The sequence below is a fragment of the Cnephaeus nilssonii genome, assembly GCF_951640355.1.
Source record: "Cnephaeus nilssonii genome assembly, chromosome: 4".
Taxonomy (NCBI): domain Eukaryota; kingdom Metazoa; phylum Chordata; class Mammalia; order Chiroptera; family Vespertilionidae; genus Cnephaeus; species Cnephaeus nilssonii.
The window spans coordinates 32,200,044-32,321,939 of NC_137075.1; the positions used below are offsets into that span (position 1 = coordinate 32,200,044).

The 121,896-nt window shown below is 49.9% G+C and overlaps 12 protein-coding genes across 31 annotated transcripts; 9 read left to right on the forward strand and 3 right to left on the reverse strand.

Annotated features, from left to right (window-relative positions):
• Nucleotides 1-15,234: 15,234 nt before the first annotated feature.
• RABGGTA (Rab geranylgeranyltransferase subunit alpha) lies at nt 15,235-20,750 on the forward strand. The gene is given in 18 exon segments (XM_079769326.1): nt 15,235-15,387; nt 15,529-15,583; nt 15,749-15,859; nt 16,249-16,373; nt 16,565-16,752; nt 16,989-17,192; nt 17,509-17,592; nt 17,682-17,764; nt 17,857-17,958; nt 18,063-18,168; nt 18,256-18,303; nt 18,472-18,564; nt 18,709-18,797; nt 18,892-19,008; nt 19,621-19,705; nt 19,708-19,733; nt 20,003-20,090; nt 20,488-20,750. Coding segments are annotated over 17 exon segments (1,701 nt in total). The 5' UTR covers nt 15,235-15,387; nt 15,529-15,580; the 3' UTR covers nt 20,637-20,750.
• A 2,202-nt stretch (nt 20,751-22,952) lies between these two features.
• TGM1 (transglutaminase 1) lies at nt 22,953-36,988 on the forward strand. Its single transcript, XM_079769551.1, has 15 exons — nt 22,953-23,064; nt 24,314-24,628; nt 24,778-24,966; nt 25,881-26,129; nt 26,466-26,584; nt 26,723-26,830; nt 27,265-27,439; nt 27,851-27,989; nt 29,042-29,145; nt 30,576-30,664; nt 31,122-31,275; nt 31,384-31,668; nt 31,792-31,952; nt 32,293-32,429; nt 36,607-36,988. Exons 2-15 carry the CDS (start codon nt 24,316-24,318, stop codon nt 36,833-36,835), a joined length of 2,451 nt encoding a protein of 816 aa, XP_079625677.1. The 5' UTR covers nt 22,953-23,064; nt 24,314-24,315; the 3' UTR covers nt 36,836-36,988.
• Nucleotides 36,989-52,197: 15,209 nt separating this feature from the next.
• Nucleotides 52,198-56,000, forward strand: TINF2 (TERF1 interacting nuclear factor 2). 7 transcript variants are annotated; one of them, XM_079768781.1, is made up of 9 exons: nt 52,200-53,088; nt 53,235-53,339; nt 53,420-53,521; nt 53,600-53,707; nt 53,793-53,889; nt 54,062-54,524; nt 54,611-54,678; nt 54,785-54,876; nt 55,913-56,000. In XM_079768781.1, exons 1-9 carry the CDS (start codon nt 52,897-52,899, stop codon nt 55,919-55,921), a joined length of 1,236 nt encoding a protein of 411 aa, XP_079624907.1. In that variant the 5' UTR covers nt 52,200-52,896; the 3' UTR covers nt 55,922-56,000. The 7 variants fall into 7 exon arrangements, 5 of the variants coding, with proteins under 5 accessions (XP_079624905.1, XP_079624907.1, XP_079624906.1 ...); XR_013813414.1 differs by having other exon boundaries at nt 52,203-53,088; nt 54,807-54,876; XM_079768780.1 differs by lacking the exon at nt 55,913-56,000 and adding an exon at nt 55,006-55,900 and having other exon boundaries at nt 52,203-53,088.
• Nucleotides 56,001-61,741: 5,741 nt separating this feature from the next.
• Nucleotides 61,742-65,318, forward strand: LOC307098178 (TERF1-interacting nuclear factor 2-like). 6 transcript variants are annotated; one of them, XM_079768785.1, is made up of 9 exons: nt 61,763-62,358; nt 62,505-62,609; nt 62,690-62,791; nt 62,870-62,977; nt 63,063-63,159; nt 63,332-63,794; nt 63,881-63,948; nt 64,055-64,146; nt 64,276-65,251. In XM_079768785.1, the coding sequence occupies exons 1-9, from the start codon at nt 62,167-62,169 to the stop codon at nt 64,459-64,461; spliced, it is 1,413 nt and encodes a 470-aa protein (XP_079624911.1). In that variant the 5' UTR covers nt 61,763-62,166; the 3' UTR covers nt 64,462-65,251. The 6 variants fall into 6 exon arrangements, 4 of the variants coding, with proteins under 4 accessions (XP_079624910.1, XP_079624912.1, XP_079624911.1 ...); XR_013813416.1 differs by having other exon boundaries at nt 61,810-62,358; nt 64,077-64,146; nt 64,276-64,415; XM_079768784.1 differs by having other exon boundaries at nt 61,742-62,358; nt 64,055-65,252.
• A 180-nt stretch (nt 65,319-65,498) lies between these two features.
• Nucleotides 65,499-73,295, reverse strand: GMPR2 (guanosine monophosphate reductase 2). Its single transcript, XM_079768788.1, has 10 exons — nt 73,055-73,295; nt 72,562-72,675; nt 72,327-72,446; nt 69,233-69,316; nt 68,901-69,074; nt 67,961-68,042; nt 67,765-67,871; nt 67,534-67,576; nt 66,577-66,736; nt 65,499-66,372 (listed from the first exon to the last, which is right to left on the reverse strand). The coding sequence occupies exons 2-10, from the start codon at nt 72,646-72,648 to the stop codon at nt 66,183-66,185; spliced, it is 1,047 nt and encodes a 348-aa protein (XP_079624914.1). The 5' UTR covers nt 72,649-72,675; nt 73,055-73,295; the 3' UTR covers nt 65,499-66,182.
• A 197-nt stretch (nt 73,296-73,492) lies between these two features.
• NEDD8 (NEDD8 ubiquitin like modifier) lies at nt 73,493-84,201 on the forward strand. Its single transcript, XM_079768792.1, has 4 exons — nt 73,493-73,644; nt 82,785-82,832; nt 82,998-83,080; nt 83,839-84,201. The coding sequence occupies exons 1-4, from the start codon at nt 73,627-73,629 to the stop codon at nt 83,933-83,935; spliced, it is 246 nt and encodes an 81-aa protein (XP_079624918.1). The 5' UTR covers nt 73,493-73,626; the 3' UTR covers nt 83,936-84,201.
• Nucleotides 84,202-84,752: 551 nt separating this feature from the next.
• LOC307098181 (magnesium-dependent phosphatase 1) lies at nt 84,753-87,070 on the forward strand. 2 transcript variants are annotated; one of them, XM_079768790.1, is made up of 6 exons: nt 84,753-85,060; nt 85,177-85,237; nt 85,307-85,417; nt 85,743-85,850; nt 85,949-86,044; nt 86,121-87,070. In XM_079768790.1, the coding sequence occupies exons 1-6, from the start codon at nt 85,024-85,026 to the stop codon at nt 86,263-86,265; spliced, it is 558 nt and encodes a 185-aa protein (XP_079624916.1). In that variant the 5' UTR covers nt 84,753-85,023; the 3' UTR covers nt 86,266-87,070. The 2 variants fall into 2 exon arrangements, with proteins under 2 accessions (XP_079624916.1, XP_079624917.1); XM_079768791.1 differs by having other exon boundaries at nt 85,949-86,034.
• Nucleotides 87,071-87,106: 36 nt separating this feature from the next.
• Nucleotides 87,107-91,192, forward strand: CHMP4A (charged multivesicular body protein 4A). The gene is made up of 6 exons (XM_079768789.1): nt 87,107-87,297; nt 88,543-88,692; nt 88,779-88,956; nt 89,391-89,505; nt 89,666-89,801; nt 90,218-91,192. The coding sequence occupies exons 1-6, from the start codon at nt 87,267-87,269 to the stop codon at nt 90,274-90,276; spliced, it is 669 nt and encodes a 222-aa protein (XP_079624915.1). The 5' UTR covers nt 87,107-87,266; the 3' UTR covers nt 90,277-91,192.
• A 513-nt stretch (nt 91,193-91,705) lies between these two features.
• Nucleotides 91,706-99,107, reverse strand: TSSK4 (testis specific serine kinase 4). Of its 6 annotated transcripts, none has more exons than XM_079768485.1 (4): nt 98,526-99,107; nt 93,442-93,656; nt 92,690-93,053; nt 91,706-92,297 (listed from the first exon to the last, which is right to left on the reverse strand). In XM_079768485.1, exons 1-4 carry the CDS (start codon nt 98,544-98,546, stop codon nt 92,037-92,039), a joined length of 861 nt encoding a protein of 286 aa, XP_079624611.1. In that variant the 5' UTR covers nt 98,547-99,107; the 3' UTR covers nt 91,706-92,036. The 6 variants fall into 6 exon arrangements, with proteins under 6 accessions (XP_079624611.1, XP_079624613.1, XP_079624612.1 ...); XM_079768487.1 differs by having other exon boundaries at nt 98,401-99,107; XM_079768486.1 differs by having other exon boundaries at nt 98,374-99,107.
• A 10-nt stretch (nt 99,108-99,117) lies between these two features.
• On the forward strand, nt 99,118-105,578 carry TM9SF1 (transmembrane 9 superfamily member 1). Of its 2 annotated transcripts, none has more exons than XM_079768483.1 (6): nt 99,118-99,238; nt 99,623-99,984; nt 101,481-102,102; nt 102,388-102,573; nt 104,137-104,410; nt 104,991-105,578. In XM_079768483.1, exons 2-6 carry the CDS (start codon nt 99,640-99,642, stop codon nt 105,382-105,384), a joined length of 1,821 nt encoding a protein of 606 aa, XP_079624609.1. In that variant the 5' UTR covers nt 99,118-99,238; nt 99,623-99,639; the 3' UTR covers nt 105,385-105,578. The 2 variants fall into 2 exon arrangements, with proteins under 2 accessions (XP_079624609.1, XP_079624608.1); XM_079768482.1 differs by having other exon boundaries at nt 99,144-99,275.
• Nucleotides 105,579-105,796: 218 nt separating this feature from the next.
• IPO4 (importin 4) lies at nt 105,797-114,711 on the forward strand. Of its 2 annotated transcripts, none has more exons than XM_079768480.1 (30): nt 105,797-106,048; nt 106,128-106,214; nt 106,311-106,390; nt 106,477-106,518; nt 106,926-107,055; nt 107,143-107,322; nt 107,571-107,636; nt 107,746-107,847; nt 107,939-108,022; nt 108,538-108,702; nt 108,802-108,855; nt 109,022-109,131; nt 109,432-109,540; nt 109,666-109,795; nt 109,998-110,111; nt 110,216-110,329; nt 110,580-110,700; nt 110,832-110,943; nt 111,050-111,165; nt 111,271-111,348; nt 111,440-111,497; nt 111,595-111,700; nt 111,800-111,993; nt 112,142-112,186; nt 112,544-112,669; nt 112,761-112,969; nt 113,064-113,196; nt 113,277-113,381; nt 114,167-114,236; nt 114,356-114,711. In XM_079768480.1, the coding sequence occupies exons 1-30, from the start codon at nt 105,980-105,982 to the stop codon at nt 114,484-114,486; spliced, it is 3,240 nt and encodes a 1,079-aa protein (XP_079624606.1). In that variant the 5' UTR covers nt 105,797-105,979; the 3' UTR covers nt 114,487-114,711. The 2 variants fall into 2 exon arrangements, with proteins under 2 accessions (XP_079624606.1, XP_079624607.1); XM_079768481.1 differs by having other exon boundaries at nt 112,767-112,969.
• Nucleotides 114,712-114,787: 76 nt separating this feature from the next.
• REC8 (REC8 meiotic recombination protein) lies at nt 114,788-121,511 on the reverse strand (the record flags this gene model as incomplete). Its single annotated transcript, XM_079768484.1, has 19 exons — nt 114,788-114,923; nt 115,008-115,114; nt 115,188-115,319; nt 115,451-115,517; nt 115,776-115,824; nt 116,021-116,184; nt 116,278-116,344; nt 116,687-116,824; nt 117,346-117,401; nt 117,565-117,656; nt 117,739-117,811; nt 117,901-118,030; nt 118,291-118,370; nt 119,087-119,171; nt 120,431-120,551; nt 120,661-120,736; nt 121,054-121,196; nt 121,288-121,356; nt 121,456-121,511. 19 exons carry the CDS (start codon nt 121,509-121,511, stop codon nt 114,832-114,834), a joined length of 1,797 nt encoding a protein of 598 aa, XP_079624610.1. The 3' UTR covers nt 114,788-114,831.
• Nucleotides 121,512-121,896: the final 385 nt, after the last annotated feature.

Sequence of the window (121,896 nt, forward strand, 5' to 3'; positions counted from 1 at the left end):
CCACGGGCATAGGAAACCATGAAACCAGCAGCAGGCACAGAGGAAGAAGGAATGTACCTGAGCTGTGAAGGAGATGCCAGCTTGCCTGCGGTTAGCCCTGATGGGACACTGAGAAGCTGGCTGAGATGCATGCAGCCCCTACCCTCACCAGCTTGGCCAGTCCCCAGAATATGGTCAATCCCCCAAAGGATCCCAGGGAGGGATTGAGAAGAGAATTTTTATTTGCTCTCTTTAAAAAAAAATGTTTTTAATCCTCACTTGAGGATATTTTTTCCATTGATTTTTTCAGAGAAAGTGGAAAGGAGGGGGAGAGAGTGAGAGAGAAACGTCGATTGGTTGCCTCCTGCACGCTCCCCAGCAGGAGCTGGGGATTGAAACTGCAACCCAGGTGCATGCCCTTTGGTGAGCAAGCTGGTGCTCTAACCGCTGAGCAAGGCCAGCCAGGGCTTTATTTGCATTTTTTTAAATTTTATTTATTTTTTTAATCAGAGAGGAAGGGAGAGGGAGAGAGGGAGAGAAACATCAATGATGAGAAAATCATTGATCGGCTGCCTCCTACACGCCCCCCACTGGGGATCAAGCCCATAACCTGGGCATGTGCCCTTAACCGGGATCAAACCCGGCACCTTTCAGTACGCAGGCCGATGCTCTATCCACTGAGTCAAACCGGCTAGGGCTGCATTTTTTGTTTACATTTTTAAAAGGTCACATATTTATGTGTCTCAGAATCCAAAAGGTATAAAAGAGTGTACAGTGAAAAACAGTGAAAAGTCCCCTCCCATCCCTGCCCTTGAGTGCCCAGTGTCCAACTCAGAGGCAAAACAACTAGTGCTACCAAATTCTTAGGCAGCCCCAGAGAGAGCCCAGACAAGTAGCTCTAAGCAAATAGCTCAGGGTATTCAGAGAAGAGATTTGACTGCATGCACAACAGGGCCTCTCTTTCTCCAGCTAAGTGGGGTTGCATCTTCAGTCTCGGAGGCCTGTTCGAACCCTTGTGTCCTACGCTTACTTCTAAGCTAGGGGCAGCCCTGGGTCCAGAGGCCCCTCCCCTTTCCAGGTCCTTACGCAGCTATTTCCATCACCAGAAGCTTCCCTACCCAATCAGCAGGGAGGGTAAGAGAGTGACTGATGGCCTAAGGAATGGAGAAGAGTGGCCACAGGGAAGGGGCGTGAATGCCGAGGAGCCCAGCCCAGCCCTGGCCTCCTCACAGAAGAGGGCCCACAGTGCAACTGGGAGGTGCATGTCACACCTGAAGTGGATTCCTCTTCCTAGAGCAACTGCCCCGTGGTTAGGGGTGCCAAAATGAGGCAGGCTGTGGCGCCTTTGTTCCCAGGGTGTCCCCAGGGATGTGAGCTCTGACCAACTGGCCACCACAGAAGCAGGAAGGTGGTGGAAGCGGGGCTGGACCGAGGTGTCTCAGATGCCAGCTTTTGGGGCGTCCCTGAGGGGGAGCTCTCCTTGGCTCCTGAAGGCCCCTTTGGGTGATGTGAGCGACAGTGGTGGGGATTTGGGCACAAGGCATGAGGAGCCCCAGCCCAACAGACAGACCAAGGTGAGGTGGTTGGGCCCCTCCTTTTCCCTTCCTCATCCCACCATGGCCCCCATGACACGGTCTCTGAGGTGCTGAATGATGTCCCTCCAGCTTCTTGGCCGCCCCATCCCTGGGGAGGACCCCCACCCTATCTTAGAAGTCACTTTGCCACAGCCTGCCCCCATCACTCTTGTCCCTGGTCCTTACCCCCAAGTTGGTCCACTCCTCCACCGAGCCTGTCCTCCCCGGGCCTTTCTGCCTGTGCCCTCTCAGGCCTCCCGTCCTGCCACTGTCCCTCTTGGCCCCTGTGCCCACCCTCACCGTCACCGGCCCTCTAACCCCACCTCCTCCTCCCTCCCCCTCCATCTCCTAATCAGCTGGCCTTTGTTGCAGCCTCCTGCTGTGCCCTAGGCGTGGCAGGGCGGACAGGCGCAGGCCAGCCTTATGAGACAAGGGTCCAGCTCAGTCATCATCACAAAACAATTAGACACAAACCACGGTGAGACCCTGGGTGGGTCAGTGCGGCCAGGCTGCTCGCCAGGTCATGCACAGCTCTTGTTCCTTTCAGGTTTCACCTTCCTGGGAGTGTTACAGCATTCTAATCCCTGCCTTTCTCTGCAAAACCTCACCTCTGTCTCAGCTCCTGTCTCCAGGAGCCAAGGGCATCCTTGCCCGTCGCGGTCTGTCCTGTCTCTAGCCAGGGCCCGAGCAGGCTCCCTCACAGCAAGGTCAGCAAGCCACAGCCTGCCTGGACTTGTGTGCCAGAAGAGGAGAGGAACTGGAAGCCACCTGTGCTTAGCTTGAAAACGGGGAGTCTGGGAGACAAAAGGAACCTTCCTTAAACCCTTGGAAATGGAGGCCGGGGAAGGAGGTGGGATCCGCTTTATTTCATTTCCGTTAGCGTGTCTGCACACACATGCCCCTACCCTTGGCTCCCCCTTCCTTGAAGAGGTGGTTCCAGAAGAAACAAGCAAAGCTGAAACTCCACAAGCAGACAATACCCCCACCATCCGCGGAGGGGCTTGTGCAAGAGGAAGCAAAGGTGACTGGGCTGTGGGCTGTTTAGTCACTGGAACACAATGAGCCAGCCAGAGGCTCGCAATGTTGCAAGACTGAGAGAATTCGTGTTTGCTGAGCGCCAGCAATGACCTAAACACTCTTTCTAGGTCTTACTTAATCCTTATTCATCTGCCATATAATGTAAGTACTCTCTTACAGCTGAGGAAACTAAGGCAAGCTCCCTGAACCTTAACTCCGGGTCCTCCCTGCCCCACCCCTCCTCTCGGAACTCAAGCCTGAGTCATGACCGGGTGCAAAGGGGTACGTGGGGACACAGTGTCAGCAATTCCAGGTGTTCTCCTTCTTCAATGAATTTGGAGGTTCCACCCCGTCCCCTGTCCACTCCCTCTCCACCTCACCCCAAGCGCCCCACCCTGGGATCTAAGAGTCCCCAGCTTTCCCTCCTAATCCCCACTCAGCCTAGGGGTGCAGTGTACCTTTCTTGGGCCTCCATTCTTACCATTCATTCATTCACTCATTCATTCTTTCCCAGGACACCCCAACACCACCGATAACAAGAATGACACTATCTCCATACCCCGTTTCATTTCCTCGGGGCCCTTAGGACGCTCTGAAGTCATCTTTCGTGTACACTTGCTTCTACGGAGTCTGTATCCCTGACTCAAGGGTGGAAGCTCTGTGAGAGCTGGGGCCTTGGCAGTCTGGGTCACTGCTGTAGAGTGAGCTGTTATTGGCGCTCAATGAGGATGGCTTGGTGACTGGCTGAATTATGTAAATGTTGGTTGAGCAACCACCCTGGTGCAGACACCAGGCCAGGGGAGTGGATGTGCAGTCAGACAAGCCCCCTGGGGCTGCAGGAAAGGGGATGTTGCACACCATGGGATGAGCTAGAACGCAGGCACTGCAGGCCCTCAATGCCGGAGAGGCCCTGAGGACAAGCCAGGGCTCCTCCCCTCCGTTTAGGCCCCAGCTCTAAGCTCACTTCCCTAGGAAACCTCCGCCACCCCAGAGGCAGGCTTGGCTACCTCTCAGCACTATTTCCATCATCCGGAAAGTTCTATGGGACAGCCCTGCTCTGAACCATAAGCTCCATGAGGAGCTTGTGTCTGTGCTTGGCTCACTGCCATGGCCCCCAGGCCTAGCACAGTGCTCGGGACAGGGGGCACTCAGTCCCCAGCTGTTGAATGGATGAATGGAACAGGGAAGGGGCAGAGGCTGGGTCCTCCTCCAACGGAGAGCTCTTCCTTCCTGGGACTGGCCCTTTGTCCCCTGTGCTCATCTACCTGCCAGAGCTCCCCTGCCTACCCAGGCCCCACAGTCTCACTTAGTCCTAAGGCTTTTGTTTCTCACCTGGGCATAGAACCTCAGGGCCGCTGTCTGCTGGCACCACTCACGTTGTGTGTTCCCTAAACTCAAGGTGCCCCCTGGAGTTGTGTAGCAGTGGTTGCTACTCAAGCTTTTTGGCCATGTTCCCAGCCCACCAGTGCTCTCAGCTGTCATCTTCAAAACCCACAGTGCAGTGCCTGACGCCTGTAACAGAGGCTCCAGCTTGGCTCAAGAAGTTTTACCAGATTTTCAGCCTCACTGCTTGGTTGCTTTTCCAGCATCTCCTTCCTCAGAGATGCCAACCTGAGTCAGCACCCACCTCGCTGGGTAAGATCGGATGCTCTATAGTGGGGACTTTCCCTCTGTGGCCCTTCTTTGGGGCCCCGCCCTTCCCTCTCACCAGCCAGCCTATTCCTTCCTCTTCCCCAGCCAAGAAGTGTGCTATGAGCACATGGTGGCACCGCTGGCCATTGAGGAATTTCCCCAGCCTGGCAGAAGAAACTGGGGAGCAGGGAGGAGAGAAAAAAATCTAAACACTCAGACCAACTTCCCAAGGAAACCCCAGAACCCTGGGGGACAGGCAGTGTAAAGGATCTTCTTGCACTTTGAGTTATTCTGGTCCTTGGTCCATCCCAAAAATCAAAACCTTGCAGAACTTTGGGGTAGGGAGACTCTGATCCTTGAATGCCCTCTACCACATTCTCATAAATTGGTTGACCAACACATGCTTGATTACCTCCCATGATGGTGAGCTCACCACCACTCATTGAGGTCCATTCCACCTTTGGACAGCTTTAATTATTAGAAAGTCTTCCCTCGTGAGTCTATATCCACTCACTGGTGCTGGAAGCAAATTCTAGTAGTTAGCATAATAAATGCGAGAAGTTCATCAGAAGGCTGATGGACAGGGCTGAAGATTTGCATATATTATTGCCTGCTGCCAGACAGCTGAGGGCAGTTCCCCCAGCCTGATCATCTTTTTATTGTTTACCAAACTTTGCCTTTTTTTTTTTTTAGCAGAATTCTCTTTTTTTTTATAATATATTTTATTGATTTTTTACAGAGAGGAAGAGAGAGGGATAGAGAGTTAGAAACATCGATGAGAGAGAAACATCGATCAGCTGCCTCTTGCACACCCCCTACTGGGGATGTGCCCACAACCAAGGTACATGCCCTTGACCGGAATCGAACCTGGGACCTTTCAGTCCGCAGGCCGACGCTCTATCCACTGAGCCAAACCGGCCAGGGCCAAACTTTACCTTTGATATGTATATCTGCTTTGCTAGAGGGCAAGATGTGTGAATAAAAAGCCCTGTGTGTGGAGATTCAGAGAACTTAGTCACTAGAACTCAGCTTCCTCTGGCTCCCCCATGTATTCCAAATTTATATTTCATGTCTAGTCTCTTTATTAATTTACTTACAGCCCTTCTCCAGATTCCTGAATCCTAGTAGATGCGGAAACACCCCGGCACACTAGTCTTTTTCTTTGCTCTCAGGTACACAGCATCAATGTAGTTTCTGTTCCAGCTAGTAGTCCTTCAGGAGTGTGAAGACCACTATCACCTATCCCGTGAGTCCTGTCCCCTAATTCAACATCTTCAGTCCTCCTTCTGGGCATGGGCTCTCCTCACCAGCCTGATTTCTCCCTGTGGACCCTGCAGTTTGTCCCTATCCTCTTAAAATAGACCTTACCCTCCCAACAGGGTCTGCCCATCACAGATCTGGGGCCTATGGGCCCCATCGTTCTGGGTCCTAAAGCTCTCTTCATGCAGCTCAAAGCCATGTCAGTGCTTCTGGCAAGCAAATCACAGGATCGCGTCTGACCAGCCGAGTGCCAATCAGAATCTCCCTGTCTACACACACTGGTGTGATTCCACCTCCAACAAATCTTGCTCTTATGCAGATGATTATTTGGGGACCAAAGCCCCAGACTCTACCTCTATCCATATTCAATACCATCTGGGCAAATCTGGCCTCTCAAATTATGTTTAGGTCAGGTTCCATCACCCAGCATTTCTCCCAACCATGTGTTAGTTATTTTCAAATATGAGAATGGCACTTATATGATCATCTAACATATCACCGAAAAACTGCCACCACTAGGGACTTTCCTAAGCACATGAATCAAGTTTATTTGGAGATGAATGCCCTATCAGTTATAACTATACCTATTGTCCTATCATCCCACCCACAGTTCACCATTTTGTTCCTAAACTTATCCTGAGATGGAGCCAATGGGTGCAAAAGTACTGCGATGATCATTGGGGAACCTAATTTCTAGCCCTGACTCTGCCATCATGTATATCGATTTCATGAGCCTGTGATATTGTGATTTATAAGAAGTATAACGCAAAACTCTGGGGGGTGAGGGCATGTATGAGTGTGGGGTGGGGGGGCAATGGTAAGATATGTACACATATAATACCTCAATAAAAATAAAAAAAAGAAGTATATATTTGGTCTTTGTACCCAGTTCCTGGCACAGAGCCCCTAAAAACCTTGTAATTGCCTAAATGATAAAAGCACTAGGAGCATTTTTTTGTTTTAATGAGGCAATTCTGGGGAGCTCCTGGGGGGCTTCTGGATGGGGACTTGTTGCCAATGGGGTGGGGACCACGCCATTATTAGAAGCTCGGCATTTTTAGCTCCACCTTGCATCCCCCAGAGAGGGCACAGTGGCTGGAAATGGAGTTATAATTGATCATGCCTACGCATGAAGCCTCCATAAAATCCCAATAGCATGAGGTTCGGGGAGCTCCCAGGTTGGCAAACACATCCACATCCGGAATGTGACACACCGCAACTCTATGGAGACAGAAGCTCCTGTTCTCAGGACCCTCCCAGTCCTCACCCTATGTATCTCTTCCTCTGGCTGTTCGTCTGCATCCTTTTTTAAAAATATATTTTTTATTGATTCTTTTAGAGAGAGAGAAACATTGACATGAGAGGGCAACATCGACCAGCTGCCTTCTGCACACTCCCTACCTAGGATGGAGATGGAGACTGCATGTGCCCTAACCAGGAAACCCTGACCAGGAATCCAACCGGCAACCTTTCAGCGCACGTGGCGACACCCAACCAACTGAGCCACACCAGCCAGACCTATCATATCCTTTTATAATAAACTGGTAAACACAAGTGTTTCCCTAAGTTCTGTGAGCCGCTCTAGCAAATTAATCGGGCTCAAGGAGGGAGGGTCCTTGGAACCTCCAATCTATAGCCGGTTGGTCAGAGGCAAGATGATAACTTGGGCTTTTAATTGGCACCTGAAGTAAGTGGGGAGGAGGGGGGAGGGGGAGTACCTTGTAGTACTGAGCCCTTAACCTGTGGGTTCTGGAGCTGTCTCCAGGTAGTCAGTTAATTGTAGGACACCCAGCGGGTGTCACAGAGACCTGCTTATTGTGGGGAAAAACCTCCACACATTTGGTGACCAGAAGTGTCAGAAGGGAAGTGTTCTGTGTGTGTAGTAAAGGTAAGGTGACCAGACGTCCCGCTTTTGGCGGGACAGTCCCGCTTTTTAACAATTTGTCCCGCGTCCCGCGGCGTTTTAAAGAAGTCCCGATTTTTGGAAAGAATGCACAACAAGCTAGGGAACGGCGGGAGAACGGGAAGGGAATATACGGTTTTCGGCGGCCATGTGGCTATTTAGCCAGGATATGAGTTTTATATTATTTTTGTTAATTTTATAATGTTAAACTTTAATAATAACAAATAATTGTTGAGAACTGATTATTGAGAACTGCTTATCAAAGTTCGCATTGTTGATCAGTTGTTAGAATTCGACCACCATTGTTTGGAATTAATGAACAATGGCATTTTTGGGGATTGGCAACGACGAAAACATTTTGTAACTGTCTCTCAGATGATCGTACTGCGTGCTAGTAAGCTAGTTAAACAAGTGATGTCATTACAAATCAGTTATTCAGATAATTTAGGTAAGTAGTTTATTTATTTATTTCATAAATACATAAATTTTCTTGAATTTAGCAGACAGTACTTGCATTATTTATATTTTATAGTGGCGGCAAAAAGTCTAGCGCCGGCCTTGAAAGTGACACTTACGACTTACGTTATGGCAAATTCAGAGGAAAAATAATACAAGTTAGTATTGTTATTATTTAGAAAGAAATATAGGATTAAAATAATTTTTAAAATATAGTTACTTTATAACAATCAAATTAATTTAATTTATAAACTAACAATAAAATATATTCATGTAATTATGTACCTACTTACTGTGTTTTTAAGCAATATGTATATAATAATTTATAATATAATTTTAAATTATTTTTTTTAGATTTTTAACATAATGAGTAAGAAAAGAGGATGCAAATTCAATGATGATCTAAGAAGTGAATTTCCTTTTATTAAAAAAACCAAAAGTGATTACAATATAGACCAAATTTTTAATCAAGAACCACCCCCCCCCACCCCCCAGGCTGAAACCGGTTTGGCTCAGTGGATAGAGCGTCGGCCTGAGGACTCAAGGGTCCCAGGTTCGATTCTGGTCAAGGGCATGTACCTTGGTTGCGGGCACATCCCCAGTAGGGGGTGTGCAAGAGGCAGCTGATTGATGTTTCTCTCCCATCGATGTTTCTAACTCTCTATCCCTCTCTCTTCCTCTCTGTAAAAAATCAATAAAATATATTAAAAAAAAAAAAAAAGAACCCCGCCCCGGTCAATGGTGTCCCGCTTTACCAATGTTAAAATCTGGTCACCTTAAGTAAAGGAGACCCAGAGGTGAAAGCCTCATAGCCAGGAAGAACTGGGTTTTTCCCTACAAAGATGGGAAACAGTTTTTCCACTGCAGGGCCACTGGACAATGAGCAGGGGCCAGATGACCTGTCAAGCCCTCGCCAGCTCTAATGTCCTGTTCTTTGGAGGTCAGGGTTAGAGAGTCAGGAGCTGGGGCAGAAGCAGGCCTCTGTTACAAGAGAGAAGAGGTGTGCACTTCAAAGAAAAAGAAGAAAACAAAACAAAAATCAAAGCAAGAAAGAAGTGGCACTTCCACCGAGGCCTTGGGGAAGCTTCAGCTCCGCCCTTCCCGCGGCTCTTGCACCTTACAGTTCTTTTACCACAACTCAGGCTGACCCTCAGACTTGCCCAACATTGATTTCCCCTCAAGCGCCTGGCTGTCCACATCCAGGCATCTAAACACTGGTCACGTGACAGCCTGCAGATCTAGGGCTCCAAGAAGATCTGGACCATCAACCATCGGGCCCAAGTTCCCCTTGCTGGCTCCCACCACCACCAGACCCTCCAGCATACCCACCCCAGCATCCCAGCAGTCTGAGGCATCTCCACACTCTTCTCAGCCTCCTCCACACGGTCTTTGCCAGGTACAGCAGACACCGGTGGGCAATGCGAGGCTGGAGGGAAAGCGAGTGAGCGTGTGTCTTCTGGCATCGGACAGCCAGGACATGAGACCGGGCTCCGTTGCTTATGAGTTGTATGATCTTGGTCAGAACCTCAGCTTCTTCTCGTCAAGACTATAAAGCATTCAGTCATTATTATTTCTCATTGAGATTGGCTTAAAGGTCACAGAACCTCTCTTCAAAGTCCATTTCTTCCTTTGCTCCCCCATTGAGGCTTTTCCGCCCTGCACCCCTACCCTAGTCCAGCCCTCGCCATGACTCTACCACAGCTTGTTTGTGGGTTCCCCCATCTCCCCCTTCTGCAGTGCCCATTCCCTGCTGGGTATAAATACTACCTGCCCCCACGCTGACACCTTCTGCCCCCACCCCTCTGCAGGCAAGTATTTCTTGCTGCCTCAGGACATCTCCACAGCAAACCAAGCATGTGAGAAGTAGCCTTTCTCTTCTCACCAAACACTCCCTGCCCACACCCATGTTCCAGAAGCTCTTCTACCTGCAGATCTGCTTCAAAGTCACCTTTGCCCCTACATTTCAGTCCCATTGGCTACCAAGTCCTGCCTACTGCTCCTCAAAAATAGTCCTCCTCTCTGGCTGGCCGGCGTGGCTCCGTGGTTGAGCATCGACCTATGAACCAGGAGGTCATGGTTTAATTCAGGTCAGGGCACATGCCTGGGTGCAGACTTGCTCCCCAGTACAGGGCGTGCAAGAGGCAGCTGATCAATGATTCTCTCTCATCATTGATCTCTCTCTCTCTCTCTCTCTCTCTCTCTCTCTCTCTCTCTCTCCTTCTTCCTTCCTCTCTGAAATCAATAAAAATATATTTTAAAGAAGTAATCCTCCTCTCACCATCCCCTCCTCTCACGAGCCCCCTCCTCAACTCCGGGCTCCTTCCTAGCAAGGTTGTGGGGACTTGGGTCTGGATTTCAGGGTCTGCCTAAATGCCCCTGAGGAGGGGTTTTCTGACCCCCTCTGACATTCACCTCCACTCCCTGTATAACTCCCTTTCGCAGCCCTGTGGCTGGAAAGTTTAAAATAGGAGGATCAAAGCTGTACGCTTACGATTTGTGCACTTTCAGTATCTATGCGTACTTCATTGACAAGTTTTACAGGAAGAGAAAGAGCATCAGGAGTTTAAGGAAAAATTGTAAACCATTACACATCGCCAGATCTAGAACAAGCTCCTCTTAACCTCAGTCTGGGTCAGGTGCCACTTCCATGGGCCCCTGGGCCCCTCTCTTACTCTAGCTCAGTGGTCGGCAAACTGCGGCTCGCGAGCCACATGCGGTTCTTTGGCCCCTTGAGTGTGGCTCTTCCACAAAATACCACGGCCTGGGCGAGTCTATTTTGAAGAAGTGGCATTAGAAGAAGTTTAAGTTTAAAAAATTTGGCTCTCAAAAGAAATTTCAATCGTTGTACTGTTGATATTTGGCTCTGTTGACTAATGAGTTTGCCGACCACTGCTCTAGCTTATATGCTGACATGTCTGTCTCACCCAAGAGACCTGTCCTATCCAATACTAGCCACCAGCCCCATGTAGCTATTTAGCCCAGACAGTGTAGCTCAGCAGTTGAGCATCAACCCAGGAACCAAGAGGCCACAGGCTCGATTCCCAGTCAGGGCACATGTCCGGGTTGCAGGCTTGATTCCCTGTGGGGGGTGTGGAAGAGACAGTCGATGGACGATGTTTCTCTCTCATTGATGTTTCTATGTCTCTATCCTTCTCCTTTCCTCTCTCTCTAAAATATCAATAAAAACATATTTAAAAAAAATAAAATAAAATAATAAATTTAAATGAAATTAAAAACTCATTTCCTCAATTGCACTAGCCACATTTCAAGTGCTCAACAACCACATGGGGCTAGTGGTGACCGTATGAGATGGTGCGGATACTATTTCCACGTCGCAGAAAGTTCTAGTCTAGCACAACACTTCACTAAACTGTGAGCTCCAGGAAGGCAGAGACTGAGTCTTTGTGGTCTGGCACTGCATCCCTGGCATGCCTCCCTGGGCCCTCAGGCCCAGCTCTGATGCTAAATACCTATCAGCTGATTGAATTAATTAATGCACACACACCTCCACACTGCACCAGGCCCCAAAACAGCTCTGGTACCTGCTTCTTCCTTACTCGCCTGCCTCCAGGGCCTAACCCAGGGCTCATGGTCTCTTTCCTCCCTCCAAACCATCTCTGGTCTGTGACTCAGGGTCTCAGAGGCATTGCAAGTGTGTGTGTGTGTGTGTGTGTGTGTGTGTGTGTGTGTGTGTGTTGGGGAGTAGGAGTAGAGAAAGGATTGGTAGGGCAGGAGGTGATTCCAGGCCATAAGAAGTTCAAGTTTGAGCCTCTGGCAATGGCTGCTCCCACCTATGCAGTGGGCAGGCATCCGGGCTTTGGTTGAATTCTGGTTGTGTTTCCTCCCAGCTGTGTGGCCTTGGGCAAGCAACGTAACCTCTGTGAACCCACTGTATGTGCTGTTTCCTCAGGTGACGTATGGATAACAATACCTACTTCACATGTGTAGTGAGTACATTAACAGGGCTGGGGCTCCATCGAAACTCACTATTGCTTACACCTTTCTCTACACACCCCCACACTGCACCAGGCACCAAAACAGTAAAATTCCTTCCTCAAACATCATTGAGATCATGGCTCTGTCTGAGACACCTGCATGCTTCCCACTTATCCTACACAGGAGGCTAAATATAACTCCTGACAGCTCATCTTGCCTTAAAGCAAGAGGCTTGTCATTGCTCCCACTGCTTTTATCTTAAAGGCACTTGGCTCACCTTCTGTCTGCCAGCCAGCTAAGTCTGTTTGGTTTCTCTTCCCCACCTTCATGTCGTAGTACGTGCCTGAAATGCCTTTCCTGCCCTCTCTTTCCAAAAACAGGCCCTACCTTCTCAGAAGCAGATTTGTTCATAACACTCACTTCCTCCCTTAAGCCTGGTTGACTCAACTTTCCCAGTTTTAAGATTGCTGATTACTAAATAATATTTCATGCCTGTTTCAGCCTTCACCCACCCCTTTCCTCTTCTCTTCAGGACTATGATGTAAGACTATACCTGGCCTATCTGCACCTGTTGGCACCTGTCTTCCCAGGTAGCTGGTTGTACACATGGGTGTGTATAGAGCGGGAAGCATAAGCATGTGGTGACCAAAAAAGGCTGTTGGTGATATGGGAGGCTAGACCAGACCAGACATAGGTCCCATTTGGTCACTGTGTTGGTGACATTTACAAGTTACTTAATCTTTCTGAGTCTCAGTTTCCTTGCATATTTGTCACAAAAATTGGAAAATTACTACTATTACTATTTACTGAGCCCTCATTCAGTGTAGTCACTGTTCTAAACACTTTACATACATTATTTTATCTCCTCTTCACTCTAACCCTAGTAGGTAGGTATTATTAAAAGGTGTGGAAACCCTAGCTGGTTTGGCTCAGTGGATAGAGCTTCAGCCTGCAGACTGAAGGGTCCCGGGTTTAATTCAGGTCAAGGGCACATGCCCAGATTGTGGGCTCAATCCCCAATAGAGGGCATGCAGGAAGCAGCCGATCAATGATTATCTCTCATCATTGATGTTTCCATCTCTCCCTCTTCCTCTCTGAAATCAATAAAAAATATTTTGTTTTAAAAAATGATGTGGAAGAAATATAAAGAATTTAAAGCCATACTTTCTTACCCAAATGTGATTTATAAACATATATATGTCACATGGACATACACTTTTCAAAAATACATCACACACACATACACATTGTCACCCTCAACCCCATGAAGGCTCCACCAGGAAACCTTCCTGAACTGGTCCAGGCCACACAAACTCTCCCATCCCTAAATGCCAACAGTACTCACTATTAGGCCCAGTCAAGCCAGCCCTCACCCTCTGTGGTGTTTTGTTCATTCTTTCAAATAAGTATCCAATAACTCCTAGGGCTAGATATCGGAGAGGCAAGACCAAACGTGTTGCTCATGTACTCCAGGAACTCTGAATCTGATAGGAAAGGCTGATGTACAAACAAAGTAGGCACATGGTATATAAGAACTATCTTCTTTAAAAAAATATATGTTTCTATTGATTTGAGAGAAAAAGGAAGGGAGAGGTAAAGAGCGATAGAAACATTGATGAAAGAGAAACATCAATTGGCTGCCTCCTGCATGCCCCCTACAGGGGATCAAGCCTACAACCTGGGCATGTGCCCTGAGCAAGAATTGAACCGGCGACTTCTTGATTCATGGGTCAACACTCAACGACTGAGCCATACCGGCTGGGCTGTAAGCACTATATTTAACAACACATACGAAGGTCTTCTAAATCAGGCTGGGGTATTTTGGAGAACTTCCTGGGAGTGACATTTGAGGTAAATTTATAAGATGAACAGGAGTTACCTAGCAAAGGAAGGAGGGTCAAGAAGAGAGAATAGGTTAATACGTTTAGGAAACTGCAAGTAGTGCAACCGGCTGTGATGAAGAGTTTTTAACAGGGACAGGCAGGACATGAGACCAGGGGGGGGGGGGGGGGGGGGCAGGGCCCAAGTGCCAAAAGACCTATTGTGCTAACCTGAGAGATCCAAAGTCGGTCCTGAAAATTTGTCAGGAGCCATGGAAGTCTTTTAGGCGGAGATGTGATATGATTAAATCTGCATTTTAGAAAGACTAATCCAGCAACACAGAGGATGAACTGATCATAGAGGGAACTGATCATAGAGGAGATGGGGGAACATTGAAAAGACATTCAACAATCCAGGGAAGAAATGAGCTTAAATTATTAGCGCCTTGGGAATACTGGTAGACATCTCTATCTAAGAGATACTGTATTGCCCTGACCTGTTTGGCTCAGTGGATAGAGCGTCGGCCTGTGGACTGAGGGGTCCCAAGTTCAATTCCGGTCAGGGGCATGTACCTTGGTTGCAGGCACATCTCCAGCAGAGGGTGTGCACGAGGCAGCTGATTGATGTTTCTCTCTCATCAATGTTTCTGACTCTCTGTCCCTCTCCCTTCCTCTCTGTAAAAAATCATTAAAAATAAAAAATTAAAATTAAAAATAAATTTAAAAAAAAGAGATACTGCATTAAGGAAAGTGGTGGAGGGAATAGTGCCATTCACACTATAACAGGGAAACATAAAAGCCAAAATTCAGCCTGGATGGAGGAGAGGCAATGATACCTTTTGGCATTTGGGGTTCAAGGTGTCTCTGGGACACCCAGGTACTATCTAGTAGGCTTTTGAATATGTAAAGCTTGCAAGATATGTGGGTTGGAGATATAAGTTGGAATAACAACAGCTTACGGGTAGCAGTTGAAGCCATGCGTGTGGATGAAGTCACCCAGGAAAAGGGGGGTCAGAAGATCTGCTGGGCCCAGGACAGAGCTCTGGGGAGCTCCAACTCCTCGCAGGTGAAGGCTTGATTTGTGAACGTTCTCCTGGTAACAGTATGTAAAGTGAAAAGGGGGTGCGGAAAGGGCCTGAAGATCACCAACTTTTAGGGGAGAAGGGAGGGGCAAAGGTGCTGGAGGAGGAACCAGGAGAGAGTGTCAAGTCGAAGGAAGTCAGTAGCGTCAAATGCTGCAGAGGTCATGGAAGATAAGGACAGGAAACTACATCCATTAGATCTGGCGACTAGGAGGTGTGGGCAGAATAGTCAGTGGAGTTGTGAGGACACGTTTCTCTGCTGGAGAGAAACCTCTTCGACTGAATTGCTGTTGGAGTAGCTGACACGGACGTCAGTACCCGCTGCTTTCTTGCGCAGGCCACAGCCGCGCATGCGCACTCGTACTCCCCGGAGGGCTAACAGACTTGGCATTTCCGGACCCCGCGCACGCGCCTTCTGAGCCCACCTACTCAGCCCGGGCCTCCGCAGGCCTGCAGAGGGCGCTGCGCCTTGGAGAGCCGGGGCGGGGCGCCGCTCTAGCCAGCGTCCCAGCTCGGTGGTGGGTGCCGCTGCTCCACGTCCCCCAAGCGGCCTCCCGGCGCAGGTGGGTCCGCCCGCGGGGGGCGGGAGCGCCTGGGAGCTGCGGGGAGGGCAGGCGACGTAGCCTCCGGGCGCGGAGTGGTCCCGATCGCCTGAATGCCTGGGCTCGGACCTAGCCCCGGCGGACAGGGCTGTAGGCAGGGCCGCATCGGTGCAAGTCCCCAGTCCGGTGGGCAACTCCTCCTGGACGTGCAATGGCCGTCCAGAACCCCTTTACTTTACACCCCGGGGGGTCTCGGTCCGGGCCCGCGTGCGGCTTCCGGGAGACAACTGGGGGCGGGGCTCCCATGATGGACACTTCTTCCCCCAGGTTTCACAGGCTGCCTCTCGACCCCTCCGGTCTTGAACCCTGAGCCGACACCATGGTGAGAACCCTGAGCCCAGCCGCTCACCTCAGCACGCCCATGCCTTTGCCCCTAGTGGCCTTGCCTCTCCATTTCCCTGTGTAAACCTGGGGCTCCGCAGTGGGGTTTCGGTGGGTCTGCCCCTGCAAGTCAGCCTGCTCCCTTCCAACCCGCCCATCCCTGTAGCACGGGCGCCTGAAGGTGAAGACTTCGGAAGAGCAGGCAGAGGCCAAAAGGCTAGAACGGGAACAGAAGCTGAAGCTCTACCAGTCGGCCACCCAGACTGTCTTCCAGAAGGTGGGGCCCGCAGAAGTAGCCCTCTCTCCACGTGGCCACTCTTAGTATATATATGTAGGGCAGAGTCCAAGAGCTGGGCCTCAGAATCAGACTGTCTGGATCTAAATCTGGGTTCTGTCACTTAATCCTGTGTGACCTTGGGCAAATTACCGAATCTCTTTGGGCCTCAGGTTTGCTCATCTGTAAAATGGGGCTCATAATTGTAATAAGCCTAATAATTGCAATAAGGCTTTTGTGAAAATTAAATGAGAATACATGTAAACCCAGGGAGTGCTTTACATACTACCCGTTGTATGGCATGGGATTCATAGAACGTAGCTCTGTTTATGTTATTTAGCCCTGTGGTGGGTGAATGATACGATCTCTGACCCTGCTACCTATCTTCTCAGCGCCAGGCTGGCGAGCTGGATGAGTCAGTGCTGGAACTGACAAGCCAGATTCTGGGAGCCAACCCTGACTTTGCTACCCTCTGGAACTGTCGACGAGAGGTGCTGCAGCGGCTGGAGGCCCAAAAGTGTGTAGGGGTTCAGGGCCCCAGGAAGATGACACTAGCCCTACCCCTGCCCTGCCTGGGTCCAGCGGTAGAGTAGGAATGGCGTAGCCAGAGACATAGGCAGAGGGCCGTGGAGGATGGGTGCAGAAAGTCAGGGGTGAGGTGAAGTTGGGTGTTGGAGGGCCCTGATCCCTATGCCTCTCTGGGTGCAGGTCCCCTGAGGAGTTGGCTGCTCTGGTGAAGGCAGAACTGGGCTTTCTGGAGAGCTGCCTGAGAGTGAACCCCAAGTCCTATGGTACCTGGCACCATCGCTGCTGGCTGCTGAGCCGCCTGCCAGAGCCCAACTGGGCGCGGGAGCTGGAGTTGTGTGCCCGCTTCCTCGAGGTTGATGAACGGAACTGTACGTGCCTGCAGATTCTGTCCCTGCAGCCCTCACCTGCCCCACATCCTGGTACTGGGGCCTCAGGAAGGCCCAGAGTGGGGAGGGGTGACCAGGATGGGCCCACTAAGCTGATGGCAAAGGAATGATGGAGCCAAACAGCGTGGGATGCATAGAGGTCTTTCTTGGGACCTAGGCACCAGCCGGGGAGCTCCCCTTGCCCTGATTCTGAGATGTGCTGTAACCCCTTCCCCCAGTCCATTGCTGGGACTACCGGCGGTTTGTGGCTGCCCAGGCAGCTGTGCCCCCTGCCGAGGAGCTTGCCTTCACCGACAGCCTCATTGTTCGAAACTTCTCCAACTACTCTTCCTGGCATTACCGCTCCTGCCTGTTGCCCCAGCTTCATCCCCAGCCAGACTCTGGACCACAGGGGCGCCTCCCTGAGGATGTGTTGCTCAAAGGTAAGCAGGGCCGGGGGTGCTGGGGAGGAACTCTGCAGCACTGCCCTTCCAGCCTAGTCCTGTTCCTGAATCTGCGCTGGGGTTTGTTGAGCACCTACTTCATGCCTGGCTCTGGGGGTGCATACCATTCAGCCCCTGACAGAAGGGAGCTTAAGTGTCCAGTGGGGGAAATAAAGCTGATGCATACAGCCGCTGTACAAAGCCAGCATATAGTGAAACTGAGGACGGGAGGTACTCCAAGGAGAGTGGGGTGTTGGGACAGCCAGGATCCCACCAGACTCCTAACCACAGCCCTGTGCCTCCTTGGCTTCTGCAGAGCTGGAGCTGGTGCAGAACGCCTTCTTCACTGACCCCAATGATCAGAGCGCCTGGTTCTACCACCGCTGGCTCTTGGGACGAGGTGAGCGGTGGGGGAGGAGGCTGGGTGTTTAGGGCCTGGAAGGAATGGGAGAGGATCAAAGGAGACCCGAAGCTCTCTCTCCACCCCAGCTGACCCCCAGGATGCTCTGCGCTGCCTGCACGTGAGCCGGGATGAGGCCTGTCTGACGGTCTCCTTCTCTCGGCCCCTCTTGGTGAGTCCTCCAGCTTTGGCCAGAGAACACATTGTGGATTGTGAGCTTCGTGCTGTTGGGCTGACAGCGTCTCTCTTTGTCTCCTGTACCAGGTGGACTCCGGGATGGAGACCTTGCTGCTCATAGTTGATGAATCACCCCTGGCTGTGGAGTGGAGGACTCCAGATGGCAGGAACCGGCCCAGCCCTGTCTGGGTATCCCAGGATTGGTGGGACATAGTGGGGGCTGAGGCAGGGCTGGGGTGGGACAGTCAGAAAAGTGGTACGGCTGGGGGTTTCCTTGACCCCAGTGCTCCCAGCTCTGTGACCTGCCCGCTGCCTCCCTCAACGACCAGTTGCCCCAACATACATTTCGTGTCATTTGGACAGCAGGCGATGTCCAGAAGGAGTGTGTGCTCTTAAAAGGTGATGCAACCTGCAGCAGCCCCCCCCCCCCTCGCCCCCTCTTCCTCTCGCGGGTGTTCCCCTCCTACCACCTACTGTTTCTTTCAGGACACCATGAGGGCTGGTGCCGGGACTCGGCCACAGATGAGCAGCTCTTCAAGGTGATGACAGGGAAGCACGCCTACAAGAAAGGGTTCTGGGCATCAGGCAACTGGGATGGGAGGCAGGGTGCTCGGGCAGATGGTCTCGGCCTGGAGAGAGGGATGGCCCATACCCCAGTGCTATGGGCATCATCCCTCCCCCCGCCCCCGCCCCCGCCCCCCATCAGGTGTGAGCTGTCGATGGAGAAGTCCACGGTGCTACAGTCTGAGCTTAAATCCTGTAAGGAGCTACAGGAGCTGGAGCCTGAGAATAAATGTGAGGCCCTGTTTCCTGAGATCCTGCTCCTCTCAGGGAGCCCCTTCTGTGTCTGTTGGGGGGACAGGGAGCAGGAAGGGTCTCAACAGTATGGGAGCAGAGGCGGGTCCACGAGAGATGCTCCTTTTCCCACCCTCTCCTCAGGGTGCCTGCTCACCATCATCCTGCTGATGCGGGCGCTGGACCCCCTCCTGTATGAGAAGGAGACACTGCAGTACTTCCAGACCCTCAAGGCAAGCCGTGCCTGCGGGTACAGACCAGGGGGAGGCCCGGTGGGCAGGAGGAAGGCAGCTGACACAAATTCCTTGCCGGCCCCATCTCCGCCAGGCCGTGGACCCAATGCGGGCAGCGTACCTGGACGACCTGCGCAGCAAGTTCTTGCTGGAGAACAGCGTGCTCAATATGGAGTATGCAGAGGTGCGCGTGCTGTACCTGAGTCACAAGGTATGGACTGTGCGTGTGCCTTCTCCGGGCCCTCATCCCTTCTTCCTCATGGCCTCGCCAGCTTTTCTGCTCGTCCCCGGGGCTTCAGCTGAGGCCCTGTCTGTCCGGCCTCCAGTCTCAGGTGCCCTTCTGGATATTGCTTCTCTGCTCATTGGAGCAGGCCAGCTCCTAAAGCCTGAATAGTTCCCAGAGATTCCTAACAAGCGGTCCAGACTGGTTTTCCTCTATTTGAAGTCCTTCCCAGCCTATCTTCCCAACACATCAGATTTATCCCGTCACTGCAGTCCACCTCTGCTCGCACCAAACCCACCCCCCAGACTCGCCAGGCCCACTCCTGCCAGTGTCTGTGTCTCCCCCCAGCGCCCTCCTCTGTCCCCTGTACCTGCCCCGACTCTATTCACTCTACTGGCCACGTCGCCCACTGCACTCACGTCTGTTCCATGTCCTTGACTTGTAGCATGTGCTGTGGTGGGTTGTAAGGTAAGCTTCCCACCTGCCCCATCCTCCCCTCAGTTGCGGTCCCCAAGGGTCTGTGTGGGGCACAGAGGGCAAGTGCCTCATAAATGATGGCTGAGGTCCCTCTCCGTTGGGTATATCACTCCGTTTCCTCAGGACCTGACGGTGCTCTGCCATCTGGAACAGCTGCTGTTGGTCACTCATCTTGACCTGTCGCACAATCGTCTCCGAGCCTTGCCCCCTGCCTGGCAGCCCTGCGTTGTCTTGAGGTAAAGCATTCACTCCTCCGTCACTGTCCTGGTGGTCCTTTTTCCCTTCCTTCCTCTACTTCAGAAGCCTGCCCTCCCTACAAAGACTGCCCAGTCCTCCCAGTCCCAGCAGAAGACCCCTGCCTTCCCCCTTCCATCACCCAGCCTGACCCTAGGAGCCTTCATGCACTGTAAGCTGTTCACCCTGGGCTCCTAGTTGCTTGTACCAGTCTCAGGCTGGTAGCTGCCTGCCCGCCCGCCTTGTCTTCCCTACCCTCCCTGCTCCTCAGGTGCTGCAGGCCAGCGACAATGCCATAGAGTCCCTGACGGTGTCACTAACCTGCCCCCGGCTGCAGGAGCTCTTACTGTGCAACAACCGTATCCTTCCGTCTGGGTGCCATTTATGTATTTATTTATAGAATGATGTTTAACAAAGCATTTTTTTCATCCTCACTGCACTTTCGCTCGGCAGTCTTTGTTCACTGCTGAGACATGGATGCCTCTAGCCAGGGCCAGCCTTCTCCTTGGCCACAGTCTCCACCGTTCCTTCTAGTACCACACCCAGCCCTCCTCTGTGCTTCTTGCCTGGTCCCTGTGGGCAGGTGTTTGCAGTCCCTTCCCAGAGCCTTACTCCCTCTAGGGAAGTGTACGACATGCCCACCAACCAGGATGCCAGGCAGCAGTCCCCGCTCTTGAGGGAAAACAGTGATGGGTACACAGGAGCAGACCAGATCTGGGGGAACCTGCCAACCTTTCCTTGACTCTCCTGCCCAAGGTCTCCAGCAGCCTGCGGCACTTCAGCCCGTTGCCTCCTGCCCCAAGCTGGTGCTCCTCAACCTGCAGGGCAACCCACTGTGCCAAACAGTGGGCACCTTGGAACACCTGGCCGAGCTGCTACCTTCAGTCAGCAGCATCCTCACCTAAGAGACCCTGCCCCCATCCTTGCCCTCTAACTTATTAGGACTGAATAAAGAATGGAGAGGCGTCTCACGCTGCTAAGCTGCTGCTGCTGCCACCACCATTACTGCCACCTTTCTGGAAAAGAAAGGGAGAGAGTTAGGGTGTGTTGACTCGCCTGTTTATTTTATGCTCAGTCCTGCTGGTCCCTGTCATGGAGAATCAGAGCCTCCGTGTTTAGGCAAAATCAGGGTGAGGGCTGGACTTGAATTTACGTTCTGGTTGGGGCTGGAGCTGGGTCTGGGTTCCAGGCTGGGATCAGGTTTAGGATCAGGTTCTGATTGATGTTAGGCTACAAGTCAGCTCAAAGTCTCCAAATGGAAGGACTCCTAAAACTTTCTTCCACGACCCGTGCCCCTTCCAGATGCACTCTGCCCAGGGGCTCTGGCTCTCATTCACCACAGCTGAGAAGGCTGTTTCCCGGAGGAGTGGGTCAGAGCGGCCTTGCTCCACCCTCTTAGAACAATAGTACCCATCTCCATTCTTTGGTTGAAGAGTCCTTGAAAATACTTGATCCTGTTTGATCTTCATACGCTCTCAGAGGTGAGATGATTAGGCCCATTGGACTGACGAGGAAACTGCTGTTAAGACGTGCCCACGATTGCTGAGCTCAGTGCTAGAGCCAAAGCTGCCTGTACACCTTGCCCTGGGACTCCAGACTCATGTTCTTGCTTCTCTGTGGATATGGAATGGTTGGGCAGAGCCTGGCCTCTCTCCCTGAGGTACTGAGCCCAGTGTCCGCTCCCATGGTGACCCCCAATACACAGGCCCGTGCACACCTGTACCCTCGTGCATTTACACTCACACACACACATACACCTTGTCCTGACTGAAATCCCTGAGACACTTGAGCTTCCTGGAGGGAGGAAAAAGGAGTGGCTCGGGTTAGGGCACTGAGTCAAACTGGCTGGGTGGGGAAAGAGAAAAATTGATTGAAACAAGAGGGAGAGAGGGTGACAAGGCATTTTCCTGGTTCCCTGGGAATCTACCTGGGCCCACATTTGCACACACACCCCCGTATCCTCAGGGTCCCGCCCCCTTCCTTACCTAGTAATGAACAAATAGCCCCTCGGCAAAGTCCTTTGGCTGACCTGCCTCACATCTGCCTGGGATTTTGATTCCACTGGTGGTTTGTCTGAAAGTGTTGAAGGTAGGGACAGACTCCCTGCAGGGCTGGGGCTTGAAGATGGATTGAAAAAGGTCAGCGTGAGTGTGGAGAGCTCCCTGCCTCTGTCCCCACTCCCTGAGCCACCTCCCTTCCTGATGCATCATCAAACTCAGTCTCTCCTCGATTGGCTTCCTTGTGGCTTCTTGCCAACGCTGTTTTCACTGTCTTCGGTTCAGTGGCCAGTGGGCAGAGCTGGGACACAGGTGGGATGGAGGGAAGGGGCCCAACCTTTTGCAGAACCCCCAAGAAAGCCTCCCTGAAGACACCTGGCCTCCTCTACGGGTGTCTCCCCTGTGCCAGGGTGGAGTTGGGATGGACACAGGGCAGGTTCCTAGAGCTGGTTGGTCAGGATTCCCAGGAAGAATTCAGGGTTGGAGAAGCCAGGACTCCAGCTGACCAGACACTCCTCTCAGTGAGAGAGGGAGGTATTGTGCAGCCAGTTCTCACCCAAGCCTCAGAGGAAGCCCTCAGCCTCCCCCGAACCCCCAGGCCGCAGGGAGAAAACTACTCTGACCACCCTCCAATCCCAAACTTGGAGAGACACAGGAAGCTGGTAGCTGCCCACTCGTGCCAGGGGCCATGAAGGGGGAGGGTGGGGGTCAGAGGATCTGGTGGAGCCTGCAGGCCATGGGTTGGCTGGTGGAGCCGGTCTGAGGGCCTGGTTGCTGATGTCACCTTGGGATTCGGGGACCTCCCTGGGCAGGATGAATACCGGGACCAGGCCAGTTTCACGGGGGCCTATGAGACCACAGGCAGGCAGCCTGAGCTGGACAACGGGGGGGCAGCTGGGCAGGGGTGTGCGTGAAAGGGCTCCCTGCCCCATTGCCCTCGGAGGGGCTCCTTAAGCACGCGGTCTGGCAGGAATCAGCCTGGTGTGACGGTCCCACCAACGCCTTCCACTTGCCCCCAGCTTCAGCCCTGACAGACCCCGACCCGACCCTCCCTTGCCCCAGCCCTAGCCTGCACCATCCCGTTTCCACGGGAAACGAGGTTTTGACGGGGCCTTCTCACCCCTACCTCCGGAGGGGGCTGGGCCTCGGTGGAGCAACCAAGCTTCCCCTTATTAGCAGCCGGCCCCGCCCTCCCCCCACATAAACCACTTGCCCGCCCGCCCCACACCTTCCACTTGTGCGGCGGCGTCCGGCGCGTCTGTCCTGTCCCGTCAGTCCCGACCTGCTCCACCCCGGCTGCGCGACTCCGCGCTGCCCTCGCCAGCACCGCCTCCAGGTGAGGGCCCCGCCGGGCTCCGGGATGCTGAGCCCCACCACGCCGTCGGGGGGCCGCGCGCCCAGATCCGACCCCAGCAGGGTGGGTGCGGGCCCAGCGCTGCTCCGATGTGCGGGAGAGCGCGGGCTCCGGCACGACGAGCCGCCGCTCCCGGGTGCCCGCGCCGGGTTTGACCCGACGTGCGGAATGCCAAGGACCCCAAGTCTCACTCCTCACCCGCTTGTCTTTTGCAAGGAGCGTTGGGTGGGGAATCTCTGCTAAGAAAAGGGTCCTAGCTGGCTGGGTGGCTTGGTTGGCTGGGGCATCATCCAGTAGACAGAAAGGTTGTGGGTTTGATTCTGGGTTGGAAGGCAGCTAATCTCTCTCTCTCTCTCTCTCTCTCTCTCTCTCTCTCTCTCTCTCTCTCTCTCTCTCTCTCTCCTTTCCCCTCTCTCTCCCTCCCTCCCTCTTTCTAAAAAGTAATGGAAACATATCCTCTGGTGAGAATTAAGGAAGGAAGGAAGGAAGGGAGGGAGGGAGGAAGGAAGGGAAAGGAAAGAGCCTTAGCCAGTTTGGCTCAGTGGATAGAGCGTCAGCCTGCGGACTGAAGGGTCCCCGGTTTGATTCCAGTCAAGGGCACATGCCCGGGTTGTGGGTTTGGTCCCCAGTGGGAAAGCGTGCAGGAGGCAGCTGATGTTTCTATCTCCCTCTCCCTTCCTCTCTGAAATCAATGGGAGGGAGGGAGGGAGGGAGGGAGGGAGGGAGGGAGGGAGGAAGGAAGGAAGGAAGGAAGGAAGGAAGGAAGGAAGGAAGGAAGGAAGGAAGGAAGGAAGGAAGGAAGGAAGGAAGGGAGTCCTAAGGCAGTCAGCTGGTCCACCGACCTCTATCCAGACTGAGGAGCGGCATGTGGAGGGAGCAGGACAGGGGATGGTCCTGCTGGGTCGAGAGGCTGTGACAAGTGTTCACACATTTCCTGGGCTGGGTCTGAGCAGGTTTCTCCACTGGGCATCTGGTTTGGTGGGTGTCTGGGGAGGGGAAGCCGCTCCCCTGCAGGGGGAGGTTCCGAGGTGAGCCTGAGAGGGGTCTTCAGGGAGGGTCTCTGGATGGGTCTGGGGGAATCTCTGGATCAGAAAATAAGACCATCTTGGTCACTGGCTGGAATCAGAGCAGCGCTCCGAATAGCAGGTTTCTGGCTGGGCTGGCTGGGTGTCCTGGGTAAAGGAAACCGGAGAGGGTGACTGACCCGAGCCGCCCTGCCTCTTCCACGCAGACATGATGGACGGTCCTCGTTCCGATGTGGGCCGCTGGGGCGGGAACCCCTGGCAGCCCCCCACCACACCCTCCCCGGAGCCGGAGCCCGACAGACGGTCCCGCAGAGGAAGCCGCTCCTTCTGGGCTCGATGCTGCAGCTGCTGCTCCTGCCGGAGTGGGGCGGACGACGACTGGGGGCCTGAGCCCCACAGAGACTCCAGGGGTCGAGGGTCCAGCTCTGGGGGACGGAGACCCGGCTCCCGGGGCTCAGACTCCCGCCGGCCGATCTCACGGGGCAGCGGCGTGAATGCGGCTGGAGATGGTGCCATCCGAGGTGAGGCTGGCCTGGCCACCTGAGCGGAGAGCCAGAAGGCCTCCGTGGGGCCTGAGACCCATCCTAGCATCTTGGAGAGCCTGGGAGGCGAATGCTGGGGGCCTGGGCTCCCCAGGGGGCTTTGCTGACCAGGAGCTGTGACTTTGCAGAGGGCATGTTGGTGGTGACGGGTGTGGATCTGCTGAGTTCACGCTCGGACCAGAACCGCCGAGAGCACCACACGGACGAGTTCGAGTACGACGAGCTGATCCTGCGCCGCGGGCAGCCTTTCCACATGGTGCTCTTCCTGTCTCGGCCCTATGAGTCCTCCGATCGCGTCATCCTGGAGCTGCACATTGGTCAGCGGGGCCTGCAGTGGGAAGGGGGGACTTGGACAGAGGGGCTGGCTAGCAGGGCCTCCCAGTCCTGGTATTAGGGTCAGAGGTGCGTCTTCAGGCGCCTCCCCCACCTCACTCCTCACTCTCTGCCGGATAAGGCGGGTGCGAGTGTGCGTGTCCCTAGGGGTGTGTCTGAGGGGAGTCTTGGTGTTCCCATTTTCCTAAGCTCACCTTCAAGCCTCCATCTTTCTCAATATTATTTCTCCTCGGACGTTTGCTTGGGTGTTGCTGCCTCTGTGTGTCTTTCTGGTTCTGCTCTCCTTCCTGCTCTGCCCTCCCTGCCCAACTCTGTCTCTCTGTTTCCTGTCTCCATGGCCCAGGGCAGGTGCCTCGCTCACCGCGTTGCTTGGTGGCCGTTGACTGCGCAGGCTGGTGATTACCATGCTGCCGGGGGCGGGTGACTCCTCGTACCCTTTGATTAGGCCCTGGCCTTGCCCACCCCGCCTCTAATTTCCCAAGGACCCACCACCTCCACCAGGGGTGCCCTGGGCTCTGGAAGGGGCAGACCCAGGGAGCAGGCCGGGCTGGCCTTCAGGATCGGGACTGCCCTTCTCAGGAGGCGGAGGCATCTGGGCCGGCCAGGGCAGGAGCGGGGACAGGCGGGCAGAGGGTGACGGTGGCCTGGTCTCTCCTGCCCACCTCTGCGTTCAGTGTCAGGGGAACAGGTTTGGGACGTTGGACTGGGTTTCTGTCCTGGCATGTGGGCAAGCATCGGGCGGGGACAGAGCTGTTCTCAGACTGTAAGGCGATGGCCCAACTCAGGGACACACACACTGGCTCATACACATCCTGGGTGGGGCTGGGAGAAGTCTAAGGCTCCATCCCCCCTACTGCCGGGAGGCCTCACCCGCTAATTGCTGCTTTCCCCACTCTAGGAAACAACCCCGAGGTGGGCAAGGGCACCCATGTGATCATCCCAGTGGGCAAGGGCGGCAGTGGCGGCTGGAAGGCCCAGGTGACCAAGTCCAGCGGGCAGAATCTGAACCTACGGGTCCACACCTCCCCCAACGCCATCATCGGCAAGTTTCAGTTCACGGTCCGCACACATTCAGAGGCTGGCGAGTTCCTGTTGCCCTTCGACCCCCACAATGAGATCTACATCCTCTTCAATCCCTGGTGTCCAGGTGAGCCTGCTGGGGTCAGGGGCAAGGGGGTAGACAGGACAGAAGGAAGGTCGGTCTTCCTTTCTTAGGACCCAGCTGGGTGCCTGGCCCTGGGAGAAGCCAGCCTCCCATTTTCCAGGTGAGGCGATCTAGGTCCTCAAGGTCACACAGCCTCGATTCTCCTGGTGAGAATCCTCCTCCCACCATCTCTGACATGCTCCCCCCGACCTTCCTGGGAGGAGCGCTCTCAGGCTCGAGGGGTCCCTGTTCTTCCTCTGTGGACGTGAGTCCTGCAGAGCTGGCCCGGGGCAGGGAGAGGGATGGAGGGAACCAGGCATGTGTGTTTTGGGGATGCAGAGGACATCGTGTACGTGGACCATGAGGACTGGCGGCAGGAGTATGTGCTTAACGAGTCTGGGAGAATTTACTACGGGACTGAAGCACAGATTGGCGAGCGGACGTGGAACTACGGCCAGGTACAGCGGGCCAGGGCCACATGCGCTCGGGGGGAGCTAGAGGCAGGTGGGGGTGGGGTGGGGGGGAGAGGAGATGCTGGCCTAGGGTCAAGCTTGGCCACCTCGGGCTGCGGTCACCTCTGCCCTCCCTCCTTCCAGTTTGATCATGGGGTGCTGGATGCCTGCCTGTACATCCTGGACCGGCGGGGCATGCCATATGGAGGCCGTGGGGACCCAGTCAGTGTGTCCCGGGTCATCTCTGCCATGGTGAGCACCCTCATGGCTCTGAGCCCTACTGTGTGTCTACCTGCTGCCTCTCTTGCCTCCCTCGTCTGGCCTTCCTGATTCCTCCAGGACCCCAGCCCTGCCCTGCCCTTGCAAATGGTATCCTGGGAAGGGGTCTCACTCCTTTTATCTCCTTTGCCTGTCCCCTACCCCACCCTTCCTGGCTCCCGTCCCAGCTCTATGGAATGTAGGGCCAAACCCAATACTTGGCACACCCAGGATTCACATTCTTGTGTCAGACCCGAGGTGGAGGTGAGGGAGGGGGCACTGACTCTGGGAGGGGTGGGCGTGGCTCAGCTAGATCCTGAGGCATTTAGGGGTGAGAGTGTTTGTAGTGCCAGGGGCTGGGCCAGTGACCACATGGCAGGTCCTGAGCCTCTCCTCCAACTCCTCCCATCCCATTCTGTCCTGGACAGGTGAACTCCTTAGATGACAATGGGGTCCTGATTGGGAACTGGTCTGGCGATTACTCCCGAGGCACCAACCCGTCAGCGTGGGTGGGCAGCGTGGAGATCCTACTCAGCTACCTGCGCACCGGCTATTCTGTCCCCTATGGCCAATGCTGGGTCTTTGCCGGTGTGACCACCACAGGTAGTGGAGGGACTAGCACAGGGGGGGCCTGGGCCCGACAAGGAGGAGGGTGGGCAGCCGGGCTACACCTTCATGAGCCAGGCCCAGCTGGGCTACAGTGTAGGGGCAGGTGGGGGTGGATGGTAGGCTGGCCTTAATTATCATTAATTAATGTTAACAACCGGAGAGAAGCCTAGGGGAGGGGAGGGAGAGGAGGCAGGCAGGGACAAAGCCAGTCAGGTGGCCTGGCTTCCCCTAATCCCCAACACACCCTGACCCAAAGGCCTCCTGACCCCAATGACCGCTGACCCAGCTTGGCAACCCAATTGCCCTTCTCCCCCTGCTATTCCTCGCCTGATGCCTGCCCTGCCCCCCCCACTGCCCTGGCCCTGGGCCCTGGGCCCTGAACCCCCAACCCTGGCTCCTCTGCAGTTTTGCGCTGCTTGGGCTTGGCCACTCGTACCGTCACCAACTTCAACTCAGCGCATGACACAGACACGTCCCTCACCATGGACATCTACTTCGACGAGAACATGAAGCCGCTTGAGCACCTGAACCACGATTCTGTCTGGTGAGGCTGGGGCTGGAGCTGGGGCTGGATGGCTCGTCCCTGCCAAGAACAGTGAGCCGAGCCCTGGCCAGGTGGCTCAGTTGGTTGGAGTGTTCTCCTGTACCCCAAAAAGGCTTCAGGTCCAATTTCCGGTCAGGGCACATACCTATGTTTTGGGTTCGATCCCCGGTCGGGGCACATATGAGGGACAGCCCATCGATGTTTCTTTCTTTTTTTTTTCTTTTTCTTTTTTTTAATATTTTTATTGATTTCAGAGAGGAAGGAAGAGGGAGAGAGAGAGACAGAAACATCAATGATGAGAGAGAATCATTGATTGGCTGCCTCCTGCAAGTACCCCACTGGGAATCGAGCCCACAACCCAGGCATGTGCCCTTGACCGGAATCGAACCTGGGACTTTTCAGTTCGCAGGCCGACGCTCTATCCACTGAGCCAAACCAGCTAGGGCCGATGTTTCTTTTTTGTATTTTATTTTTTATTTTTATTGATTTCAGAGAGGAAGGGAGAGGGAGAGAGATAGAAACATCAATGATGAGAGAGAATCATTGATTGGCTGCCTCCTGCACACCCACTACTGGGGTCGAGCCCACAATCCCGGCATGTGCCCTTGACCGGAATCGATCCTGGGACTCTTCAATCCACAGGCCAACACTCAAACCAGCTAGGGCTGTTTCTTTTCTTTTATTTTTTTGAAAGATTTTTTTTATCGGGTTTTAGAGAGAGGGGAAGGGAGAGGTATAGAGAGAAACATGGATCTGCTGCCGCCTGTACATCCCCTACTGGAGATGGAGCCCACAACCTGGGCATATGCCCTGACCAGCAACCTTTCAGTGCGTGGTTGGACAACCCCCAGCCAACTGGCCAGCGCCCATCGATGTTTCTTTCTCTCTCTAAAAATTATCCTCTCTCTAAAAATCAATAAAACATATCCTCGGGTGAGGATTAAAAAGGAATGAAAAAAAAAAGAACAGTGACCTGAGACCTGGATGCTTAGGGGTGCTGGGGCGGCCCGGGTGGGCTGCTCAGACCCAGCACCCCCTCCTTGTCTGCCCAGGAACTTCCACGTGTGGAATGACTGCTGGATGAAGAGGCCGGATCTGCCCTCAGGCTTCGATGGTTGGCAGGTTGTGGATGCCACACCCCAGGAGACCAGCAGTGGTGAGGGGGGGACCCTGTCTGTACCCCACTTTGGCTTTGTCCCCATATCCCCAACCTGGGTAATAAACTTCAGGGTCAGTGCTGGACGGGGCCTTGGAGCCAGGTCCTTTAACCCATGGGTCTTTAAACAGACTTATTAGCCATGCGGCCTTTAGTTTATTTTTACCTTTCTGCATAACTATATGCTTACGTTTTATTTCTTTATAATGGTTAATGTACTCAACTGGCTCAAAAGTTAAAAAAAAAAAAAAAAGACTGAAAAAATTAGGCCTGTCGTACACTTTGTTCTCAAACAGGCCCTCCCCTTTTCACCTGTAACACTGCAGCCCCAGGCAGCCAGCCTGCCCTCCTGCTGTCTTCCTTCTGCCTCCCCTTCTTCACCCTGGGTCAGGTAGCCCTCGCCTAGCCTACGTTTCTCCTATGGTCTCTGGCCAGACCGCTCCCTCTCAGTCATCTCTGTGAACAGTGCCCCCCTGAGTCACGCAACCCAGAGGCATCTGCGATGCTGGAAACGCCTGGCCCAGGACACTGCGAGACCTGAGTTCCGTCCCCGCTCTGGGAAGTGGTCGGGAGGGCGGCAGGCAGGGGCTCTGGGGCCAGTCAGACCTGGGCTTGATGCCAGTTTGATTTCTTCTTAGCTATGTCCTCCTGGGCTTTGGGCTTTGGTGTTCTTGTTTGTAATATGAGGGTAATATATACCATACAGGGTGGTTGGGAGGATCACATGAGCAGTTGTATATTAGAGAGACTAGCAACATCCCCAGACCATAGTAAATATTAGCTCCTTCCATTCTCTTGTACCCAGCTGTCTTGTGAGATCCGGGCATCTACCTTGCTTTTCTGAGGCGCGGTTTCCCCAGCTATAAAAGAAGACTATAGTGCTAGGTACTTTCTAAGATTCTTTCCTGTTGCATGGTGTCCTCTCCTGACAAGCATCCTCCCTGTTAGCCCATCTCCTCTACAAAACCCTCCTGAGCATGATGAGGCCAGACTCTATTTCCCACCAGCTCCCCACAGAGAGGGCGCATTGGGCTGTAGAGCCGAGGGGTTGTTCTGGATTTTTCTGGAATGGTGTCTGTGGTGTCCTTGGTCTCTCAGACAGCAAGCAGAGTTACCGTGGGCTCTGGAATTGTCTTGATGTAGAGGGTCCTGACCTCTGGGGATCACAGACAGCCAATAGCCAACTTCAGCCAATGGAAGAAGAGTGTGCCCATGATTTGGTTAACAAGGCAGGCTTGTCCCCAGGGTTGGCCCTGCCCCGCCCCTGCCCCCACTGACTGAGGCCAAATGGAGCTTCACTCTTCTGTTTGCCCTCCCTCGGGTGGACTGGGTGGCAGCTGACCACAAGGCAGTGGGCACTGGGCCTGGATGGGTGGGCTCCTCCCAGGACCCTTGGATCTCTCACCTCCACCCTGCCCTGACTCCCCTAGGCATCTTCTGCTGTGGCCCTTGCTCCGTGCAGTCCGTCAAGAATGGCCTGGTCTACATGAAGTACGACACACCCTTCATTTTCGCCGAGGTGAGGGTTGTGCTCCACGTGCCTGCTGCAGGCCGAGGCCCGGCGTGGCTGTGGGTTCTCTGGTCCTGACTTCACCGCTGACCGATCAGCTGTGTGTCCTTGGGCAAGTCATTCTAAGAGTCTTCGTTTCCTCCACTAAGGGAATAATAGTGGCTGTCGTGCTTCCTGTATTCAGGATCAAAAGAAATAATGGGTGTGAAACGGCTTTACAAGTCATAAAGTCAGCAAACGAGCGTAAGGGATTACTGTTATTAATGCCAAAGCGCTTTGCGAGGAGCCTCCCAGACCAGCCTCCCTGCTCTGGCTCAGCTTGGAAAGCCTCCCTGGTTGGCTCTGCCAGGGAGCTCCCAGCCGTCACACCTAACCCTCCCTGCTCTTGGAGGACCCAGGGAAGGTCCAGCCTCCGACCCTGTGGCTCAATCACTGCAGCTCACACCCCCCTGCCCTCTCCCCATAGGTGAACAGTGACAAGGTTTACTGGCAGCGGCAGGACGATGGCAGCTTCAAGATTGTGTACGTGGAGGAGAAGGCCATTGGCACACTCATCATCACAAAGGCCATTGGCTCCAACATGCAGGATGATGTCACCCACCTTTATAAGCACCCAGAAGGTACCATCCCCCCAACCCGGCCAGCGCAGGCCCAGCCCGAATGTTCCCGCTGAGCACTCCCCCACCCTCACAGGAGCGGTAACCTCACCCTTGACCCTCAACCCCCAGGCTCAGCAGCAGAGCGTAAGGCAGTGGAGACAGCAACCGCCCACGGCAGCAAACCCAATGTGTACGCCACCCGGGACTCGGCTGAGGATGTGGCCATACAGGTGGAGGCCCAGGACGCGGTGATGGGGCAGGATCTGTCCGTCAGCGTGGTGCTGACCAATCGCAGCAGCAGCAGCAGCCGCACTGTGAAGCTACACCTCTACCTCTCAGTCACCTTCTACACCGGTGTCACCGGTTCCGTCTTCAAGGAGAGCAAGAAGGAAGTGGTGCTGGCTCCAGGGGCCTGTAAGTGCTCCTTCCCCAGCCCTGCCCCCTAGATGGCCAGGCCCTGGGGCTGTGGCCCTGGAGACCCTGGGGAGCCATGTCTGGGGAAGCAGGCCTCCATGACACCATGCCTCCTCTCCCCAGCGGACCGTGTGACCATGCCGGTGGCCTACAAGGAATACAAGCCCCACCTTGTGGACCAGGGGGCCATGCTGCTCAATGTCTCGGGCCACGTCAAGGAGAGCGGGCAGGTGCTGGCCAAGCAGCACACCTTCCGTCTGCGCACCCCGGACCTCTCCCTCACGGTGAGGGCAGCTGGCTAGAGCCTGAGGGGTGGCCAGGGGCTGAGGGACACGGGAGCGGAAGGGGCCAGGGTGCTACGTCAGGAACACGACGGCCTGACGAGCAGTTCTAGGAGGAGAAGGTCAGAGGTTGGCTCTGGGTTCTCAGACCTCCGTTTTCTCCTCTGTAAAATGAGATCTCATCTCCCCGATTCTGTGGTGGCTTCTCGGCTGATGCAGAGCCTCCTCTCGGGGACAGATGTGTGGGACTTGAGGAGGTTTTGATCCCTCCCTGATGTGGTGTATGGACCCCATATATTTGACCGGGGTCTCTGATGTGGGGATGGGTCTCTTTTTCTCTCAGTTGTTGGGAGCAGCTGTGGTTGGCCAGGAGTGCGAAGTACAGATTGTTTTCAAGAACCCCGTGCCTGTCACCCTCACCAACGTAGTCTTCCGGCTCGAGGGCTCCGGGTTACAGAGACCCAAGATCCTCAACGTTGGGTGAGTCCGATGCCGCCTTGTCTGCCTCCTGGGCAGCCTGGGCCCCACATTGCTTCCTCTCTTGGTCAGGATGGTACCATCTGTCAGGGTCCGAGAAAGCAGCTTGGGGCCAGCCAGCAATACCACCTGACTCAATTCAGTCCAAGCAGCGTTTAAGACCTGCTGCGTGTGCAGTGCTGTGCTGTGCCCTGTCCGCCTCACCATCTCACTGGGAGCTAAAACTCACATAGGAATCATTAGCAACTCACCACTCACATTGCCCAGCACTCAGTTGACCAGCACTTTCAGGAACATTTTCTCATTCAGGAGGCCATAAAAACCCTTTAAAGTACATTAGAGATCATCATATAATTAAAAGCAATGCTTTGTGATCCCAACGCAGGTTCAAGTCCCACCTCCATCACTCTGGCTGTGAGTCCTTGGGCAGGTGACTCCTCTGAGCCTCATTGTTCTCACCAATGTCATGTGGGGAAAACAATAGTACCTGGTCCTGAGGGTCAACCTGAGAATTAAATGGGATGCTGCACGTAACACACTTAGCATAGTGCTTGGAGCAAAGTTAGTGCTCATTTTGATTATTGCCACCATCACCCCCCCTTTGCGTATGGGGACCTAATGGCCACGTCTCACAGGGCCCCATAGCTCATAAGGGCCAGACTCTGCTCTTCTGCATGGTGCACGCCACGTTAAGACTCTTAAGCCTGTTGCTTGGTTTGAGTCATGAGGGCTGAGCAGCAGTTCCAGAGGCGAGGGCCCTGCACCCCAGGCCCTTACCAGCCCTCCTGGACCTGATCCGGAGCCAGGCGAGGCTGTGTGAGGGCCTCACGCATGCTATGTTCCTGGGCTTGTGCTGTCATCTCTGACACAGACCCACCCCACTGCCCTCTCCCTCCCCGGGAACAGCACGAGGGAAAGCAGGGAAGGCCAGAGGCTGACATTTAAGATCAGTGTTCTGGCGTTTTCTTCTTTAGACAAAGAGGGCCTGAGGGAAAGAGATGGCCTGTGTGAGGGGCTGGGTGTGGGAAGCAGAGGGTCCCTGCCCACCCTGCCTAACATCCCTCCCCCAACACACACACACACACACACACACACACACACAGTCACAGCAGGCTCTGCGTGGTGGTAGCCTCCACTTTTGCCAACAGGCCAAAGCTGAAAAGGTTGTTTTCCTGATCTTTGCCCCAGCCCGAACCCTGGATGATGTGGATGATGTCAGATGTCACAAAGGAGTGCTTTCCCTTTATCTCCCTACGAGAGTCTCTGGCAGCTTAGAGAGTGGAACTGGGGCTCCCAGAGAGCTCCTCCCTGCAGGCGTCTCTCACCTGCAAAAGATGGAAGGAGAGTCCCCTGTTCTGAGAGGTCCCCAGAGCTGGACGCCCCTCAGCAGCCCTGCCAGACCTTTGAGTCTTGCCTCCTCCCGGGAAGAAGGAGAGGGCCACCGAGCTAAGCATGGAGACCTGCCCCATCTCTTCCCCCGCGGGCTTGTATAAGACCCCCTTCCCATTAAAGGTCCCAGTCTCTCCCCCCCCCCCCCCCCCCCCAGTCCATGAGAGGGTTGGAAGGTGGTTTCTCAAGGCAGCTTCTCCCTGGACGTCCGTGGCTCCTCGGCTGCGGCTGTCCCCGGCCAGGGCCGCCGGGGCAATTGAGAACCCGGAGGGGGAGTCCCTGAGCTGCTGGTTCAGATACATTGGATTCCAAGATGGGTGTTACTCTGTTCCCGTTTGCACATCAAAGACTGTGGTATGGAGCCCCATTATAGCATAAGGTGTGCCACCCAGAGTGGTGACGAGCCATTCAATAAACATTCCAGAACTTACTCCTCCAGATGGCTGTTGTCACCACCAAACCCGGCCCCAGCAGAGGCTGAATTTCCCCGGAGTCTGAATCATATTCTCCAGAATATCCCTAGGGTGGTCTTCCTGGGGGTGCATTTAACTTTAGGGAAACAGCCTGAAGTCATCTAGAGCTAAGACGACTTAACAAGGTGGGCAAACAGGGTGGGAATAATGCCCTTTTCAATCAGAAATGAAGCTTGGCTGTAAAGAGGGGCAGGGGACACGGGTGTGAGTGGGTGCTCGTGATGTGTGTGTGATTTTCAATGACTCTGAAGAAAAGTCCAGGAGAAGTTTTAAAAGGTGTTTCAAGCACTGGCAACCTGGCTGAACTAGTACCTAATGGAAGGACAGTGCTGATTTTGGATGTCTAAGGGAGTTGGTTTCATCGCCTGCACTCATTGTTACAGGCACATTCCAGCTTTAGCAGCTGATGTGCTCAGCCTAAACTCCCAAACAGGGGTGTGGCAAAGGTCTCACCTGACACTAAGCCCAGGGCAGGGAGAAATCTTGACATCCCCATGCTGGAAACTAGAAAGCAATTTCTCTTGGAAATAATGTGATAAATAAAGGCCAGGTTCTGAAATACTACAGGTTGATTATAGTACAGGGCAAGTAGGCCTTTACAGGCTGGTCTGAGCCTAAACACTTTTACCTTTGTATCTATGGAAAACTGGGCACAAGTTAAAAACACTAATTTGTAATCAGCCAGAGTATAACCTACCTACTAAATTGTAGACTTCATTTCTAGTTACCTGCTATGATAGGAAGTCTAGCAATCGGATCTATAATTTAACAGTTAGGCTTTCTATATCTCCCTGCCTCCCCCTGCTCTCCTCCTGCATGGAGCTTGGAAGCATCTTCAAGACCATCTGATACCACCCCTTATTTTATATTCACTTTCATTTTGTAGACCAGAAAGTGGGGATCAGAGAAGTTCAGTAACGTGTCCTAAACCACACAGCTGGCAATGGTAGAAGGAGTACAGAATGGTCCAGGGACACCTCTTGCAAGCAAGCAGGCTTCAAGCTAAATGTTTTGCCCCAAGGAGAGCTTATCCTTGAAGTTGGGGTGTTGGTTCATTCTGTTGGAAGACTGGGGTGTCTGCACCAGGTGTGGCTCCAGGGAGGGTCCCATGGCAGGCTTGAGTTGAATGGGGGGGCAGAGGTAAGGATTGAGGCAGAGGAGGAAAGGATAGATGCTAACAGGCATGAGCAGGTGTGATATAAGTACAATCACGTTCAGTAAATAAAGCACACATGCAGATTGCTGGAGAAGCTCAAAGAAGGGCCAGGTTCATTGTCCTGAGGGCAGGAGGTCCTCAAGGAGTCCTCACTGAGGAGGTGGGGTGAGGAGGCCAAGGCAAAGCACAAAAGAGGAGGTGGGTTCAGGGCAGGGAAGGAGCCCATGGAGGCTGGTGGGCAGGAGGAATGGTGGGGGATGATGAGGTCGTGCAGGCAGGCAGGCTGAGTCAGAGTGAGCCTGTGTGTCGGGTTAGGGAGCTGCAGTCTCATTCCTTAAGCACCAAGGAAGCCAAGCCCTTGAAGGGTTCAGTTCAAGTTCGAGTGGTTAGAGAATAGAATGGAAAAATGAGATGAAAGGCAAGAAGGGCAGTTAGAAGGCCGGTGAAACCAATTCTCAGAGGTGTGGTCTGGGAATAGATTTTCAGAGATCCATTAAGAAGGGAGAAAATAAAAGCACTGTAGTGTGTGTGTGTGTGTGTGTGTGTGTGTGTGTGTGAGAGAGAGAGAGAGAGAGAGAGAGAGAGAGAGAGAGAGAGATGCTCATACATACACAAAAACATGTATGTTCTTGGGAAAGACTTCCCTTTTTTTTCTGAGATAACAATGTTTTGGGGATTAAAATGCTCCTTCTTTGGAAAGATGATTGTGGCAGAAGATAATTTTCCTCCACTTTCTTCCTTGGCAAAACTGAAAGTATTGGCAATACTGTGTTGAGCCCCTAAGTCTCCATGTGAAGTTTCCTCGGTCTCAGAAACCCCATGTGGGGCGGGGATGGTCTGGTTAGGCAGCAGCTGGCAATGGAGATGAGGGGGAGGCGGTGCAACAGTTTTGCCCAGGTGTTTGTGGGAGGGGGAGGGAGGAGTCCGGGATGACTGGGACATTTCTACCTCAGGCAGCTGTGTGGGTGACTGCTGATCTGTGTGGAGGTGGCCTTGGGTCTCAGGCTCTGTCCTGGTCCTGGGTGTGGGGATCCCCGCTGAGCCCAGCTGTGCCTGAAGGGCTCCACCTTCTGCTCCTTCCTTCCTGGCTGCCCCATCAGTCCTTCCTCCCCACTCCACCCCCCAAGTCACCCCAGGCCCATGACCCTGTCTCTGCCCACAGGGACATTGGGGGCAACGAGACAGTGACACTGCGCCAGACGTTCGTGCCTGTGCGGCCAGGGCCCCGCCAGCTCATCGCCAGCTTGGACAGCCCCCAGCTCTCGCAGGTGCACGGTGTCATCCAGGTGGACGTGGCCCCGGCCTCCGGCAGCCGGGGTGTCTCCTCAGATGCGGGAGACAACAGTCGCTCAGGAGAAACTATTCCTATGGCTTCTCGCGGCGGGGCTTAGCCCTGGGCCAGGAGCCACGGGACTGGAGTCGGATGAACAAGGACACTGCCTCAAGACGGGGGTCTGCTGTAGAGCCGCACCCCAGGGGCTCGGGCGGGGAGGCCGGGGAGGGAGCCTGTCTTCACTTGCACTGGGCAGCACAGAAGCTAATAAACCGTTTTTTAATGAAGTGCTGTTCTGTCCATCTGTCCGTCCATGCTGGGCCAAGCAGGGTGGACCCACTGTCCATCCCGGGAACACACATGGCAGGTCAGGTGATACCAGCTCAGCAGCTCTTCAGGTTGGGCCTCCAGTGCTTATCTGACCAACCTCCCCCCGCCCAAGGGTGCTTCTACTGGCCAAAGCCCTTCCGAAGCCCCCGGGACTGCCCCTCCCATGGCACCCACTGGGGAGAGAAGGACCTGAGTTCCCTCTTGTACGCACATGTTTGAGGTAGAAATCGGCTGGAGAACTCACTGAGCAGCAAGAGCTCCTTTCCACTGTTCATTTTCAAATATCCTTGTCTACGAATTCTTATAAAAGTAATACATGTTCAGAGTTGAAAATGAAGAAAACATTGAAAGTTGTAAAGAAGAAAATAATGGTCTTCAGCCACCACCATGTACAGAAAAGAACGACTAACGTTGTGTTTCATAAGCTGCTCTCCCCCCACCTCACCTCCGACGAGCACTTTCTCCCAGCGTTCACTAGAGGGTGACATCCTGTTTAAAGACTGGATGAGAGTCTTCACGTCCAGCCGCCTCCCGGGCCTCCTGAGCGCGGCTGCCCTGCTCAGCCTCCTGGGCTCTGCTCAGCCTCCACCCCAGGCTCTCCCTCCTCCAGGTCCACTCTGCCTAGGTGAGTTCTGCCAGTCTTGTGGTTTTAAGGACCACTAACTCCAAAAATTGTATTTGTTTTCACTGAACCTCAAACTCGTAAATTTTTTGGCTTCTCGACATCTCTACAGTGTGTTTCATAGAAGGCCCCAAGCAAAACAACTCAGATCAAACTTCTGACCTCCCCTAGCATATTCTCCTGCAGCCGCCCCTATGTCAATACACGGCAGCTCGCCGAAACCGGTTTGGCTCAGTGGATAGAGTGTTGGCCTGTGGACTGAAGGGTCCCAGGTTCGATTCCAGTCAAGGGCATGTACCTTGGTTGCGGGCACATCCCCAGTAGCGGGTGTGCAGGAGGCAGCTGATCGATGTTTCTGGCTCTCTGTCCCTCTCCCTTCCTCTCTGTGAAAAATCAATAAAATATATTTAAAAAAAAATACACGGCAGCTCTATCTTTCCAGTTTCTTTGGCCCAATAACTGGGAGTCATCCTTGACTCCTTTCTTTCTCTCACATCCCACATTCAGTGTGTCTCGTTGGGTCTGTCTCCCATGCCCACGTGTCCAGAATCTGACGGCTCCTCGTCACCTCTACAGCTGCCGCGCTGCCCGGCTGCTTCCTCTCTCACCTGGATCGCTGCCCCTGCTTCCTGATCGTATCCCCACACCCACTCTTGCCCTTTGATACTCTGCTCTTCACACAGCAGCCAGAATGAGCATGTGAATTGGATTGTGTCAATCCTCTGCTCAGAACCTTCTGCTGGCTTCCCCAAAGCGCCTGCAGTGCCCTGTGGCTCAGCCCTCGCCTCCCTCCGCCTCAGGCTCAGCTACTCCAGGTGCTGGGCTCCTTCCTGCCCACAGTGCCAAGCGTGTTCCCGCTCCAGGGCCTTTGCAGGACTCAGCACTTGGCCTGACAAGTTCTTCCCCAGACATCTCCATGATTTGCACCCTCTTCTCCAACATCTTGGTGAGGTCTTCCCCACCATTCCATTCCAAAATTGCAACGTCCTCGCTGGCTTTCCCGCCTTTCCTCTCGGAGCAGGCCTGCACCTGCCCTTCCCCTTCTCCCCTTAGGTGCGCGTTACCTTTGCCGTCTCTCTCCTAAGCTCCGAGGGCCCTTCTTTTGATGCTGTAACGTGTTTCAGAAGCCCAGCTGGCTCACTTCTACTACCTCTGCAACTTTCTAAGTAAACTTTGTCTTATAATTAAAAATAAAATTCTAGCCGAAACCGGTTTGGCTCAGTGGATAGAGCGTCGACCTGCGGACTGAAGGGTCCAAGATTCGATTCCGGTCAAGGGCATGTACCTTGGTTGCGGGCACAGCCCTGGTAAGGGGTGTGCAGGAGGCAGCTGATGGATGTTTCTCTCTCATCGATGTTTCTAACTCTTTCTCCCTCTCCCTTCCTCTCTGTAAAAAATCAATAAAATATATTTTAAAAAATAAAAAAATAAAATTATAACATCCTCCATACTCTCTACTAGTATACCCCTCTTGCTTTATTTTCCTCCATCGCACATATTCTTTTGTTTGTTTTGTTTGTAATACATCACATAGTATTATCATCTGATGCTCTCTATATTGAATTCTTTGTATTATTTGTTATCAAATTTTCTCTGCTGGTACTGCCCCATCCTAGTCCTCCCTTGGAGTAAAGCACCAGCCCTCTCAGTAGCCTCCCCTGCCCTGTCTATTCTCAATTTGGCAGCCAGAGAGATTTTTTTCATTTGTGTTTTGTTGTTGTTTTAAATATATATCTTTATTGATTTTAGAGCGGGAGATAGAAATATCAATGATGAGAGAGAATCATCAATTGGCTGCCTCCTACTGGGGAATCAAGCCCACAACCTGGACATGTGCCCTGACCAGGAATCAACCTATGACCTCCTGGTTCATAGGTAAGGTGACCAGATTTTAACATTGGTAAAGCGGGACACCATTGACCGGGGGGGCAGGGGGGGGTATCTTTTTTTTTTTTAAATATATTTTATTGATTTTTTTACAGAGAGGAAGAGAGGGAAAGAGAGTTAGAAACATCGATGAGAGAGAAACATCGACCAGCTGCCTCTTGCACACCCCCTACTGGGGATGTGCCCGCAACCAAGGTACATGCCCTTGACCAGAATCGAACCTGGGACCCTTGAGTCCTCAGGCCGACGCTCTATCCACTGAGCCAAACCAGTTTCGGCCCAGGGGGGGGAGGGGGTTCTTGATTAAAAATTTGGTCTATATTGTAATCACTTTTGGATTTTTTAATAAAAGGAAATTCACTTCTTAGATCATCGTTGAATTTGCATCCTCTTTTCTTACTCATTATGTTAAAAATCTAAAAAATATAATTAAAAATTATATTATAAATTATTATATACATATTGCTTAAAAACACAGTAAGTAGGTACCTAATTACATGAATATATTTTATTGTTAGTTTATAAATTAAATTAATTTGATTGTTATAAAGTAACTATATTTTAAAAATTATTTTAATCCTATATTTCTTTCTAAATAATAACAATACTAACTTGTATTATTTTTCCTCTGAATTTGCCGTAACGTAAGTCGTAAGTGTCACTTTCAAGGCCGGCGCTAGACTTTTTGCCGCCACTATAAAATATAAATAATACGAGTACTGTCTGTAAATTCAAGAAAATTTATGTATTTATGAAATAAATAAATAAATTACTTACCTGAATTATCTGAATAGCTGATTTGTAATGACATCACTTGTTTAACTAGCTTACTAGCACGAAGTACGATGTGTATCTTCTGAGACACAGTTACAAAATGTTTTCATCGTTGCCAATCCCAAAAAATGCCATTGTTCATTAAGTCCAAACAATGGTGGTCGAATTCTAACAACTGATCAACAATGCGAACTTTGATAAGCAGTTCTCGATAATCAGTTCTCAACAATTATTTGTTATTATTAAAGTTTAACATTATAAAATTAACAAAAATAACATAAAACTCATATCCTGGCTAAATAGCCACATGGCCGCCGAATACCAAAACCGTATATTCCCTTCCCGTTCTCCCACCGTTCCCTAGCTTGTCGTGCATTCTTTCCAAAAATCGGGACTTTTTTAAAACGCCGCGGGACTCGGGACAAATTGTTAAAAATCGGGACTGTCCCGCCAAAAGCGGGACGGCTGGTCACCTTATTCATAGGTCGACGTTCAACCACTGAGCCACACCGTCCAGGCTAGAGAGATGTTTTTAAATGTCAGTCCGATCATGTCACTGATCCGCTCACCCGCTCCAGTGGCCCCTTAGGGCTCAGAATAATAGCCATGGTCCTCCCTGTGGCCTTCAGAGCCCTCTGATTTACCCCCTTATCCTCCTGTCACTCAGCTTCACCTTTCTTGTTTTTTCTTGAAACTTCCACCTGAGGACTTTTGAACTTGCTCTTTCCCCTGTCGGGCACACGCTCCCCACTACCTCCCCATGTCCATCCCCACGGCTGGCACCCTCCCTTCTTTGAGGTCTTTCCTCAGCTATCATAGTAAGGCCTTCTCTGGCCCTCCTGTTTTAAACTGCAGTTCACTCCACTCCTCACTACCACTTTTCCCTGCTGTATTTTTCTCCATAGCACTTATTTTCATCCAACAAACCAAATATTTTAACACTGCGTTTGTGTCCCCACCCCTAGCCAAATATGAATTCCACGAGAGCAGTGATTTTTGTCTGATTTGCTCTTTGCTATATGCTCAGAATTAGTGCCTAGAGATACTAATTACCTGCTGAGTGAATAAGAATGTAGGCACTAATCTATCTGTAATAACTCATGTCACCCTCACAAAACCTCTTTAGATGAAGAAACTGGACACAAAGGGTTAAGTAGTTTGCCCAAAATCATTCAACAATCTAGAATAGGATTAGAAACCAGGTAGTCTGGATCCATAGCCTATATTCTATCTCAGACTAAAAGCGATCCCACAGAGCTCGTAATTCCACCCCGAAACATTCTTCCCCTAATTTGTCCCATCTCATTGTTACTATAATGACCCAGTTTTCAACCATAAACATACAAAGTCACCCCTTATTCCTCTCTTTCCTCTCCTCCAATATTCAATTCATCAGCACGTTTTCTCAGCTCTACCTCCAAACTATTACAAATCTGTCATTCTCTCCACTTACACTGTCTCCGTGCTCTCTCCCTACAGAACTGCCGCAGCTTCCTGGTGAGTTTCCACTCTTGAACCTGAACAATCCAATTTCCTCACAGCCAGTGAGCTTTCTCGACTCTAAACTAAATCTGGTCCTATCTTACTTAAAACCTCCCACTGCTTTCCCATCGCCCTTGGGACCATCCAAAGTCCTACTCTGATGTACCTGGCCTGCAGACCTCTCACCTCATTCCCACTGTACGCCCTGGCTCGTCTGCCTCAGCCCCGGCCGGGGTCCTTCTGCTTCCCAGCTTCACCACCTCCTACCTAAGACGTAGCCCCTGCTCTTCCTCTGGATGAATACACTTCCCCCAGGTAAATGGTGGGGTGGCAGGGGGTGGGGAGCTCCTGTTATTTGGGTCTCAGCTCAATTGTCACCTCCTCAGGGAGCTCTTCCCTGACCATCAATCTGATTCGTTATCCCACCTCCCAGTCTCTTGAGCATACCACTGTTTTGTGTCCTACCTAGCGCGTATTAACATTAGTGTTTATTTATGTATTAAATGCTGTCTCTTTTCTCTAAAATGTGAGCTTCATAAGAGTTAAGACCTTATCTGTCTTGTTCACACCCCCTAAAACAGGGCCTAGCACAGAGTTGCACAAAAAAATGTTTGCTATTTACAAATTTAAAAGCAATAATTTTCAAGAGATGGCATGTTTAAGATGGTTGATACATTTTATTAAATTGGTTTCCAGAAAGATTGAGCAGCAACACAACAGTTTCTCTTTTCATTGAACACCTGGGAGAAAATGTGAAACATTAAGATTCCAACAACTCTGTAACTTACTTCACATTTGTTCATTTTACCGATTCCCTATATTTATTAGAGCTCAAAAATGCTTGAAATCCTAAAAACAACAACAAACAAACAAACAACAATGGGAAGGCAATGCTATCTTCCAAATAGAGGGAAAGAAATACATGTTGAGTTCCCACGATGAGTTAAGCTCAAATTGGGTGCTTTATGGGTATCATCTCCTTTAATTCTCTGGAGGTAGGCATTAGAATCCCTGCTGTCCCAGCTTAATCTGTTCTGGCCTCAGGCCCCTAGATCTCCTCCTGCTAGAATGTAAGCCCTATGAGGGCAGGGACCTTCTCTCTCTTATTCATGGCTGATTCACAGTCTATAATATGTAGGAGGTGCTCAATAAATATCTGTTAAATGAAAGATGAACTAATCAGAGGGTAATGGAGGGTCTGAAAACTTGGAACTGCAATGAGGGATTGTGTTTTGGAGCATTTGCAGGAAGAATGCAGTGGATGATGAGGGCAGCTCTGGGAAAGAGAGATAAATGAGCACCCAGTGGGGCTCAGTAACGACCATGCAAGCAGAGCTCTTACTGGGACGGTACCTCAGAAAACTGTACCGAGGGAAACCTATTTCACGCCATTTATATTTATTTAGATGATGATTTCCTTCACATCATCCTTTATATAACAAAGTGCACTTTTAAATTTTTTTATTATTTTCAATATATTTTTTATTGGTTTCAGAGAGGAAGGGAGAGAGAGAGAGATAGAAACATCAATGATGAGAGAGAATCATTGATCAGCTGCCTCCTGCATGTCCTCTACTGGGGATCGAGCCCACAATTCAAAATGTGCCCTGACTGGGAATTGAACCATGACCTCCTGGTTCATAGATCAATGCTCAACCACTGAGCAACACCAGCAGGGCTGCACTTTTTTTTTTTTTTTTAATGACAAGATGTTCTTAGTCTTAGTTTCAAGAAATCTACTAGAAGTGCTCTCTCTTTTTTAAAAAAAAATGTTTTATTGATTTTTTACAGAGAGGAAGGGAGAGGAATAGAGAGTTAGAAACATCGATGAGAGAGAAACATCGATCAGCTGCCTCCTGCATACTCCCTACTGGGGATGTGCCCGCAACCATAGTACATGCCCTTGACCGGAATAGAGCCTGGGACCCTTCAGTCCGCAGGCCGACGCTCTATCCACTGAGCCAAATGAGTCAAGGCAGAGAGGTGCTCTCTTACTTGGTGTCCCTGGACAATGATGAGGCAGTTCAGTTATTTACTCTGAGTGTTGGTAACCTGTTTCTTTATATATATATATATATATATATATATATATATATATATATATATATATATAATTTATATTTTACAGAGAGGAAGGGAGAGGGATAGAGAGTTAGAAACATCGATGAGAGAGAAACATCCATCAGCTGCCTCCTGCACACTCCCCACCAGGGAAGTGCCCGCAACCAAGGTACATGCCCTTGACTGGAATCGAACCCGGGACCCTTGAGTCTGCAGGCTAATGCTCTATCCACTGAGCCAAACCGGTTAGGGCATTGGTAACCTGTTTCTATTCTCCTGGGACACCTGGTATACAAGGTTAATCACTAGGACCCTAGCTGTTCTGGCTCAGTGGATAGAGCATCAACCTGTAGACTTCAGGGCTCCAGGTTCAATTCTGGTCACGTATCTCATACCTTGGTGGCAGGCCAGATCCCCAGCCCTGGTCGGGATGTGTGTGGAAGGCAACCAATCGATGTGTCTCTCTCGCATCAATGTTTCTCTGTCTCTCCCCCTCCCTTCCACTCTCTCTAAAAAAAATCAATGGAAAAGTAAATTATATATATAATATCAATGGAAAATATCCTTGGGTGAGGATTAACAAAATAAATAAATAAATAATAAATTAAAGGTAATCACTAGGGAGAAGGTGAGTTCTTTGCATCAGTAGCCCAGGGTTTCCAGAGTGTAAAGCAACACTAAACTACCTTCTGCCTCAAGATTTAAAGTTGGGAAGATCGGTATGGACTATGGTAGCTTCAACTGAAGCTCAACAGCAGGGAAGGGGACCATCCTGGGCTTGGAGAACTGAGCTGGATATGAGGATCCCTGAACCTCATGTGGATGGGTTTGATTTGGAGAAACCTGTGGCTAATGCTGGAAGCTCTTATAGCATCTTGGCTCAGGGAGCAAAGTCTGGATCTGGATGTGGAATCTTTTATTTTTAATTTATTATTTTCTTTATTGATTAAGGCATTACATATGTGTCCTTACCTCCCCCTTGTCCCCCCAACCTCCTCACCCATGTGCTCATCCCCCTGGTGTCTGTGTCCATTTGTTAGGCTTATATGCATGCATACAAGTCTTTGGTTGATCTCTCCCCCTTATCCCCATCCTCCTCTACTTTCCCTCTGTGGTTTGACGGTCTGACCAATGCTTCTCTGTCTCTAGGATCTGTTTTTGTTCATCAGTTTATGTTGTTCATTATATTCCACAAATGAGTGAGATCATGTGATATTTATCTTTCTCTGACTGACTTATTTCGCTTAGCATAATGCTCCATCCATGCTGTTGCAAATGGTGGAGTTCCTTCCCTTTTACAGCAGCATAGTATTCCATTGTGTAGATGTACTGCAGTTTTTTAATCCACTCATCTGCTGATGGGTACTTAGGCTGTTTCCAAATCTTAGCTATTGTAAATTGTGCTACTATGAACACAGGGGTGCATATATCATTTCTGATTGGTGTTTCTAGTTTCTTGGGATATATTTAGAGCAAAAATGGGGAGACAAAAAGAAAACAACAAAAAAAAAAAAAACAAAGGAAAGAAAAAGAGGAATTGCCAGAAAAGGAGCTAAGTGAAACGGAGGCATTAAATATGTCAGAAAAAGAATTCAGAATAAGGGTCATACAGTTCATAAACCAGATGGATGAAAAAAATCAACAACTTATGTAAGAATCAAGAAGAAATAAATAGTGATATAGCTGCAATAAAAAACACTATTGAAAGTTTCAACAGTAGATTAGGAGAAGTGGAGGACCTAGTCAGGATTAGCCAATTAGAAGATAGGGAAGCAAAACACATCCAACTGAGGGGAGACGAAGGGAAATATGGGAAAACATGAAATGAAGCAACATACAATTAATAGGGGTATCAGAATGACAAGAAGAGGAACAAGGGTTAGAAAACCTATTTGAAGAAATAATGTCAGAAAACTTCCCTGATGTGGGGAAGAAAAAGTCAGACAAGCACAGAGAGTACCAAACAAGATGAACCCGAAAAGAGCCACACTAAGACACATTGTAATTACGTGGCAAATGTTCAGGACAAAGGGAGAATCTTTTTTTAAAAAAAATCTTTATTGATTTCAGAGAGGAAGGGAGAGAGAAAGAGAGAGAGAACTATCAAAGATGAGAGAGAATCACTGATGGGCTGCCTCCTGCACGTCCCCTATCGGGGATGAAGCCCACAACCCAGGCATGTGCCCCTGACTGGAATCAAACCCAGGATCCTTCAGTCCACAGGCCAACGCTCCATCCACTCAGCCAAACCAGTCAGGGACAAAGAGAGAACCTTAAAGGCTGCAAGAGAGAGACAGAAAGTTACATACAAGGGATCTCCCATTAGATTATCAAATGATTTCTCAACAGAAACACATCAGGCCTGAAAGGAATGAAAGGAAGTTTACAAAGTGATGCAAAGCAAAGGACTGAATCCAAGAATACTCTATACAGCAAGGTTAACATTCAAAACTGAAGGGGAAATAAGGAGCTTCACAGACAAAAAAAGGCTAAGGGAGTTTATCACCACCAAGCCAGCAATGCAAGAAATGCTAAAGGGACTGGTGTAAAAAGAAGAAATAAAAAGGGAGGAAGGAACACAGACACAAAAAATAAAAATAGGTGTGGAATCTTGAGAGCTCAACCCCTGCAGTTGGTTTTCTAAGGGGACACTGAGTGAGGGGGGAAAGTATGGCAGACTCTGTGAACAGCAGAGCTCACCCCTAACAAGCATGGAAGCTGCAAGGCCTGTCCCTTTGGTCAGATTTCTTGGGAAATTCTGAGAGAGGAAAAAACACCAAAAGGGCCCTAGCTGTTTTTGCTCAGTGGTTAGTGTGTCACCTGAGGACTGAAGGGTATTGGGTTCAATTTGGTCAAGGGCAGATACCTTGGTTGCAGGCTCAATCCCCAGCCCAGGTCATGCGTGCGGGAGGCAACCAAATGATACATCTCTCACATTGATGTTTCTCTCTCTCTGTCTCTCCCCCTCCCTCCCATTCTCTAAAAAAAAAAAAAAAAAAAAAAAAAAAAAAAAAAAATCAATGGAAAAAATATCCTCAGATGAAGATTAACAACAACAACAACACACCAAAATCTTCCTGATAATAAGCAAGTAAGGTGAAACTAATCACAAACATAAAAATTTTTTTTTTTTTTACAAAATGTGACGTTTCTCAAATTTATGGATCAGACTATAGTGGTTGCACTTCATTTTAAACAAAGATAATTTTTAAAATAATGACTAGCTTCCGCTGTTCTAAGGTCCACTCTAGGAAGAGATTTTGTCCACAGAATTTTTTCAGAGACTCTGATTGGTAGGGTCCATCCTTGGTGATAGCTAATGGATCCATTCCTTCATCCATTTAACAAATATTTAATGACATGTGCCAAGGAATGGGCTAAGTACTAGAACACAGGACAAACCTAGTTCCTGCCCTATGGGACTTAAGAGCCTGAGAAAAAAACAGATTAAATGAATAAATGCATGAGACAAAGTGAGTAGATAGCTCTGAAGTTCACAGTAAAGGCGTGCGACCTAGCCTCCTGGTGATGGTTAGGAAAGCTTTACCTGAATAGGTAACTCTGAAGGATAGGCAGAGAGGGAAGGGAGATCACTACAGGCAAAAGGAACAACCTGTGCAAAGATCCTGTGGTACAACAGAGTCTAGAAGAGTAAACAAGACAACAGTCATGCCATATAATGACATTTTGGTCAATGAAGGATCATATATATGACAATGGTCCCATATTATAATGGAGCTGAATTTCTTATTAGAAATGTAAGGATATGTAGTTCAAAAGGAATAACTTTTTCTCTGATGGGAGCAATATCTGAGGCAATAGATTTCCTCTCACTCACAGCACCTCAATTTTGACTACACAGATTACATCCCATTCAATCAGCCACTGACATGTTTCAGCACAGAGGAACTGTCCCCCAGTGCTACATGTTCAGAGGACCCCCGACCTAGCTAATCATGTTCAGAGTACACTGCTGTAGATTCTTTGTTGAGGACTAAGATCCTGTACAAGGACACAGGTCCACAGGAGCTACCTTAACAAGTATTAAGTATTACTGCCTTTTAGTAAAAGCTTTTTGTGGTAGTGTGAGCCAGCCTAATATATTTAGGTTGTAATGATGCAAAGAACAGATAAGTTTATTTCTTCCATCAATTCAATGTCAGAAAGTCTTTTGCTAGATAGGGTCAATAGAACCAAAAATAATTTCCAGAGTAAAAATATTGAATCCTGCCAAAACCGGTTTGGCTCAGTGGATAGAGCGTTGGCCTGCGGACTGAAAGGTCCCAGGTTCGATTCCGATCAAGGGCATGTACCTTGGTTGCGGGCACATCCCCAGTGGGGGGTGTGCAGGAGGCAGCTGATCGATGTTTCTCTCTCATCCATGTTTCTAACTCTCTATCCCTCTCACTTCCTCTCTGTGAAAAATTAATAAAATATATTTTAAAAAAATATATTGAATCCTCTCCATGTTAAATATCCTCTTTAAAAAAAAAAAAACCACAAAATTCCTTAATGTGACCACAGCTCCGTGTAATAGTCAAAATCATATTACCATGACAATCCCTTTGTTCCTTTACCTCTCCATCTTGATTTCTTTTTAAAAAAAATTTGTTTTTATTGATGTCAGAGAGAGGAAGGGAGGGAAAGACCGAAACATCAATGAGAGAGAATAATTGATAGGCTGCCTCCTGCATGCCCCCTAATGGGGACCATCCCAAAACCCTAGCGTGTACCCTGACCAAGAATTGAACCGTGACTTCCTGTTTCATAGGTCAACACTCATCCACTGAGCCACATGGGCCGGGCTCCATCTTGATCTCTTATTCCTTCTAATCCTCAGGCCACCTTTCACTCTCCTGACAGTCATTATGATGATGAACTACCTGAATAATAACAGGAATACTATGGAAAGACCTGCACATTTCAGACTTTATTCAAGACATCGTTAGAGAACCCCCAAAACCACAGGGGAAACAATAACACCAGAGGAAATTTTAGCTTTTGATACCTACAGCTAACAGTAAACTATACAGACTAACTCCTAGCCAGGTATCAGAGAAAGGTCTAACTCTTGGAGTACTTACTCATAAATCCTGCCCATAGTGCTCAGTGTGAGAGCATGTTCTTCCTTGATCCCTGCTCTCTGCACTCAGTTCCTTTATTCTGCTCTACTTGTCCACTGTTAGGGCTGAGTCCCTCTGCCAGGGACTGGACCTCTATGGACACCGGGTAGTAAATGGAGAAGCCACGAGAAGTTGTGGATGTATAAGAGAATCTTTATTGTAGAAGCTAGTGGCCATGTGCCATTGCTAACAAGGAGCCATTAGACAAAGTAGTCCTATACAATAGGTAGCCGCACGCCGCCTAGTTAAATCATCTTTCCCACAAAGCAGCAGCAGCCTCTGTCCCCACAGCTATTATCTGAGCAACCGCGTGCTGCCTCTAGACCAGTTGTTGGCCGCTGCCACTGCCTCACACAGCAGCAGCACCTGAGCTCTCTAACCTCAGAGTCTCAGTAGCCTCTGCAGCCTCTCTCTAGCACACCAGCTGGTCAGTAACATGTCTTATACTCTTTAGACAAAAGAGGCTTCTTTCCAAGTAGTGACCTCACTAATTTGGGTTATAGAAGGGCACAGTGTACCGTGAGATTGCTGTAACCTTGCATCTGTATATAGTCCTTGGACACCCAGGCCCTGGCCATCTGGCGTACTCTGGCATGGTTGCCAAACCAGGTAAACATAAAACTTCACACTAAAAGCTTATTTACCTCAGTTCCTTTTACTAGTACATCCGACTTTCAACAAAAAACTACAAGGCATACTAAGACAAAAAGTACACTGTGAAGAGACAGACCAACTGTCAGAACTGATACTGGACACAACGGGTCCGAGGCTGCCGGTCACTACTTGAACCAAATTAAGAAGAGACAGGCTGAATCATATATGAGCATTTATTCCAATAATACTGGTAGTATGGGGAGGGCAGTCGGTCATCCTGGAAATTCTGCTCTCATCCCCCTGGCTTGTTGACTGATTAAATACAAGTGAAAGAGAAGATAGCTACGTGCAGCTGCAAGTGTAAGAGGGAAAGGAGGGGGATAGGGTCTGCAGTCCAGCCTTCAGGAGCTCCAAGTCCTGATAACAAGGTGGCTAATCTTCTATGATGTTACAAACAGCTCAGCCCGTTCCTGGAACCAGAGAATGGTCAGCATTCCCGAGGCAAACTCCCGGAGGGGGTCAGGGTCCAGGCACAGCAACCAAATCAAAGTGTGTCCTGTCCTTCCTTGGTCTGTTCTCAAAATGTATTTCTTTTCTGAGTAATGGACCCATAGAGGCATCTTATCTTTTTACAGCCTTGCTTCCTCCTCCAGTTTCCCAGGGTCTGTAAGAAAACTCTTATCTATAGTTAGTAAGATGAATAACTATTTTTTTTTATTTTTTTTTATATTTTATTGATTTTTTACAGAGAGGAAAAGAGAGGGATAGAGAGTTAGAAACATCGATGAGAGAGAAACATCGATCAGCTGCCTCCTGCACACCCCCTACTGGGGATGTGCCCGCAACCAAGGTACATGCCCTTGACCGGAATCGAACCTGGGACCCTTGAGTCCGCAGGCCGACGCTCTATCCACTGAGCCAAACCGGTTTCGGCAAGATGAATAACTATTAAACAACTGGCTCTATTCTCTCTCTCTCTCTCTCTCTCTCTCTCTCTCTCTCTCTCTGTCATCAATGATGAGAGAGAATCATTGATCAGCTGCCTCCTGCACGCCCCACACTGAGGATTGAACCCACAACCCGGGTGTATGCCCTGACTGGGAATCTAACCGTGACCTCCTGGTTCATAGGTAGATGCTCAACCACTGAGCCATGCTGGCCAGGCAGTGGCTCTATTCTTATTACATGCCCTTCCTTTTATATGCCCTTCCCCCTACCAAAACCAGATTCAGATATGGCAGAGATATTGGAATTATCAGACCAGGAATTTAAAACTACTAATGTTAATGGGTTTAAAGAAAAAAGTGGACAACATTTAAGAACAGCTGGGTAGTATAAGCAGAAAGATATAAACTAAGAACCAAAAGGAAAGACTAGAAATAAATAACACTGAAACAAAAATGAAGAGTGTCTTTGACAGGCTGATCAATAGATGAGCATGGCTGGGGAATTGATAAACCTGAATAAATGTCAATAAACATTTCCAAAATGTTTAGAAAATACAAAGAAAGGTAAAGAAAAAGACAAAACAATATCTAAGAAATGTGGGACAATTACAAAATGCACATGAGATTACCAGGAGAAGAAAGGAACAGAATATTTGAAGCAATAATAATCAAGAATTTCCCAAAATTAATGACAGACACCAAATACAGATGCAGGAAGCTCCGAAAAATACCTAGCAGAACAAAAATAAAAAATCTACACCTAGGCATATCATATTCAAACTGCAGAAAATAAAACACCAAATGAAAATCTTGAAGCCTGGGGGTAGGAGAAGGGACACCTTACCTACAGAGGAGGAAGGGTAAGAATCACAACCAACTTCTCTCCAGAAAGCATGCAAGTACGAAGAGAGTGGAATGAAATGTTTAGCATATTGAAGGGAAAAGCCCACCAGCCTAGATAGACTTCTGTATCCAGCAAAATTGTATTTTAAAAGTGAAGGAGAAATAAAGACTTTCTCAGGCAAACAAAAATTTTGTCACCAGAAGACTTGACTTGCAAGACACATTAAATTTTCTCAGAAAGGGCAACGATATAGGTCAGAAACTCAGATCTACATAAAGGAAGAACTTTACAGAAAGAATAAATAAAGGCAAGATTAAAAGGGAGATTATCAGAATGTTATACATATCCAATTTGGGTACTTTTGGGACCTCCAACTAAATGTCCCCCGGACAGCTGAATCTGTGAATCGCCTCAGACCTTGGGTGGAGGCCGGAGGGATCTGGAAGCCATTCCTGTGTCTAGGGAAAGAGTTAGCCCGTGGACAGGGCAGTTTCACTAAAGCCCTGTAAGGTAGTCAGGGCAGGTAATTCGTTCGAGCAACAAAAAATAGACACTGTGTGCCGGGTTCTGTACGTGGCGATGGAAATAAGTAGACACCAGGAAGGGTGACAAGGAGACAGACGAGTAAAACGGCCAATGAGGGGCTGGCTGGACTAAGCGCACAACAGAAAATCGAAACATGAAACTATTTTACTTTAAAAACATTTTTTAAAATTACATAATACAAAAAGAAATACAGAAAAGCACACAAATTACCCACAGTGTCACCAACCAAAGAAAACCAGGTTAGCAACCGGATGTATCCTTTCAAACTTTTAGAAGGTGGCGCCCTCTCCTGTTTGTAAAGGAAGTTCCGTTCTCACTGGAAGGCGTAGCGGCGCCGGCGGGAGGCCTGGAATGTGAGGAATTTCAGTGGGTGACGGGGATGCAGGGGACAAGCGGCCTGATCCCGCTGTACAGACGAGAAAGTCGAGCCTCAGAGAGGGACGTGACTTCTCTGCAGGTTCCGCCTCGAACGGCGGGGCCGGGAGGACCCCCACGGGCTGTGACGGGGCCTCGCCTCCCGCCCAGGATCTGACGGAAAGGGCGGGGCGGGGCGGGGCCGGCCGCCGGGGCGGGGCTCCATGGCGCCGTCACGTTCCCCGCCCCCGCCCGTGACCCATTGGTTTTCCATCACCGCCCTTTTCCGGGGCAAGAAAAACTGGTCGCAGGGCAGGAAGCGCGGGAGCCCGCGGGTTCGAGACCACGGCGCCGTTTAAGGCAGAGCGAGCGTCCTGGAACCATCGGGCCGCTAGGTTCTTCACCCCGGCTCCCGCCCACATTGGAGAAAACCTACAAAATCCTGGCGGCCTAGGGAAGGGCGCTGAGTCGGATCGCAAAGCACACGGCGCCCACCGAAACCGCCGAGCCTGAGGGCCGCCGGAAGTCCCGCCCCTGGGCGGAGTCAGAAGGCCTTTCAGGGCGGGCGGGGGCGGAAGAACCTAGGTCCCGCCAACGAGGCCGAGCGCGCCGGCCATGGCTGAGCCCCCGGGCGCCGGCCCCGCTGCCTTGCGCTTCGCTGCCGCTGCCTGCTGGCTGGTCGTGCGCCGACGCTACGTGGAACATTTCCCGCGGGTGTTGGAGTTTCTGCAGTCCCTGCGCGCTGCTGCTCCTGGCTTGGTTCGCTACCGCCACCACGAGCGCATATGCATGGGCCTAAAGGCCAAGGTAGAGCCAGTGAGCCCGAGAACAGGAAGAGGGGAAGGGGCGGGATGCCAGGATCAGACTAGGACAGACCGCTTGGGGGGTTGGGAGCGGTTGCAAAAGGGGAGCTTGCCCCGAAGTGGGAATTCTGAACTCAGTCCCATTCACAGGTGGTGGTGGAGCTGATCCTCCAGGGCCGGCCTTGGGCCCAGGTTCTGAATACCTTGCACCACCACTTTCCAGAGTCTGGACCTGTAATGCGGGACCCCAAAGCTGTAAGTGATCCCTGGAACAGTCCCCACCCACAGTTAATCCTTGGTGCCCCTAATTTGTCTGTCCTCTTGACCTTCAACAGACAGAGCAGGATCTGAAGATGATCTCGGAGGCACAGGAAGCCTTTTGCCAGCAGGTGAAGTTGCTGGCAGAGGCCCCTGTGGATTTGGCTTGGAAGCTGCAGGTGAGACTAGCTAATTTGGAAGCTGTGATATGGCTTTCTTTTCTAGTCCCCTTCTGACCTGCTTTTTTCTGTCTGCAGGAACTTGAACAAGAGTATGGGGAACCCTTTCTGGCTGCTATAGAAAAGCTATTTTTTGAATACTTGTGTCGGCTGGAAAAAGCACTGCCTACCCCACAGACACAGCAGGTTTTCCGAGGCCTAAACACAGAGGGCAGAGTGTGGGGTGGTTGGACCAAGGTCTGTGGTCATTATGCTCTCTCCCTGCCCACAGCTTCAGGATGTGCTGAGTTGGATGCAGCCTGGAATTTCTATCACTTCTTCTTTTGCTTTGAGCCAATATAGTGTGGACATGGGGTGGCCACTTCCAGGTACCAGGGCCATCTGGGAAAAATTAGAAATTTGGGGGTGGAATATGTAGCCTGAGACCTTTTGAGACAGCCAGCCCATTATAGGGGTTACATGGGCTTGAGACCCAAGGACCAGACTGAGTTTATGTGTTACTGTCTGTTCTCTTTATAAGGGACATTCTTTTCTTTCTAGAGTGCTCTGTTACTAATTCAGTGAACATGTCAGAGCCCACGGAGCCCAGTCCTCCTCAGCAACCAAGACCAGCACTCCATCAGCCTGTGCCAAAAGCCAAGCCTGGCCCACACCTTCCTCACGGAGCAGCCTCAAGAAAGCACCCAGAACCTTTGGCTGGTCACCACTTCAATCTGGCCCCTCTGGGCCAGCGAAGAACCCAGTCCCAGTGGGCATCCGGGAGGGTAGGCCATAAGGAGCGCCCCACAGTCATGCTATTCCCCTTTAGGAATCTGGGTTCACCAACCCAGGTCATATCTAAACCTGAGAACAGGAAAGAACAAGGGACACACATGGCAGTTCCAGCAGGTGATGCCAGCACGAGAACAGCCTCCACTGGAAAGTCTAAGAGTCCATCCCAGACCCTGGGCGGACGGACTGTGAAGGAGAACCCAGTTGACTTGTCTGCCTCGGAGCAAAAGGAGTGAGTGGAACAGTTGCTTCTGCCTAACAGCACATTCCTTGCCTGCTTTCCCTTCATCCCTTCTTCTTTGCTTGTTCCCACCCCAGGAATTGCTGGGACTGCCCCATGGAGCCCCTGAGACTGTCATTATCACCTCCTATGGCCAGGAAGCCAGGTAGGTGTACTGAGTCAGGACTGGATCAGACAGCCTCCTCTCTTGTGACTCTTGAGGGCCTGTGTTCACCTAGAGGAGTACTGTGATTCTAGTTTCCTTCTTGCAGTGTGTCCTCCATCTCTGTGCAGCCCTGTCATTACCATAGGGGACTTGGTTTTGGACTCTGATGAGGAAGAAAATGGCCAGAGGGGAGGAATGGTGAGTAAGGAGGAACAGAAAGCTGGGGAAAGAGATGGGGCAGAACAAGACAGAAACCCATGCTCCCTGAATATGGAGGGCTCAGGGAATGTCTCAGGTGACAGGATCTCCCTGCTCCTTTCTCTGCAGGAGTCTCTGGAAAACTATGAGAAGACAAAGTTTGACACCCTAATCCCCACCTTCTGTGAATATCTCCCCTCTTCTAATCCCAGTGCTGTATCTGCCCCTTCCCGTGACCATATAGACTCCTCTGATAGGACCAGAATGCCATCTGCATCTTGCCTGTCTCCTTCTTCATCTCTAAAGGCAGATTAGTGGGGATAAAGTGGAAGCCCAGCATTGGGTTGCTTGACTGTATGGCCCAAATTACTTTGTAATGCTTGATCATTAAACTTTGTTTGTTAAAACACTGTGTTGCTGTGAGGGAGGGGAATCAAGGCCTCTATAAGGTCAGTGTAAATCATTCCTTAGAAACATAACTGGCCTCTCCGGGGCTAAAAGAATCCCTTTGCTCTTTTACTTCCCTCGGAAAGTGTTGTTCAAGTGTATCAGAAAGCTTACCAGGGCTGAGAACCTGGATGAGAAATTTACTTTTGCTATTCTGAAAATATCTGTGTGTTCTCCCCGGGTCCGGGTGAAGCCGTGGGCCCCCGGGTCCGGGTGAGGCCGTGGGCCCCTGGATCCGGGTGAGCCTGGGTCCCGGGTCCGGGTGAGGCCGTGGGCCCCTGGATCCGGGTGAGGCCGTGGGCCCCTGGATCCGGGTGAAGCCGTGCCCCTGGGTCCGGCCGAGACCAAACCAGAGGGAGTCGGACCTGCATTACCACCATTTGTCCACCATCCAGAGCTGAGGGGTCAGTGCCGACATGTACTCATAGGGAACCGGTGGACATTGATATTGGGTCTCAAAAGAACTGTTGGTCCAGAAAGAAACTCACTACAGACTGATTCATTTGCCTGTCAGCATAACTATTATTGCTCGTCGCACATTCAACTCTTATAAGTATATCTCTAGTGACACATGATTTCGCTCATCTAGGGGAAATGATGAACAACATGGACTGATGAACAAGAACAGAACCAGAAACAAGGAGGCATCGATCGGACTATCGGGCCTCAGAGGGAGGATAGGGGAGGGTGGGGGGAGGGGGGAGAGATCAACCAAAGGTCTTGTGTGCATGCATATGAGCCTAACCAATGGTTAAGTTCAACAGGGGGTTGGGGCATCCGTGGGGAGGGGTGTGGGATGGGAATGGGGGGATGAGGACAAATATGTGACACCTTAATCAATAAAGAAATTTAAAAAAATAAAAAATAATAAAAAAAATCTGTGTGTTCTGATGCCAGAATATATACTCTGTAAATTTTCATGCTGCCAGGTTATCTAGGGGGTTAGCACTTGAATGGAGATGCTTCACAGAAAAAGTACTCACTGTCCTTGACTCCACTGGGTCAGTGCCATCTCCACCTCCACTTTCCTGCAACCAGCACCCAGACGCCAGGCTTGTGTAGAAAGCCCCAGAATCTCTACAGTCACTGGGATCTCTCTTTATAGAGATACTTAAAATATATAAACACTTAAGAGCTTTTTAGATATTCAAAGATCGCATTTAATGAAGCTGATTGTCAAAACATGATTCTAAAAGCCTACCTCTTAAGACCATGGCCATATCTAAAACATTTATGTACTGTATGAATCAGTATCCTTTTTCTTGTAGTAATCTTCAGAAGCTGAGTCTCCAGATTCCCATTTGATTATCAACTTCATTTTCTCAGCCTGCCTTCCTTGCTTCCTCCCTAGTGAGTGCGTTTTGTGGATGCAGATAGAGAAGTACAGCATTATTGCAGGAACTCTCAGGAGTGAGATGATCAAATAAAAGTCACAGCACTGGGATGAGTGAGGGGCCCACTGTAGTTTGATGCCGGTGCCTTGGGAGGGCAAAACTGCTCAGACCTAGCTCAAGTCACTGAAGGTTGGATTCACCTGCTGGGTGACACGGATGAAGGTAGTTCTCCGACTCAGCTCCTTCAGCTTAGCTGCTCCTACGTACGTACATGTGGAACGGATGCCTCCAAGTATGTCTCGGATGGTATGTTCCACATCCCCTTTGAAGGGCACCTCCACCATCTTTCCCTCTGAGGCCCTTAAAGGAGGAAAATTTTCCTTCTGGATTCCTTAAGCCAAATGACTCTTCCCCAGTCCATGTCATTAAACCCTGGTTCACCACTTTTCTCCCAAGAACTAGACCACCCAGCTCTCAGCAGCCCTGAGTTCTGCCGCCACCCTACTTGGCCACACCTCCCAAGAACCCTCAGCTCCTGGGCCTCTACACATACCTGTACTCAGCAACGCCCCCAGCATACTTCTTCATGGCTGTTTCAGAACTCATTCCGTAGAAGAGCTTGTATTTTTTGCCATCCCTCTCGACGAGCTCACCACCTGACTCACTGTGCCCAGCCAGCATGCCACCCAGCATCACAAAGTCAGCCCCTGCCCCTATCAATGAGAGGAGAGAGATGAATCTGGCCCAGATGTTCATGTGCCCACCCACCCTCAGAAGCAAACTCACACCAAATTCTAAAGCCACTAGAGATTCCCTGCCTGGCTTTGCTCTCTCTTTTTGCTGCTTTTGCTGTCTTCTGGTCATTTCTTTTTACTTTGCTCAGTTGAACAAGACTCACTTCAAGTGTTCCAAGAGCAAAGGCCTCCAACTGTAGTGTGAGCAAGGATCACCTGGGAAGTTGTAAAAAATGCAGATCTGGCCCTAACCGGTTTGGCTCAGTGGATAGAGCGTTGGCCTGCGGACTGAAAGGTCCCAGGTTCGATTCCGATCAAGGGCATGTACCTTGGTTGCGGGCACATCCCCAGTGGGGGATGTGCAGGAGGCAGCTGATCGATGTTTCTCTCTCATCCATGTTTCTAACTCTCTATCCCTCTCACTTCCTCTCTGTGAAAAATTAATAAAATATATTTTAAAAAAATATATTGAATCCTCTCCATGTTAAATATCCTCTTTAAAAAAAAAAAATACCACAAAATTCCTTAATGTGACCACAGCTCCGTGTAATAGTCAAAATCATATTACCATGACAATCCCTTTGTTCCTTTACCTCTCCATCTTGATTTCTTTTTTAAAAAATTTGTTTTTATTGATGTCAGAGAGAGGAAGGGAGGGAAAGACCGAAACATCAATGAGAGAGAATAATTGATAGGCTGCCTCCTGCATGCCCCCTAATGGGGACCATCCCAAAACCCTAGCGTGTACCCTGACCAAGAATTGAACCGTGACTTCCTGTTTCATAGGTCAACACTCATCCACTGAGCCACATGGGCCGGGCTCCATCTTGATCTCTTATTCCTTCTAATCCTCAGGCCACCTTTCACTCTCCTGACAGTCATTATGATGATGAACTACCTGAATAATAACAGGAATACTATGGAAAGACCTGCACATTTCAGACTTTATTCAAGACATCGTTAGAGAACCCCCAAAACCACAGGGGAAACAATAACACCAGAGGAAATTTTAGCTTTTGATACCTACAGCTAACAGTAAACTATACAGACTAACTCCTAGCCAGGTATCAGAGAAAGGTCTAACTCTTGGAGTACTTACTCATAAATCCTGCCCATAGTGCTCAGTGTGAGAGCATGTTCTTCCTTGATCCCTGCTCTCTGCACTCAGTTCCTTTATTCTGCTCTACTTGTCCACTGTTAGGTCTGAGTCCCTCTGCCAGGGACTGGACCTCTATGGACACCGGGTAGTAGATGGAGAAGCCACGAGAAGTTGTGGATGTATAAGAGAATCTTTATTGTAGAAGCTAGTGGCCATGTGCCATTGCTAACAAGGAGCCATTAGACAAAGTAGTCCTATACAATAGGTAGCCGCACGCCGCCTAGTTAAATCATCTTTCCCACAAAGCAGCAGCAGCCTCTGTCCCCACAGCTATTATCTGAGCAACCGCGTGCTGCCTCTAGACCAGTTGTTGGCCGCTGCCACTGCCTCACACAGCAGCAGCACCTGAGCTCTCTAACCTCAGAGTCTCAGTAGCCTCTGCAGCCTCTCTCTAGCACACCAGCTGGTCAGTAACATGTCTTATACTCTTTAGACAAAAGAGGCTTCTTTCCAAGTAGTGACCTCACTAATTTGGGTTATAGAAGGGCACAGTGTACCGTGAGATTGCTGTAACCTTGCATCTGTATATAGTCCTTGGACACCCAGGCCCTGGCCATCTGGCGTACTCTGGCATGGTTGCCAAACCAGGTAAACATAAAACTTCACACTAAAAGCTTATTTACCTCAGTTCCTTTTACTAGTACATCCGACTTTCAACAAAAAACTACAAGGCATACTAAAACAAAAAGTACACTGTGAAGAGACAGACCAACTGTCAGAACTGATACTGGACACAACGGGTCCGAGGCTGCCGGTCACTACTTGAACCAAATTAAGAAGAGACAGGCTGAATCATATATGAGCATTTATTCCAATAATACTGGTAGTATGGGGAGGGCAGTCGGTCATCCTGGAAATTCTGCTCTCATCCCCCTGGCTTGTTGAATGATTAAATACAAGTGAAAGAGAAGATAGCTACGTGCAGCTGCAAGTGTAAGAGGGAAAGGAGGGGGATAGGGTCTGCAGTCCAGCCTTCAGGAGCTCCAAGTCCTGATAATCTTCTATGATGTTACAAACAGCTCAGCCCGTTCCTGGAACCAGAGAATGGTCAGCATTCCCGAGGCAAACTCCCGGAGGGGGTCAGGGTCCAGGCACAGCAACCAAATCAAAGTGTGTCCTGTCCTTCCTTGGTCTGTTCTCAAAATGTATTTCTTTTCTGAGTAATGGACCCATAGAGGCATCTTATCTTTTTACAGCCTTGCTTCCTCCTCCAGTTTCCCAGGGTCTGTAAGAAAACTCTTATCTATAGTTAGTAAGGTGAATAACTATTAAACAACTGGCTCTATTCTCTCTCTCTCTCTCTCTCTCTCTCTCTGTCATCAATGATGAGAGAGAATCATTGATCAGCTGCCTCCTGTACGCCCCACACTGAGGATTGAACCCACAACCCGGGTGTATGCCCTTGACTGGGAATCTAACCGTGACCTCCTGGTTCATAGGTAGATGCTCAACCACTGAGCCATGCTGGCCAGGCAGTGGCTCTATTCTTATTACATGCCCTTCCTTTTATATGCCCTTCCCCCTACCAAAACCAGATTCAGATATGGCAGAGATATTGGAATTATCAGACCAGGAATTTAAAACTACTAATATGTTAATGGGTTTAAAGAAAAAAGTGGACAACATTTAAGAACAGCTGGGTAGTATAAGCAGAAAGATATAAACTAAGAACCAAAAGGAAAGACTAGAAATAAATAACACTGAAACAAAAATGAAGAGTGTCTTTGACAGGCTGATCAATAGATGAGCATGGCTGGGGAATTGATAAACCTGAATAAATGTCAATAAACATTTCCAAAATGTTTAGAAAATACAAAGAAAGGTAAAGAAAAAGACAAAACAATATCTAAGAAATGTGGGACAATTACAAAATGCACATGAGAGTACCAGGAGAAGAAAGGAACAGAATATTTGAAGCAATAATAATCAAGAATTTCCCAAAATTAATGACAGACACCAAATACAGATGCAGGAAGCTCCGGAAAATACCTAGCAGAACAAAAATAAAAAATCTACACCTAGGCATATCATATTCAAACTGCAGAAAATAAAACACCAAATGAAAATCTTGAAGCCTGGGGGTAGGAGAAGGGACACCTTACCTACAGAGGAGGAAGGGTAAGAATCACAACCAACTTCTCTCCAGAAAGCATGCAAGTACGAAGAGAGTGGAATGAAATGTTTAGCATATTGAAGGGAAAAGCCCACCAGCCTAGATAGACTTCTGTATCCAGCAAAATTGTATTTTAAAAGTGAAGGAGAAATAAAGACTTTCTCAGGCAAACAAAAATTTTGTCACCAGAAGACTTGACTTGCAAGACACATTAAATTTTCTCAGAAAGGGCAACGATATAGGTCAGAAACTCAGATCTACATAAAGGAAGAACTTTACAGAAAGAATAAATAAAGGCAAGATTAAAAGGGAGATTATCAGAATGTTATACATATCCAATTTGGGTACTTTTGGGACCTCCAACTAAATGTCCCCCGGAACAGCTGAATCTGTGAATCGCCTCAGACCTTGGGTGGAGGCCGGAGGGATCTGGAAGCCATTCCTGTGTCTAGGGAAAGAGTTAGCCCGTGGACAGGGCAGTTTCACTAAAGCCCTGTAAGGTAGTCAGGGCAGGTAATTCGTTCGAGCAACAAAAAATAGACACTGTGTGCCGGGTTCTGTACGTGGCGATGGAAATAAGTAGACACCAGGAAGGGTGACAAGGAGACAGACGAGTAAAACGGCCAATGAGGGGCTGGCTGGACTAAGCGCACAACAGAAAATCGAAACATGAAACTATTTTACTTTAAAAACATTTTTTTAATTACATAATACAAAAAGAAATACAGAAATTCACACAAATTACCCACAGTGTCACCAACCAAAGAAAACCAGGTTAGCAACCTGATGTATCCTTTCAAACTTTTAGAAGGTGGCGCCCTCTCCTGTTTGTAAAGGAAGTTCCGTTCTCACTGGAAGGCGTAGCGGCGCCGGCGGGAGGCCTGGAATGTGAGGAATTTCAGTGGGTGACGGGGATGCAGGGGACAAGCGGCCTGATCCCGCTGTACAGCCTAGAAAGTCGAGCCTCAGAGAGGGACGTGACTTCTCTGCAGGTTCCGCTCGAACGGCGGGGCCGGGAGGACCCCCACGGGCTGTGACGGGGCCTCGCCTCCCGCCCAGGATCTGACGGAAAGGGCGGGGCGGGGCGGGGCCGGCCGCCGGGGCGGGGCTCCATGGCGCCGTCACGTTCCCCGCCCCCGCCCGTGACCCATTGGTTTTCCATCACCGCCCTTTTCCGGGGCAAGAAAAACTGGTCGCAGGGCAGGAAGCGCGGGAGCCCGCGGGTTCGAGACCACGGCGCCGTTTAAGGCAGAGCGAGCGTCCTGGAACCATCGGGCCGCTAGGTTCTTCACCCCGGCTCCCGCCCACATTGGAGGAAACCTACAAAATCCTGGCGGCCTAGGGAAGGGCGCTGAGTCGGATCGCAAAGCACACGGCGCCCACCGAAACCGCCGAGCCTGAGGGCCGCCGGAAGTCCCGCCCCTGGGCGGAGTCAGAAGGCCTTTCAGGGCGGGCGGGGGCGGAGGAACCTAGGTCCCGCCAACGAGGCCGAGCGCGCCGGCCATGGCTGAGCCCCCGGGCGCCGGCCCCGCTGCCTTGCGCTTCGCTGCCGCTGCCTGCTGGCTGGTCGTGCGCCGACGCTACGTGGAACATTTCCCGCGGGTGTTGGAGTTTCTGCGGTCCCTGCGCGCTGCTGCTCCTGGCTTGGTTCGCTACCGCCACCACGAGCGCATATGCATGGGCCTAAAGGCCAAGGTAGAGCCAGTGAGCCCGAGAACAGGAAGAGGGGAAGGGGCGGGATGCCAGGATCAGACTAGGACAGACCGCTTGGGGGGTTGGGAGCGGTTGCAAAAGGGGAGCTTGCCCCGAAGTGGGAATTCTGAACTCAGTCCCATTCACAGGTGGTGGTGGAGCTGATCCTCCAGGGCCGGCCTTGGGCCCAGGTTCTGAATACCTTGCACCACCACTTTCCAGAGTCTGGACCTGTAATGCGGGACCCCAAAGCTGTAAGTGATCCCTGGAACAGTCCCCACCCACAGTTAATCCTTGGTGCCCCTAATTTGTCTGTCCTCTTGACCTTCAACAGACAGAGCAGGATCTGAAGATGATCTCGGAGGCACAGGAAGCCTTTTGCCAGCAGGTGAAGTTGCTGGCAGAGGCCCCTGTGGATTTGGCTTGGAAGCTGCAGGTGAGACTAGCTAATTTGGAAGCTGTGATATGGCTTTCTTTTCTAGTCCCCTTCTGACCTGCTTTTTTCTGTCTGCAGGAACTTGAACAAGAGTATGGGGAACCCTTTCTGGCTGCTATAGAAAAGCTATTTTTTGAATACTTGTGTCGGCTGGAAAAAGCACTGCCTACCCCACAGACACAGCAGGTTTTCCGAGGCCTAAACACAGAGGGCAGAGTGTGGGGTGGTTGGACCAAGGTCTGTGGTCATTATGCTCTCTCCCTGCCCACAGCTTCAGGATGTGCTGAGTTGGATGCAGCCTGGAATTTCTATCACTTCTTCTTTTGCTTTGAGCCAATATAGTGTGGACATGGGGTGGCCACTTCCAGGTACCAGGGCCATCTGGGAAAAATTAGAAATTTGGGGGTGGAATATGTAGCCTGAGACCTTTTGAGACAGCCAGCCCATTATAGGGGTTACATGGGCTTGAGACCCAAGGACCAGACTGAGTTTATGTGTTACTGTCTGTTCTCTTTATAAGGGACATTCTTTTCTTTCTAGAGTGCTCTGTTACTAATTCAGTGAACATGTCAGAGCCCACGGAGCCCAGTCCTCCTCAGCAACCAAGACCAGCACTCCATCAGCCTGTGCCAAAAGCCAAGCCTGGCCCACACCTTCCTCACGGAGCAGCCTCAAGAAAGCACCCAGAACCTTTGGCTGGTCACCACTTCAATCTGGCCCCTCTGGGCCAGCGAAGAACCCAGTCCCAGTGGGCATCCGGGAGGGAAGGCCATAAGGAGCGCCCCACAGTCATGCTATTCCCCTTTAGGAATCTGGGTTCACCAACCCAGGTCATATCTAAACCTGAGAACAGGAAAGAACAAGGGACACACATGGCAGTTCCAGCAGGTGATGCCAGCACGAGCACAGCCTCCACTGGAAAGTCTAAGAGTCCATCCCAGACCCTGGGCGGACGGACTGTGAAGGAGAACCCAGTTGACTTGTCTGCCTCGGAGCAAAAGGAGTGAGTGGAACAGTTGCTTCTGCCTAACAGCACATTCCTTGCCTGCTTTCCCTTCATCCCTTCTTCTTTGCTTGTTCCCACCCCAGGAATTGCTGGGACTGCCCCATGGAGCCCCTGAGACTGTCATTATCACCTCCTATGGCCAGGAAGCCAGGTAGGTGTACTGAGTCAGGACTGGATCAGACAGCCTCCTCTCTTGTGACTCTTGAGGGCCTGTGTTCACCTAGAGGAGTACTGTGATTCTAGTTTCCTTCTTGCAGTGTGTCCTCCATCTCTGTGCAGCCCTGTCATTACCATAGGGGACTTGGTTTTGGACTCTGATGAGGAAGAAAATGGCCAGAGGGGAGGAATGGTGAGTAAGGAGGAACAGAAAGCTGGGGAAAGAGATGGGGCAGAACAAGACAGAAACCCATGCTCCCTGAATATGGAGGGCTCAGGGAATGTCTCAGGTGACAGGATCTCCCTGCTCCTTTCTCTGCAGGAGTCTCTGGAAAACTATGAGAAGACAAAGTTTGACACCCTAATCCCCACCTTCTGTGAATATCTCCCCTCTTCTAATCCCAGTGCTGTATCTGCCCCTTCCCGTGACCATATAGACTCCTCTGATAGGACCAGAATGCCATCTGCATCTTGCCTGTCTCCTTCTTCATCTCTAAAGGCAGATTAGTGGGGATAAAGTGGAAGCCCAGCATTGGGTTGCTTGACTGTATGGCCCAAATTACTTTGTAATGCTTGATCATTAAACTTTGTTTGTTAAAACACTGTGTTGCTGTGAGGGAGGGGAATCAAGGCCTCTATAAGGTCAGTGTAAATCATTCCTTAGAAACATAACTGGCCTCTCCGGGGCTAAAAGAATCCCTTTGCTCTTTTACTTCCCTCGGAAAGTGTTGTTCAAGTGTATCAGAAAGCTTACCAGGGCTGAGAACCTGGATGAGAAATTTACTTTTGCTATTCTGAAAATATCTGTGTGTTCTCCCCGGGTCCGGGTGAAGCCGTGGGCCCCTGGATCCGGGTGAGCCTGGGTCCCGGGTCCGGGTGAGGCCGTGGGCCCCTGGATCCGGGTGAGGCTGAATCTCGGGCCCGGGAGAGGCCACGCACCCCTGGGTCCGGGTGAGGCCATGCGCCCCTGGGTCCGGGTGAAGCTGAATCCTGGGTCTGGGCGAGGCCGTGTGCCCCTGGATCCGGGTGAGGCTGGGTCCCGGGTCCGGGTGAGGCCGTGCCCCTGGGTCCGGCCGAGACCAAACCAGAGGGAGTCGGACCTGCATTACCACCATTTGTCCACCATCCAGAGCTGAGGGGTCAGTGCTGACATGTACTCATAAGGAACTGGTGGACATTGATATTGGGTCTCAAAAGAACTGTTGGTCCAGAAAGAAACTCACTACAGACTGATTCATTTGCCTGTCAGCATAACTATTATTGCTCGTCGCACATTCAATTCTTATAAGTATATCTCTAGTGACACATGATTTCGCTCATCTAGGGGAAATGATGAACAACATAGACTGATGAACAAGAACAGAACCAGAAACAAGGAGGCATCGATCGGACTATCGGGCCTCAGAGGGAGGATAGGGGAGGGTGGGGGAAGGGGGGAGAGATCAACCAAAGGTCTTGTGTGCATGCATATGAGCCTAACCAATGCTTAAGTTCAACAGAGGGTTGGGGCATCCATGGGGAGGGGTGTGGGATGGGAATGGGGGGATGAGGACAAATATGTGACACCTTAATCAATAAAGAAATTTAAAAAAATAAAAAATATCTGTGTGTTCTGATGCCAGAATATATACTCTGTAAATTTTCATGCTGACAGGTTATCTAGGGGGTTAGCACTTGAATGGAGATGCTTCACAGAAAAAGTACTCACTGTCCTTGACTCCACTGGGTCAGTGCCATCTCCACCTCCACTTTCCTGCAACCAGCACCCAGACGCCAGGCTTGTGTAGAAAGCCCCAGAATCTCTACAGTCACTGGGATCTCTCTTTATAGAGATACTTAAAATATATAAACACTTAAGAGCTTTTTAGATATTCAAAGATCGCATTTAATGAAGCTGATTGTCAAAACATGATTCTAAAAGCCTACCTCTTAAGACCATGGCCATATCTAAAACATTTATGTACTGTATGAATCAGTATCCTTTTTCTTGTAGTAATCTTCAGAAGCTGAGTCTCCAGATTCCCATTTGATTATCAACTTCATTTTCTCAGCCTGCCTTCCTTGCTTCCTCCCTAGTGAGTGCGTTTTGTGGATGCAGATAGAGAAGTACAGCATTATTGCAGGAACTCTCAGGAGTGAGATGATCAAATAAAAGTCACAGCACTGGGATGAGTGAGGGGCCCACTGTAGTTTGATGCCGGTGCCTTGGGAGGGCAAAACTGCTCAGACCTAGCTCAAGTCACTGAAGGTTGGATTCACCTGCTGGGTGACACGGATGAAGGTAGTTCTCCGACTCAGCTCCTTCAGCTTAGCTGCTCCTACGTACGTACATGTGGAACGGATGCCTCCAAGTATGTCTCGGATGGTATGTTCCACATCCCCTTTGAAGGGCACCTCCACCGTCTTTCCCTCTGAGGCCCTTAAAGGAGGAAAATTTTTCTTACTTTTTCCTTCTGGATTCCTTAAGCCAAATGACTCTTCCCCAGTCCATGTCATTAAACCCTGGTTCACCACTTTTCTCCCAAGAACTAGACCACCCAGCTCTCAGCAGCCCTGAGTTCTGCCGCCACCCTACTTGGCCACACCTCCCAAGAACCCTCAGCTCCTGGGCCTCTACACGTACCTGTACTCAGCAACGCCCCCAGCATACTTCTTCATGGCTGTTTCAGAACTCATTCCGTAGAAGAGCTTGTATTTTTTGCCATCCCTCTCGACGAGCTCACCACCTGACTCACTGTGCCCAGCCAGCATGCCACCCAGCATCACAAAGTCAGCCCCTGCCCCTATCAATGAGAGGAGAGAGATGAATCTGGCCCAGATGTTTATGTGCCCACCCACCCTCAGAAGCAAACTCACACCAAATTCTAAAGCCACTAGAGATTCCCTGCCTGGCTTTGCTCTCTCTTTTTGCTGCTTTTGCTGTCTTCTGGTCATTTCTTTTTACTTTGCCCAGTTGAACAAGACTCACTTCAAGTGTTCCAAGAGCAAAGGCCTCCAACTGTAGTGTGAACAAGGATCACCTGGGAAGTTGTAAAAAATTCAGATCTGGCCCTAACCGGTTTGGCTCAGTGGATAGAGCATCGGCCTGCGGACTGAAGGGTCCCAGGTTCGATTCCGGTCAAGGGCATGTACCTTGGTTGTGAGCGCATCCCCAGTGAGGGGTGTGCAGGAGGCAGCTGAATTGATGTTTCTCTCTCATCGATGTTTCTAACTCTCTATCCCTCTCCCTTCCTCTCTGTAAAAAAAAAATCAATAGAATATATTTAAATAAATAAATAAATAATGCAGATCTGCAGCCCACTTTCCAGAGCTGGATTTTGTAACGCTGAGGGCATTTACATTGCCCAACAGCCAGCCCAGGGGCTGGTGCAGATGGTCCTGGCCCACACTTGGGAGAGTCCATATCAGAGTCTCGGCTGGCTTACCCCGATGACACCACCACAGGCTTCAGGATCACGAGTTCATATTATGAAAGAACCTGAATGGTTTCCCCAGCCTTTCTTAGCCTGATCCTAGACCCTCAAAGGTGACGCATCCTCTCCTATAGGATCCTCCTCCTGTGCCCTCACAGTTTCCTTACCGAAAGCCTTGGCCACATCCCCAGGAGAGCTGCAGCCTCCATCCTGCAAAGTAAGAAGCAACGTGAAGAAACAGCATGGATTTCCCAAGCCCTCTCAGCAGTGTCCCCACAGTCCACCTCAAAGCTGACAAGAACCCAGGAGTCCTGATCCACCTCTATCAGAGCTTCCATACCCAGTAGAAAACCCAGATGTTTGGCAGCCTCATACCCTGCTCTGCCCTTGGACCTTACTGAAATGATGTGGCCTTTGAGGCCATGAGCAGCATCTGCACACTCCATCACTGCACTAAGCTGTGGATACCCGACTCCAGTTTTCTTCCGGGTGGTACACACAGAGCCTGAGAAGAACGTGACAAGGATGAGAGAGAAGTGCTCCATAGCTATGTGCCACTAAAGATAGCCAATGGCCCCCAATAAGCCAGCTTACCTGGTCCAATTCCCACTTTGATGATGTCAGCACCAGAGAGGATCAGCTCTTCTACCATCTCTCCTGTTACCACATTCCCTGCCTAAGAGCAATCAAAACAGCATTCTTAGGGTCAGAAATGAAGAGGAAGTTATGTGCTCTCATATATAGCATGCCTGGATCAGGTCCTTCCAACATTATTACAAAGAAGGGTACCTGGGTTCCCTCTGCTGGGCCCTCTGAGAGCTTTTAGACCAGCCACTTCAAAGGATCCTGCTTCCCCAGCTGAGGTAAGGGGGTTAGTCACCAGTGTCACTGTTGCATTAGGGTGAAGCTGGGGTCCAACTGGACCAAGATGAAATTTGATTTACCAAAGAGACCCAAAAATTTCCTGCCCTTAAGCTGTTAAGTGATAAAACCTCTCTGACTTAGGGAAAAGGTGAAGGCATGATGATGAAGGCTATATACCCATCTACATAGCAGCATTTGCTTCTTTTTGTTTTGTTTTGCTTTTTTGTTTTGTTTTGTGTATTTGCTTCTAATGAACAGAAAAGAGAGCTCCTTCAATGCTGTGAGGAAAATGAGGTCTTATCATTCCCCTAAGCTTGTAAAAAAATAAAATGTTACATGTGATCCCTTTAATAGGATTGTAGTTTTATGTTCATTTCGGTAGGCAGGTAGATAAGTATCACAGATATGTACAATGCATAAGCACATGATTTGGTGAGTAATGTTAGGAACACTGGATTTACAAAGACAATGTATCAAGGGTCAGAGATTGCAATGACCAATAAACATTTTAAGCATGGAACCTTGGATAATCACCTAGTAACATGATTAAGCAGACCAGGAAAATCAAAATGCAGCAGAGGAGAAATAAACTGATGCAACAAAAATAGAGTGGCACAAAAGAGGGGAAGAAGGAGAGGAATGTACTAACTACAGAGTAATAGAAACATACCATGATTGTGTGTCCAGGGAAACGTTTCCGTACATCCTTTACAAATTCAACAAAGTGTTCAGAGTAGCCATTTGCCACGTCCAGACATATATATTTCATCTGGGGAATAGCTTCCAGGATCTGTTCTAGCTGCTCAAAGTCAGAAGAGCCGGTGCCTGAGCTGGCAGCCAGATGCTGTGGGAGAAGCAGGGGCATTGGCATGGGAGGCATTAGACAGCTGTGGCATGTTTGAAAAGACCTGATGAGCAGTCTAAGAGTTGATCCCCAGGAAGCCAAGAAAAGATTCATGGAAAAATGAGAAAAGGAAGGGATCACAAGAGGGCCAGTATTACCTCAAGACAGTCGGGATTCTGGCTGGCAAACTCTTTCCACTGCTCCAGGCTGTAGTGTTTGTGGACAGCAGTGAAGAGGGAGAACTGAGAAGAAAGAGCCATCAAAAAGGAGAGAACTTTATTAGGATTTCTTTTTCTAGAAGGAGACCTTTATACTATTCTGTCTGAGGGGAAAAAGGACTGAGGTCTGGAAAGAAAAACTTAAAGAATTTAAGGGATTGAGGTGAGATTTTTAATTCAACCATTTGTCTCCCTACAAATCTCAGTAGGACTTTGTACCATAGCTAGTACTGTCAAACACTTCCACCAAAGCACTAAGTTATCTGGTTTGGATTTCACCTGCCAGCACATACAGTGCTTCTGACTTAAAAGGTGACGGGTAAAAAAAAAAAAAAAAGGTGACAGGACAAGCTGTTGGTGCAATAGGACAAGGAGTAGACAAGAACCATGAAGACGCCGGACAGAGCCGGTGTCTGCCTACACTGACTCGGCCCTTCCTTCTATGGTAACCTGGTAGAACTAACCTGTTTTTGGTATCTCTGGTCAGTTTACTCACAGCAATTCAGTGAGTCTAAATGCTCAAAAAAGGTGCCCTGGCTGGGTGGCTCAGTTGGTTAGAGCATTGTCTCATGCGCAGGAAGGTTGTGGGTTCAATTCCCAGTTGGGGTATATACCTGGGTTGCAGGTTTGATCCCCTGGTCAGCGCATACCTAGGAGGCAACCAGTCGATGTGTCTCCCTTACATTGATGTCTCTTTCCCCCTTCAAAAAACTATATATATAGTTTTAGAGATAAGCGTCACGTCTCACAGTATAAATAATAAATGCTCACAAAAGGTAAGGCCTTAAGTTTAATGGAGCCAATTAGATGCTACCCCATCCTTTCTCCATCTCCACTGGAGTAAAGGACAAATTTTCTTGAGACATGGACCAACCTGAAAAGTTTATTTCATTCTATCTATTTCAGTCAACAAAGTTCAAGGATATAATGACTCACTGGACTTGTATTTTCTAGCTCAACAAATTGCAAACAATATCCCAATACTTTGAGAAAGGCATTCAAAGGCCACTGTGAATGCTGGTGTTTGTGCCTTAAAAGTGCAGGCATGCAAACAGATGAGACAGCAGTTGACTGAGACAGCACAAGTCTTGCAACTGGCAAGAAATCCAAGGAAGCCATGCATCAGCCAGCAGTAAGGAAGTGTTACTGTGTTATACTCAATCAGAGATCACCACCAGCACTACCTAGCTGGTACTGAATTCTGCTCTCAGCAACACTCTGCCATCAACATGCTGACAAAGGAAAATCACGCTAGGAGGTCGGCAGACCTTGGAGATAGTGTCGCATGATAAGCACATCCAATTATATACCAAACTAAAGATCTAAAAAAGATTCATGCTTGCACTCAACCTTTTTATTATTACTGTGAGACGTGACGCTTATCTCTAAAATCTGATTTCTTTAGCACTCAACAGTATTTAAAAGCCAGTCTCAACACAAAACATCAAAACAATGCCCACAAGTTCCATGTGTTACAGCATGTCTATTAACACTGAAGTCAGATTCACCATTCCTCAACTCAACAGGCAACAGCAGGATTCCTAAATAGTTAGTGCACAGCAACAGCAATACAGTACTAAAATAATAACTACCAACCTCAGAGGAATGACAGCAGACATTCCAAAGAGACTTAACAGCAATCCAAAATAAAGAAAGGGAGATGAAGTCCTGAAGGTTAACAGAGCCTCAAGCAGCAACAGAATCCCATCAACCAAGGGCTATGTGGATTAACAGAAGAGTGCATATGTTCTCAAGAGTACGCAGAGTAACTACCTTCTCAGCTACAAATATAGAAGCAGGTATTATTACTGACAAGAGTAGCATCTACTTTGAAAGTGAACAATAACCTGTATATAAGAAAAACACTCCATTTTGGGCACATCCCACAAACTCCCAGGAACCTACGACTTAAGATTAAAAAAAAAAAAAGAATAGGCATATTATAAAATTAATAAGCTCCTCTCTAGGATCTCCTAGTTAGGAATTTTTAAATGCTCAAAATGTATTTAGTTTCTGGACTAAAACAGTGAATGTTTAGTTTTCTAACAATGATGTAACAGGAGAGATGCATGTGACTTGAAGGGGGTGACCTGGGGCTGGGAAAAGTTGGCAAGGTGTATAAAACTGCTGCACAAGCCCTAGCCGGTTTGGCTCAGTGGATAGAGCATCGGCCTGCGAACTGAAGGGTCTCGGGTTCAATTCCAGTCAAGGGCACATGCCCGGGTTGTGGGCTCAATCCCCAGTGGGGGACTTGCAGGAAGCAGCCGATTCAATAAAAATATATATATATATATATATATATATATATATATATATATATATGTATTTCTTTATTGATTTCAGAGAGGAAGGGAGAGGGAGAGAAGGATAGAAACATCAATAATAAGAGAGAATCACCCATCGGCTGCCTCCTGCACACCCCCTACTGGGGATCAAGCCCGCAATCCAGGCATGTGTCCTTGGCGGGAATCGAACCTGGGATCCTTCAGTCCACAGGCTGACGCTCTACCCACTGAGCCAAGCCAGCTAGGGCTAAAAATATATTTTAAATAAATAAATAAGTAAAACTGCTGCACAGGCCCGGCCGATGTGGCTCAGTGGTTGAGCATCGACCCATGCACCAAGAGGTCACTGGTTCGATTCTGGTCATGGCAAATGCTGGGGGTTTCAGGCTCAATCCCCAGCAGAGGGCATGGAAGAGGCAGCTGATCAATGTTTTTCTCTCATTGATGTTTCTCCCTCTCTCTCTAAAAATCAATAAAAACATATCAATTGATCAGGGGAAAAAAAGTGTGAATACACTTTTTTGGGACACACTGTATATCAGAAAAATAGGATCAAAACTTAGCTTTGAATCTCATTAACTTACATGGCTCTTTGAACTTATCAGATACTGGAGAAAATAGAAAATTGGAGCATCCAGATTGTTAATTGCCAGAGAGTTGATCTGGGATGGGGATGGGAATGCAAATAACCCTGCAGTCAGTCCAAAGAGCTGGACACCACTGAGGAAGCAGCATAAGCGAAGGCCTACCTTACAGAGGACCTTGGCCATTTCAAAGGTGCCCACAGTATCCATATTGGCAGCAATGATGGGGATCCCAGTGTACATCTGCTTTGAGTTGCGAAATGAGAAGGATCTTGTGAGATCCACCTGCAGATATGAACAGGAAAACTGAGCATTTCATTCATCCAAGAAACAAGTACTGCATGAGGAAAGATACCAGGAGTCTTTCTCAGTCCTGGTCCACCAGGGGAAGCAGGCTCACCTCACTTCGAGACTTAAGGGTACTGCGTTTGGGCCTCAACAAGACATCCTTGAAGTCCAGTTTGACGTCGTTGTCTATGTGAGGCATGGCGGGGGCTCCGGGGTAGCAACGAATCTGAGGGTTGGAAGGTAAGGAAAGACGAGACGGGGGAGCTGAGTCAATAACAAGCCTTAATGCCCCGTTAGGGCTGGCGGCGGGGCTCATCTCTCTCCTCGCTTAAATTGTGCAAAGTCGGGGCATTGGTCGAGGCGTGGTCGGTCCCTGAAGACTGCCATCTCCGACCGGTCCCACGGTCGCGATTACCCTCGGTGTCTCCATCCCAGGGGAGAATAGTTGGGAGGGAATCGTGAGTGACCCTAAACAGGTACATTCTTTACACTACTTTTCCTTCTCCCTCCCCTGCAAAAAAAGTAATGAGGTAAGAGAGTGATTGGGGGGCGAGAAGGAATGGGGGAGGGGTCCCACAACCTGTTTCCGGAATAGGGGTACTCACTTCCTGTGACCGTGGCCAAGGTGGCAGTTGACCGAAGTTCCCCTTGCTTGGCAACTAACCTCGTGCAGCCCCGCTAAGCCTTGTGGGCCACGCCAACAGGTTCCGCTAATTGCGGGCAAGAACGATTAACTGAGGAATTCCAGCTTCGGCGGCGGCTGTGCGAGATCTTCTGGTTAGCAGAGTTCAAACACTGAGGTTGCCGTTGGTCTGAGAAGCAGACTACAACTCCCAGGGTGGAACGCGCGGGGCTGCCCGCAGGCAGGATGGGAAAAGTAGTTCGTTCCGCCCCGTCTTCCCACTAGACCCTGCTCGCTGGGGACTCTCAGGATCGCGGAGGCGTCATCTCTGCTCTAATTAAGCTGGCCGCCTTCTTTTTCTTTAGGACACCACCGAAAGTAAACGCGGGGAGCATTTCTGAGCCTTTGGGGAATCCCGGGGAAAGGAGGGGGGGGAGGAGCCAGCCAATGACCCGGAAGCAGAAGTGACTTCCACCGACAGAGTGCTGGGGAGCGGCAGCAGCCACCGCAGCGGTAGAAGCAGCAATTTGTGTGCAGACCCAATATTGGAAGAAGATGCTCATTAAAGTGAAGGTGGGAGCACCTCCAGCTTTGCCAAGATGCAGTGGTACTGGGCTGGCCGCCGTGCCTTACGGGAGAAGCGGGGAAGGGAAACCACGCCTTTCCAGAGCCTTGAGGGCGCTGACACCCTCAGGGCTCCGCGCGAGGGGTGATGGGAAGTGGAGGGACTCTAGATGTCTTTGATTGCGAGGGGCCGGCCCAACTAAGTGACGGCGGGGTTTCTGTCATTCCTTTCTCGCCAGACGTGACATGACCCTGAAGGCCTCCTTTGTCAGGGTTCTCGCTGTATTCAGACCCCCCGCGGTCGGGGAGAAAACCTAGCAGCAGCTTGGCTCCGCTCTCTCAGATTCTTGGAATAAGCTCAGGTGTCCGTGCTTCATGCCCAGGTTACCTGCTTCTCCCAGTCCGAGCACAGCACCAAAAACGTTAGCCTGGGAACCCGGGGGGAGGGTCGGGGGAGGGAGGAGGTGGTTCCAAGGCTAGATCGTAAGTCTTCGCTGGTGGTCGTCAAGGTTTAGTGTCTCAGCCAGCCTTCAGGAGCCAAAACTGGGAGTGTTCAGTCAGGACCTGCGTTTCTGAGCCAGGCATCTTGGGCCAGCCTCACTTCCTTGACCGAGGCGGGTTAGTTAGTTACCAGCAGTGCCCTAGTTCTTGGTACTAGCAGTGTCAACTTCATCTTTTCTTCAACTCCCATTATTTTTCCATTCCCAACCCTCACCAGTCCTATCTGCTATTTCCTCTTTTGTACCTGCAGACAAAAATTAACAATTGATGCAGTGCAACATTAGTTTGACTTCTTTACTTCTGTGTAAGTCTATCGTTATTTAATCAGCTCCTTAGTGTATTTGCTATATATAATTAGCCATTCTTAACCTCTTCAGTTCTTCCAAACCACCCCTTAGCTAAGGATTGAGGCCAAACGGCATGGCCAAACTATATTGTTTTTCAAACTTGAGTAGTGGCCTATAAAAGAGTCACTAATTGTGAAGTCAATTTAAGGGTTCAGTGGGTAGTGTGCAATGTTTAAAAAAAAAATAGAAATATCAGGGTATACTTCTGGGTAAAAGTATTGTGTTACTAGTTCATATGTATTTCTCAATATGGGTCACTGTCAAAAAGTGTGAAGAACACTAGCAGATCAATGCTTTTATCTTCTTTTCAATGCATAGGGTTTCTTCTGTCCCCTGAGTATACTGTTAGTCTAACAAACAGGTTATTACTATACTTGATGTTCAGTGTTTTGGAAACTTTTTAAAATATCAATCTACATTAAAAAATTTTAACTCATGACTCAGACACTCCCCCCCCCAAAAAAAAAAACCCACCTTATTATGTGTGCTATGCTTTGACATTTCAATTCTATTCTAAGTTGATTTCATAACCCATTGATGGTTGAGACTGCAGTTTAAAAATATACTGTGTTATAGATGGGCTTCTCAACTTAAAAGTGTTTAAGAATCACCTGGGGATCTTGTGAAAATACTAATTCTAATTCAGTGGGCCTGGGATGAGACCTGAGATTCTGCATATCTAACATGCTCCCATGTGATGCTGATACTGCTTGAGTAGCAAGGTTCTAGATTTTGTCTCTTTGAACTAATTTTTATTTAGTACTTCTCTGAAATTGTCAGTTTCCTTTCCTGAAACACTCCTTTTTACCTTTAAGTGGGTTTCTCTATCCTCCATCTCTCTTTTTTGGTTGTTGTTTGCTACATTTCTCTATACGTTAAATACATATAAAAGTGATTAGTTAGCTATGAGTTATATAAATGATAGGTTTTATTGGCAGGACTCCTTGATCAGTTACTAATTTTTCAACTTTTCTCTCCCCTTAGCTGACTTCTTCCATATCTCTTTCTGCAGTCCTTTATAGATCCTTCTGATTTAAATCTTCTCTTGATACTTCATCTTTCTAAAATTAAATACATCATCTTCTGTCTTAAGCTGGCTCCCCAATACTCATCTCATATATTGATCCTGCAAATCTACCAGGTATCTGGAACTCAGTTCTTTAGAGTCATTTTTCTCTTTTAGAATCTAATTTTTCCTTTGATATTTCTTGTTTGGTTTACTTTTCATTCCCATTACACTTATTCTGGTCTGGGGTCTCATTAACTTATGCCTTTATTTATGTGTGATGCCTCCAACCAGGTTTTCTTTTTTTTTTTTTTTTTTTTTTTTTTTTTTATTTTTTTTTAAATTTCTTTATTGATGAAGGTATCACATATTTGTCCTCGTCCCCCCATTCCCATCCCACTCCCTCCCCACACATGCCCCCACCCCCCTGTTGTCCTTAACCGCTGGTTAGGCTCATATGCCTGCACGAAAGTCCCTTGGTTGGTCTCCCCCTTTACCCCCACCCTTCCCTACCCTCCCCCTGAGGCCCGACAGTCTGATCCATGCCTCCTTGTTTCTGGGTCTGTTCTTGTTCATCAGTCTATGTTGTTCATTATTTCCCCTAGATGAGTGAGATCATGTGCTATTAGAAATACACTTATAAGAACCGAAAATGAGACAGGCAATAATGGTTATGGTGACAGGCAAATGAATCAGTGTGTAGTGAGTTTCTTTCTGGGCCAACAGTTCTTTTGAGACCCAATTTCAATGTCCAACAGTTCCTTATGTGTACATGTCAGCACTGACATTTCAGTTCTGGATGGTGGACAAATGGTGGTAATGCAGGTCCGACTCTGTCCGGTTTGGTCCTGGGCAATCTGCAGTGATGCACAGCTGCTAACTGCTAGTATGGGAAGGTCACATCAGCGTCTTCCGTCTCTGGACTGCTTCTCTTCTGTCTTCATGGCTGGAGTAGTCCTGTCGATTCCTCTCTTGCTGGAATCCACATGGTCTCGGAGTTGTTTTCTGAAAATATACAAACATATTCTCGACCAAAGGTTAATAAAGGAATATTTTCTATAAATTTGACTGGGGATCCTTTTTCAATTTTTGCCCAAATGATTTTCCTCTGGCTTGTTTTGTCACCTTGTGTGTTTTTCATTGGTGTCTTGCTTTTAGCCTTACAATTAATTTTCTAACGTATTAATTTTCTAGATGTAATTTACTTACAGGATATTTTTCCTTACATGATATTCCTCTACTATCCCCTCCTTTTTTGATTTAAATGTTAGGAGGCTTTTGAAAATTTTATAATGTATTCTTGGTGGCTTTTAAATTTTAATTTTTTGCACTATAATATAGCTGTTTTAGGTTCATTATATGGTGCACACTTTTATCATGAGATGAAGTACCAATAAAAATTTTAGTTGACTCTTTAGGAACACCTTTTTGTCTGGTACAATTAATTTTTCTAGAATATTCACTTGTTTCAACTAGCCAATTTAAATTTGTCTGAAAACTTGACTACTATTTTACTGTCAAATTTATTACTCTAACAATAATCTTGTTTTACCCTGTAAATATTGGTGGAAGGGATTATTTGCCTTCTTGAGTAGGTCCTGAGCATTCCTGGTGGTAGGCTGGATTTAGATATCGTAAACCCCCTTCCCCACACCATGGGTACAGGGCAACTCAAACAATTCTTGTTGGAGTGAGAGGGCAGCTGCTGTCGGCCAAGTCTCTGTCGGTCACCTGGGTCCTGATCTGAGCTGGGCATGGGAAGCACAAAGCAGCCATGGGGGCAGGAGACCTCCCTCAGAAGGGGCTAGGATTCAGGCCCCTGCAATGTTAGGGGGGTGAGGGTCTGTGCCCCACCTCTGTTGATCCCCAAATTCTCTCCTGATGGCCCCTCTGCGACTGTGCCTGTCTTAGGTTGTTCCTTCCTTGAGGAATCTTACCCGTCTCTGGCTAACCAGCCATCCTCCGGGGCCAAGCAGGGTGATGTGAGGTTCAGTTTTGTCTCCTTGGTAGCCTATGCCCCCGTGGCCTCCATGCCCAGCACCTGCCTTGGGATCCCCTCGCCTGCTGGCGGGGCCCCAGCACTGATCACATATCTTTTGGAACCCAGGTTTCTTCTCCAGGGAGGGCTCAGTTCGCCCTACTGGGTGATAGACAGATCCATGGCACCAGTCGTCACGAGACTTCAACCTCAACATGAACTGATAGCTCATGCAACAGCTGTGAGCAATTGAATTGTGAGAAGAGGGTCTCTCTTGGCCTAAAGGGTAAGAGGGACCCATATAGAATGCTCAGGTGCCCTCCCAGTAGGCCCTCTACCCAATGAAAAGGGTTAAATCCTTACATGTCCTTTTTAAATTGCTGCCAGACATTCAAAGAATTAGTTTGTATGTTTGCTTGGGATAATTGTATATTATGCTGTAGTAATTCTAAAGTATCAAGAGATGTGTTAAGTTTGTCTCCAAGCACCAGACATATGACTTTTTTTATTTTATTTATTTTTTATCCCCAAGGGTGCGAGGAACTATTATAAGTACAGGGGGTGTTCCAAATCTGGGAATAATTTTTAATGACAGTGTAGGATAATATCATGTAAGGATATTCTTTGTTCTAGTCCATAGGAATTCCCTTTCAGACTGGCTGTCCATTTCTTTTTATATAGACAAGGTCTTAGTTACATTTTCTGCACCTCCACCGGGGGCACGTAATGATAGTAGTGACACCCTTTCTTTGGTGTCCACACAAGCCAGAAACCTCTCTTTAATTGTACACACAAAGGGGCATTGTTTTGATTTCGTATCATACAAAAGGGAAGCTGGGTGGGGACCCCTATGTATTTATACTTTCTTGCCCCACCCATGGACCTCCTTGATGTCCAGCGTGTTTGGTATTATTGGTACCTACATTAGTCAGAGGATCAGCCCACGTAAGGGGTCTTACCCATGAAGGGTCAGGAGCGTAAGATCAAAATACTTACCCTCTTGTCCCCGGTAAAATTACCGTACATCTGATGGTTGCTAGCGTGGCTAGAGAGGCGTTCTCAGGCATTTTTGGGTTTCTGGTTACCTCACAATTTCTTCCCTGCGGTTTGACGTTCTGATTGATGTTTCTCTGTTTCTGGATCTATTTCCCCCCCATCGGTTTATGTTGTTCATTATATTCCACAAATGAGTGAGATCATGTGATATTTATCTTTCTCTGCCTGGCTTATTTCACTAAGCATAATGTTCTCCATCTCCATCCATATTGTTGCAAATGGTAAGAGCTCCTTCTTTTTTACCGCAGCGTAGTATTCCATTGTGTAGATGTACCACAGTTTTTTAATCCACTCATCTGCTGATGGGCACTTAGGCTGTTTCCAAATCTTAGCTATGGTGAATTGTGCTGCTATGAACATACGGGTGCATATGTCTTTTCTGATTGATGTTTCTAGTTTCTTGGGATATATTCCTAGAAGTGGGATCACTGGGTCAAATGGGAGTTCTATTTTTAGTTTTTTAAGGAAACTCCATACTGTTCTCCACAGTGGTTGCACCAGTCTACATTCCCACCAGCAGTGCACGAGGGTTCCTTTTTCTCCACATCCTCTCCAGCACTTGTCATTTGTTGACTTGTTGATAATGGCCATTCTGACAGGTGTGAGATGGTACCGCATTGTTGTTTTGATTTGCATCTCTCTAATGATTAGTGATTTAGAGCAGGTTTTCATATGTCTCTTGGCCTTCCTTCTGTCTTCTTTCGAAAAGTGTCTATTTAGATCAGTTGCCCATTTTTTGATTGGGTTGTTTATCTTCTTTTTGTTAAGCTGCATGAGTTCCCTGTAAATGTCCAACCAGGTTTTCATATGGCCATGCCCTCTCTAAAGTCTAGAGTGTAAATCAAGACATAATATACAAAATTATAGTGTACAGATCTTTAAACTTCTTCATCATATTGCTCCCTAACCCCAGATCCTGCATTAGTACCCTCTTAGCAGATAACTTTGGGCAATCGTCTTTACTATCTAAGCCCCATTTTTCTCATTCAAATATTTTTTAAATATGTTTTTGTAATTGATTTCAGAGAGAGAGAGAGAGAGAGACATCATTAATGAGAGAGAATAATTGATTGGCTGCCTCCAGCATACCCCACACTGGGGATTGAGCCCGCAATCTGGGCATGTGCCCTGACTGGGAATCAAACCATGACCTCCTGGTTCATAGGTTGATACTTAACCACTAAGCCATGCTGGCTGGCTCACATATTTTTTTAACATAGAATAAAACCCAAAATTCTTCAGGGTTCAGTTCAGTGAGTTTTTAACCACAGTATCTACTCATGTAACCATAAGATCTAGAACATTTTCACTCCTACTCTCTAAAAGGTTCCATAGGTTAGTTTTGCTTGTTTTAGAACTTCATATGAATTACAATGCATAATTTTTGTGTCTGGTTTTTTTCACTCAGCATTATGTCTGTTGTTGAGTATACCTGTACTTCCTTCTTATAATTGAGTAGTATTCCATTGGATGGCAGGGTCACAGTTTGTTTATCCATTCTACTGTTGATGAACATTTCGGTTGTTTCTGGTTTCTGGCCATTATGAATAAGAGTCCTATGAACATTGTTATACAAGTCTTTTTGTGGACATATGTTTTTCCTTTGGATAAATACCTAGGAATGGAATTAGTAGGTCATGTGGTAAATATATATAACTTTATTTATTTATTTAATGTATTCTTTTACTTTTTTTATTTTAGAGAGAGAGAGAGAGAAACATCGATTTGTTGTTCTACTTACTTATGCATTGATTGGTTGCTTCCTGTATGTGACCTGACGGAGGTCGAATCTGCAACCTTGATCGGAAGGATGCTTTAACCAACTGAGCTACCCGGCCAGGGCTTGATAATGTAACTTTAAAAGAAATTGCTAAACAGTTCTTCAGGTGTACCATTTTATGTTCCCACCTGCAGTGAATGAACATTCCAGCTGCTTTGCACCATTGCTAGTCATATCAGCCATTTTTTAAAAATATATTTTATTGATTTTTTACAGAGAGGAAGGGAAAGGGATAGAGAGTTAGGAACATCGATGAGAGAGAAACATCGATCAGCTGCCTCCTGCACACCCCCCACTGGGGATGTGCCCGCAACCAAGGTACATGCCCTTGACCAGAATAGAACCTGGGACCCTTGAGTCCGAAGGCAGATGCTCTCTCTATCCACTGAGCCAAACCGGTTAGGGCCATATCAGCCATTTTTATTTTAGTTGTAATAGTGGGTGTGAAATGTTATTTTATTTAGGTTTAATTAATCAGTGCTGATTTTCACTCACCATAGCATTTTGACATTGCTCCTTGTATTTGGACAGTAGTATTCAATATGGCACTTCCTTGTATATATAGGTCTGTTCTATTAATTATATGGCTCAGTGTTTCTTGATTGTAAATCTTCACTTGAAAAATATTGTTGGCAAAGGCTGGATCACTTAATTTCTTTTATATCCCCTCCAGCACCTAAAGCAGTGTGTTGGGCTTAAGTTCATCATAGACTTGTTAAATAGCATTGAATGCATTCCTGGGTCACAGTGAGCAGATCTGAGGGAAGAAGCCCAGTATTGCATGACATATAAAGAATATCTTTTAAAATTGTTCAGTTACTTTTTAATTATGGGCAACTTCAAACATATACGACAGCATAGAGAAAGACATAATGCACCCTTTACCCAGCTTCAAAAACTATAATTTCATGGTCCATCCTATTTGCACTCACCAATCCTCCTTAGCTGATGTTTTCTGAAACAAATCCCAGCATATGTTACTAATATGTTTCAGTATTTAGCTGTAAAAAAGAACTTTTTTCTAATATAACCATAATGATCACACCTAAAAGATTAACACTATCAACAAATGTACTCTTTTGTCTCATAATTAGTTTGAATCTAATTATAAACTAAGGTCAGACATTACAATTGGTTGATATGTGTTTTAAACTCTTTAAACCTGTAAAGCACCCTTTTCCCTCTATTTTCTTGTTGAATAAACTATATTGTTTGTCCATAGAGTTTCCTACTGTTTGGATTTTGCTGATTACATCTCCATGCTGTCTTTTAATACATTCCTCTTCTACCTGTTTTTCTTGTCAATTGTTAATAAGATCTAGAACCTTGATTAGTCTTTTCCATGTGTTCATGTGTGAAAATAATTCATAGGTAGTGGTGTGGTAAGTACTTTTTTGTTGTTGTTTTGTTTTGTTAGTCCTCACCTGAGGATATTTTTTCCATTGATTTTTTTTTTTTTTTAATTTTTTAGAGAGAGTGGAAGGGAGGGGAAGAGACAGAGAGAAACATTGATGTGAGAGAGGCACATTGATTGGTTACCTCCTGCACAGTCGGGCCAGGGATCAAGTCTGCAACCAAGGCACATGCCCTTGACCAGAATCGAACCCACAACCCTACAGTCCGAAGGCTGGTGCTCTATCCACTGAGCAACACCAGCTAGGGCAACTTTTTATTATTATTTTTTTTTAGATTTTTAAATATATATATTTTTATTGATTTCAGAGAGGAAGGGAGAGGGAGAGAGGGATAGAAACATCAATGATGAGAAAAATTCATTGATTGGCTGCTTCCTGCATGCCCCTTACTGGGGATCGAGCCCACAACCCTGGCATGTGCCCTTGACCAGAATCGAACCTGGGACCCTTCAGTCCACAGACTGACGCTATATCCACTGAGCCTAACCTGCTAGGGCTAGAACACCATTTTAAGTGTACAGTCAGTAATTGTATTAGGATGTCAGCAGCCCTTAGCCTATGGAAGAAGTCAAGAAGACCAGAGCTGCAATTTAGGATTTACACAGAAGTCTGGAGAAGATATGGGAGAATAGAATGTTGAATTCTAGTGTTACTTAAGAAGTTAATCAGAGGTGATCTCTGATATCCTTGAGAATTCTTTGAATTATCTAAATGTTAATTTCTACCATTGATATACAAGATCCTTCTGACTCAAAGGAATGCTATCTTGAGGATATCGCTCATTGCTATCTCAAGCAAAAATACCATCGATTCTAGTGGGGTGGGGTGGGGTGAGGGGTGTGAAATGACCTGTGGGACTAAGGTCAAATGGTTCATAGAATCTTGCCCTCTCAAACACAGCCTAAAAATGTTTGATGAATTTAGATGTGGTCAACGCCTTCCGATTCTTCAGAGCAGCTTTGCCAAGAATGTACATCTATCTCTTAGAAGGTAGTAGATCCCCAGAGACCTAAGAGACAAATTGTACAGTGGGCTGTAGGACTCATGAAACCCTTGCCTGTTTCAGACGCTGACCGGAAAGGAGATTGAGATTGACATTGAACCCACAGATAAGGTAATACCGCAACACATCTTCATGCCTATCTCCCTACATTTGTGTGGATATGCTGATGAACTTAGTCCTTTGCTTTCATGCTGTCTGCATAGCTCTGTTCTTTGCATTTCCATGGTCCTACCCCTGTCTACCACGGGTAGCCCCTGACTACTTGTACTCCTTAAGGTGGAACGAATCAAGGAACGTGTGGAAGAGAAAGAGGGAATCCCCCCACAGCAACAGCGGCTCATCTACAGTGGTAAACAGATGTGAGTTTGGCATGGAAATGAGGGTGTGGCAATCTTTTTTTATATATATAATGTATATACTAGGGAGCTTTTTTTTTTTTTAAATATATTTTATTGATTTTTCACAGAGAGGAATAGAGAGCTAGAAACATCGATGAGAGAGAGACATTGACCAGCTGCCTCCTGCACACCCCCCACCGGGGGATGTGCCCGCAACCAATGTACATGCCCTTGACCCGAATCGAACCTGGGACCTTCTAGTCCTCAGACCGATGCTCTATCCACTGAGCCAAACTGGTTTCGGCAAGGGTGTGGCAATCTTACATGAAGATGAGGGAGCAAACACTGGGGACGGAGGAGTCTGCTGCTTTTTACTGGTGGCCTAGACCCTTTGACAATTGAGTGAGGCCTGTGAACCCCTTCTCAGAATCAGATTTCTGCAGACAGAAATAAAATACATAGAATTACAGAAGAAGCAAATTATATTGAAAATATTTTCAAGATACCTGCAAATAATTGTAATATGTGAAAATACCTAATTTCTATTGTTAATAGGTTACCCATATTGCTAATACCACTATGGATTTTGCCTATGTTCACAATTTAAAGAAATTAGATTTCAGGTAGGAGTTAGTAAAAATAAAGATGTAGCTTTTATCTCTCATCTGAGTTTATAGACCTCCCTCCTGCCCCCCCACCAGAGAGATCCATGAAACCCAGGTTAAAAGCCCTGTTCTAGATGATTTTTCTAATCCTTTTTATGCCTTCTTTTCCTGCAGGAATGATGAGAAGACAGCAGCTGATTATAAAATCCTAGGTGGCTCAGTCCTCCACCTGGTGTTGGCTCTAAGAGGAGGAGGTGGTTTTAGGCAGTGATGGACCCTCTCTCCATTTTACCTCCTTACCCTGTCTCTTGTAATGAGGCATCATATATCCTGTCACCCTCTGGGGCACCAGAGTCACTGCCCCCTCCTGGATGCCCAGTCTTGTGTGTCTACGGGTAGGAGACTGTGAGGACCCCAGGATGCAGTGTTCCTGTCCCAAATGGCCCCTGCTGGCTATTGGGTCTTAGTTTGCAGTCCCGTGTACTTCCCTCTCTTATGGTTATGTCCCTGGTTGTCAATAAAATATTTCTTGGCCTCCTCGACTCTTTCTTCTGTTATACAAACATGACTGAAGTCGAAATGGGCTCGGTGCACACCCAGTTATAGCGGGCTGAAAGAGTAGGACAGTGGAAGGGAATGTGCCTCAGAATGATTACCACACTCAGTGGCAGTGGTGTACTGGAGCCAGATCTCACCAGTTCATGAGAGCTAATTATTGGCCTCTCTTTACAACCCCATATTAAGTAACTTCATGTGGGTAGCTTGAAATTGGCCATGGTAGACTATTTATAGTAATTGGCAAACAATGAAAATCAGTTTCTCCCCCCAACTGGTGGTTATACATCTATCATCATACTACTGACATGGGTGGTAGAAACCAGGAGAGTGAGTTATCTCCCATTGTGGACCTACTGGACATTTGGACCTGACTTGAGAAAGGCCTGAAGGGTTTTACAGATCCCACGTTCTTGATGGCTGGAATATTGCTGAGGGCTCTGGGCTCTATACTGTGGAAAGACTCTGATAAGAACAGAGGTTGAGTGAGGAGTGACACAAGCGATGATGGATCACTTGTCATAGTAGGAAAGGTGAAATGAGGGACCGGTGCCAGAAGGGTCTTCCTTTCCCTGGCGTCTCCAGTAGAATCTCGGGAGCCTGGGTGAAGCGGAAACCGCTGCGGTCCTGCGTGCGGTCGCGGCGGCACTTGCTGCAGTCCTTCCCGCCCTCCACCGTCAGGTGGCACTCTTGCACGGCCTTCAGGCTGACCGCCGCCACAGTCTGGAGAGGTGACTGCTGCCGGAGGGTGTCTGAGCCCCAGAGAAGGCCCGCCTCCCTGCACGCAGCCTGCGGGCGCCGGTGATGGCGCCGCTCCCTAAGCTCGCTGTCTTCGACCTGGGTGAGGGACTCTACTGCGGAGAGTTTCGTAGGGCGCTCTCCTTTTCCCAACCCCAGTTCCAGTTCTCGAGTCCCTGCCCCCTCCAGGCTGAACCCTCCCCTTTCTTCCCCGCGCAGACTACACGCTCTGGCCATTCTGGGTGGACACGCACGTAGACCCCCCATTCCACAAGAGCAGGTGAGGGCGGGCCGGGGAGGACGGGCCAGAGGGGCGGGCCGGAGCTGAGTGCATTCTCGCCTTCTCCAGTGATGGAACTGTACGAGACAGGCAGGGCAGGACCATCCGACTGTACCCAGAGGTGCCCGAGGTCCTGGATCGATTTCGAGGCCTTGGGGTACCCATGGCAGCCGCTTCACGGTAAGAACAACTGAAAAAAACTGTCAGTCTAATGTTGACAGATGCATACGTGAGATTTCTTGTGTAACCCCTTGGTTACAAAAATTTAGGCGGTGGAAAAATTGTAAGTATTTTACATTTTTAAATTATGACTTCTCCTGTGCCTTTTATTTATTAAATGCCACCTATGTCAGACAGGAAGGATTTGAAGTAGAATAAGGACCTAGGAAGCCTATCCATCCATCCTGGGGAAGTAGCAAGTTGATTTCCCGCTGGTGATACATAACTTAACTTGCAGCTCGGGCCCTCCACTCTCCTGATCGCATCTACGACATCTTTTTTGCAGGACGGGTGAAATTGAAGGGGCCAACCAGCTACTGGAGCTCTTAGACCTTGACAGATACTTTGTTCAAAGGGAAATCTATCCAGGCAGCAAGGTCACACACTTTGAGAGGTACGAGGGAGATAAGGGGAGAAGTCGGGGGAGAAGAGCAGAGAGACGGGAAGAACTAAGAAGCCAGCTTGGTTACGCCCCTGCCCTGCCTCGCACAGGCTGCAGCAGAAGACCGGAGTTCCTTTCTCCCAGATGATCTTCTTCGATGATGAGAAGCGGAATATTGTGGATGTCAGCAAACTGGGTACTGAGTGGTGAGAACCATTTGGGAAATGGGGAAGAAAAGGTTCCTAGGAGAAGTTAGGAATAAAATATCTCTTTTCTTTCTAGGTGTTACCTGCATTCATGTTCAGAACGGAATGAGTCTTCAAACCCTAACTCAAGGATTAGAGACGTTTGCAAAGGCCCACGCTGGACCCTGAGGTCCAGTCCTGTGGATGAGCCTCATTTGAGGCATAAAACTCAAGAAAACTAGGAAGGCGTTTTCAGGTGCATGTGTAAATTATAAAGTGGATTTGTGTGACAGAAGAAATCTTATCACAGTGTGGAGTTGTTTGTTTTTCTTGCCTGTGGACCAGGGTGGGCTACCCAAAGTGTGAGGGTTAGACTGCATCAGGTTCTGCCGTACAGCCTTGTGGCAAAACCAGCACTCTGATCCCCTGTGCTGGCCCCATCCCCATTCCCTGTCCTCAGCTGTCCAGGGCATGGAGAACTAAGTCTTCCACTGTCCCCTGCACATTTCCTTCCAGGAAACAGTTTATTTTGGGGCGGGGTGGGGGCAGCCTTTTTATACTTCAAAGGCAAGCGGCTGCTTTATTTTTTTATGTGTGTGTGTGTGTATTTTTTAAATTTTTAGTTTTGGTTACAGTTTACATTTAATATTATTTTGTTTTGGTTTCATGTGTACAGCATAGTGGTTGGACAATTATATACTTTACAAGGTGATCCCCCCAATATTTCAAGTACCCACCTGACACCATACAGAGTTATTATATTATTGACTATATTCCCTTTGCTGTACTTTATATCCTCATGATTATTTTGTAACTACTAATTTGTACTTCTTTTTTTTTTTAATTCTTTATTGTTTAAAGTATTACATAAGTCTCCTTTTTCCCCCATTGACCTCTCCCCGGCCGCCCCCACCCCACCCCCGTCTGTGTCCATCGGTTATGCTCAGACGCATGCATTCTAGTCCTTTGGTTGCTCTCTTGCCCACTCACCCCGCCCCGCCCCCGCTCCCCTCACAGGTGGGACGGTCTGTCGGAAGCGGCCGCTTTAAACCCGGCTTGCGGGTTTGGGGCTGGTGGCTCGCGTCACGTGACAGCAGTGGCTTCCCCGGCGCCTGTTGATGCCGCGGCGGTGCCCCGAGACGGGATTGGCCGCGGCCGGCCTCTGAGTGATGGATGCACGCTCCCAGAAACGAGGCGGAAGTGTGCAGGCCGCCGTGGGGCCGAGGCGGGAGAGGCAGGGGCGATGAGTGGTCTCAGCCGACTCTTCGGGAGGGGTGAGCACGGGCCACAGGGGAAGGGGACGGGGAGGCAGACGGGGGAGAAACCCAGGGGACAGGCTGTCCCGAAAAGCCTGGCGATGGCCCAGCAAGGCCTCCAGCGCCAGGAGGCCCCACCTCGTCAGAGCGCCAGGCGCTGCCTGCCGCCTCCCGCCACCTCGGAAGGAAGAGCTCTAGGTCCGGGAAGGCCCGGGAGTGGAGGACGGCGGCAGTGCTGGCTCCCACGGTTTAGGTTCCCACGGCCAGTGTCCAGCCCTTTCCAAAACTCTGGAGCTCTCCTGATGCAGGGCAAGAGGGAACTGGCATTTACAATATAGTGTAGCTACATGGCGATGTTCGTGAGAACCAGGGAAGCACAGAAGAAGCAGGTGTCCGGGGTCCAGCCGGCTAGAAGTATGCCAAGTGGAGAACTGAGATACCTCAGGAAGGGGTAACTGCGTGTGTGCGCAAAACAAAGGCTGGAAAGAGGATATTTAGGTGGAAGAGTAGTTCCATGAGTATGTGCGCTGAAGGGGAAAAGAAAGCAGAAGGAAGTGTAGTTGGAGAGGACCTCGTGTGTCTCATTTTTAAAGTTTTGGATTTTATCCTGTAGGCAGTAGTGAGTATGGAAGGATTTTAAGCAGGCAAGGGCCATCAGATTTGTGGGCTGAGGGAAATAACTGAGAAGTGCAGAAGATGAAAGGAAAGATTGAGATCAGGTTTTAATTTTTTTTCTCTAGCCCCCTGTACTTCATTTCATTTAAGCCTGTGGTGGCAGGACCTTGGGTATCTCCTAGGATAGCAAATGGAACAGTGATGATAAAAAGTGACAATTCTGGTGGGGGATGTGATAATGGGAGGTTATGCATATGTGGGTGCAAGGGGCAAATGGAAAATATCTGTACCTTCCACTCAATTTTGCTGTGACCCTAAAACTGCTCTAAGAAATAAAGTCTACAAAAAAATTTTTAAAGGCTGGAAATGACTTGAAGAGGCAGCTTGGACAGCAAAAGAATACTGGCTTTGGAAGTCATACTGCCACATTTCAATTACTGCTCAATCTCTTATTAGTTGTGATTTCATACAAAAAAAAAATGTTAGTGTCTTTGTGCCTGTTTTCACATTTGTGAAGTCCGTTCGTTGTAGAGAGTCATTTTGGGATTAAAATAACACAGCCAAGTGCCTAGCACATACCGTGCACTCCATGATTGGTGGTTAATTTTTTCCCTTCACACAATATGGGCCTTCTCTATTGGACCCCAGGGAAGAAGGAGAAGGGACCAACCCCTGAAGAGGCGATACAGAAACTGAAGGAAACGGAGAAGATACTGACCAAGAAACAGGAGTTTCTGGAACAGAAGATTCAACAGGAGCTACAAACAGCCAAGAAGCATGGGACCAAAAATAAGAGAGGTGACAGGGGAAAGGTGCCAATCGGGAGGACCCAGGTGGGAAGCAGGGGCTTCTGACTGTGATGTTCAAGGTGTGGGCTGGGTCAGCTGCCCTACAGGCTTTGCGGAGGAAGAAAAGACTGGAACAGCAGCTAGCACAAACGGATGGGACATTATCCACCCTGGAGTTTCAGCGTGAAGCCATTGAGAATGCCACCACCAATGCAGAAGTGCTTCGCACCATGGAGCTTGCTGCCCATGGCATGAAGAAAGCCTACCAGGACATGTGGGTATGGGGGGAGGGGGCCCAAGCACAGGAGAGTAGCTTGGTATTATGCTTTGGATCTTAAACGCTCTCAGAATGTGAATCTACAGTATAGACACCCATGATGGCTAGACCTCTGTCAGCCTCCCTTCTCCTTGCAAGAATCTCTCTTTTCTGGCTAGAACTTTCTAGCAAGGAAAAATGATTTTCCTCATTTTTAAAGATTCTTCAGAAAAGGGAGTGTAATCTATTCCCAGCCCCACCCCCATTCCCATGTGGATTCTTGCCATTTTTCAGTTTGCCATTGTAACTTGCCTAGTTGCAATTTTCCAGGGATCTCTTATACCTGCTAGCCATGGATTTATCAGTGAGGCCACAGACAAGGGACTTCATTCATGTGAGGTCAGAAAGTCAGGGGGGCAGTTGCCTGATTTCTCGGCTATCTGTCTTCTCAGGGACATTGACAAGGTGGATGAACTGATGGCCGACATCACAGAACAACAGGAGGTGGCCCAGCAGATTTCTGATGCCATTTCTCGGCCTGTGGGCTTTGCAGATGATGTGGATGAGGTGATTGGGCGTGAGGGGTCAGGAAGTCTTGGAGAAAGCACAGGACCAGCTAAAGACAATGTCCAAGAGAGTTGGGGGGCGAGTTTAGAGGGGAACATGGTGTGTTTTCAGAAGCACAAGTTTCCTTTCTTCGTCTTGAATCTTGCCGTTCCCTATCTAGGATGAACTGTTGGAGGAACTAGAGGACCTGGAACAGGAGGAATTGGCTCGGGAGTTGTTACATGTGGGCGACAAGGAGGAAGAACCCCCAGTCAAACTGCCCAGTGTACCCTCTACACATCTGCCTGCAGGGCCAGGTACCCAGGGCTGTTCTGATGTCTCCAGGACTTGAGAGGGTGGGATAGATATGGGGAGAGATTTCCTCATCCATCCTGCCTTAAAGGAACCAGGCAGAAAGGGCTGCTGCTAAAGTTGCACAGGTTGTTGTAAGGGCACCTGGCTAAAGGGGAATGGGAACTGAAATCCAGTCTGTGCTCCACTCAGCAAACTGGGTACCCTGGTGTAGGGCTGCAGATGCTGTGCAAAACAGGCACCTTTTAAAAATTTGCACCAAGATACAGGAGTAGCAGCAGCCCAGCAAGCAGAAGTACCAAACCTTTAGGTTCTTTGCTGGGGAGAGTGAATTCAGCAGATTCCGAGTGCTGTAGCAAGGGGTGATTGGAAGATGCTGAGGCTTTAACACGTCTTTCTCTGGATATCCTTGTCCCCAAAGCTCCCAAAGCGGATGAAGATGAAGAAGAACTACAGCAGTTGGCTGAGTGGGTATCCTGATGAGTCTGGGCTTATCTTCCTGATGCTGCCTTCATTGATCTCTTTTCCTTAAGTGCCAAGTGCTGAGCTAAAGGAACATAGCCTTTTTGGGAGGCCCTGCTGAGGGTGGTGGTATAGCCCTGCCAGAGAAAGGGTCTGTTGCCCTCCAATCCCTGGCTCAACTCTGCAGAAGGATCTTGGTGCGGGAGGAGCCCCTGGGCTCCCTTCTCTCTGATAGCAGTTACAGTGCCCTTGTCTTCAATAAAATTGGGCAGATGGAATCCTCGTGCTTATACTGCCTTGTCTACACCTGAAACTTGGAGCTGTTTCAGGCAATGAATAACAACAGGAATAATGCAGGGGCATTGGAACATAGAATAAATGTTTCCAATATCTCACCTACTAGGTTCATCTTTCAGGTTGGTCTGTCCTGGAGCTGCTAGAGCTGTGGTTGAGGAAACTGCCATCTATGGCTTATCTTAGAACTGGAGCTTTCTCTGCGTCTTCCCTCATCACTTCCCTGTCAGCGTCTGACAAGACAGCCCCGTGATTTACTCCCGTTTCCTTTGGCAAAGCCCATTGATGACAGGGAGGGAGACTACAGGGATAAAGGGGCAGGTAGCTTTCCTTTATCCAGAACCCATAGTTAGCAGACTTGAACGGTCACTTTTCTGTCTAGGAGCAATAGTGTATGGGGCTATGATACACTAGGGTTGTTTCGATAGTGAATTTAGAGGAGCGACAAGGAACAAGATACTTCATATATCCTGATACCCATTTCTTTTCTGTTTTAAAAAAAATACATTTGTATTGCTTTCAGAGAGGGAGGGAGAGAAACATCAATGATGAGAGAGGATCATTGATCAGCTGCCCCCTACTGGAGACTGAGCCGGCAGCCCAGGCATGTGCCCCGACCTGTAATTGAACTGTGACCTCCAACCACTGAGCACCACTGGCCATGCTTGATAACCCATTTCTAAAAGAACAAACAATGCTGTCCCTTTAGACCAGTGGTTCTCAACCTTTCTAATGCCACGACCCTTTCATACAGTTCCTCATGTTGTGGTGACCCCCAACCATAAAATTATTTTTGTTGCTACTTCATAACTAATTTTGCTACTGTTATGAATCGTAATGTAAATATCTGTGTTTTCCGATGGTTTTAGGCTCTACAGCAGTGGTTCTCAACCTGTGGGTCGCTAGCAGCGTCGCCTAAGACCATCGGAAAACACAGATATTTACATTACGATTCATAACAGTAGCAAAATTAGTTATGAAGTAGCAACGAAAATAATTTCATGGTTGGGGGTCACCACAACATGAGGAACTGTATTAAAGGGCCGCGGCATTAGGAAGGTTGAGAACCACTGCTCTAGACTATAGACAGAGGCAGAGCCGTGACCAGACAGAGCAACTAGGGCCTCTACCCTATGACTTGACCGTTTAAAGTGCAAAGAAATGTAAAATAGTGAACATGTTCTTAGCCAGAATAATGAAGCTTCCCTAAAGCATGTTTTCGTCTGAGCACCCCCTCCCGCATGAGCCAAATATGAACTACACTGTGAATGACAATGTGGACTTAACAGCTGTCAAGATTACTAGTCACAGGCTCTGGGCAGAAATCCACCTCTTACCCTCAGCAGTGTTCCCTGCTAAGATTCCCTGAGGAAAAAATATCTTTGACCCCAACGGATGAAACTAAATCAGAATTAGATTTATTTTTGGTATAAAAGATTTTTGCCCCAGACCCTTCCTGCTTTGCTCCTCTCTCAACCCCTGCCTCAGCCACTTTCAGATACTGATTTCCAAGGATGGGCGACGATTCGCCGTGCTGAGCGGCTGGCACATGGCCTCAAGCAGCCTGATCTCATGGGTGGGTTGCTCAGGCTGGAACTTGAGCACCCATGGATCCTTGATGATGTCCAGGATGGTGGCACGCTTGGTGGCTTGACGTAGCGTCTGGAAGACCAGGTTCTAAGGCAGGGGAGAGAGGGGTCTTGGCTGAGCCTCCCATTATGCCACACAGGCAATGAACAGGGGACCTAAGAAAGAAGCAGGATAGCCCATCACACCACTCTGATGGAAGGGGTGCTGGCCCTGATTTTATCCTGAAGAACCAGGCCTTTAACCTTTAACTCCCTGGAGGGGAAGAGAAGGATGGATTCATTGGGGGGGGGGGGGGGGTGGGGGGGGAGAGTCCCTTGCAAAATCCTCTTCTGGCCTAAAAAGATAGGTGAATCCTGCTCACCACTCACATCTAAGGTGCGGAGCCCAGTGGTTGGCCCTTTAAGTCCTTCCCACTATTCTAGGGCAGGGGCTAAAGCGCAAGATGGCTCTGGTAGGGAAGAGCCTTCTCCAGGGTTGGGAAGCCTAGGTTGGGTTCCCTCCCTGTGGGCCATCCCTGAGTCCTCAGTACTATTGGGGGAGCCAGCACCTTGCACTCCTGGGAGATGGACAAATTAGGTGGAAAAGTGACCTCCTTCTGAGTCTCTTTCAGCAGCTTCTTGAGATTGGTGTCATCAAAGGGCAGACGGGCAACCAGCAGAGTGTAGAGGATGACGCCCATGCTCCAGGTGTCAGACAGGAAAGGGTTGTAGGGTAAGCCTAACAAGATCTCTGGGCAGGCATAAGCAAAGCTGCCACAGTAGGTCTGGCTGAGGTGGGTAAAACAGTTCCTTTGGTGTAAAGAAGGGCTATTACGCACAGAATGGTTAGAAGGTACCATCTTGGCGAAGCCAAAGTCTGATATCTTCACATTCTCCCGCTTGTCCAGCAATAAGTTCTCCAACTTTAAGTCCCTATAAGGAGCAGAAAAGCTGGGGGTCAGGGAGAGGACTTAGTATTAGACTCAGATCTGAAGGGCCAGGGGTCAGAGGCTAGAGATGAGGAAAGGCATAGTGGGAGAGAGATGCCATTGTGAGAAAACAGAGGAAGGAAAGCCATGAAGTTGTGAGCAGAGCCCAAAGAGGAAAGAGGGTGGTATCTGAGGACCCCTGGGAGCTCACCTTTTCATAAGGTGCTTTACTCACAGTGGGTACTTAAATGTTCTTGACCAGCTGACTAAAAAATATGGATGAATGGGCCTAGATACTGAGAAGGGAGGTCAAAGGAAGAAAAAACGGCAGAAATGTGCATAAACCCCCCTTGAGAGCCCAAAGGCCCCAGTCCGGGTGGCAGCACACTCACCGGTGCACGATGCCCTTGCTGTGCAGGTAGGCGATGCCCAGGGTCATCTGGGAGAACCACTTGCCCGCAAGGGGCTCAGAGCAGGCCCCGTAGCGCTGGACCCATTCAAGGACATCGCCGCCCTGAGCCAGCTCCAGAATTATGTACACACGGGACGTGGTCTCGATGGCCTGGTAGAAGTTGATGAGGTTCTTGTGCCGCAGGACCTTCATTACCTGGCCCCAGAAGAGGGACCCATCAAACCTGGGAAGGGAGAACCGTGGCTGTGCTCCCAGCCCCCTGCTCTCTCAGTGCTTCTTTCATAGAACTTTGCAGTAGGAACAAAAGAGGGTTTGGTGGCCTGTGGGCAAACCCTGTGCTTTGCACTTGCCCTTTTTGAGAGCTGACGGTGAATGAGTGAGTGGAAAGAGAGTGAATTTATACCAGTTCTGGTTTGGGGGTTTCCGGCCCCATCCCCTCCTAGCCATACTTCTTCTGAGAAGCCTTAAGCAGCTTGGTACCAGTTCCCTCTTCCTGTCCCCTTTCTAACCTGTATCTCACGAGGCAGGAACTTGTTAAGATAGTCCTCAGAGGCCTTCTTCTTTGAAATGATCTTGACAGCCACCATGACCTTCTGCTTTGTGTAGTAAGCTTCATACACTGTCCCATAGGAGCCATTGCCAATGGCCTTGCCCACTTCATAACCGTACTCCTCCATGACAGAGCGGTAGGCTGGAGTGGTTGGTGCTGCCTCCTGGGTGTCTCCCTTCCCCATGTGCTGGGCTTGCTGAGAGCAGGGAGCTATGCTACTTAAGAGCCTCCTGTCTGCTCAGAAAACCAACACCTTGAGCCACCGAGGGCTAGGGTACCAAAGTGAAGTTAAAGTCTCCAAATGCTTGCCTGTGTAGTCACACAAATCTGGGATGCTGGGTTCAGCTCTCCACTGGGAACATGGAGGGGGAAAAGGGAGAAGCAATTCTTTGTCTCCACTAGCTGTTGTTACTCGTTCTCCTCTTGATTATGGAATTCCCCAAGGTCCCATGTTCCGCACACATCACAATTCACCTTCTATTCACCACTGGCCACAAGGCTTGAGAATGAAGTGGTTTGGAACATACCCATTCCTGGAGCACCTTCACAATCTGGTGAGCCTCCCTCCATAGATATGGTCACTTCAACCATTCATGTTTATTGAGCACCTACTATGTGCCAGGCAGTGTGCTGAGTACTGAGATAAAATAAGCAACAAGGCTAGTAGACCCTGTGCTCCCAGATTTTATATCCAGCATGAAAAACACATGAGTATGAGAATTTTTTTAAAAAAATTGATTTTAGAGAGGAAAGGACAGAAACATCAATGATGAGAATCACTGATTGGCTGTCTACTGCACGACCCCTACTGGGAGGGGCGGAGGGGGGGGGAGGATCGAGCCGGCAACCCGGGCTTGTGCCCTTGGCAGGAATTGAACCTGGGACCTTTTAGTGCTCAGGCCAACACTCTATCCACTGAGCCAAACTGGCTAGGGCAATGAGTGTGAGAATATTAAAGAGAATTGAAAGGTATTGTAGAAGCAATTCTAAAGAATCTAACTTTAAAATTCATACATTTTTCTATTTTGACTTAAAACATCTTTATTTTTGCAAATTGAGCTAGACTTAGTTGGGTGTTTCATCTGGTGATCTCATCTCAGCTGGGATGGTTTGTTTCTGCTTCATATGGTCTTATTATCCAGCAGACTAGCTTGAGTTACCTCACACAGTGACACAAATTAAGGTTAGGCTCTAAAATCACAAAGCATCACTTCAATACCTTTATAAGAGTAAAGACAATTACAAGGTTACAAGGATCACTCAGATTGAAGGTGTGGAGAAGTAGACTCCATCTCTTAACCCTGAAATGCATTATCTGGCCTTCCATGACCCTGAACTCTACTTCACCCTAAAGTCCAAAGCATAAACCTGATTTAATTCCATTTAAAACAATTTCTTAAAAGATATTTTTATTGATTTCAGAGAGAAAGGGAGAGAGATAAGACATCAATGATGAAAATCATCTATCAGCTGCCTCTTGCATAACCCCCACTGGGGATCGAGCCCACAACCCCAGCATGTGACCTGACCCAGAATCAAACTAGGGACCTGTAGGTTCCTGGGTCAATGCTCAACTGCATTTAAAACAATTTAATATGTTCCCATTCTCCTTAGGATAAAGTACAAATTCTTTTTTTTTTTAATATATTTTTATTGATTTCAGAGAGGAAGGGAGAGGGAGAGATAGAAACATCAGTGATGAGAATCATTGATAGGCTGCCTCCTGCATGGCCCCCCACTGGGGATTGAGCCCACAACCCAGGACCCTTTAGTCCACAGGCCGACGCTCTATCCATTGAGCCAAATCAGTTAGGGCTTGCCTGTGTTTTTAATTTTATTTTTTAAAAATTGATTGCAGCCCTAGCTGGTTTGGCTCAGTAGATAAAGTGGCGGCCTGCGGCCTGAAGGATCCTGGGTTAAAATATATTAAAAAAACAAACAAACAAAATACAAGAATGTGGCTAAAATGATGGAATGCAGAATCTATGCTGCATGGGTTGGAAAACAAGACAGAAAAAAGCCAAAGGGGAAGGGGTAGGGGTTCTAGGTCTCAGTGAAATGAAAGAACAAATTTGGTGGGAATGCCAGGACAAGAGGTTGTGGTCATAAAGGGGTTGTCTGGATTTAAGATTTGGGGGGAGGGAAAGGGGGCATGCAGAGGAAAAACCAAGGGAAGAATCAGATGTCTTTTATCTTCCATCCTCCAAAATAAAACAAAAACTTCAATAACAGATTATGCCATAGGCTATTGGTAAATTCCCATTTATTGACAACCTGACCTACATATCTTCAATCTATCAAGATGATCATTGTCCGGGGCACTGTGGTAAGGAGGCAGGGGTGGAGGGGAGTTACCCACTTCATTTGAAGAACGTGTATTAAGCTACCTACTATATACAAAAGCACTGCTAGGTCCAGAGGATACCAAAATGGATAAATTTCTGTAAGGAGTTAGCAATTAACAAGGGAGACACACATAAGAAATAACAGTACAGTGAGATAAAGTGCTACAAACAAAGCATGGAAGGAGATGCAAGAGAAGGCTTTATAGAGAAGATGGTGCTTGCACTGTTCAAAAGTCTCCAGGCAGGTAAGGAATGGTAGATTGGGCAATTGAGGCAAAGGAACCACATGAGGCTTGCAGTCTTGAGAGAACATGACATTTAGAATTTCAGCATGAGCCCTGGCCAGATAGCAGTTGGTTAGAGCATCATCCCAAAATGCCACTGTTGCCAGTTCTATCTCAGATCAGGACACATACAAGAAGCAACCAATAAATGCATAAATAAGTGGAACAACAAATTGATGTTTCTCTCCCCTCCTCTCTCTAAAATTAATAAAAAGAAAAGAGAATTTTAACTTGAATACAGATTAGGATTACAGAAGGGGAAGAATGTACCTAAAAAAACAATTAAGGTCCAGGTCTGAGTGACCTTACATGCCAAGCTTTTTTTGTTTTTAATACATTTTTATTGATTTCAGAGAGGAAGAGGGAGAGATAGAAACATCAATAATGAGAATCATTGATCAGCTGCCTCCTGCATGCCCCCACTATTGGGGATTGAGCCGGCAACCTGGGCCTGTGCCCTGACTGGGAATCAAAGCATGACCTCCTGGCTCATAGGTCAATGCTCAACCACTGAGCTATGCCAGCCAGGCCATGCCAAGCTTTTTTGACTTTACCTTATATACTCATGATCAAATTTTGGTGTGCACCAAAATGAGAGCTTATTAAAAAACAGTGATGCCCACTCCCCCAAAATCCTGATTTGGTGGCACCCAGATACCTATGTTTTTAATAAGCTGCTGTCATGGTAATTTAGGTGAGACGGTGGGTCTGAATCAAGACAGCCAGGGAGAGCAGGTATTTGGAAGATATTTGTGAAATAAGCAGAAGGGATTTGAAGGCACTGATCTGGGGGGTGGGGAGGGAGATGGTAATTGAGAAAGAGGCCCAGGTTTCTGGCTTTAGAGACCGATGGTTGTCGTTTAAAAACTCAAAAACTCTTCCAAAGCCACTTAAGCTACTTAAAACAAACAAACAAACAAAACACTTTTTTTTTTTTTTACTTATTTCAGAAAGGGAGGGGAAGAGAGAGATAGAAACATCAATGATGAGAGAGAATCACTGATCGGTTGCCTCCTGCACGCTGCCTACTGAGGATGGAGCCACAACCCGGGCTTGTGCCCTTGAACCGAATCAAACCCGGGACCCTTCCGTCCACAGGCCGAAGCTCTATCCACCAAGCCAAACAGGCTAGGGCTTAAGCTACTTTTCTAACTGCAAGATTCATTTTCTAAAAAACGCAACCCCCTACTTCCTGGAACCTCACCCCCTGTAGAAAGGAGGGCTGGGTCAGAGGGGGCAGATGTAGGTAAACGAAGGACTTTTCAGGCCAGAAGCCACTTGGGACTTTCAGCTTCCTTACATGTTGCTCCCAGGTGGCCAGAGGAAAGTCACTGCCTCTGGGCCTGATTTCCAGGAAAATGCCCCTAAAGGTAGCTACCTTGAATAATCTGCAATACAAAATTAAGAGCAGTTCAAATACATACACATAGATAAATAAGAACAAAAACAGGAAAGAGACAAACGAATGGCAAGATTCTTTACCTGCAATTAACAATAACCCTGTCAGACTGCCCAATTCACAGGGTGAACCCGCAGACACCCTCTGTGTACCTCTACACCAGCCCCCGCTCAGGCTAGCCTAGTGGTCAGCAAACTGCGGGGCTCGCGAGCCACATGCGGCTCTTTGGCCCCTTGAGTGTGGCTCTTCCACAAAAATACCATGGCCTGGGCGAGTCTATTTTGAAGAAGTGGCGTTAGAAGAAGTTTAAGTTTAAAAAAGTTGGCTCTTTTACCCATCGTCAGTCATGAAGGGTCATTACCCGGCAAGGGGCCTCCAATACAGCCTCGGGAAGACAGGCCGTTCATGACGGGAGGAGGGAGGTGAGATCCCGGCTCTAGGGCCCGGGGGGGGGGGGGGGGGGGGGGGCTGTGTCCAAAGCCTCACCAGGCCGGGGCTGGGGGCCATGACCGCTCAGGTCTAGGCCTCAGCAGTCGGTGGCGAAAGCCATTGGAGCAGCCGGCAAACGCTTCGGGGCGTCCACTCGGTGTGGGCACGGCCGCCGCCCGGGTTCCACGTCCCGGACAGTCCCTGGGCGCGCACGCGGGAACTGCTCTCAAGGCCCCCGCCCCAAACCTTCCCGGGGACAGGAGGGCGGCCCGGCCACGACTCTTTTCCCGAAAAGGCGTCCTTCTCCAGATGGCCAGACCCGGTCCCAGCCCAGCTCAGGAAACCGTCCGCGGGGCCGCAGTCCCCTTTAACATCTAGGAAGAAGCTCCCAGCCGGGCTGAGGTCCCCGCGGGTGAGAACGGAAGTGGTAAGACTGACGTGTCTTGGGCTGCTCTCCCGATCGCCAGGAGGGCCCCCCGCCCAGGGAGAGGCAGGCTGAGCCTTGAGCGGTCTCCGGAGCTGGGCCCGATCTGCCGCTTCACAAAGCTCATGAGCGAGCACTTCACGGAGCGGAGCGCGGGGTCCCACGTGGTGTGACTGCAGTCGCTACGATCAGGCACAGCGGCGGCCAACCCCATGGAGGTCTGTCCCCAGGTCCTCAGCAGGCCGCCGCGAGCGCGCAGCTCTGGGGCAGACCCCAGCGGGAACCCAAGGGCAGCTACGGGGCCGCTGAGGCTTCTGGCGCCGCCTCGGCCAGCCCTTCCCGCGCGGTGAGGACCCCGGGACTGCGGCGGGAAGGTGCTGGAGGTGCGAGGCCGCGTGGCGTTGTCATGGCAACGGGCTGGGGCGCGCGGGGGGCGGGGGCGTGGAAGGGGAGGGCAGCCTGGAGCAGGTGGGCTGCGGGAGGTGGAGGGAACTCCGGGTTGAGGACAAGAGAGCAGAGGTGCAGCCCGGCCTTTGGGACAGAGACATGGTGTGGTGTAGGGGATCAGGAGATGGCTTTCTGAGAGAAGGTCAGATACGCCAATGGGAGGAATTGCAGTTATTGAGCGTCACTCAATTGAAAGTCTTTAAAAAAACAAAAAAGAAAGGCTTGACTTGGGGCGTCATGAGTTGATTGCTGGTTTCCATAACCTCAGCACTCTCCCAAACAGGTTCCACTGCCTTAAGGATGACAGTCCTAGGGCCCCCTAGAAGTTGGAACTGCCAGTGGTTGCCACTCCTGATGCTGCTGCTGAGCACAAGCCATGAGCCGGGGGTGGCAGGTGTGACACACTACAAAGCCGGCGACCCTGTCATTCTGTATGTCAACAAAGTGGGACCCTACCATAACCCTCAGGAGACTTACCACTACTATCAGCTTCCAGTCTGCTGCCCTGAGAAGATACGGCACAAAAGCCTTAGCCTGGGTGAAGTGCTGGATGGTGACAGAATGGCTGAGTCTTTGTATGAGATTCGCTTTCGGGAGAATGTGGAAAAGAGAATTCTGTGCCACATGCAGCTCAGTTCTGCACAGGTCAGTCTCTCTGCATTGGCTAGAACTTAGCCCTCCCTCCCAGGGACTAATAACAGTGCATCACATTTATGGTTTTCAAAGCATCTTTATGGAAAGATCTGACTTGATTTTTTAAATATATATTTTTATTGACTTTTTACAGAGAGGAAGGGAGAGGGATAGAGAGTTAGAAACATTGATGAGAAACATCCATCAGCTGCCTCCTGCACACCCCCCACTGGGGATGTGCCCGCAACCAAGGTACATGCCCTTGACTGGAATCGAACCTGGGACCCTTCAGTCCCCAGGCCGACGCTCTATCCACTGAGCCAAACCAGCCAGGGCAGATCTGATTTGATTTTAACTACAACCCCATGTGGCAGGCAGGGCAGGTGGTATTATTTGCATTCAGTTGATGAAGAAACATAGTACTTTGCTCATAGTACTTTTCAAGACTACATGGATAGCGAATTGCAGAGCTGATGTTAGAGCCCAGGGCTCCTGACTCAAGCTTCTCTCTGGTAGTAAGCTCCCAACTATCACTGCTACATAGTTATTTCCGTCCATACTTACCTTTCGGCCCTTCCATAATTGGCTCCTTTACACTCTTCTTAACTTCCCTGTCGTGCTATTTTCTTTCTTTTTGTTAATCCTCACTAGGTATGTTTTTCCATTGCTTTTCAGAGACTGGAAGGGAGGGAGAAAGGGAAGGAAGGAGAAACATTGATGTGAGAGAGACACACCGACCGGTTGCCTCCCACACAAGCCCTGATTGGGGGGCAGGGCGTGAACCACAACCCAGGAATGTGCCCTTAACCAGAAATCGAACCCTTTGGTACATGGGGTGATGCTCTAACCATTTAGCAACACCAGCCAGGGCTGTCATACCATTTTCTTTAGCAAATCTTATATTTGGACACTTTTCCTTAATCTACTCTAGACCTTCTTACACCTTGCCTCTCTCCTTTTTCTAGATCTTAACCCTGTCAAGTCATACTTGCTCTTGGAGAATCACAACATATTTGGTTGGGTCTAACCCAGTGGATCTAGACAAGGGGCAGTTTTGTCTCCCAAGGGACATTTGGAGACAAACACTGCCTGGAGTTTTTTTTAAATATATATTTTATTGATTTTTTTACAGAGAGGAAGGGAGAGGGATAGAGAGTTAGAAACATCAATGAGAGAGAAACATCGATCAGCTGCCTCTTGCACACCCCATACTGAGGATGTGCCCGCAACCAAGGTACATGCCCTTGACGGGAATTGAACCGGGGACCCTTCAGTCCGTAGGCCGACGCTCTATCCACTGAGCCAAACCAGTTAGGGCTGGAGATATTTTTGATTGTCATTATTGAGGGATGTTACTCTAGTGAGAAGAAGCCAGGAATGATGTATCTTACATCATCCAACAACAAAGAATCATTCAACCCCAAATGTCAATAGTGCCAAAGTTGAAAAACCCTTCTCTAACCCTGTGCTAGGGAGGCCTTGTCTGATTCCTGACTTGCTCTTTGTAGGTGGAACAGCTGCGCCAGGCCATCGAGGAATTGTACTATTTTGAATTTGTGGTGGACGACTTGCCACTCCGTGGCTTTGTGGGCTACATGGAGGAGAGTGGCTTCCTGCCGCACAGCCACAAGATAGGACTCTGGACCCATTTGGATTTTCACCTGGAATTCCATGGAGATCGAATTATATTTGCCAATGTCTCAGTGCGGGACGTCAAGCCCCACAGTTTAGATGGGTTACGACCTGATGAGTTCCTAGGCCTCACCCACACTTACAGTGTGCGCTGGTCTGAGACTTCGGTGGAGCGTCGGAGTGACAGGCGCCGTGGTGATGATGGTGGTTTCTTTCCCCGAACACTGGAAATCCATTGGTTATCCATCATTAATTCCATGGTGCTTGTGTTTTTACTGGTGGGTTTTGTGGCTGTCATTCTCATGCGTGTGCTTCGGAATGACCTGGCTCGGTACAACTTGGATGAGGAGACAACCTCTGCAGGTTCTGGGGATGACTTTGACCAAGGTGACAATGGCTGGAAAATCATCCATACAGATGTCTTCCGTTTCCCTCCATACCGTGGTCTGCTCTGCGCTGTGCTTGGTGTGGGTGCCCAGTTCCTGGCCCTTGGCACTGGTGAGGTGATAAAAATTAACCAGTGATTATTTCTAAAGGATTAAATCCAAGTAGGTGGTTTGTTCAAAAAGAATCTGCAGATCTGTCCAAGGTGAGGGGCAGACTAAGGGTAAGATGACTCTAGCAAGGATGTGTATATTCTAATTGTGGGTTCTGGACAACAGAACTGGGAGATAAGTGTTTTACTGGAGGCCTTGGGTCCGGGAGAAGGGGGCTAATTCCTATGAAATTGCCATAAGAGGGATAGGTGAGACCTAACACAGATTTTCCACTACCACCCTGCAGGCATTATTGTCATGGCACTGCTTGGCATGTTCAATGTGCACCATCATGGGGCCATTAACTCAGCAGCCATCCTGTTGTATGCCTTGACCTGCTGCATCTCTGGCTATGTGTCCAGCCACTTCTACCGGCAGATCGGAGGCGAGCGTTGGGTGTGGAACATCATTCTTACCACCAGTCTCTTCTCTGGTGAGAATTACCCTTTCCCTGGTGGGCCAACTTAGGAATTTAGAATACATCATGGAACCTGGGATAGAGTCAGAGGCTCCAAGGGAATGAAAATAGGAAGACAAAAAACAAACAAACGAACAATAAGAAAACCATTCAAAAGACAAGAATGTATTTATTTTGCATGGTTAAAAATATGAAGCCCTTAAAATGTCCTAGGCAGTGTGGTAAGTACTCAACATGCTTTCATCTCATTTAAGCCTCACAATAACTCTATGAAGTAGGTAATATTGCCCCCATTTTAAATTTCAGGCAGGTTAAGTAGCTTGTCTGAGATTACACTCCTAAAAAGTAGTGAACCAGCCTTAGCCAGTTTGGCTTGCAGTGATGGGCAACCTTTTGAGCTTGGTGTGTCAAACTTCGCCAAAAAACTGAGCATAACTCAGTTGCAGGCTCAATCCCCGCCCTGGTTGAGGCACATGCAGGAGGCAGCTAATCGATGTTTCTCTGTGTCTTCCTCTCCCTTCCACTCTAAAAAAAAAAAAAAAAAAATCAATGGAAGAATATCCTCTGGTGAGGATTAACAAAAAAAAGTAGTGAACCAGCCCTAGCCAGTTTGGCTCAGCGTCGGACTGAAGGGTTCTGGGTTTGATTCTGGTCAAGGGCACATGCCCGGGTTGCAGCTCAGTTCCCAGTAGGGGGCATACAGAAGGCAGCCAATCAATAATTCTCTCTCATCATCGATGTTTCTATCTTTCTCCCTTTCCCTTCCTCACTGAAGTCAATAAATATATATATATTTAAAAAGTAGTGAATCAGGTTTCAGACCCAAGCAGTCTAACTCTAGAGCCTGTAGTCTCAACTATTACATTGAGATAACACTTGAATTTATTTTTTGATACTCGAATTTTTTTTTTTTTAGTTTTCTTATTTTATTAATATTTTTTTTTGTTAATCCTCACCTAAGGATATTTTTTCATTGATTTTTCAGAGAGAGTGGAGGGGGAGAGATAGAAACATCAGTGTGAGAGAGACACATTGATTGGTTGCCTCCTCATGGGGATTGAGGCTGCAACCAAGGTACATGCCCTTGACCAGAATCGAACCCAGGACCCTTCAGTCCACAGGCCGACACTCTAGCCACTGAGCCGTACTGGCTAGGGTTTAACTTTCTTATTTTTGAGGTGGGCGACCACACTTTAGCCTTCAAGCTGGTATAACCTTTCAAAGGCAGTAGTAATTTGCATTCTAAAACTTGCATGTTCCCAATGCTGAAGGTCTGATTTATATTCCATCACATTTATGGTTGAACCAGGGCTTTCTGGAGGAATGTTTCACGTTAGGAATCATTGAGACCACAGCAGGACAGGCCCTTGGGGGCAGGTGGATTTGTCAGTCTTAAATCATTATGTAACGCCGCCTTGATCCTTAATGATAATGGATGGGAGGGAAGGGGTGTTGGTAAGAGAAGGAACAAGAAATGGAACAGGAAAGGGTGGCATCTGCCTGGGAGCAGTGTGAGTGGGTGCCCCCAGGCATGTAGCTCCTAGTGCTGACCCTCTCTCTGGGGGCCCACCCTTGCAGTGCCTTTCTTCCTGACCTGGAGTGTGGTGAACTCAGTACATTGGGCCAATGGTTCGACACAGGCTTTGCCAGCCACCACCATCCTGCTGCTTCTGACGGTTTGGCTGCTGGTGGGCTTTCCCCTCACTGTCATTGGCGGTATCTTCGGGAAGAACAATGCTAACCCCTTTGATGCACCTTGTCGAACCAAGAACATCGCCAGGGAAATCCCGCCTCAGCCCTGGTACAAGTCTACTCTCATCCACATGACTGTTGGAGGCTTCCTGCCTTTCAGGTATCCTCCCTTTTATCCTATGGCCATCACTTTCAGGTTCCTGACCTCAACTTTTCCTTTCCCCACTCACCCAATGCCCTAATCCAATATCAGTGATAATCTCTGGTTCAGCTGTACCATTAAGAGATCACTAAAGGGTTCCTCCTTTCTCCAAGCAGGACTGAGTTTGAATCAGTACAAATATGAGGTGTCTCACTTGTAAAGCTCTCCAGAGAAATTGCTCCTTTCACCAGCTTCCTGATTTCTGACTTTAGTGTTTGCAAATGCTATATGAGTTAAAGCCCATTTGATTACTCATTCAATTTGTTGAGTACCTCTTAGTGGTGGGCAGATAATACAATGGAAAATAAAACAGTCAAGATCCCTGCGCTCAACCTATCAAAAATGTTCTTAAAATGAAAGCAGCTGATCATAGGCAAAAGAATCCCCAACAAACTATGAAACCCGGGGCAAAGTAGATTGGACCCAATTGCCACAAGTGACGCAGTAACATGGAGGGGTGATGGCTAGCTTTTGGCCTGGCCACTGTGCTGGCAGTGCACAGCCCTTTAACGCAGTGTCTTGTCTCTTCTCTTCACAGTGCCATCTCTGTGGAGCTGTACTACATCTTTGCCACAGTATGGGGTCGGGAGCAGTACACTTTGTATGGCATCCTCTTCTTTGTCTTTGCCATCCTGCTGAGCGTGGGGGCTTGCATCTCCATTGCGCTCACCTACTTCCAGTTGTCAGGGGAGGATTACCGCTGGTGGTGGCGATCTGTACTGAGTGTTGGCTCCACTGGGCTCTTCATCTTCCTCTACTCAGTCTTCTACTATGCCAGGCGCTCCAACATGTCAGGGCCGGTACAGACAGTGGAGTTCTTTGGCTACTCCTTACTCACTGGTTACATCTTCTTCCTCATGCTGGGCACCATCTCCTTTTTCTCTTCCCTAAAGTTCATCCGTTATATCTATGTTAACCTCAAAATGGACTAGTTTTGGGTGGCAAACTGCTCTTCTCTCCCTTTCTTCACGCTTCGTTTATTTCTTACCATCTCCCCTGATTGACTGAATTGTGTGATGGCATTGTTGCCTTTCCCCTGGCCCTTTGGGCCTCCCTTCCCTGGGAAGTTCCCGAAATTATAAATCTCTATTATATAAGAAATATATATTTGAACTTTTTAAGTTGCCTTTAGTTTTGGTCTTGATTTTTCTTTTTACAATTATCAAAATAAAATTTATTAAGAAAAAGGATCCTGTAGTTGGAGGGTTTGGTCTGGATATAGGAACTTTACAGGCCGTGTCCCTTAGGAAGCCGGGTTGGCCCCGGAATTCACGAAATTCTGTGTTCCACGGAGCTTGGGAACTCTCGGCAGGAGGAACCTACATCGGCTGGGCGCAGTTTCCGCGGCTCAGCCGCGCTTAGCCCAACGGAAGTGGAGGAGCCGGAGCTCTTGTGGGAAGCAAGTTGAATCACCCAGGCGACGGGAGGGTCGCGGAGCAACGCCCTTTCCGCCGGAAGTGGGTTTCAGAGCCTCCACGTGCAGACCCTCCCACCTCCCGGCCAAGTAACGGCCGGTCGGCTGCTGCCATGGAGCCCGCGGGCCTGGAACAGATCCTGCGGGAGCTGTTGCTGCCGGACACCGAGCGCATCCGCCGGGTACAGGGCAGGCGGGGCCGGACCGGGGCGATTGGGAGGTTGCGGGAAAAACCCGACTCTGACCCCCAGCCTCCCTCAGGCCACCGAGCAGCTTCAGACCGCCCTTCGGGACCCCGCCGCACTGCCCGCGCTCTGCGACCTACTGGCCTCGGCGACCGATCCCCAGGTGAGGCCCTCCCCTTCCCGCTGAGCTCCCCACAGTGCGCCACCGGTCAGGGCCCGGCCCCTGCCAGACCCTCACGTGCCTGCTTCCTCGTCCCAGATCCGCCAGTTCGCAGCCGTGCTGACCCGCAGACGACTCAACACCCGCTGGCGAAGGCTGGCGGCGGAGCACCGGGAGAGGTGGGCGGGGCGGGGGCGGGGCCCGGCGGGGCCCGGCGGGGACGGGCGGGCAGAGGACCAAACACCTGCCGGCCCCTGTGTTCCAGCCTCAAGTCCCTGGTCCTGACGACCCTCCAGAGAGAGACAGAGTAAGTTCCCCCCGACCCAGCCACCTCCTCCCGGATCCTAACTGGCTCCAGGCTGATGCCCACTCTGGGTTTCTGCCCTCTCTTTCAACTCCAGGCTGGGAGTTGGGGGGCAGGGACTTCAGTTTTAGTCCCAGGGTAGAGCAAGGATTCTAAAGGTGTGTTGAAGACGGAAGTTCTTGAGAATGTGCCGTGATGTTCTGCTGAAGAATGGAACTGAAATTCAGTATGAATGAGGTCAAGCTCACCAGATTATACACCCACCATGCTGTTGATTTCCCCCTGAGCCTCTGTCTTATGTGTCTCCACCTGGAAGTTTCGCTCTTGGCCACCCCATGGAGGCAGGGCCAGCATATGCAGGGGAGGGTATTGGAGGATGATGGGGGTTGGGGAATCTCTCCTGTTCACAGGCACAATGTGAGCCTTAGCCTGGCCCAGCTCTCAGCCACTATTTTTCGGAAGGAAGGCCTGGAGGCCTGGCCTCAGCTCATGCAGCTGCTTCAGCACAGTACCCACAGTCCCCACATCCCCGAGAGAGAGGTACTGTCACGTGGCTGCCAGGAGGGAGGGTCCAAGAGGCTGGATAGACCACATACGTTTTTCCTTCTCATCCCTGCTCCTGGACAGATGGGGCTTATGCTGCTGAGTGTAGTGGTGACCTCCCGGCCTGAGGCCTTCCGACCCCACCACCGGGAGCTTCTCCGGCTTCTGAATGAGACCCTTGGTGAGGTGGGCTCTCCTGGGCTTCTCTTCTACTCTCTGCGCACTCTGACCACCATGGCCCCTTATCTCGGCACTGATGATGTGGTGAGATGTGGGCCCTCACCTTCCCTGGCCCCCTGGCGTCAAGCCTTTATGTCCTTACCCTTGCAGGACACAGAGCTACTTTAGATTCTTTCTCTGCCTTTTGTCCTTCCTAACGATTGGGAGGGGAGACTCGGGGGCTGTACCTGGGCTGCTCCTGTGTCCAGATTTCAAGGAAGCTGCCAGCTTCTGGGGCCTGAGACTAGGCTGCATCATGTTCTCCGTGACTCAACTCATCCTTTGTCCTCCAGCCTCTAGCACGGATGTTAGTGCCTAAGCTCATCACGGCCGTGCAGACTCTGATCTCTGTAGATGAGGTGAGGACATTTGGGCAGGACCTCTGTTGGAAGGGAAGAGCAGGAGCATGCAGCCTGGTCCACTGAATGATAGTATGGTAACCCTCTGACTTGTCTGTCTGTGTGGCAGGCAAAGGCCTGTGAGGCCCTGGAGGCCCTGGATGAATTGCTGGAGTCAGAGATGCCTGTCATCACCTCCCACCTCTCTGAGATCCTCACATTCTGCCTTGGGGTGAGCCTGGGGTGGGCATGGCCCCTGCTGCTTGTTCTGGACTTTTTTTTTTTTTTTTGCCTGTTTCTGATTCACCTTAGTCTCTGGACAGGTGGCTGGAAACATGGCTCTGGGTGATGCAGTACGTGTACGTATTCTCTGCAGCCTCACCTTTTTGGTCAAAGTCAAGAGCAAGGTGAGTGAGTGCCCTCTGACACAAACAATGCCACTCCATCCCTCATCTCACTCTTGGTGTTTTTTTTTACAATCTTGGAGTATCTAAAGTACCATAGCTAAGATGCTTAAGACTTGGTCTGTCCTGCCGAAACCGGTTTAGCTCAGTGGATGGAGCGTCGGCCTGCGGACTCAAGGGTCCCGGGTTCGATTCCAGTCAAGGGCATGTACCTGGGTTGCGAGCACATCCCAAGTGGGGGGTGTGCAGGAGGCGGCTGATCGATGTTTCTCTCTCATCGATGTTTCTGGCTCTCTATCCCTCTCTCTTCCTCTCTGTGAAAAATCAATAAAATATATTTATATATATATATGTATATATATATATATAAAGACTTGGTCTGTCCTCATCCTGGCTCCTGGCTGGGAGATTTGGAATCTCCTGCTGGACCCCTTTCTGGCCTAGAAGGCTAGAATTTTTAATGTGAGTCCATCTGGGGAGCAGATTCTCAGGGACACCTTTCCACCCTCCCTTTCAAGGCCTTACTGAAGAATCGTCTCCTGCCCTCCTTGCTGCACACCCTTTTCCCCATTATGGCTGCCGAGCCCCCCTTGGGCCAGCTGGATCCTGAGGACCAGGATTCAGAGGAGGAAGAACTGGAGATTGGGCTGGTGGGAGAGACACCCAAGCACTTTGCTGTACAGGTGGGATATGAGACAAGGGGGTGGGGCAGGCTGTTAGGTGACTGTGGGAGGTTGGGGGCCAGAGATGGGGGCCAGCAAAGTTTCCCTGTCATTTTGTAGGTTGTGGACATGTTGGCACTACATTTGCCCCCTGAGAAGCTCTTTACCCCGCTGGTAAGTGTGGCTCCATTCTTCTGGTACCCCAGTGCCCCTACCCCCAGGTGTGCCTAGTCCCCCAAGGTGGAGGACATTTGGGCCCTTATGGGTATGGAGGGCCTGTTGCCACAAGAATGGGCAGGCTTGTGCTGGGGTTTCAGGAGAATGTCCTGTGCTCCCCTAGATGCCCATGTTGGAAGAGGCCTTGCGGAGTGAGAACCCATACCAGCGCAAGGCTGGGCTCCTGGTACTGGCTGTGCTGTCTGATGGAGCTAGCGACCACATCAGGCAGAGGTGTTTATTTCCGTCTTACGGTGAGGGTAGACCATGGGAAGGAGGACCACATGGCCCATGGTAGTCCTGGCCTGTGCTTGTCATTCATGCCTAATTATCAATAATGTTTACCCTCTAATCTCAGAAGTATTCTGATTTGAAAGATAAATTGCTATCCCAGCTGTAGGGACCAGGGGGTGGTACCTACCATCTGATGATGGAAAAAGCCTTGGTTTTCCCAGGGGAAACAGGAGAACAGCTCAGCCTAGGTCTCTCGGTTCCTGCCCCTCAGAATATGTTCTCTTGTCCTGCCTCATCCAGACTGCTGCCTCCACTACTGCAGATTGTGTGCAAGGGCCTGGAGGACCCGTCGCAAGTTGTGCGTAATGCTGCGCTGTTTGCCCTGGGCCAGTTCTCAGATAACCTACAGGTCAGCGGGGCTGCATGTGGGTAGCCACCTGTCCCAGGGACCATCTTCATGTCTCTGCCATTGGCACTTAGGTAAAGGTATGTGCCCTGCGGTTGAGCTGACTCAGGGCTCGCTCTCTCCCACAGCCTCAAATCAGCAGCTATTCACGGGAGGTGATGCCACTGCTCCTTGCCTACCTGAAGTCAGTGTCTCCTGGGCATACGCACCATCTATCCAGGGCCTGTTATGCCCTTGAGAATTTCGTGGAGAACCTAGGTAGTGATGGCAGTTAGGGGTGCGAGGTAGGGGACAAAGCTATAGCTTTGGCTGAAGTGGGGCAGGATATGCCACTCCTAGAACTGCTGCCTGTGGTGGGAGAAGGGTGTAGCAGAGCTACAAGGAGTGTCAGCCTACAACCAGTTGGACCCCCAGAAGGGGAGTCCTGGTTTGGTTGTGAGAGGGGTGCCCTTTCCCACAGGGCCAAAAGTGCAGCCCTACCTTCCGGAGCTTATGGAATGTATGCTGCAGCCTCTGAGGAACCCCAGCAGCCCCCGGGCCAAGGAGCTGGCTGTGAGCGCCCTGGGGGCCATTGGTGAGGAGAAGGAGGCAGGAGAAAGGGCGCGGGGTTCACCCAGAAAGCCTGTAGCAGTTGGTCCCGACACCCCCCGACATCCCACATCTGATTCTGTCCTTCAGCTACGGCTGCCCAGGCCTCCCTGTTGCCCTACTTCCCCACCGTCATGGAGCACCTGCGGGACTTCCTGGTGATAGGCCATGAGGACCTTCAGCCTTTGCGGATCCAGAGCCTGGGTAAGGAAGGGGCTCCCAGGCAGGGTTCCCAGTGCCAGGGAAGGGCCGGTGCTCACTTGCTGTTCACAGAGATCTCCCCAGGGCAGCCCAGTGTCTTCCTGCCCATTGAAGAAGGCATTCCCATTGTATCTATGAGTAGGTGGGATTTCTGAATTGCCTCCAACTGCCACCTTTGGTCCCCAGGCCTTGGCCCTGCATTCCTCTGTCCAGCTCCACATGGTCAGTGCTAACCAAGTCTTTGCCCCCACAGAGACACTGGGGGTGCTGGCACGAGCAGTGGGGGAGCCTATGCGGCCCCTGGCTGAGGAATGCTGCCAGCTGGGGCTGGGCCTGTGTGACCAGGTAGACGACCCTGACTTGCGGCGCTGCACGTGAGTGAGGCCTCATTTGTCCCCACTCCAGACCTCAGTCCTCTGGTTCTGGACCAGAGGTTTCCCCTGCCTCCCCCATCCTGTCTGGCTGTAGTAAGCAGGACTGTACAGCTTCCACCTGCCTCCACCAGGTACAGCCTGTTTGCAGCCTTATCGGGGCTGATGGGTGAGGGCCTGGCACCCTACCTGCCACAAATCACCACACTCATGCTGTTGTCGCTGCGTTCCACTGAGGGCATTGTGGTGAGCAGAATGGCAGGGCTGGGCGGTTGGGGAAGGCCAGCCGGGGGTGAGATTTATCTCCTTAAACCAGCTGAGCCAAAGTCCCTGCTGTGCCTCCTCTGTCCAGCCTCAGTACGACAGCAGCAGCTCCTTTCTTCTGTTTGATGATGAGAGTGATGGAGAGGAAGAGGAGGAACTCATGGATGAGGACGAGGAAGAGGAGGATGACTCAGAGATCTCAGGGTACGGAGGGGTGCCATTATAGGAATCCTAGCTTTGGACAGGGGGCCAGGGCCAGACCTGTTCCTGCTGGTGCCTGATCGCTGCTAACCCCCTACCTTACTCTAGGTACAGTGTGGAAAATGCCTTTTTCGATGAGAAGGAAGACACCTGTGCTGCCCTGGGGGAGATCTCTGTGAACACCAGGTGCGTAGCGGCCCTTCCCTGGCACTGGGTTCCCTGACACTGGGTACTCTGCTTGGGAGCCTCTTCCCCATGGCCATGTGTCTGTTCACAGTGTGGCCTTCCTTCCCTACATGGAGAGTGTCTTTGAAGAAGTATTCAAACTTCTGGAGGTGAGTGGACAGTGGGTGAAGTGGGTGGACACTGAGTTAGGGGCCCTGTGTTCCCCCTGCACAGAGCAGGCACATTCCACTCCTCCTCATCCTGCAGTGCCCTCACCTGAATGTGCGAAAGGCAGCCCATGAGGCTCTGGGACAGTTCTGCTGTGCGCTGCACAAGACCTCTCAAAGCTGCCCCTCAGAACCCAGTACTGCTGGTGAGAAGGGTGCCAGGGCCAGGCTGGGGCCTCTGGAACCAGAGGTTGGGGGGTAGAAGGGCAGGGCCTGACCAGGACTTCAGCCATTCATGTCCTCAGCTCTGCAGGTCATCCTGGCCCAGGTGATACCGTCCTACATGCAGGCAGTATACGGGGAGCGGGAGCGCCAAGTGGTGATGGCCGTGCTGGAGGCCCTGACTGGGGTGCTGCGCAGCTGTGGGACCCTCACATTGCAGCCCCCTGGGCGCCTCGCTGAGCTCTGCAACATGCTCAAGGCTGTGCTGCAGAGGAAGGTGAGCAAGGCAGGTGGGCTGCAGGATGAAGAGGTGGCCCAGCCCCAGGTGGGGATGGCCAGAGGCTACAAGTCCAGCTCCCCATGCCCTCACCCAGTGGAGAGGGGAAGGGGCAAGAGAGCTGACTGAGCTGAGCTACTTCCCACAGACAGCCTGTCAGGACACGGAGGAGGACGACGACGACGAGGACCAGGTGAGAGCTATGGATGCAAACTGTGAGACCAGGTAATTTGTCTGGTAGTCTCCAGGGCAGGGTGGACAGTGCACTTGGGCTTGGCCTAGGGGAGCCAGGGCTACTAAAAGATTGGTAATGGTTCTGAATGATACAACCCCGCTCCCACTCAGGCAGTGGGGGTTCAAGGAAGGCTTCCTGGAGGTGGGGATTTAGGGTGGGCTTGGATTGGTAGATGAGAGTAGGAGGGCCAAGAAAAAAAGCTGGGCTACAAAAAGCCCAGCCGGGGAGGGACCGCCTTCAGCAGTGGAGGAGCGTGGTGGGAGGTGCCAGTCACAGAGCTGGCCCTGGCGCTCCAGCCCTCACCTGGCCCCACAGGCTGAATACGATGCCATGTTGCTCGAGTACGCGGGTGAGGCCATTCCTGCCCTGGCAGCTGCAGCAGGGGGAGACACTTTTGCCCCCTTCTTTGCTGGGTTCTTGCCATTATTGCTCTGCAAGACGGTGAGTGCTCTACCCTCTGGCTTCAAACCCCATTCTGCCCAGCGCCCCCATTCTGTCCCAGTCCCAGGCTGATGTGCACTCCTCCCATCAGAAACAGGGCTGCACAGTGGCAGAGAAGTCCTTTGCAGTGGGGACGCTGGCGGAGTCCATTCAGGGCCTGGGTGCTGCCTCAGCCCAGTTTGTGTCCCGCCTGCTCCCCGTGCTGCTGAGCGCCGCCCGGGAGACAGACCCCGAAGTGCGGAGCAATGCCATCTTTGGGCTGGGCGTGTTGGCCGAGCATGGGGGCCGCCCTGCCCAGGAGTATCCTCAGCTTATAAAAGTGGCTGGGGTGGGATTGGGAGAGTGTCCCTGGGTTTGGGGATGAGAGTGTGCCTTTTCCTTGACCACGGATCAGATACTTCTCCAAGCTGGTGGGGCTCCTCTTGCCCCTCCTGGCACGGGAGCGCCATGATCGTGTTCATGATAACATTTGTGGGGCACTGGCCCGCCTACTGATGGCCAGTCCCACAAGGAAACCAGAGCCCCAGGTGAGGGATAGGGGCATTGGGCAGTGGTAGGAAGCTGAGGAGGGTGCAGGGCAAGAGACCAGAGCCGTCTGTCTGTCCAGGTGCTGGCTGCTCTGCTGCACGCCCTGCCCCTGAAGGAGGACTTGGAGGAGTGGGTCACCATAGGACACCTCTTCAGCTTCCTGTACCAGAACAGCCCTGAACAGGTAACCCCAGTGCTGGAGCCCTCAGGGGATCTTAATGATCCCTTTTCAGTGATAGGCAGAGTTGGCCTCAGTTGTAGGTGATGCAGAATGGTGGTTTAAGCTGCCCTTTGACACTCCCTATTCTGCTTTCTCATTGATCTGCAAGGATTGATAGCCAGGCCTATCATGTGAGTGGAAGTGCTGTTCTTCCTGCTCTGAGCAGAGCTACTTCTCAGTGATAGGCAGAGTTGGCCTTCGACAACATACTCTCACCACATAGCATTTTTCCTCAGGGAGCCTCCCTCTTCTGGTTTGATCCATTAGCCACAACCCCACTAGGCTTGTTTCCTAGAACAGGGCTCTTTCAGGCTATGCTTCATGGAGCTTGGGTACCAGTCTGGGCCACCTCACCATCCATTCCAGTCAGAACAGCTTTGCTTTCTGTTGAGATTTGACTGCACCAAGTAGCTAGGTTTGGACTGATGTCCTAGTGTTCCTGTCTTTCACCTTTGTGTGTACCTTTAGAAATTACTGTGTTGGTGGAGGGTGTTTGGGCTTTTGATTTTGAGGTCATGATTTCAATCTTTAGTCACAATCCCCTAATCCTCTCCACTCCCACCCCTAAAATAATCATCATGGTGTTTCATGGGTCCTTCTCATGTTTTACAATTATCTTGGATTCTTGTGAATTCGTGTCAGGCTCCAGCAGCCTTGTGGGAGGAGACTGTCTCCTTGGCCCCTACCACCCACACCAGTCCTAGGGCTCAGGGGTGTTGCTGCCCAAGTTGGTCCTTCTTTTTCCACAGGTTGTAGATGTGGCTCCTGAGCTTCTACGCGTCTGCAGCCTCATTCAGGCTGAAGACAAGATCCCACCAGGTGAGGGTGGCCTTCATGGGCAGGGCAGGGGGAGGCAAGAAGCAGCAAGGCTCAGAGGGTCTGGGCATCTAGGGGTTGGGGGCCAGTCCTCCCTGGATCTCTCTCTTCACCCCAACCAGACACCAAGGCCGCACTGCAGCTGCTCCTGACGTTCTTGGCTGAACAGCACACCGACAGCTTCCATTCAGCACTGGGCTCACTGCCTGGCGACAAGGCTCAGGAGCTCCAGGCCATCCTGGGCCTCACCTAGACTGTGGGCTGCAGCTGGGCCAGAGAGAACAGCCTGCCTGGGCCCCAAGACTACCTCTCAGCCCAGTTCCACCTCATGCCTTACCAGATTCTGGAGTCCCAGCCCTGCTTACTCTACGCCTATGGAGCTGTCCCTGGGGCTGGATCTGCTGTGCTATGGGACAACACAAATTGACCTGTGACAACATAATATAATAAAGGCAGTTCATTTTCTGCTTAAACAGTAGCTCTGCTCTGAGAGCATGAAGAATAGAGGTGACTTCCAGAAAGGAGATAGGCAGGGTCTAGTAAGTAAGGCAAGACAGGGTTTAACGTAGCTGGTTTCTTGGCAGCTTCTAAACTGGCTCTAACCACAGTGGAATCGAGGCCCTGGCTGGATCAGGAGGCGCCCGTATGGCTTCTCTTGTTCCATGCGGAAGATCTGCTGGGCTGCGAGCACTGTCAAGGCAGAAAGAGGGAGCTGGTCAGGGGGAGTCCCTACAGTGGCCACACACACGCATGCACACACGTGCCCACTCTCACCCAGGAGCAGGTAGAAGACCCGGGCAGCCATCCTGCGAGGGCTAAGAGGTGACACCAGGCTGCTGAAATCTGGCTTCCTGTTGGCCTGCAGCTCCAGTGCCACTGCCCTGTAGGGGTCAAGAACTGTTAACTAAGGCCCCCCACCAGGCCCACCCAGTCGAGGCAACCCCTCCCTGGTACCTGTACACATCCTCAAGTGAGAGCAGCTCTGCCTCTGGAGGTAGCTCCAAAGGCATCTCCATGGGCACCTCCGGGAGTTCGGGCACCACAGGCAACACAGGGGGCTCTGGCTGCTCCGCCTCAGCCCAGGCCCTAGGAGAACGTGCGAGTCAGGTGGACAGGGAAGTAGCAGCTGTGATTGATGGTGACCAGAGGCCTACCCATCCTACCACTACCCCACGTGGCCAGGGCTGTGCCTGAGCTCACCAGGCCTAGCTGCTTACCACCGCTCTTCCGGGGGGATGAGGCTGACGTGAGACTTCTCCTCCTCAGCTGCTTCTATGGAGAGCTCTGTTGGGCGGGGGGGGGGGTGCTGATTCAGTCTGCTTGGATCTGAGCAGCTGGGGCCTTGGGGCCCCCTGGGTGAATTGGATGTCAGAGCTGTGCAGTGACTTGTTACAAGCACCCAGGAGGGAGAACTGAAAGAACCAATCTATGCTTTCTATGTTAAATACTCCCTCTGACAAAAACTGTCAGCAGTTGGGATACCAGTTTCCTGGGACAGTGGTTAGGGTGGTGGTCTTCACCGCCCCTTCTTCAGGTGCTTACCTGAAGACAGCATAAGGGGCCCACTGGGCTCCTGGGCCTCCCTCAGGACCTGTGGGTAAAAGAAAGAATTAAGACCCCAAACATCACAGAAGCACTTGGGGCAGAAGTGGAACAGTCCCCGCCCAGGAACGGCCTTGGCTCTGGGACGACACGGAGCCCGATGCCGTTGGCTCACATGGGCAGAAGGCAGCCTGCTGGAGCTTAAGCAAAGCAGGTCCTTCAGGAAGGAGTGAGGGCGCAGTTACCTCGATATCACTCAGGGTTTCTGTTTTTCTCCTTTCCTCCTCAGCTGCTGCCTCCCTCTCAGCAGCCTCTTCAGGCTCCAGGGGCAGCGTTCGTCTGAGTGCTTTTGGGGGTGGCTGGGCACAGCGGGTCCAGAAAGCCAGCAGTTCTGGGGGTAGCCAGCCAGCTGGGTAGGGACAAGGTGGCAGCAGGGACAGGGTTTGAGACATGAGGAACACCAAGAACGAGGACCCCACATGCCAACTCCCATCACTCTTACAGTAAGTTGGAGTTTGAAACAGCTCTGTGGGGCTTCTGATGGTCCTCTCAGGGGGCTGCACCATTGGCTGCGTGATAGGGAAGGTCAGAGCCCAGTTAAGAGTGAGTCACTCCACACGGCCCTTCTCTACTTCTGCAATGCCTTGTGCCAGTGCTCTGGCCTTCCAGCTTCCAGGCTCCTGCCCCTGCCTGCTGTGCTCATTGCTAAAAGTAGGATTTTTAACTGGTGCTGACAGATATGCTGGGCAGGGTCACTAAAGGAGTATGGGGGGTTGTATTATGTGCAGGCCCCAATGCATGCATTTAAGGGGATATTCCCAATGCCTCCCCAGGAGTTTACAAGGCCCAGCCTGTACCTACCCCAGGGCCCTCCCTGCCTCCATCCCCTGCAAAGTCTGGGCTGCACTCACACACTCCCAGCAGTGAGCTCTGGTTTGCAGTTGTTTCTGGAAATTCTCCCTGGAGATCTGAGTCTCCTTGTCCCAGAACAATAACTGGCGGCGGCGACTGCGGCGGCGGCGAGGAGGTGGGGAGGCTGGGGGCCTCCTCTGCAGAGTGGGGAAGGGAGGTGGGGGCAAAGCTACTAATTACTCCTTTTTTTTGACATCCTGGTGGAACTGCCAACGGGCCCCCAAGGCACCCTAGGAAAGGACTTGGGTGGGCACTCCAGGAGCATGTGCAGCTCCTCCCCTTCAGCTGGTGGAGTTGTGGTATAGGTAGGGCCACCTTTTACTAATTTGCACAAAGGCTGTTTTAAAAAAATATTTTTATTTATTTCAGAGAGGGAGAGAGAGATAGAAACATGAATGATAAGAATCAATGATAGGCTGCCTCCTACATACCCCCTACTGGGGATTGAGCCTGCAACCAGGGCATGTGCCCTTGACCTGAATCGAACCCGGGACCCTTCAGTCCCCAGGCTGACACACTCTCCACTGAGCCAACCCGGCTAGGGCTGCACAAAGGCTTTTGCAGGCTAGCAGTAGCCTGGGGCTTGGGGGAGCTGATTATGGGTGAGCAGCTCTGGGTGAGGAGGGTGAAGAGAAGGCTTAGAAGGACTGTTACTCACCTCTGGGCTGAGTGGGGCTGGGAGAGGCAGCTCCTGCGGTGGCGGGGGCGTCACCTCTGCAACAACATGCTAGGTCCTGGCTCTGCCCGTGCCCTCCGCCCTCACAGCCACCCAGGCAAGAAGCTAGAGGGCCCTGCCTTTAGCAAGTGGGAACACTGGGCCCCTGTCTGCAACAGCTGTGCAGGTGCCCCAGAAGGATCCAAGCTGATGGCTACTCACCAGCAAGCAGGGCCTCAGGCTCCCAGACTGCTGGCTTCACCTCCTCCGGGGCCAGGACCTGGCCCGGAAGTGGCTCTGCTGCCTCTTCCACCCTGACGGAAAAATGGACAAGAGCGATGAGAACACTCCTCCCAGCACTGACCCCTTACTGGGCTCAGGGGTTCCCGCCCTTACTGTGGAAGAGCTAGAGGTGAGAGTGGGGGAACTGTAGTTTCCACTTCTGGGGCTCGAGGTTCCTCCTTGGACACTGCAGGGAGAGAGAGGAGCAGGGCTCAGAGCACAGAAGGGATGAGATGGCACTGCCCAAGCCCAGCTTGCCCATGCCCAGGGCCTGACTGTCCAGCACCAGGCACGTCCCACACTGCTGGACAGGCCTGCCTTGTTCCTCCAACAAGATAGCTTCATCTTCCTCAGCAATGAGCAGGTCCAAGTCTCGACGGCTAACCTCTGGGAGGTCTCGTTCACCCTGGTGTGAGAGGAGGAACAAGGAGAGGGAACTCAATTCCATTTCTGAAAAAAGAAAGTGGATCCAGGAGAGCGAGTCTAAGAGGCATGCCACAGGGCAGGGTCGAGGTAGCCCAATGGGCACTCAAGTGCCAGGGGCAGGGAGAGGGGAAATGGAGACAGAGAAGGCAGAACTCTGGGCAGAGAGCAGTAGATACAAGGAGGGCTGAGCTCAGAAGCAGGACTCGGGCCTCGGGCTCTGTATGCCTGGGGACAACTCACATCGATCTGTAGCATGCGTATGGGCTCTGCTTCCTGGAGGGTGATGGCTTCGGGAGACAGCACAGTGACCAGCGTCCTGTCTGAAGGGGCAGAGAAGTCACACCAGCCACTCCGCTTCTTATCACGTTCCGACACCCACGTGAGGCAAAAGCATGGGCTCGGGAGTGAAGTCAACCTGAGTTCCAGTCAGACCCAGGCTAGTCACCGGCCATATGACCTTGGATACGTTACTTAACCACTATGGGCTTGGCTTTTCTCATCTGTAAAATGGGGATAAGAATTCTGATCTCATAGAACTGGCTCTTTTTAAAAATATATATTTTAAGCCGAGAGAAAATGAGAGAGAGAGAAACTCGATCGGCTTCCTCCTGTACGTGCCCCAACCAGGGATAGAATCCACAACCTTTTGATGTATAGAACCATGCTCTAACCAACTGAGCCACCCAGCCAGGGCCAGGGCCTGGTTCTTAAGAGAAGCTCAAAGATGGTTATTTCTTTTTCTTTCTTTTTAAAAAAATATATTTTATTGATTTTTTACAGAGGGGAAGGGAGAAGGATAGAGAGTTAGAAACATCGATGAGAGAGAAACATTGATCAGCTGCCTCCTGCACACCCCCTACTGAGGATGTGCCCACAACCAAGGTACATGCCCTTGACCGGAATCGAACCTGGGACCCTTCAGTCCTCAGGACAACGCTCTATCCACTGAGCCAAACCGGTTAGGGCAAAGATGGTTATTTCTTAAGCTGTTAGAGCTTCTATGCCTCTCACCAGAAAGAAGTCCTTCTCTGCTTACCTGGCTTCCCAGGCTCTATAGGGACTTCAGGAGGGGTCTCCTCAGGTACCCTCTCTGGGGTCACAGCCTCCAAAAGGTGTCGAATCTTTGGAGAGGGATTGGAGACAAAATATAGGGGTCAGCTTCAACCCCGTTTCCCAGTGTCACAATCTTATTCACACAGTGGTCAGTAATACCTTTTAATGCCTAATTCTTATATTCGCATGCAGTGAACCCACTCGCCATCTGGTCTCCTTTCCTCCCGTTCCTGCCCACATGATCCCCGTTCCCCCCACCAGTTATTTAGTCTTCGTCAATTAATCTGTGCTAGAAGCACTGCACCCTTATATCAAGTTGTGGGGGACAGAAGGAAAAAAAAGGGTTCTCGATCTTAAGGAGCACATGGTCTAGAGCAGTGGTTCTCAACCTTTCTAATGCCGCGACCCTTCAATACAGTTCCCTGTAAGGCGACCCTGCTAGCGGTTCTCAACCTGTGGGTCGCGACCCACAGGTTGAGAACCACTGCTGTAGAGCCTAAGACCATCAGAAAACACAGATATTTACATTACGATTCATAACAGTAGCAAAATTACAGTTATGAAGTAGCAACAAAAATAATTTTATGGTTGGGGGTCACCACAACATGAGGAACTGTATGAAAGGGCCGCGGCATTAGAAAGGTTGAGAACCACTGGTCTAGAGGGAAGACAAGTTTGTATATGACCCTAGCAAGGGTCAACACAAAGGATAAAACAAGGCTGAGTTCCCGAACATTTGGTTCTGGCTGGGAGTGGGATAGAAGCTTCATGGAAAAGGGTAGCATCTGAGTGAGATCTATAAGAATATGTAGGATTTGATTAGTAAAGAACAGGGGTAACCATTATCGACTTAAGCAAAGAACTGAATGTGGCATCTTTGGGACCAGGGGCCAGACTGGTGTGTGGGGGGACAAAAATGCCCAGAGAATGTGCTGAGATGTCTGGGGATGGCTAGCTCTGCACCAGGGCACAGAGCCCTACATGCTAGTATTCTGTCTGCAGTGGGGAAACACTGACGATGTCTTTGAAGGAAGGAAATAACACTGTCTAAGTTGCGGGGGGTGTTAGGAATAAATGGAGAAGGACACGGGTAGGGAAACCTAGGGACAATGAAGGCCTGGATTAGTGGGGACAGCGTGGAGATGAGTGGGGATAAGAGCTGCCTCGAGGTTGGTCTCGAGTAAGGGAGCAGGCTTGTCTCCTGTGGGGCAGAGCTGCGGCAGCTCCCGTCCCCCTAACCCCAGTGTCAGGCTGGTCCAGGAGCAGCACTCCCCTTCCGTACTGTCAGCTCATCATTCTGAGGGTGTCCTGGGAGAACGAGCCCCACCTGAGGTATATCGAAGGGGCTGGGCAGTCTGGGATCCACAGACATCATCCCAAAAAAGGGGTCCGGAGCATCTTCCAGGGTCTGCATCATGGCCAGGCAGTTAGGAAGCAGCAGGCTGGGTCTGAGAGAAAATGTGGCTGTCAAGGACTGAGGCTGAGATGAGCTAAGGCCAAGCAGCGAGGTTCCCCACCAAAGGCTGCTGGGTGGTCTCAGTCCCAGGGCACACTCACAGTTCAGTCTCCATCATATCTATTCTGATCTGCAACTGGGCACGGTGCAGGCGCTCCAGGATGTGCTGGATGTCCTCTGTGGGCAGGGAGGGCAAGGTAGAGAGCCAGCCTAGCTGAGGGCCACTCAGCTCTGCCCCACTTTTTTTTTTTTAATCTATTTTATTGATTTTTTACAGAGAGGAAGGGAGAGGGATAGTTAGAAACATCGATGAGAGAGAAACATCGATCAGCTGCCTCCTGCACACCCCCTACTGGGGATGTGCCCACAACCAAGGTACACCCCCTCGACCGGAATCGAACCTGGGACCCTTCAGTCCGCAGGCCGAGGCTCTATCCATTGAGCCAAACCGGTCAGGGCTCTGCCCCACTTTTGTGCAGCCTTCCCAGCCTTACCTACGAGGTACTGGCATTGTTGTGAGTAGACCCGGATCACCCCAATCTGGAGCTGGGCTGAGAGGTAGAGGGAGAAGCGGGGGCGCGGCAGGCCGGGCTGCGAGGGTTGCACTTGGACCAGCACATAACGGAGGATTTCCTCGCTGGGGAAAGAACGTGCCCTGGTCACCGCTGTGCTTGCCCACCCCTAACCAACACCAGGACCAGGTCACCCCTCTCTTTTCTGGGCCTTACCAGGTCTTCACCACATTCACCTTCAGGTATTCACGCTTTACCAACCGGCTGCCACGCGTTGCTGCCAACCTGGACAGAGTGGGAGTGGCGATGGAGGGGGCTGTCAGGTGGGGATCCCAGGGCGCCCCTTCCAGCTGCCGCCCCCCGGCCCGGCCCAGCCGCTTTTACCAGATAGTGGAAAAGCAGCCCGTGTGGCGCTGAAGCACATTGGGATAGTAGAACATCGTCCCTCCGGGGTTCACCTTCTCGTCTTCACCGCTCCTCCGCTGGTCTCTCGATCCGAATTCTTTAGGGCACAGTATTTCCCAGCACCGTCAGAGAGAAACAAGGATTTGGACAAGTGGGGCAGCAGATGGACCCCGAACGCCAAATAAAGGAACCGATAAACACGTGATGGATAAACGATTAAGGGGACAGGGACAAGGACACGCAGACTAGATACACAGGGATGCTCCCTTCGTCGGCCCCGAAGGGTTCGCACGCCGCACGGTGCTTCGAACTTACTGGGGCAGGTCCGGGATGCAGAGCTGCCGAGAAACGGCTGCTCTCGGCGGAGATGCCGGGCTCCGGGGCCTTTGCTCTCAGCTCGGGCAGCGACACTCTCACCCG

Bases quoted from the DNA above. Each gene is read 5' to 3' on its own strand.
- TGM1 (XM_079769551.1), top strand. From the start codon at position 24,316: ATGATGGACGGTCCTCGTTCCGATGTGGGCCGCTGGGGCGGGAACCCC. The intron at 24,967-25,880 runs GTCAGCGGGGCC...TCCCCACTCTAG, and splicing joins CATCCTGGAGCTGCACATTG to GAAACAACCCCGAGGTGGGC. The intron at 31,276-31,383 runs GTACCATCCCCC...CTCAACCCCCAG, and splicing joins CCTTTATAAGCACCCAGAAG to GCTCAGCAGCAGAGCGTAAG.
- TINF2 (XM_079768779.1), top strand. From the start codon at position 52,897: ATGGCTGAGCCCCCGGGCGCCGGCCCCGCTGCCTTGCGCTTCGCTGCC. The intron at 53,089-53,234 runs GTAGAGCCAGTG...TCCCATTCACAG, and splicing joins GCATGGGCCTAAAGGCCAAG to GTGGTGGTGGAGCTGATCCT. The intron at 54,679-54,784 runs GTAGGTGTACTG...TCCTTCTTGCAG, and splicing joins TCCTATGGCCAGGAAGCCAG to TGTGTCCTCCATCTCTGTGC.
- LOC307098178 (XM_079768784.1), top strand. From the start codon at position 62,167: ATGGCTGAGCCCCCGGGCGCCGGCCCCGCTGCCTTGCGCTTCGCTGCC. The intron at 62,610-62,689 runs GTAAGTGATCCC...GACCTTCAACAG, and splicing joins TAATGCGGGACCCCAAAGCT to ACAGAGCAGGATCTGAAGAT. The intron at 63,795-63,880 runs GTGAGTGGAACA...TTCCCACCCCAG, and splicing joins TCTGCCTCGGAGCAAAAGGA to GAATTGCTGGGACTGCCCCA.
- GMPR2 (XM_079768788.1), bottom strand. From the start codon at position 72,648: ATGCCTCACATAGACAACGACGTCAAACTGGACTTCAAGGATGTCTTG. The intron at 69,075-69,232 runs GTAATACTGGCC...CTTCTCCCACAG, and splicing joins AGAATCCCGACTGTCTTGAG to CATCTGGCTGCCAGCTCAGG. The intron at 67,872-67,960 runs GTAAGCTGGCTT...CGTTCTTCTCAG, and splicing joins CAAAGTGGGAATTGGACCAG to GCTCTGTGTGTACCACCCGG.
- NEDD8 (XM_079768792.1), top strand. The intron at 82,833-82,997 runs GTAATACCGCAA...GTACTCCTTAAG, and splicing joins ACATTGAACCCACAGATAAG to GTGGAACGAATCAAGGAACG. The intron at 83,081-83,838 runs GTGAGTTTGGCA...CTTTTCCTGCAG, and splicing joins ATCTACAGTGGTAAACAGAT to GAATGATGAGAAGACAGCAG.
- LOC307098181 (XM_079768790.1), top strand. From the start codon at position 85,024: ATGGCGCCGCTCCCTAAGCTCGCTGTCTTCGACCTGG. The intron at 85,238-85,306 runs GTGAGGGCGGGC...CGCCTTCTCCAG, and splicing joins CCCCCATTCCACAAGAGCAG to TGATGGAACTGTACGAGACA. The intron at 85,851-85,948 runs GTACGAGGGAGA...TGCCTCGCACAG, and splicing joins AAGGTCACACACTTTGAGAG to GCTGCAGCAGAAGACCGGAG.
- CHMP4A (XM_079768789.1), top strand. From the start codon at position 87,267: ATGAGTGGTCTCAGCCGACTCTTCGGGAGGG. The intron at 87,298-88,542 runs GTGAGCACGGGC...ATTGGACCCCAG, and splicing joins CAGCCGACTCTTCGGGAGGG to GGAAGAAGGAGAAGGGACCA. The intron at 89,506-89,665 runs GTGATTGGGCGT...TTCCCTATCTAG, and splicing joins TTGCAGATGATGTGGATGAG to GATGAACTGTTGGAGGAACT.
- TSSK4 (XM_079768490.1), bottom strand. From the start codon at position 94,195: ATGGGGAAGGGAGACACCCAGGAGGCAGCACCAACCACTCCAGCCTAC. The intron at 93,657-93,970 runs GTTAGAAAGGGG...TTCTGGGGCCAG, and splicing joins TCCTGCCTCGTGAGATACAG to GTAATGAAGGTCCTGCGGCA. The intron at 93,084-93,441 runs GTGAGTGTGCTG...CTAAGTCCTCTC, and splicing joins AGCAAGGGCATCGTGCACCG to CCTGACCCCCAGCTTTTCTG.
- TM9SF1 (XM_079768483.1), top strand. From the start codon at position 99,640: ATGACAGTCCTAGGGCCCCCTAGAAGTTGGAACTGCCAGTGGTTGCCA. The intron at 102,103-102,387 runs GTGAGGTGATAA...ACCACCCTGCAG, and splicing joins GTTCCTGGCCCTTGGCACTG to GCATTATTGTCATGGCACTG. The intron at 104,411-104,990 runs GTATCCTCCCTT...TTCTCTTCACAG, and splicing joins GGAGGCTTCCTGCCTTTCAG to TGCCATCTCTGTGGAGCTGT.
- IPO4 (XM_079768480.1), top strand. From the start codon at position 105,980: ATGGAGCCCGCGGGCCTGGAACAGATCCTGCGGGAGCTGTTGCTGCCG. The intron at 106,519-106,925 runs GTAAGTTCCCCC...TCCTGTTCACAG, and splicing joins ACCCTCCAGAGAGAGACAGA to GCACAATGTGAGCCTTAGCC. The intron at 113,382-114,166 runs GTAACCCCAGTG...CTTTTTCCACAG, and splicing joins ACCAGAACAGCCCTGAACAG to GTTGTAGATGTGGCTCCTGA.